The sequence below is a fragment of the Oreochromis aureus genome, linkage group 15, assembly GCF_013358895.1.
Source record: "Oreochromis aureus strain Israel breed Guangdong linkage group 15, ZZ_aureus, whole genome shotgun sequence".
Classification (NCBI taxonomy): domain Eukaryota; kingdom Metazoa; phylum Chordata; class Actinopteri; order Cichliformes; family Cichlidae; genus Oreochromis; species Oreochromis aureus.
This window is the reverse complement of record NC_052956.1, coordinates 34,259,095-34,380,990: the sequence shown is the minus strand read 5'-3', so window position 1 is coordinate 34,380,990 and position 121,896 is coordinate 34,259,095. Positions and strand designations below refer to the sequence as shown.

General features: G+C 40.4%; 9 protein-coding genes and 2 long non-coding RNA genes across 16 annotated transcripts in view; 7 read left to right on the top strand and 4 right to left on the bottom strand.

Annotated features, from left to right (window-relative positions):
* Window positions 1-499: 499 nt before the first annotated feature.
* Window positions 500-20,447, top strand: il12rb1 (interleukin 12 receptor subunit beta 1). Its single transcript, XM_039598507.1, has 15 exons — window positions 500-650; window positions 1,255-1,378; window positions 5,391-5,542; window positions 5,672-5,814; window positions 5,901-5,940; window positions 6,212-6,331; window positions 7,279-7,355; window positions 7,579-7,789; window positions 7,872-8,018; window positions 8,190-8,288; window positions 10,668-10,823; window positions 10,972-11,127; window positions 11,551-11,620; window positions 13,470-13,545; window positions 18,337-20,447. The coding sequence occupies exons 1-15, from the start codon at window positions 578-580 to the stop codon at window positions 18,658-18,660; spliced, it is 1,968 nt and encodes a 655-aa protein (XP_039454441.1). The 5' UTR covers window positions 500-577; the 3' UTR covers window positions 18,661-20,447.
* A 1,991-nt stretch (window positions 20,448-22,438) lies between these two features.
* klhl26 (kelch-like family member 26) lies at window positions 22,439-29,248 on the top strand. 2 transcript variants are annotated; one of them, XM_031750261.2, is made up of 3 exons: window positions 22,439-22,991; window positions 25,095-25,277; window positions 25,809-29,248. In XM_031750261.2, exons 1-3 carry the CDS (start codon window positions 22,942-22,944, stop codon window positions 27,388-27,390), a joined length of 1,815 nt encoding a protein of 604 aa, XP_031606121.1. In that variant the 5' UTR covers window positions 22,439-22,941; the 3' UTR covers window positions 27,391-29,248. The 2 variants fall into 2 exon arrangements, with proteins under 2 accessions (XP_031606121.1, XP_031606122.1); XM_031750262.2 differs by lacking the exon at window positions 25,095-25,277.
* A 2,080-nt stretch (window positions 29,249-31,328) lies between these two features.
* Window positions 31,329-57,211, top strand: crtc1b (CREB regulated transcription coactivator 1b). 4 transcript variants are annotated; one of them, XM_039598631.1, is made up of 14 exons: window positions 31,329-31,582; window positions 33,269-33,385; window positions 33,956-34,081; window positions 35,165-35,226; window positions 35,476-35,570; window positions 36,062-36,147; window positions 36,229-36,272; window positions 43,336-43,559; window positions 44,153-44,304; window positions 45,397-45,633; window positions 48,338-48,424; window positions 49,986-50,072; window positions 50,156-50,330; window positions 51,269-57,211. In XM_039598631.1, the coding sequence occupies exons 1-14, from the start codon at window positions 31,457-31,459 to the stop codon at window positions 51,472-51,474; spliced, it is 1,824 nt and encodes a 607-aa protein (XP_039454565.1). In that variant the 5' UTR covers window positions 31,329-31,456; the 3' UTR covers window positions 51,475-57,211. The 4 variants fall into 4 exon arrangements, with proteins under 4 accessions (XP_039454565.1, XP_031606101.2, XP_031606100.2 ...); XM_031750241.2 differs by having other exon boundaries at window positions 31,331-31,582; window positions 36,077-36,147; window positions 51,263-57,210; XM_031750240.2 differs by having other exon boundaries at window positions 31,331-31,582; window positions 51,263-57,210.
* On the bottom strand, window positions 38,753-40,803 carry LOC116328442. Its single transcript, XR_004200084.2, has 3 exons — window positions 40,249-40,803; window positions 39,597-39,655; window positions 38,753-39,503 (listed from the first exon to the last, which is right to left on the bottom strand). It is a non-coding gene; the product is annotated as an uncharacterized LOC116328442 (long non-coding RNA).
* A 597-nt stretch (window positions 57,212-57,808) lies between the features above and the next one.
* LOC116328451 (cartilage oligomeric matrix protein) lies at window positions 57,809-70,373 on the bottom strand. Its single transcript, XM_031750251.2, has 19 exons — window positions 70,153-70,373; window positions 65,683-65,756; window positions 65,515-65,566; window positions 65,114-65,262; window positions 64,755-64,892; window positions 64,493-64,570; window positions 63,566-63,718; window positions 63,247-63,351; window positions 62,906-63,013; window positions 62,658-62,817; window positions 61,766-61,884; window positions 61,375-61,427; window positions 61,079-61,272; window positions 60,830-61,008; window positions 60,678-60,726; window positions 60,276-60,472; window positions 59,739-59,911; window positions 58,578-58,717; window positions 57,809-58,146 (listed from the first exon to the last, which is right to left on the bottom strand). Exons 1-19 carry the CDS (start codon window positions 70,217-70,219, stop codon window positions 58,088-58,090), a joined length of 2,247 nt encoding a protein of 748 aa, XP_031606111.2. The 5' UTR covers window positions 70,220-70,373; the 3' UTR covers window positions 57,809-58,087.
* A 2,661-nt stretch (window positions 70,374-73,034) lies between these two features.
* On the bottom strand, window positions 73,035-101,502 carry tmem38a (transmembrane protein 38A). The gene is made up of 6 exons (XM_039599137.1): window positions 100,971-101,502; window positions 76,566-76,722; window positions 76,098-76,282; window positions 75,113-75,200; window positions 74,352-74,469; window positions 73,035-73,744 (listed from the first exon to the last, which is right to left on the bottom strand). Exons 1-6 carry the CDS (start codon window positions 101,092-101,094, stop codon window positions 73,538-73,540), a joined length of 879 nt encoding a protein of 292 aa, XP_039455071.1. The 5' UTR covers window positions 101,095-101,502; the 3' UTR covers window positions 73,035-73,537.
* On the top strand, window positions 84,993-93,137 carry LOC120433227. Its single transcript, XR_005608404.1, has 4 exons — window positions 84,993-87,062; window positions 88,214-88,276; window positions 89,734-89,826; window positions 90,778-93,137. It is a non-coding gene; the product is annotated as an uncharacterized LOC120433227 (long non-coding RNA).
* Window positions 95,090-100,964, bottom strand: LOC120433226 (katanin p60 ATPase-containing subunit A1-like). The gene is made up of 2 exons (XM_039599136.1): window positions 96,951-100,964; window positions 95,090-96,359 (listed from the first exon to the last, which is right to left on the bottom strand). Exons 1-2 carry the CDS (start codon window positions 97,102-97,104, stop codon window positions 95,092-95,094), a joined length of 1,422 nt encoding a protein of 473 aa, XP_039455070.1. The 5' UTR covers window positions 97,105-100,964; the 3' UTR covers window positions 95,090-95,091.
* A 789-nt stretch (window positions 101,503-102,291) lies between the features above and the next one.
* smim7 (small integral membrane protein 7) lies at window positions 102,292-107,596 on the top strand. Its single transcript, XM_031735536.2, has 5 exons — window positions 102,292-102,393; window positions 102,614-102,655; window positions 102,747-102,799; window positions 102,871-102,961; window positions 107,074-107,596. The coding sequence occupies exons 1-5, from the start codon at window positions 102,368-102,370 to the stop codon at window positions 107,087-107,089; spliced, it is 228 nt and encodes a 75-aa protein (XP_031591396.1). The 5' UTR covers window positions 102,292-102,367; the 3' UTR covers window positions 107,090-107,596.
* A 2,281-nt stretch (window positions 107,597-109,877) lies between these two features.
* On the top strand, window positions 109,878-115,553 carry LOC116316890 (mediator of RNA polymerase II transcription subunit 26-like). 2 transcript variants are annotated; one of them, XM_031735534.2, is made up of 3 exons: window positions 109,878-110,199; window positions 112,250-112,324; window positions 112,432-115,553. In XM_031735534.2, the coding sequence occupies exons 1-3, from the start codon at window positions 110,128-110,130 to the stop codon at window positions 114,007-114,009; spliced, it is 1,725 nt and encodes a 574-aa protein (XP_031591394.1). In that variant the 5' UTR covers window positions 109,878-110,127; the 3' UTR covers window positions 114,010-115,553. The 2 variants fall into 2 exon arrangements, with proteins under 2 accessions (XP_031591394.1, XP_039454355.1); XM_039598421.1 differs by having other exon boundaries at window positions 112,247-112,324.
* A 1,312-nt stretch (window positions 115,554-116,865) lies between these two features.
* slc35e1 (solute carrier family 35 member E1) overlaps window positions 116,866-121,896 on the top strand; it is a 12,464-nt gene continuing 7,433 nt past the window's right edge. Inside the window, exons 1-2 of the mRNA XM_031735529.2 lie at window positions 116,866-117,278; window positions 119,165-119,235. Coding sequence (XP_031591389.1) covers window positions 116,951-117,278; window positions 119,165-119,235 — 399 coding nt within the window. The 5' untranslated portion in view covers window positions 116,866-116,950. The remainder of the gene's footprint in view (window positions 117,279-119,164; window positions 119,236-121,896) is intronic.

Below are 121,896 nucleotides of genomic sequence, written 5' to 3'. Positions count from 1 at the left end.
GTAAAAGCCTGCACTATTTTTAGGAAACAAACAGGAAGTCGTTTGTCTGGAGCTTGTTTTTAAAGATTTAAAAGTCTCACACAAACACAGACACGCAGCAGGAAGGTTAGATAGTGTTAGATATAAGGAGGTTTTAATGACTGCACACTTCTGCACGTCGACGTGGGTTTAGACCTCATCACACGTAAAATTCAGAAAGGTTCCCTCTCACCTGATTCAAGACACTCAATGTAGGTGTGGTGAATCAGTTGCTCTAGTTTCTAGACTTTCCACTAGTTTTTCTTTGATGTGCAGTCTGGAGACAGCAGAAAACGGTGGCAGGAAAATTAAAAATGTAAAAATCAACAAATGATTTCAGTGAGTCATACAGTATACAGGGTTTTGTGTATGACTGCCATTGTGACGAGCACAACCTTCCCCCACCCCTGACGCTTGTGGTTTTGTTGCTCTTCATATGAAGTGAAACAAGCCGAGACATTCTGTGACATTTCGGAGAAATACAAGTGAAGGCAGGTTATCTACATGGACTCTCACAAACTGTAGAACGATCACCTTTCTAGACTTTCCACGATACCTCATGGAACTTTTTAAGAACAGGAGCTCACTACATGGATATGTTATGTTTATGTTCCTCATGACTCTCAGCAAAGGTAGATACAACTATGACAACCTTTCTTCTTTGATGACCTTAAAAAGTTTACCTTCATTTAAGTGGCTTTGTGCTTTGGATTTGAGATTAACTTTATTCTGATGATATCAAATCAGCTTCAAGAATGCTAATTACATGCATGAAAGTGATAGCTCAACTTAGTAAAAACATCAGCCACAAAATTTTGGTTATCTTATCAGCAGTGTGTGGTTTCCACACTTTGCAGTTTACATCCGCAGTGTGCAGCGTTTCTGAAGTGTCGGCATTTAGGTTTAAATTATATTTGACAAATTAACTCATTCAAATAGGATGTAAGTGTGAATTTTGCACTTGTAAGGGTGAGGTAAAGTGACAAATAATGTTTTAGACGTTAGATGTAGGACAACAAAACAGTGAGAACAGTGAAAGAAAGTGTTACACGTACAGGTGTATTTCAAAAAATGTAAATAGTACAAGAAAATTCTAGCTTGAAATGCGACATTTGAATCTGTTTTCTCTAAAGTGATGTGTGTTTTCTGTGGCAACCTGGCAAAGATAACCCAGACAAATCAAAGGTCCACCTGATGACATCAGTTTACATCATTTTCAAATTTGTTTCTTTTTAGGTTTTGCATGCGAGGCTCCCTCGAGTCCTCAGTGCTTCAGACGAAAAGCTGAAGCTACTGTTTACACGTGCGAGTGGAGCCTGAACACGACTCAGAGCGACGTGACGTTTGAGCTTTACTTTAAGTGAGTATTGCTCAGTTTCAGCTCTTTGTTATTGATGTGTCCATAAAGATGTTCAGTCTGTGAAAAATACTTGACTCTTTACACATAAACTCTAAACCTTTATGTGATATTTTTAAAAAATGGGCCCATGAAGCCCAGTTGCCACAATTCTGACATTTGCTTTCTGGATATCCAGCTTCTTACAGTGAACAACTGGTTGGGTCATTTGATGTTTCATAGCGAAAGCCAGCAGATAGGTGGGATCTTGATACCACTCTGCAACACCTGCGACTGTGCTGCAAGCCAGTGGTGTTATGTTAGGATGTGAGAAACCGTGAGGGTTTCAGCCAGCCCAGAAATCGTGAGATTTTCACGTGACAGTGGAACAAAATGAATTTATGGTCTGAGAGGCTGTACTCCTTCAATCAGTTTAGGTCAGCTATGTAGGGCAGCTTTCATAACATGTAATCAAAATAAAGCAAATGAGGTCATGTTAGTGCTACGTCCTCTTTATTTTTCATTTTTATTTCCACAACAGCAAAGCCCAGAGAAACCAATTTAAGGTCACAGATTCAGCTTCTATTTTATGATGACCGCATTTTAAATATTGCAAACTTAATCTGTCATTTTAAGTCTGACAGCCTCTGTTTACACACTGTTAGCTGGTGTTTTCATGACTTCACACATTAGAAACGCCTGTATTCAGTTTTTACATTTACTTTATTAGTGACTTAAATACTTTCAGTGCATTGCTGGGCTTCTCTGCATCATGCACAAACTGCTGACTCCTCAAGGCTATGCACTCACTAAGGTCCTGCATACTGCTACAGCAAGAATGAAAAACAGTCACCCTGGGAGACTCATGCCTTCACTCTTGCAACCAAAAAAACAAAGAGGTGTGCACTGCTGGCAGCTGAGACGTTTAACGTTAGTAGCACAGTTTGCTCTCCCCTTCGCATTCACCTCAGAACAAGCAAGTGTGCAGATGTGAGAGGAATAGAAGTATTATGCAACTTTTATTTTACGGCTCAGATTAGAAAAAAATGCACAAAAGCACTTTTGCAATACAGGAAATTTTTCAGTCATCATGAGTTAAACTGCACTGCCAAACTACATATTAATAGATCTTCAACAAAAGTTACTTCTATTGAAATGGAATTGGTCATTTCTCTTGAAATGACCAATTAAGTCTATTCATGGTCAGAGTTATGAAAAAGAGAAAAACCTGATATATGGCTTTGGAACTGGAAGAATACCAGATTTCAGTACTAGCACAGAGAGAGCATACTGTCATGTGAAAGAGAAGGTTTTCACAGTCCTGTTAAATACCAAGTACAATAACTGCTTCCATTGGAAATAAGAGGGTAGCTAGTACCCTATAATAAATGCCCTCGATTAACTGATCATCAGCATGTGTGAGCACCTCTGCAAAATCCAACATTTCAGCATTTTGGTGATCTAGTGGTATTGATACACACTAGTCTTTTAGGTGTGGACGTCCCAACAAATTCCCCCCAAGGTCAGTCCATGCAATGCTTTGAGAAACTGCACAATTTGTCCCTCGTTAGAAATGTATGCAGGTGTCTCTTGTTTGGAAGGGTCACCAGGGTGACCAGGTCACCAGGTGAGCTAAATTATCATTGTTCTGAAACTAGAAGTTAAAATGTGTGAAGATGACTGCAAGTGAGGCATTTACTTATGGAAGCTTATAACTTATAATGTGCACCACCTGTTTAAAGCTCTCTATGACCCTAAAAATCCCCCACAGAGACCGTCGAGACCTAGTCAACTGTTTAAGAACAAAATAACGCATTTATGAGCACAGCAACAAAAATGTCAGATGATCAGAGATACTTTACACAGTAATGAACACACACAACATTTAGCCACATACTAAACACTCTTTCATTTTGAACAGACCGGGTCATTGTTGTGGCTCTTCGGAAGAATTCAGCATACCAGGTTCAGCGAGGCTTAGGCTTTTAAAGCTGCAACAAACCACAAGACTTCAGTGACAATGTTCTTTGGACAGACCACACCAAAGTAGAGTTGTTTGACCGTAATGTGCCACCTGAAAACCAAACGAGCTGTGGAGCCCAGTGGAGGACTGATGATGATTTGCACTTGTTTTGCAGCCATAGGACCTGGACGCCTGGCAATTGACCACAAACTCCTCGGTTTACCAAAGTATCCTAGAGTCAAATGCAGTGTTGGTCAAGTTACTTGAAAATAGTAATTAGTTACCAATTACTGATTACTTCTCCAAAAAAGTAATCCCGTTACTTTACTGATTACTTATTTTCAAAAGTAATTAGTTACTTTAATACTTAGTTACTTTAAAAAAACATACACAACCTGAAAACATAATAAAGCAATAGACATTTTAGCCCAATTCTATTTTTTCCGCATAATCCATCATATAAAATTGAATCAAATGAAAAAGTCTCTATTTAAAACTTGTTTTATTAGTTTTAATCTTTTAACTTTATGCACATTAACTCAAGCAAAAATTAAACGATTTGCAGCAGTCTTTGACTTGAAGAAATTCTTTAACATTTAAACCTATTTTCTGTGTTTACACTCGCTCTTTCAAATAGATAAAAGTAAAACACAGCAAAAAATAAATAAAATCAAAGAGTCATGGGCACTGAGTCCTGTCACTCCTAAGTCTATTTTCACCTTTTTTCGCAGGAGTGGGGCCGGTGGAGGTTTGGTGCTGCAGCAGTCGTGTCAGTGAGGGGATCCGGTGTTCTGACAAACCATCCTAGTTTGGCAAACCTTCCTACCGCACATAGTATATGCACATTTCTGCTGTCACTCAATAATTCCAACATAAATTTAAGTGTGTAGGACGGTTTGCCACATAACTTTACCAATCAGAGTATGCTTCTAGCTCATATTCATAAAGGAGGGATGGTTTGGCCCTTAATCCCCCCCCCCCAAGTATACTTGTAGCTCATATTCACAAAGATAGGACGGTTTGCCACTTAACTTTGTATTATGCGCATGCGCAGCACATGCACAGAAACAATCAGTAGGATGGTTTCTGAGGTAGGATGGATTCCCAGAACACCGGGGGTTTCTCTGTGAATTTCACGTTCCAATGGCAGCGTGCTAGGTGCTTGTTCAGATTTGAAGTTTGATTTTCATGCTGCGTAGGAAGGAGTTTTCTTCCCACGCAGAGTGTACAGTGGATGCTAATGTTTTTGTCACTTTTTACAGAATCAAACTCAAAGTCATGTCTGTACTTCCAAGCTTTAAACGCCGCATGGTCGTACTCTCTCCTGCACTTCATATTATCCATTGTTGATCTACACACATCTGTTACCACAGATGTCGCACACTCGTACGTCATTGTGATGAGACACTCTCACAAACAAAATCACGTTTTAGTAACGCGGTAATGCAGTGTGCTTACAGGAAAGTAACAGTAATCTAATCACTTTTTTGCAATAGTAATCCCTTACTTTACTTGTTTCTTGAAAAAGTAATCAGATTACAGTAACGCATTACTTGTAACTGCCCATCTCTGGTCGAATGTGAGGCCATCTGTCTGACAGCTAAAGCCTGGCTGATCTGTGTCATGCAACAAGACAATGATCTCAAGCACAGCAGCAGATCTACAACAGAATGACTGAAGGGAGTTAAGGTGTTTCAATGACCCAGTCAATGACCTAACCTCAGGGACCCTAAGAGAGCTGCGCATAAACATGCCTGCAAACCTCAATGAACTGAAGCTACACTGTGAGGAAGAGTGGGGCCAAACTCCTCCAACAATTTAACAGACTATTAAAGTCATATTTACCTGAGAGATGTGATACAGGTGTCAATCATCTCATTTAAGTTCAAGCAAGAATGTAAAGAAGTGTACTTTCTAAAATAAGAAGCTATGAAAACAGACAAAGGAAAACGAACGAGTGAAACTGGACGAGAAAGTGTTAATATACTCATGAGTTTAATGCTGATGTGTTGGAGTGTCTCTTTCTCCGCTGCTCCCGCCGGTGCAGTAATGCTTTTATGTTTTTCTATGCAGTGAGACAAAATTTGGGAACATTAAGGAAACTTTCCATAATGTCGTTGAGGAACAACTCATTCAGTCCCGCAGCGTTATGATTTGGGTGGAAGCTCACATAGGAAACTCCACCTGTAAATCACCAAAGACGTCTGTCATACTCCAGGACATAGGTAATGGACACCCTTTTTTTAATTACACGATTATCCGTTTTGATTCACCAAACTGACACACAGGCCACATTTTAATTTTGCTTTGCAGTTGAAATATGTATTAAGCAAAGTTTCGCTTTCATTCAACAGTAAAATATGAAGCACCACAAAAAATTTCAGCATCCTGGTTGAAAAACAACCTCAGCTTGAGCTGGATAGCTACAGAGAAGTATCCAGCTGTAGCAGAAGTTTGGTTCAGACGAGACGAGCACCCCACAGAACCGTGGGGAAAAGTGAGTCAGTGTTTTGTCACCAGATGTAAATTTTTGGTCTTTTTTAAACAAATCACTATTTAACCTAATTTCATTTGCTGTTACAGAGAATAATAAGTACCACCATTAACAACAATAAAGATCAGCGTGAGTACAAATATGTCTTATAGGAGTTAAAATGTCTGAAGACCACTGCAAGTGAGGCATTTGTTTATAGAAGCTTATAACTTAAAACATGTAACACCTGTTAGTGTGTGCGAAGCCCTCCTACACCCTAAAAATCCCCCACAGAGACAGTCATCTGTTTAAGAACAAAATAATGCATTTATGAGCACAGCAACAAGTATTTCTGGGCAACATTTAGCCAAGTGAAACTTGGTTGAATGAGCTAAACTCTCTTTTTCTTCAATCTGAACAGACCAGGTCTTTGTTGTCAACCTTTGGAAGAATTCAGCGTACCAGGTTCAGATCAGACACCGATCCACTATAGCCAAGAAACCACTGTGGAGTCCCTGGTCTCAAGTTGTGGTTCCTGCAGGTGAGCTAGTGTTATATACACAACCGAAGTGATGGTTTTAATAGAAAATGTGAATCTCAATGTGAATGAAATGCATATTTACACTACAATTGAATGTGTAATGATGCTGCACAGGATGCAATTGAAATGTTTGCCTATTATCACATGGAAAAAAAAAAACTACATCCTCTTTCAAATCGATGGTTTCAGGATATAAAAATAATCATTTTGACCTTAACAGATCTGAAAAAACAAAAGTGGGTAAATCAACAGATCAGTGTTTTAAAAACTGTTTCCTTAGTACTTTGGATGATAAGTAGCAGCGAGGTGTAGTTTGCTGGCCTGAAGCATTCAGATGTGTTTTAATGCAATGTCAGGAGTGGACATCCTAGAAATTGGCAAAAACCCATAGCCCTCAGTTAGCATATTAAATGTTAAAGTCCAGGACAGTCCAATTAGAAAAAGAGTCGGCAAGTATGGCTTGTTTTGAAGTGTTACCAGGAGTAAGCATCTTCTACACGTTCAAAAAAGAACATGGCAGCACGACTTGGGTTTTGAAAGTTGCATCAAGTTGCATCACAAACCACAAGACTTCTGGAGTACCAGAAGTACAGATGCCATGGCACAGATGTTTGCCTCTAATGCACAGCAACACATATGGTGAAAACCAAACACAGCACATCAACTGTCGAGCACGGCGGTGGGAGGGTGACGATTTGGGCTTGTTCAGAAACCACAGGGCCTTGCCATCTTGCACTCATTGAGTCAACCATAAACTTCCGTGTGTACCAGCGTACTGTAGTCAGGAATGTGAGGCCATCTGTCTGATAGCTTTCTCTTTTAAAATTGTGTCATAAAACAGAGCAATGATGCCAAGTAACTTCTGCCCTGTTCAGTCCACTCTAGCATTCTTCTTATAGGATGGTAAACTGATGCATCTCAAAAAAGTCTTTTTGTTTTCATTACAGAACTTGTACATGAGCCTAATGTCACCATGACAATAACACATTTCAATGGCACTCGAAAGGTGACACTAACGTGGATGGTAAGTCAACTCACGATAAAGACCAGGAGCGGTGGATGGAACTGAATTTGTGAAAATACTTGGGTGTAAACGGCACTTCATCCATCAGTTTCTACCACTTTTTTTTTTTAAACATTTTCAGTTTTATCCACTACTCCCTGGACAGTGTTGAAACAGTTGAATACAGTATTTTCTTGTCGGTTCAGCTGCATTTGTCTTAACCAAGCGCCCTCTTGTTCTCCAGCCAATGCCACTAGGAGCAGCAGTGAGAAATGTGACGTCGTATTCTTCGCAACGGTGTATTTGCACCAAGACTGTATATCACAACAAACATACTATTTACACATTTGTGTCGTACTCGGCTGCCAACATCTCCGTTATTGCCAGAAATGATGTGAGCGTCTCTCCTCCGGCAACCCTGCAAGTACCAGCCGAACCTGCATCAGATTTAGAAGGTAGGTGTGCAATATGCATAAATATCAATACTGTGTATATTTATGTTCAAGTAGACCACAAACATGAATTTCTCTCTGGCAGCTTGCAACAAAACTTTGGCAGATAAAGAAATAAACAGGAAAACTTGTCTTGAGTGGTACGAGCTTCAAGATGGAAGTCCAGTGCCAAAAAATGTGATAACCTTAACAGGAAAAATGGGTAGAAAGAAGAAAGAAGAAGTAAGAAAGAGTAAGTTGTATATTAAGTATGTTTAAGTTTGTTCCCTGTGTTCATGAAATGATTAAGACCAACAAGTAAAAGATTTTACTCTCATTCATCTTATGTTTATGCCACCTTGTTTTCAAAATGATGGCATTAAAAATACCGTAGACCAAAGAAGCCTTTGTGTTTCTGTTACAGACCTGAAGGACTACATCCGTTACCTCTACTTTGAACACAGATGTCAACATGGGAGACCACAGACGGTTAAAATGTGCTTCTTTTATCAAAAAGAAGGTGGTAAGTGCTTTCATGAAAGCATACATCGAGATGTGCATGGTTTCTACAGACTTTCCCTTCCAGCTAGGAGGACTGCAACGAGTCGACCACATTAAACAGCACATGCATGCACGCATAGACTAACTAAAGGGGAGAGCGAGGCCGGCTGGCACATTTTCTACTGTGTGATATTTCTCTGTCATGTGGTGAGATAAAATGGTCAAACCAAAATCGACTAAAAGATAAACAGCTCAGAAAGACAGAAATATTCAAAGATGATTGCTGAAAGGGGGATTCATGAATAAAATTACTCAGTCACGGCAGGATTTGTGAAAAACACGGCCATCAGTGTAACATTGAACTTCAGCTAAACATGTCAGACCTTAAACATCAGTAAACAGCAAAAATACTGCAATATTTTTCCATTCATTCATCCATCAGTGTATTTTCTTAGCCAGTTTAGAGCTGTTAGGGGGCTGGGTGCAGGGTACACCCTATTCAGGTCGCCAGTATATTGCTGGACCAAGAATCAGACAATCATTTGCACCGATTACACACTAGTTAACCAGTTAACCTAATGCACGCCTGAGTACCCACGCAGTGAGCATGCAAACAGCACACAGAAAGCCCCCAGGTGGCTGGTAGATGGGCACCACCGCGCTGCCTCTAAGAATGATAAAATGTTTTCATTAAATGAATATGCCCATCATTCTCCAGCTAGAAATGACCTTTTCAGATGCCGGTGATTTATTCAAACACAACATTAATACCACAATTAAATCCTAATTTTTTAAATCTTAATGCTATTTGCTATTTAATCTCAATATTTAATATGAAATAGTGAAGTCATGCATAAAATGCAACAGCACAAAAAGCTCTCAGCATATAAAAGCATAAATAAATATTGCGCTGCAGTAGATTCAGTCTTCTTTGAAGACAGACTGCAAACTAAAAGATTACCCACAAACCTGAGGATAGGCAGGGAGATTAACCCGCTCACTTTACTGAAATAATCTGCAAACCTTTAGAGACTGAGAGTCAATGACTATGTAAAAATATCTCGACTCTGTAATGTGTTCGACAGTGACATGAATGTTTTTAATTATTCTGGTTGATGCTGTGAAACACTCAGTGGCTGCTCTTTTCTATCAGCCAGTCAAAGCAGCTGCACCTTTAGCTGCAATGCCAACAAACCATGCACATAACATTTCTTCAGAGATGCCCCAGATAGTGAGGGTTTCTAAGATCTCACGTTTGTAGAGAATTCAGCTGTTGTTTGGGCTGTAGACTCTTTCAAGATGCAGTCCTCAAAAACAGAGGGGAGGATACATTTTTATTCCCACTAGGGATTAAAGAAGAACAGAGACATGCAGAGCAAAAGCAAAGGGAACCACCCATCATGGCCAGGAATTATCACTAATAATAATAATAATACATTTTCTCAATCGCTGTGGGTAGAAAAGGTATTTAGAGGGAGGGGGCTTTTGATTGTTTTGTGTTCACACTACAAAATTGAAAAGTTGGACTCTCCTCAAAATTTTGTGACCTTCAAGTCTTTTTGCATAAAATGGTTGTGATGAAAACCAACTCGTTTTGACAGCAGGCTCTCAGCTCTTAGCAATCATAATTACAGCAGCAGATACAGACCTTGGTCAGTTTGAACAACAACATCATTTAAGTGTTGAATTGACTGATTTAATTAAGCAAATAGGTAACGGCTTTTCAGTCCAATAATTACCGCAATGATTGATATGTTTTAGCAAGCAAAACTATCGTGATGACTGTGATCAGATATCACTTTAAATCATAAACAATCAACAGTAGAACTCAAGGCTATGATTAATAGTGAAAGTAAGAACATTAACACACACATTGTAAAGTGGTAAAGGGAGGTGTACTAAACAGCTGTGTAATCTTAAGAACACCACTTACTAGTGAGACAGTTCTTTAGTTTGCAGCAGAAAGATTGAAGGAAAGGTCATGTGGTCTGATGGGCGATTAGGTAATAAGAGGGGCAAGTGTAATGATGCACCAATGTTAAACTTGTGGGGCCAGTGTTGTGATGTCTGGGTGTTTCAGTTGGTCTGGACTAGGTTCTGCAACTTTATGTAGTACCCTTTACCTGCTCAAGTACATATTAGTTATGAGTTTTGGGTCAGTTAGCATGCGTAAAATTTAGTTCCCAAGATTTGCTAAAATGAGAAGCTAACATGCTAATTAAGATATATTGCTGAACCCAAGCTTAGACCAGTTCTCTAGGCATTTAACATTAAGCTGAACAAAAAAAAGACGTGCACCACACACTCATCGAGTACAAATCAAAATCATTGAGCACAACACATTTTGTCTCCTGCTCCATTAGGATTATTATTTTAATTAATTTTTTTTTTTAAATTTTAGTACCACTGAAGGAACCTCAGGAGGTCACCACACTTCACGAAACAGACATTTCTGCTGACCTGTCCTGGAAAGCGATTCCTCTTGCGTACCAGCAAGGCTTCCTGACACATTACCGCCTGTGCTGGGTGAAAATCAGTTCACAGGATGAGCCCAGAGGTGTGAAAATCACTTCTTTGAACTCTAACTGCTTCTAAGTTATGTAAAAGGAAACACTAACTGACACTCACATTTGAGAAACATAAATTTCCAAACTGTAATAACGAAATTGTTTGTCTTTTTTTTCCCTGCTTTTTTTGGGTGTTAGTGTGCGACAACATACCAGCTTCAGAGACTAAATATCACCTGGAAAATTTGAAAGCTGGAAGCAAGTATAACATTACCCTAGCTGGGGTGACACAAGTGGGAGAAGGGCCTGAAGCCACAGCAATCATCAACACCAAGCCAGGAAAACCTATGAATGGTATCAGAATGAACTCTCACGTTAAAATAATTTGTTTTTAGTAAAGCTGATATATGTCAGCAAGGTTTTCTCCTTTGGGTTTTTTTCATAAAACTTTCATGGTACAAACTTACCATATGTAATGATTGCTGTGAGATTTTAGCTTCATTTATCAAATATGTTTCAAGATATAGTTTTTGAAAAATTGTCATTGATACCTTCAAGACATTCACGCTCCAGGCTTGAACATGAATACTTCAAGAAGTCATAAAGTGAAACTGTTTTTCACAGAGCTGTGGTATAAAGTTGAGTTGAAACTTTATATTACAAAGAGTGAACTCATTATATTAGTTCAAACCTTGGAGCTAAAATTTTTTTTGAAAATCAGATAATGTCTAGCAAAATGACAAATTTTCTGTTACTCTCCTCTCCTCCCTGTATTAGTGTGGTTGAGTTTCGGCTTGCTGTTTGTCTTCTTTTTATTCTCAACAACGTGCACCGTTGTCTTGAAGAAGTAAGTGAACTTTTTTTCCCCCATTTTAAAAACAAACCTGCCGACTACAATATACAGTGGCTTGCAAAAGTATTCGGCCCCCTTGAACTTTCCCACATTTTGTCACATTACAGCCACAAACATGAATCAATTTTATTGGAATTCCAGGTGAAAGACCAATACAAAGTGGTGTACACGTGAGAAGTGGAACAAAAATCATACATGATTCCAAACATTTTTTACAAATAAATAACTGCAAAGTGGGGTGTGCGTAATTATTCAGCCCCCTGAGACAATACTTTGTAGAACCACCTTTTGCTGCAATTACAGCTGCCAGTCTTTTAGGGTATGTCTCTACCAGCTTTGCACATCTAGAGACTGAAATCCTTGCCCATTCTTCTTTGCAAAACAGCTCCAGCTCAGTCAGATTAGATGGACAGCGTTTGTGAACAGCAGTTTTCAGATCTTGCCGCAGATTCTCGATTGGATGTAGACACCAGACAGGTCAGGGATAAAGTTATTGAGAAATTTAAAGCAGGCTTAGGCTACAAAAAGATTTCCCAAGCCTTGAACATCCTACGGAGCACTGTTCAAGCGATCATTCAGAAATGGAAGGAGTATGGCACAACTGTAAACCTACCAAGACAAGGCCGTCCACCTAAACTCACAGGCCGAACAAGGAGAGCGCTGATTCAGAAATGCAGCCAAGAGGCCCATGGTGACTCTGGACGAGCTGCAGAGATCTACAGCTCAGGTGGGGGAATCTGTCCATAGGACAACTATTAGTCGTGTACTGCACAAAGTTGGCCTTTATGGAAGAGTGGCAAGAAGAAAGCCATTGTTAACAGAAAACCATAAGAAGTCCCGTTTGCAGTTTGCCACAAGCCATGTGGGGGACACAGCAAACGTGGAAGAAGGTGCTCTGGTCAGATGAGACCAAAATGGAACTTTTTGGCCAAAATGCAAAACGCTATGTGTGGCGGAAAACTAACACTGCACATCACTCTGAACACACCATCCCCACTGTCAAATATGGTGGTGGCAGCATCATGCTCTGGGGGTGCTTCTCTTCAGCAGGGACAGGGAAGCTGGTCAGAGTTGATGGGAAGATGGATGGAGCCAAATACAGGGCAATCTTGGAAGAAAACCTCTTGGAGTCTGCAAAAGACTTGAGACTGGGGCGGAGGTTCACCTTCCAGCAGGACAATGACCCTAAACATAAAGCCAGGGCAACAATGGAATGGTTTAAAACAAAACATATCCATGTGTTAGACTGGCCCAGTCAAAGTCCAGATCTAAATCCAATCGAGAATCTGTGGATCTGAAAACTGCTGTTCACAAACGCTGTCCATCTAATCTGACAGAGCTGGAGCTGCTTTGCAAAGAAGAATGGGCAAGAATTTCAGTCTCTAGATGTGCAAAGCTGGTAGAGACATACCCTAAAAGACTGGCAGCTGTAACTGCAGCAAAAGGTGGTTCTACAAAGTATTGACTCAGGGGGCTGAATAATTACGCACACCCCACTTTGCAGTTATTTATTTGTAAAAAATGTTTGGAATGATGTAGGATTTTCGTTCCACTTCTCACGTGTGCACCACTTTGTACTGGTCTTTCACCTGGAATTCCAATAAAATTGATTCATATTTGTGGCTGTAATGTGACAAAATGTGGAAAAGTTCAAGGGGGCCGAATACTTTTGCAAGCCACTGTACATACAGTATGTTTGTTTAGTACTTGTGAAAAACAAATGAAACATGGTCAGCAGCCACTGTCGACGTAACTTGTGATCATCAGACGTGTCTCTTAATTGTCTAAGAAAGTAAAAGTTGCTCATGAAGTTCTTGTTTATCTCTGTTTTTCTCATCTTTAGGATCAAAGTCAAGATTTTTCCTCCTGTGCCAAAGCCTGTTATCACAGATTTCATCCCCCATCAATCAAAGACTCAGGTAAAAGGCTGTCGCTTGGATTTGCAGCTGTTAAGGATTTGATGTTCGTTTCCAGTATGGTTATTTTAGTCAAAGAAATTTGGGGGTTTTAACAATTTTGCTAATTGGTTGGTGTTTTGGTGGTTCTGTGGATTGGAGGTGGAGAGCTAAGATTGGCTAAGCAGCTGCAGCTGGAAAAGGGTCCACTCTGGGTTAGGAATGAGTTCCTGCCACAAGGGGAGAAGTTTAAATATCTTGTGGTATTGTTCATGAGGGGAGAGGGGACACTGGTAGATAGATTTCTGCAGCGTCTGCAGTGAACTGGATACTGTATCAGTCTGCTGTAGTGAAGAAAATGGACAGATGGTTTCCAAATGTACACACTTGTGAAGGTCCACTTGATGCAGATGTCATCATCAGATGGTGAGCATGAGACTCTGTCCATGTAGACATTAAAATACAGTGCAGGTGCCCTTCAGTCAAGTGCAGTTAAAAAAGTATAATAGTACTGAACTCATTTTGAGCCTTGTGCAGGACTACAGTGTTTCAATCATGCATAGGACTTTGGCTACACAGTGAAAGACCAAAATAACCAAAGCAGGCATGCTTGCATGCAACCCTCAAAAGCCAAAAGCGTGTAGCCCAACTACATGTAGGTGAAATGCAAACTAGCTTAAAGCTGGGCTTGAACAGGAAAGAAATTTTGATTTCACAAGAAGCATAGAAAAAAATTAGAAATTTAAAAAGATAAGAAGAAGATGAGAAGAAGGGTATGGACTGATTCTTATGTAGTGCTTTTCTACTCTCCCGCAGCCCTCGAAGCACTGGAGAGCTTTCATTGTTTTCAGTACTCGGCAAAGAAATATATCAGTTATGACCAGTGTTGGGACTAACGCGTTATTAAGTAACGCGTTACAGTAACTACGTTATTATTGTGGTAACGAGCACGGTAACTAGTTATTATGCCAAAACCAGGAACGCGTTACTCGTTACTGGGATTTAGATAGGCTCGTTACTCGTTACTTCGTGTGGTGGATATCGCGGAGCTTCCACAGATTCAATAACATTAGCAAGTGGTGGAAGCCAGCAGGTGGATGAAGGAAAAGGGAGGCAAGAGGAGAGACCCGAAGCGGCCGCCGGTCCGCGTGTCAGGTGAACTGAACTTCAGGTAAGAAGTTATGACCTGCAGTCTATCTGGGTCAGATATAAACCAAGTTTAGGTGGAGTTTATTTTCGGTATGCTGACATTTTCGTACTGCGTACTAGCTAGCATGACGGAGTTTCTATACAGCTGTGTGGGTGCTATGTTACTGATGTTGAACTTTATTTTGTTCATACGGTTAATTATTAGAGTTGCCAACCGTCCAGTAAAAACAGAATCGCCTGGTATTCAGAGAAAATATTACGCGTTTCGTACTGAGGTGAAAAGGAACACAGTTTGTCCCGGACTTCAGCTACAATGAAAAAGACACAAAGCTGAAGCTGCACAGCTGCCTCTTCTCTCATTCTCTCCTCTCCGTTTCTACTTCAATCACGAAACTGATCAATGATCAGCTGATCGGCTTTTCTCTCGTTTGTTTATTGCCCACTTTGCGCCAGAAAGAGGAAACCAGCGGATGTCGCGTTAAACAACAGCAGCACGTTTAAGCTTGATCAGCTGTTGTTAGAATTTATTTAATATTAATTTCTAGTATCAGCTGATGTTTGCTGGAGCCACAGCTGTAAAGCTGCTGGTCATGATATCGGTTTGGTTATCTGGTGAGAGGGAAACATGCAGATGAAACCAGGAGATGTCCTTACTGAATCATCAGAGCTGAACAGGTGATGGAGAAACAGGTTTACCTTTTAGGTGACATGAATGAGTTGGATGGAATGAATGGAAGTTATGAACTGTTTCTGAGAGACAAATAACACCAGGATCCTTTTCTACATAGCTGACAGCTGGTAACTGTGCAGGGGCGGGTCTAGCAAAGTGTTGCCAGGGGGCCAGGTAGGGCATTAACAGGGAAAGGGGGGCACAAGGAAATACTTTTCTTTATTATTCTCATTTAAAATGTCTGGCTTTTAAAAAAATAATTATCTGAGTCTTACAACAAACAATTGATAGATTGATACATATATACCATCAGAACAGTGTACATCACTGTCACAACAGTGTTTATTTTCATTCAAAGGCTTTATGATTTTTCCTATAATGGTGGGCGGTCTCTAGTCAAAATGCCGGGACGATTGTTTTGTCCCAGTCCAGCTCTGTATGCAGCTCATCTGCAGTCTGGTGTTACCTACATCTTCCTATTCAGAAGGCAGAATTTCCAAGTTCTGAGTACAATCAAAAGCACCACGACTGCAGTTTTGTGTTGGATGTAAAAAGCAGGCTAGAATCATGGCGGCGCTCAACGACGGTCCAGGCGTGATTTCTCTCGTGGAAATGTGCACATTATTTTTTCCTTTCTGTTGGTAGGTGGCACAGTGCACGTGTGGCAAGTAAGCAAGCTAGAAGACTGGCAGTCTGGCTGGGTATCCAGTTACAGAAGCAACACATTAACAAGAGAATTCTGAGTAAAACCAAAGTTACTTTCCCTAGTAACTAGTTACTCTGAAAGTAACGAGTAACTTGAAGTAACTGAGTTACTTTTTTAGAGAAGTAACTAGTAATGTAACTAAGTTACTAATTTAAAGTAACTTACCCAACACTGGTTATGACTTATATGCTCTTCATGGCAGAGGCAAAGCAAACGGAACAGCAAAAGCACAAAGACAAGCACGCTTACCCCCCACTGCACCGCACATATAGACAGGTCTCTGTAAAGCTCTGTGCAACACCGATGTACAAAAATGTTCCACGCGTTATGGTTGATGTGTTGGTCCATTTTATACTCAAGTTTACGGGATGCTTTGCATGCTGCAGTCTCCAAAACGATGGTTCCTGCTACAGTTTTGTGATAGAAACAGAAGAAGTGAAAACAGGATGCAACTTTCCAAGTTTTTCTGTAGAATGTGTCATTATTTTTAGCTTTTACTGCAGTTTCAACTCTTTGCCATCTCAGATTCTCAGATTTGTGCATGACAAAAACCAAAGTGACACCAGAGCACACAGTGTAGCATTTGGAGTCTAATTTTTTGCCTCATGCTTCCATTCACAAGGGTGTTAGTAGTTAGCGTAGACTGTCTGTTAGTCTTGGGGCTTTCACTTGGCACGCTGGAGCTTGAGTCCTCTGATGGGACCATCGTTCGTTGACTTCTATTTTTCACTGTTTTCTTTTTTTCTTTACTGTTTGGTTGGACTTTCTGTCAGAAAGCCCTGAGGCAGATTTCTCTCAAGTGCAACAAGTTCCTCTTCTGTTTTCTCAGTTACCAGCATGACTAGTCCAAACCACCCCAGGTACTGTGAAGGCAGCTGTTCTCATTTACATGACCACAGCAGGTTGCTTACATAAATACTAGTCTTTTTAACCTGCTTAAAAAACGACTGTATTTTCTCTTGTGAGATCAGGCTAAACTTTTCACGTTTCTGAAGTCTGCTGTGGCTCTAAATTGTTGCCCGGTGCATCCAGTTTGCCTTAATTAGCCTTTAATATTGATCACAGTGTTCTTAGGTCAAGAAAATCATTGCACATACATTGGAAAGGCAAGCACCTGTATATATAATTTACTGAATTTTAAACAAAGAACAAGCAAAGAGGTCCAGAAAACTGCAGACCTGACTGTGATGAGATATTATGCTCTCAAGATCTGGACCATAAAATTGATTCCCCATTGACGTCTGTAACTGCTAAATGGAATAAGTTTGAAATCATAGGGATGGATCACCTAGACAGAGGCCATTCTTGAATAAAAGGCATGAGATAGTCTATGTGGAGTTTGGTAAACTGCATGTAAAGTTCTCCAAATGCATGAGAAAAAAGATCATCTAGGTCAAAAACATAACTATGAGGGCAGAACTCAAAGCACTATGTCTGGGAAACAATAACAAGAAGTAAAACTGCAAATGATGGAAAGTTGAATGTCTGTGGTTGCTAAGTGGGCATTGCTGAAGTGACTGGATGCTTTGGCCAAATATTTTTCCAGCAAATACTCTGACAGATCTATTGAAAGCCATTGTGGCAGAACCACAGAGTTTTCATTTGACCCAAAAGCAGAACTGTCGACTGCGTGCAAGAGAAGTATGTGGCCACAGTACCATGACCAGTGAGCGGTGGACCACTGTTTTGACCATTGTCAATTTTTTCTTTGTTGCTGAATGTGACACATGTGCCCTTTTGAAAAAGACAAAACACAAGCAACTGAGACAAAAATTAGCTCAACTCATTGCATCAGTGAAAACAGTACACAAAGGGTATGTATGTATAAAACCTGTATGTACCTTTAAACATTGACGGTCCTTTTATCAGATGTGCACACTGGTCCCTCTCCTTCTTTAAGACACGACTTTGATGTTTTTCAAAAAGAGTTTAAAATTTTAATTTGTCTGACCACAGAATATTTTCAATGAGCTTTAACTCACATTTGTGGATTCACACAAAGATTTCTGCAAGTGTTTCCATGCACGTGTCTCCATGACACGTGCATGGAAACATGACAGAACAGTTTGTAATGCTGCCCCACCTGAGGGCCCGATGATCATGGCCATCCAATACTCATTTTCAGCCTTATCCATTGCAATGCTTTTGTGAGACCTTAAATGGGTTAAGTGGCTTCAGCAGTTCCAGAAAAGTAGCTTGACAAACCTCTTATCCACGACTGATAAAACCCTTTATCCCATGTAATTACAAATACTTACTAAATCTGTTCTCTGATAATGTGATAAAACAGGAAATCCTAGAGAAGAAAGAGGAGGTGCACGATGAGCTGACGCTGCTCAAACTTTATCCAGAGGGAAAGTCTGTCTCAGAGGAAGCAGAAGATGTCCGTGTTCTCAGGGACGAGTGGGGCGATAGGACTGATGAGGATATGGAGCACGACAGGAGTACCTTGGAAGAATGCAGCGACGACTGTTCGAGCCCCGGCTCTACAGATGAGGAGCAGAGGAATTCCAAAGAAGGAGAAATTACAGACATTGAGCAAGTGGACAATGAGCTTGCCATGCTGATATACAAGAACGGCTTGGTGTTTGACATGAAGACAGAATTACCTTAAATGGATTTAACTTAAGACTTTTCAGCATCACAGCACAAAAGAACCTAAGCACTTGCTGACCGAATGAAGGACCTTAGCAATAATATATTAATCAGCAAAAGTATTTTGCTGTTTTTTTTTAATTGACATTAATGGACTTTTTTGTTTGTTCATTGACATGCAGTAGGGGAAATAATTATTTGATCCACTATGAATGTGTAAGTTTGCTCACTTTGCAAAGACATTTTTATGGTAGTTTCATTTTGTATGCAACTGAGTGAAATAGGTATTTGATCATAACTTAGTACTTAGTGAAGAAACCCTTGTTGGGAAGCACAGCACTAAGACTTTTCTTAGGTTTAGACACATCCCAGGAAAGGTTTTGGCCCACTCCTCTTTATGGACGCTCTCTGAATGCTTTAGGTTTTTTTGCTGCCTTTTGGCACAGACACTTCAGCTCCTTCCACTCAGGTCTGGAGACTGGCTAGGCCACTTCCTGACCTTAATGTGCTTCTTCTTTAGCCACTTCTTTGGCAGTATGTTTTGGGTCAGTGCCATCCTGGAAGACCGATCTATGACCAATCCTTAGTGTTTTGTCAGAGGGAAGAAGGTCCTCATCCAAGATTTTATGGTATATGGCCCTGCCCATTGGCCCCTTAATGAGCTGAAGTCGTCCTGCACCCTTAGCAGAAAAACAGCACCAAAGCATAATGTTTCAGCCTCCGTGCTTCACTGTGGGGATGGTGATCTTTGAGTCATACTCAGGATTTCTCTTTAGTTTCATGTGAGCACTGCACTTTCTGCCACGCCTCCTCTGAATCATTTAGATGTTCACAGATATTAACGTTAAAACAGCCATGTACATGTGCCTTCTTGAGAAGGGGGAACTTGCAGGCGTTGTAAGATTTCAATCCATTGTGGTGTAGTGCATTACCAATGATAGTTAACAAGCTCCTCCCGTGTAGTTTTGGACCAATTCGCCACCTTTCTCCTGATCTTCCTCACCCCACGAGACAAGCTCTTGCACAGAGCTCCAGATCAAGGGTGATTGATGGTCATTTTAGATTTTATTTTCTTGATTTCCAACACTTGTCTCTGACGTCCTCTGAAGGCTCTTTGGGTGTGGTTTATACACATAGTAAGTTGAGATCAGGAGTATCTGTACTTGATTGAGTTACTGTCATTTAATCAGTCAATCAATCCATGGGAGTCAGAATTCCGGCTAGGTTATAGGGTATCTGTAGAATGCACTCAACACACACTGGCTATACTCACAGATATCAAGTTTATTTAGGGTTTTATGCAACAACCCACAGTCTTGTCAGCACCGGTCTCAGCTTTTCCAACCCTCCTCTCTCATCTCCCGCCTCACTAAAAAGGGATAAAGACTGTCATCAGTCCAAACGCCACCAGCTGTGCTCTCACCTGCCTCCCCAGCACCGCCCCATTGAGCTCACTGCACCACTCCTCCCCTGCAGCTAAGCCAGGGACCACACCTCCATCACAGTATCAAATACTTACTTCACTCAGTGATGTACGAATGAATTTATAACATTCATGTAATGTGTTTTTTTTCATCTTTCTCCACTAAAATGAAACTTCCATAGAAATGAGAGAGTTTAATTATTTTCTTTGTAAGTGACGAAATGTGCAAATTCAGCAAGGAATCAAATAATTAGTGTCCCCCACTGTAAGGAGGCCAGTACATGAAAGAAGGAGGGTTAAACATTCTCATACTTTATCACTTTACAGTGTCAATAAATGTTTGTTTGTTTTTTATTTGTGGAATAAAGAAATCTTTGTTAATACTTGTTTGAATTTTTCAAACTTTCTAAAAAGCAGATTTGCCTCAGTGGTTTTAGTTCATTGCCATTATCTTGAGGCAACAACGTGAAACATTCAGACACATAAGCTACCAAAGGATAATTTAGTCAGCTGCAATTTGCTTTAAGTGCTGACTTTAATTATCCATCATACACTTGCTGTGAAAGAAAGCAGATTTGTATTATTATTATTCAAAGCAAAAGTTAATTCACTTTTTGCAGTATGTTTGTGCAATGACAAGAAAATAAAACAAGAACAACTCATGTTGGCCAGTGTAATGTAACAGGAAGGACGGAGAAGCTGTGTTTATGATCGCTGAGCAGTACAAATGTGAGCCTGCTGAGAGGTAATGGTATGACAGGAAGTGGTCGCAAAAAAGAAAACCCAGTGACCTTAAAAAAAGGCAGCTCATCAAAGACCACATTACTCATTACTAAAGAGACTTCTGTGGCATTCAGATCGAAAGTTGCATTGTTCAGAGTAGAGCGTGTCCTGTTTAATTCTCAAAAAGTGATGACAACCTACTAGCGTTTCCTACCATGCTGCAATTTGCATTCCCAGAACTGGAAAAAGATAAGATTTTCCTACTTCATGTTTTAAGAATAAAAGAAGCAAGATAATAACTCTGTTCTGCTATGTGTTCATTTCTTACCACAGAGATTAAAATTGTCTGGTCAGAGCAGAAGATTTTAATCTCTGTGGTAAGAAAAAAAAACATCTGATAAGCAATGCCTGTGGTTAAAATACTATCACAGGATACCATAGTGTATGTATAAATAAAGTACAGTCATGTACTGCTCATAGTTTAACCTAAGTTTCAGTTTTTATCAGCACAACTATTCTTACATTTGATGTTCCAGGTTCAGTCAGTTTTTGCTTTGGTGACGTCAGGCATCCAATACTACTGCACCTGTTCTTGTAGTTATGCACACAAGCATTCACTCCTCTGCTTTCACACACATATGGACTTGAGTGACATGCCATTGTTAGTCTATAGGGTTTAATATGATGTCAGCCCAACATTTGCAGATATAACATCTTCAGCTCTTCTGGGAAGGTTTTCCACAAGGTTTAGGAGTATTTATGGGAATTTTTGGACCATTCTTCCAGAAACACATTTGTGAGGTCAGACTGATGCTGGATGACAAGGCTGCGTTCTCTCAGGTTGAGGTCAGGACTCTGTGCAGGCCAATTGAGTTCTTCTACACCAAACTCACTCATCTACATCTTTATGGACCTTGCTTTGTGCGCTCGTGCAGTCATGTTCTAATGCAGGGGCCATCCCCAAACTGTTTCCACACGTTTGGTATAAAAAATATCTTGGTATGCTGAAATATTAAGAGTTGTTCTCACTGGAACTAAGGAGCCGAGCCCAACTTGCGAAAAACAACTCTACACCATAATCCCCCCTCCACCAAACTTTACACTTGGTACGGTTCTCCTTGCCAAACCCAGACTCATCAATTGGATTGCCAGATGGTGAAGTGTGATTCGTCACTCCTGAGAACACATTTGAATTTTAGATAGAAAACAGTGCTTAAGCACCGTGTCTAATATTCACACACACACAGACTCAAACTCTGATGACTGCATGAACAAAGATGTTCTGAGCCTGGTTCTGCTGGATGTTTCTTCCTGTTAAAGGGGAGTTTTTCTTTCCCACTGCTGCCTTGCTTTCTGAAAGTTCAGGTTTTCTCTGTATTATTGTAGGGTCTTTACCTTATCATATAAAGTGCCTTGAGGTGACTACCGGTGTGATTTGGCGCTATATAAATAAAAATGAATTGAATTAGTTTCATATGGTCTTAGACAAGTTACAGACGTTTTGATTTGACATCATTTTAATGAGCTAGACTTTTTCACTGGAAAGCCTCATTCATTTCAACTCAACAATGTCAAACCACATTCTTTGCATATTAGCACAGTCTGTGTGCAGAACTGGCCTCTCTGCATTCCAGTCCTATCACATTTACTGTACAGAAAAATCTGATAAAGGAGGCCCCAGCTCATACACTATTGTATTGTTCACATACAGGCTTTGCAATTGACACATTTTTTTTATGTTCACAACATTTTACACATATAGACTTAATTGGCACCTAACAAGTGCTACTTTCATACATGCCTACCGTATGAATAGAATGACAGACACACATTTTTATGGATATTTACTGTTACAATCTAATCTTGTCTCCTATAGGATCAATGCTTCACACGGGACATCTCAACTGAAACACCTATGCACGTGACTGCGGCGCCCTCTAGTGGTCGGCACATAGGGAGGAGGTACAGCAAGCAGCCGGTAGGTGAGGTCACCACCGTGTTCGGCACAGGACCACAGACAGGCAGCTGTTTGCCATCCATCCTGGAACAATCGACTTTATCCAGACTTGTGAAGCCATGACCGGGCCAGTCGTGCCATTGGCATCCTGTTAACTCGGCTGAAAATGCCCTATGCGTGTTGCTATGTGCTAGAAGATGGCGGAGTCAGATGGTGGGGAATTTGCTCCAAAAGATACGCAGAACAGGTGGGTGAGGACGTGGGGAGTCCACGGTGTTGTTTTGGGTGTCCGGTGTTTCCCTGATGGGAGTTCCCAGGGCTCTGGGACTCCAGCTCGATCCGAGTCCGTCCGAACGGTGCGAAGCGCCGCGGCTTAAACCAAGGAAACACCGAGGCGGTGTCCGGGCCTCCAGGCACCAAGACTACCTGCTCCTTTTTATCGATACAGCAAAGAAAAAAGAAGTTCAGAATGGACGCTAGACAACCATAACACAACCTGCTTTATTTTAACAGTTTTATTAATTATTTTTATGACAGACTAATAAATAGGTCACAACTTTTAAGCGATTCTAGTTTGCTTTAAATGTCACCACAAAACTGTGAGCACATCCGCGGAAAGTCTGTTTCTCTTTTGTTGTTGGCTCAAATATCTTCTTCAAAATCAGATTAGGCATGTTTTTTAAAATTCTGATATTTAAAAAAAAAACAAACAAACCATAATGCAGACCGTAAGCATTTAGTTTATTTTAATGAGGAGGTTTCCCCACTGGAGACATGCAGGTGCATTAAGTCAACATGATAACCGTAGGACACGCCATCGTTAAGTATTAAGAGTAACACTGCCAAAGCTAAATGGAACACGTTTGCATTTTTTATTATTTTACACGGGCAAACAACCACGTTAGTCAAGATATATAAAAGAAGACTCCTCGTTTTCTCCCCTTCAACTGCTTTGTGTGCGCGCGTGTGTGAAATTTCCACTTTGTTTTTCTTTATTTTGACATGCACAGACAGAGATGAATATTATTTGCTCAGCAGATACCCAGGTACTCGAGCTTTTCTCCAAAGAAAGAGGAAATTTGTCAGTCATACAACTACTGCAGGGATCCTCGCACTGTTTTAAGCTGTTTATTCTAGACCTGCACTTTTTTGCCGTTTTATTTTTCTTCCAGTACCAACCGGCGGTGTTTACATTCTCTAAATTAATTTGTTGGCTCTTGTTAGATGAGCTAATACAACCTCCAAAGCAAGAAAATGCCTATTTGGGCTACATTGTATTTGTTAACTTTTGACAAAATAAAGGTGAGAGTCAGAGGAACTAATCTTTTTGATCACACCAGCATCACTTGATATTCAAGATCAATACTGGGGTATGAAAATTGAAAGACTGGCTATTTTTATACACACAGTTCTCAGTGCTCAATTACTTTTTCTGGATTGAACAGATTTTATTTACACCAGGGTGATTATAATTTCTCCTATTAGGGCAGGAAAACTGATTTCTGAACAAAACACTGCTGTTGGACGAGAAGGCCTGGATCATTGTCTCCACTCTAGTGGAGGTGGGTTAGGGTGGATCATTGTCCGTGATGGACGGGAATGTGTTGAGCTGGTTGTCAGGTTGAACCTGCTCTCGATTCCCATCACTTGTCTTTGACTCCATTTTAATTTTTTGACTTAATATAGGATAATTGTTGGATTTGAAAAAATCCTATCCGTCTTTCCCATTTAGCCCCATCTGGTCATTTTTAATCTTCTTGCTGTGCTTGGATGCCATTTTTGAATCTTGTTAAATGAAGCATATCAGGGGGATAAAGTGCAAACAAAAACGTATGAAGGCTTGTCGCTCGTCTGAGGATATATATGTACTTTGAATGAATGTGTTTGCAGTGATGTCAGGGAGAGCTTCCTGTTCCTTGAGTACTGACAAAGTGATGCTTTTTCATGTACCTATGATGGTAATGTGTCCACCAGATACACTGACTTGCTCTCAGTTAGCCACTGTAATTGTCGCAGATAGATTTCAGTTTATGTCTAGCAGTAAAGTGCACAGCACTATCTCTTCCCCTCATCATGACTCCAGTGTACAGACACATTCTCGCTAATGCAAAGACACCGAACAGAATGCATTTCTCCCTGGCCGACTCTAGCAGATTAGATTAAATTTTCATCACAGCAATACTTTCACCAGACGCAGCTTATCGATCTCTTGGACTATGCAGCATGTTTGAAAAGCCGGTAATAGCTTTTAGTAACTGAAAAATTAAGCTGAGTACAGAAACTAAGATCAGGGGAGATGTGAAAAAAGGAACAATCACTTGAGTGACTTGAGGCCTTTTTCTCTTTACAGTATGGCAAACAAGAATAGCACCCTTCGCTGTACTTTCTCAGCCCCGAGCCACAGTTCCACCCTCCTTCAGGGCTTGTCTGTTTTACGGGCTCAGGGCCAGCTACTTGACGTCGTGCTGGCCATCAACGAGGAGCGCTTCCAGGTCCATAAAGCAGTGCTGGCCGCCTGTAGTGATTACTTCAGGTTAGTCTAAGGCATGAGACTTCACACTGCCCGATTTGCATTCATAACTGGAAGCTTTTAGCTGCAATGTGGGGAAAAAAACAGCTGCATCCATTTAAAGTTAAATACACATCTCGGTAATGTAAAAATACATTCTCAGTCTCCTGTATGTCAGTGAATTCATATTTGCCAAATGCTTTCAGATTTTATAAATGATAAAAAGATATCGTAAATTAGAGAAGCAGAAATTGAGAAAGTTTTAAAACATATTAAGACATTTTAATATTTAGATAATTGTACAACAACATAAAAATGCAGGAAAAGGTAAGCTTAGTGCTTTGCACACTAGCTTTTGGTTCATCTGCACCAGACCTGAAACAATCAACAACTCAGGGAAAAAAAGGCCTTTTTTTATTTATTTATTCATTTATTTTACGTAGAGCAATGACTCTGACTCCATTGCCAGTCAACAGTAAAGTAAATGTATGCAGTTTTAAGTTCCATGGGACTGTAAAATATCACGTAGTTTACTTACACGTCCTTGTGTTTCAGAGCTATGTTCACAGGAGGCATGAGGGAGTCGAACCAAGATACCATTGAGCTGAAGGGTTTGTCTGCCCGTGGGCTGAAACACATCATCGACTTTGCCTACAGTGCAGAAGTCACTTTAGACTTGGACTGCATTCAGGACGTCCTCGGAGCTGCCGTCTTCCTCCAAATGGTTCCTGTCGTGGAGCTCTGTGAGGAGTTCCTCAAGTCAGCAATGAGCGTTGAGACCTGCCTGCACATCGGCCAGATGGCCACCACGTTCAGCTTGTCTTCCTTGAAGGAGTCGGTGGACGCCTTCACTTTTCGCCACTTCCTCCAGATTGCAGAGGAGGACGATTTCCTGCACATTCCCATGGAGCGCCTCACCTTCTTCCTTCAAAGCAACAAACTGAAGAACTGCAGTGAGATCGACCTCTTCCACGCTGCCATCAGGTGGCTCCAGTATGACGAGTCTCGCCGGGCTCAAGCCAGCAGCGTCCTCTGCCATGTGCGCTTCCCCCTCATGCGCTCTTCAGAGTTGGTGGACAGCGTTCAGAGAGTGGACATCATGGTGGAGGATGTTCAGTGTCGCCAGTATCTCCTCGAGGCCTTCAATTACCAGATCCTTCCCTTCCGACAGCATGAAATGCAGTCCTCACGGACACTCATTCGCTCTGACGTCATGTCACTCATCACCTTTGGTGGGACACCCTACACCGACAACGATCGCACAGTCAGCACCAAGGTGTACTATCTTCCAGATGTCGCATCCCGTCAGTTCAAAGAGCTTACGGAGATGGAGACTGGGTGCAGCCATGCTTGTGTTGCCGTACTAGACAACTTTGTCTACGTCGTCGGCGGACAGCACTTACAGTACCGTAGTGGCGAGGGGGCAGTGGACAGCTGTTTCCGCTACGATCCACATCTGAACCAATGGCTGCGCATTCCACTCATGCAGGAGGCTCGTATCCAGTTTCAGCTAAATGTGCTGAACGGACTGCTGTACGCCACTGGAGGGCGCAATCGATCTGGCAGCCTGTCATCTGTAGAGTGTTACTGCCCAAAGAAGAATGAGTGGTCATATGTGGAACCATTAAAACGCAGGATTTGGGGTCATGCAGGGACTTCCTGTCAAGAGAAGCTGTATATCTCAGGAGGATACGGCGTCTCATTGGATGACAAGAAAACTCTTCACTGCTACGATCCGGCGACAGACCAATGGGACTTCAGAGCTCCCATGAATGAACCCAGAGTGCTGCACACCATGATCAGCACCAGGGATCGGGTTTACGCCCTGGGCGGCCGCATGGACCACGTTGACCGTTGTTTTGATGTGCTAGCAGTCGAGTATTACATTCCAGAGAACGACCAGTGGACCACGGCCAGTCCTATGAGGGCCGGCCAGTCTGAAGCGGGCTGCTGCCTTCTAGACGGGAAGATTTACATCGTCGGAGGTTACAACTGGCACCTGAACAATGTCACAAGTATCGTTCAGGTGTACAACACGGAGACAGATGAGTGGGAGAGGGATTTGCATTTTCCAGAATCCTTTGCTGGGATTTCTTGCACACCAATTATACTTCCACAAAACATCACACAGCGCTAAGCAGAAGACCTACGACTGTGAAGATTTATTCCATGTGCTCTTTCTGCCGACTGTTGAGTCAACACAAGGTGTGATCATTTTGTGTGCGTGAGTGTGTGTGCGTGTTTATATGTTCATATGAAGAAATTGACCTAAAAAGCCACAGTACTGTTATTTGGGTATTACTTTGTAGCTTCAGAGGGTTCGTTCATATTTATTCCACATGAAGGGTCTTTATTTTGAGTTATTCTGAATTTATGAACTAAAGTTATAAATTACAGTTGTAGTTATCTGAGATGTGTTTAATACATAAACTGCAAAGGATCTGTTTTTTCTTTTTTTCTTTTTTTTTTGTACATTTTGTACATTTGTACCATTTGGAAAATAGAAGAGCAGATACTTTAACAAAGCGTAAACGGTAATAGTAGCACTAACTACCCCAAGTTTTATTGATCAAGGGCTTCAGTTACACACAGCACAAATGTCTCTAGACATAATTATCATTTAGAGTATGCTACAATTTTTCCAGTGACAACATTTAAACTCAACCTTTATAATGTTGGACAGCTTGATTGTACATTTGTTTTTTATTTAATTAATTTTTTTGTGCTATGTTGTAATTATTTAACAGCCGTTAGTGTTTTAAAGTCTATTTACTAATCAACAAACCTCGTATCAATGATTGCACACAAACGAGTATTGTATGTGTTTAAACTGTGAATTTTTATTAGTTATTCCACATTAGTCTTTTTTTCCCCTCCTTTTCAAACTACTACTGCCCTCATTTGTTTCAGTTCTTGCTAATGACTCAGACAACATAACAAACCAGTATGGACCTCTTATGGCAGCTACATCAATACTTAATGTGTGCGTGTGTGTCTGTTGATCTGTTGCTGCTCTCTTTATGTAAAACAGCCGCTACAGCTTGCTTAACATAAAAGGTTTGTCCTTAAACAACAGTGACATTTAAATTTTCTGACTGTAATTGTCTGTTAAAATGTGACAAGCAACATTTTTGCACAAATCCTCAAAGTACAATTTATACAGAAAACATGCTCATGTTATTCACTTTCTATTCTTACTATTTTTGCACTTTATATCTACAAATGCATATTATGTAGGCCATTGTAGGTTTTAAAAAATGGATGTTGAATTGGTGAATGAGGATTATTTTCAGTGTTAAAGTCAGAAATGCGCAAGAATCAACTCTAAAAAATCGTATTTGACAAGGAACTACTTCACTTTGCATTTGTAGCAGGGTGAACGAGCATCTGTCAGTCTGTTCCCGATCCAGGTATCACCTCATTCACACACGTTTTCTTCTAAATAAACATGGCTAGATGTCATTGTCACTGTAGGCTAAAATCACGTATCAAGTATTTAGGTTATTATTTAATTGAGACTTATGCTGCAGGCAGATGGTCCAAGGTTCATCGAGCCATGCAAAGTGAAGTGTTGTGATTCCTTACCCCTTTTTCCTGAGGGTTTTCTTGCTTGTATATATCCGATTTTAACCTCAGTAAATTCCTCAGTCTTTCTAAGATTTCTCAGCAAATGTGTGACAGTATAATCTCAGATTATACCAGGGTTTTTTTGTGTGTGTGCAAAGAGACAAACTTCCTGTTTTTGTTGTTTTTGTTTTGTTTTTTCATGGAACTGGCCGTGTGATGGTGAGAAGCCTCCTTTCTTTTTTTCTTTTTCTTTTTTTTTTTAAACTATCAACTGTCTGCCTTAGTGTGTCTTTGTCTTGTTCTTACCTGTACCAGTAACAGCACATTACATCGTTAAAGTGCAATATACAGGAAATTGCTGTAGTCAAAGGGGAATGTACACGTGTAGCTTTATGTGCATTCTTTATTAAAGGTGAATCATGCTTTAAAAAAGGAACTGTTGGGTTTTTTTGTTGTTTTTTTATTATTATTATTTTGTACACTCCCACATACAGGAACATTCATGTTTCAGCTAATACAATTCAGTTTTTTCTGTTGTGGGTGTGCAAAGTTTTAATGAATTCATAAAGAAAAGTCAGTTTGTTTGTTTTTGTTGTTGTTGTTGTTGTTGTTGTTTGTTTTGTTTTGTTTTGTTTAGTTTTTTCCAACTAGTCCACGGTTTCTTTATTTCTCAAGCTAGTGGTGTTGCAAACCCAGGGATCTTCTGAGGACTACTATTGCCAAATAATGAGCCAGGCTGATAAAATGATTTAAAAGTAAAATTTAAGGTTCCATAACAGCAAATAGTTTTCTGACCTTAATTAATGTGTTGGTTAGCTGTAACCTCCTTCATACTGGCCTACAGTAATGTTCCAGGCTCTCCATTGAATAATTTGATCCAGTTTTCCAGAAAGGATAATTAAATATTCAAGGGTGTGCAATGTTTTTTGTTTTTACACTAATTTTACCAGAAAAGCTACTGTTGCGGTACAAACTGAAAACACACACACACACACACACACTCTCATGCATTATATATGCCTCTCCAGTCTCTGTCCAGAAGCACAGTCCTAGGACAAGCTAAGATTCTGTGCAGGCAGGTCCTCCGTCTGGTAAAGCACCCAAGCTTGATCAGCAAACAAAGATGGGGAGCAGGTGGATCACTCATTGATTCATATATCCATATATTCAGGTTTCATTCCACATATTAATTGAAAATAGCTTTTCCTTTTCTTTCAGTGTGTGATAAGTGTGTAGTTGTTACCTTGTTTAGTTTTGTATATTTTTTGAGATCTACCATATTTTTGATGACCAGCAGTTTAGCATCTTCCGGTGATCCTTTCAGTTTAATTTTACAGTTTGTCATCCAAGTACTTTGAATTTTTCCCAGTTTCTTAAGGTACAATGCTTTCTTGTCTCTTTGGTTAGATGTTCATTGATAAATACTTTATATGCTTTTAATTTTCTCCCTTGTCCCAGCAGTGCATTCTCGTGCTTCTGATTTACAAACCTTGAGATAATAGCTGGTTTGTTGCCGGTGTTTATTCTGGGCACAGGGTGACATGCTTCGATGTTGTCACAGTCCAGATCAATCCCTTTGGACTGCAGGAAAGCAGCACCCTGTTGTACCATGGAGCTAACGTCCAGCTCCCCTGGTTCCTCACTGCTATTGACGGTCCCTGCCTGAGCGTATGAGCGGGGTTTAATATGAAGCCCCCGTCATTTATCCTGGAATACTGTTCCAGGTCTACAATCCTTTTCTCTTCCTCTGTTTTAGATGCAGAGGAGCTTTACCTCCTCCACAATGTCAAGGATGCTGTTCTACTGCAACCTGATAGTAGAAATTTCCTCCATTAGGAAGTCAAGAGACTTTTTAATGTCCTCGACTTCCTCAGCTGTCAGAGTCCACTTGGCCCCATGGTACCCTGCAGTCAGCTGTTCGCTCGGTCAGCTGTTAGCCTAATAGCTCGTTGGCTAGCCTGCAATTACCTCTTCAACTCTTTTAGTTCAATATCCAATATCAGGGTTACATTCCAGACAGGGTCACACCAAAGGTTTCAAACAATTACACAATTCTCCTTGATCCAATAAAACGATGGCCAGAAAATCTACAAAAACAATTAAAATATACCACACAACAGCTCACAATCTCTCTCACATAGTGAAGTTTAATTCAATACATTCAGACTTTCATTGCATATATGCAAGTTTCAGTCAGTATATTCAGATTTCCATTGCATATATTCTAGTTTAATTCAATATATTCCAACTTTCTTTCCATAAACTAGAGCTTCATGCGATATATGTAGACATTCCATCCATTCTGGACAGTTCATGCGCTGTTTTTTTTCTGTTGTATCCAATGCATTCATTAATGCTTCATTCCATGCTGTTTTTATTCTGTTTGAAAATTCTGTTCTCTTTTATGTGAACTTATTTATTTATTTAACTATTTATAGCATGCATCTGGGGCACACGATTTCCCTTGTGGCAGAGCTTATTTTATCTGCAACTCACCCTGCCGCAAACTCTGGCAATACTTGAAGCAAAAAAGAAAAAGAAAAACATCAACAGACGCGTTGACTGTGCGTGATGACGACCGGGAGAACCCGGAGTGGTGCGTAGCGTAACATTCCATTGAGAAGAAGAGGGGAAAGATGGCGTCCTCTAACAATCCTCGCAAATTTAGCGAAAAAATCGCTTTGCATAATCAGAAGCAGGCGGAAGAGACCGCCGCGTTTGAAGAAGTGATGAAAGACCTGAACATCACCAGAGCTGCGCGGGTAAGACCCCCACAGAGGGGCTGTTTACCTCTCGTTGCATCGCTGTTTGGCAGCTAACGAACACTGCGGAGATGTATCGGAAAGGTTGGGATGCTAAGTAAGCTAAAGTTCATATTAGCGTCCTTTACTGCATCAGTGCAATGCCGCGGAGCGACGTTTCCCCCGCGCCTGTTAAAACACGCCAGCATTATTTGACTTCCAGCAGCACTAACCAGCTTAGCCTCGCCTGCTGGAGCTGTGGATAATGTGCACCTGTTCTCCCCTGCCTGTGGCTGCTGACATTTGGTTAGCTAATAGACAAATCTTCTGGTGGTATGGTAGTGACCGCATTAGAGCGCGTTAGGAAAAGTTAGCTGCGATTTAGAAACGGAATGGGAAGCAATGGTGGTTGCCAGAGAGATTAGCCAAACAGATGTTAAACAGCTGTGTGTACGTACATGTGTGTGTGTGTGTGTGTGTGTGTGTGTGTTTCCTATTTATTAAGGGGAAAGAGGGTAACCCCCACATTACCCGTAACATTATTTTCATAGCATGCACTTACGGAGAGCAAAGTCAGCTCTGACTAAATGATCCACATGTCTCTTTTTACTCGCTCTATCTTTAGCAAAGTGTGAATGGCAGCTTTCTCACTACAATGGCAGCGTTCAGCACTGGTTGCCTCAACCACTACAAGTGGAGCAGATGTTTTCATTAGGCTGCTGTTTATTATGCCAATTCAATTGGCTTTAACTGAAGCTGCAAGTCCACTGGTGATGAATAAAATGTGTTTGTGTTTTTTTTTTCTAACGCTGAGACGTTATGATCTTCGTTTTCCTGTCTGTCTTTTTTTGTTGTTGTTGTCATTTTATAGAAGTGAATATAACTTTGGATGAAAAGCTCTGGTTTAGATATAGCAGATGATAATCATGTTAAAAAAAACAGTAAAGTGGAGCTGAAATGGGATTTTTAAGTTTTAAAATAACTTCCACAATGACTTGTCATAATTGTTGGCGATTTCTCGCAATTTTTGATGATTAGCTAATTGTTTCAGGGCTGTTCGTCTCAAAACATATAAACCATCTTGTTGCCAGGAAACGTTGGGGCTAATTGTTGGTCTAGTTGCTGGAAATGATGCCCACTTACCACGCTGCGTCAGTGTAAACCTGAGCTGTACTGTTATTTACTGCAAAGGGGGGGAAAAATTGAATTTACTACTCAGTTTTATGGTCTCTGCCTGATTTCTTTGTGTTGCCATCCAAACATCCATCCATCACATCAGTTCTGATCATTTATCCTCACGCATTTCATTTCATATTCGAGGCCTCCCATCACAGTGTTTTTTGTTTTTTAATAACATATATGACTTTTGTTTTGACTACTGTTGTGTGGTTAATGTAGTAGCCAGGTGTGTTACATGGAAAGTCTGACTGTAATTACACCAGCTGTCAAGTCAGGTGTCATTCACATCAGCTGATGTGATTTTTCTTTTCTCATTATTTGCTATTAAAATATGTTCTCTGCCTCTCGATTATTCGTGGTACCGCCACATCTGCCTGGCTCATCACGTTTCATCTGTCAGTTAATGCATTCATACGTCTTTCATATCCCACACTGTGGTCTGGCATGCACCATTCGTTTTTAGCATCTCTTTTTTGTGTATCGGATCAGTCATTCACTCATGCTTTCATGCAATTTTACTTTGCACAGTTGCAGTTACAGAAGACCCAGTATTTGCAACTAGGGCAGAATCGTGGACAGTACTATGGAGGCTCACTGCCCAATGTCAATCAGATTGGAAATGGCAACATTGACCTGCCTTTTCAGGTGAGCCCCTGGCCTCTCTCGGCTGGTAAATCAATGGTTTGTTCTAGACCAGTGTGACCTTCTCAGCTGTTGGTGATAATATTGGACATACAAAGGTTGCAGGTGTCTGTGGTGTTGGTGAAAGAACCCAGAAAATCCCTCTAAAGCCATTAAAGAAAGTCTGCAGGCTTATTTACGGCTGTGCTGACAGTAAAGTGCTTAGACATTACCTTGTGGTCAAAGCTGCATAAAGCATCAGGTTTTATCAGGGTCCAAGAGTGAAGGAGAAGACGTGCACTACAGCTGTTTTTTTAGTTTCTTTTTTTTTTGGTTTTTTTTCACCCTGGTGCGTAATTTGGTTCCTAAATTTTAAATAGACCATTGCTTGTCATGGCTTTCCATTTTTAATACATTTGCCAACTCAAGCATCAGTATGGGGGGCCCATGGCTTGACTCATTTTGAAACAAACACATGTGCACCATTTATCCTCAGACATTATCCTAAGACACAGCTTTATAGTGTAAGCAAGTTTTGTTTTTGTTTTTTTTTTTGTGGGAGGGGCCTCATTCACCTGATGTGTTCACCTCCAGAATTCGGTGCTGGATACCAGTCGGACAACCAGGCACCACGGGCTGGTGGACCGTGTTTACCGTGACCGGAACCGCATCACTTCCCCTCACCGCCGGCCGCTGACAGTCGACAAACATGGACGCCAGATATCCTTTCGTTTCAAGCGCACTGTGATGAGGGATGTGTTATTGTTTTGGTCTCATTTTAAGTCAAAATTCTGATTTGTGTCTGGAGACAAGCTACGTCAACATAGCAGGCCACTTTAAATTTAAGCTTTTAGCTGTTTAATTTATCAGCTTTCATTAGTTTTCATGTATTAGTGTGATACATTATATACATGTGTAGTTTATTTAGAATAAGGAATAATTGAAATTCTGAAACCATAGTGTTTTGTTTTTAATGACAGTCTTTGTTACTGACACTATCTGGACTATTGTCAAGTCTTTTAGCTCGTCATCATATTATTTCTAAACATTTAGCCAGTGCCGTTGATGATAAACAGAAACACAACAGATAGACATCAGCCACTGATGTTGGGAAATGTCCTCTTACTTGTTGAGAGGCCAAAATACCAGTATGCAGACTTCAGATAGGGGCAAAACTTTGTGGAATGAATAGTTTTGAATGTAAGTAAGGCCTCAGTTGCACAGGCCTAGAGACCGTTTTGAGATCCCCTGGCAACTTCTGGTTGGTAGGGAAAAATGTGTATTTCCCAACTAGTTGGGCGTTGGTTCCTGGAGGTTGCAATGACCAGATAAAATCGATGGGAAAGAGGGCCCCACACCAGAAACCTCCAGGAGCAGTGGTTGCCTGTAGTTTGCCTGGAAAGGGGTTAACCAGGGGTTAAGGTTATTTGGTCATCCGTGTTTTTATATTGTCATATGGACCAGAGATTGCTACCAGACTGGTTAACAATGATTGCTGTTTAAGGAAACGCAATTACTATTCATCATATGAGATGTGTTAAGATATCATCTGTCAGTAATGGTGCTGAGTGGATTTTAAGGGAGTGTTTGTTCTGCTGCATGTACTGACAGCCTGATATTGAACTATGTAACGCGATGCATTGTAGACAGTTGACAAGACCGTCAATATATTTGTCTATTAGATAACAAGATATCAAAGTAAATGTATCCAAGTAACACTTGTGTGTGGTTATTTATTATTTAGCAGGTCTTTTGAGTTGATTAGGGCAAGAAAACAAATTTATTTCCCTTGACTAAATTCACATTGACAGCTGTCCTTACAGCTCAGTTTACCTCTCCCCACCGCCAGACACTAGCTGGAGAAGGTAAGGCACCTCCTTTTGTCCATTTGCCAAAATAAGAACTAGGACACACAGCCAGATACAGCGCTCTTCCAAAGATTAAATGACATGACTCTGTGCAGCCTAGTTGATGCACAACTTCTAAAGTAAACCAGCCAAACAGAAGGTCTAGAACAGATTTCTGATAGATTTGATGCTGCAGAGCTTGAATTCTGCCAGTATTCAAGAGTTGGCATTGGTTTTGCTCGAATTTCATCTGTCTCTCACGTACAGGACAAATTCAGACTCTGCCTTACACCAGAGCGCCATGAATCCAAAGCCCCAGGAGGTCTTTGCCGGGGGATCACAGGAGCTGCAGCCTAAACGAGGTAGAGGAAGATCCCGTTACAAAGAAACAGAGCTGCTTTTATTTATTAATGTGGAATGTACTAATGCAGGCAAGAAACCTCAAAAGGCATAAAGGGGCTGGTTTCACACAGTAGTAGTTCTTGGTGAAATATTTATAAAGTAAATGGATCTCTAGCAAAGTTTCTGCATTCTGGTTCAGCCCTCGGCTGGATGTGGAGGAGTAGCATCTCTGAATGAGGCTGATTCAGGAGGATCTAGAGAGGAAAATCAATAATTAACTGATTATGCATTGATTATGTCTTTTTATGTGTGAAGCTCTGATAAAGCGAAGCCAAGATTAGCTGGCATCCTTTCAGTCTGTCTGGTGGTCACCTTCTATTTTTAGACTCTAGAATCTGGTGCACAGCACTATATTCTGCATGACTGGCTCCGATATTGATGACTCATTTTTTTGGTTTGTTATGTATTTTTGTCATGGCAAGCAACTGTGTCTTGCTGTTTCACTAATTAGTACTGCTGCTAACAGTGCCTGGGACGGAGAACTCAGAGACAAGTGCAGACAAGGATATGCAGAAACAGTTGTGGGATGACAAGAAGGTACCAATGGGACAGGGAAGGGCTGCAGAGTGTACACTGGTGACGCAAGAGTTGTGTCTCATGATTGCATTTTCTTCTCAGGATGATTCATCAAAGCCCAACACGTGTGATGTCCCAGGAATCAAGTGAGTGGTTTACGTTGCTTGTTTTATTATTCTTCAAAGAGCAATGCCATTCGAGTATTGTGCATGAAGCAACATGTGGACATTAGTTGTCTGCCATATTGGACGTGATACAGCTAGGTTGCTAGGGAGAAATGTGTGTTCCCCAACTGGTTGGCGGTCATTCCTGGAACTTGTTGGCTCTCACTGGGTGAAAGAGTTGCAAATAATGCAGTGCTCCTAGTGATTTCTTTGGAGTTTGAATTTCCTTGACCTAAGAATTGACAAGAAAACATTGGCACTAGAGCTGGGCGATAGAACGATAACGATATGTATTGCGAAATAACTTTTTCTCGATAGAAAAATTTAACTATTGCGATAGGCCTCATCTCTCTTGTCCTCTTAAAAAAAAAAGAAAAAAAAAAAAGAACAGCCAATCCAAATTAAGTAGCGCAGAGCCGAACCAATCACAGCCGCAGCGTCACGTCACGTGACTTGTTACGTACAGCACAAGTGGCAAGGCGCACATGTGTATTTGTTTGGGAAGCAGCCAGCCGGGCTGCCCAGGTAATGGAGGAAATGAGTGTGCCGACTAGAGAAAAATCAACCGAGGGCATGAGCGAAGGTTACCAAAGAAAAAACAGATGATGGTTCCAATGCCGGAGAGCTTCTCGAACGGAAAGGCCACAGAAGTTCCGTAGTGTGAAGGTATTTCGGCTATTTCAAGTCTGACAAAAAACAGAGTAGTGCGTACTGTAAATTGTGCCGAAAGCAAGTCTGGAAATACAATAAAGCGGTGCATGCTCAATCTCTGACTGAAAGCGCTAATTCGTCATTCGGCTTTTGTCTAAAGTAACTGTTAAAACTGTTTGAAAAGCTAAGCTATACAACAAGGAGAGATTGAGAATTTCCTTTTAGTTCTCAGTTTATTTGATATTGACAAAAGTTAGTCAATTTTGTCTGTTCTTCTGTAAAACAACCTAAGATTTATTTTTAGAATTAAAATTTTGTTTCTAAGTGGAATTGACAATTTAGTGGTCTGTTTTGTTTGTTCTATTTTGAAACTTAAACGCTTTAGCGGCTGCCTTTTGTGTAGTTTGCAATATTTGCCTTTATTTATCTGAAACTGAAGTCTCATGTTCCTTAAGTACATCTACCCTGTTGAACTTATTATGGGAAATAAATATTTAAATCAAAACAAGCTGCTGATTATTTCACATTTTACTTGTGAGCAACGGCACATTTAAATCTTGCAAATATAGTTGTTTGGCTTATATCGTGATATATATCGTTATCGCCTGAAATGAAAAAAACATATCGTGATATGAAAAAATCTTATATCGCCCAGCTCTAATTGGCACAATGCAATAGCACGTGTTTTTTTTCTTTAGTTGGAAGAATAACCATCAACCAAATATAATCCTTTAAATCTTATCTATAATTATTTCAGAAAACTGTGAATAAGCCTGACGTTAACAAACTTCCTGACCTCCTTCATCCAGCTTATCGAGAACAATCTCTATTAGAGTCTGAACCTGTACAAAGAAATAAGCACTGCATAGGATCACATTTAATCATTACGTGATAATCTAATATTAAATATTTGATGTTTTACATACTGAGATTACCGGTGTGCCTAATGCTAACAGGCAAATGTTTATTTATTCCAGGAACAGAGAACATCACTGTTTGTTTGTCGGGTTTTTTGATTACTTTTAGATCGTGGAGCTTAGCTGGTTGGTTAACATTAACAGCCTGCTGCTGCCAAAACAAAATATTAATACCTATTTTAACAACAGTCCCACATCTTCATAAGATTAACAAGTAGGTAGGTTTTGTTACCTGTCTGTTTTGGAGCTCTCCGGACTAAGTAAAGACCAGCTCAGTATTAATCTGTTTACTTCTTTTTTGTTTTTCATTTGGATGGTTGAGTTTTTTGTGCATTGCCATGTGTCAGGTAACTAAGGAAATCCTCCAGTATCTGTGAGGAAAGTGGCAGATGCTGCTAGTATCGCCTTTCAGGATTTTTTTGCTGGTGCACTTCCTTTTTTCCCCCCAGTAAATCAGATCAGATATGGCTGGGGAAGAGTCCTGCAGTGAAAGCAAGGTTATAGGCAACCAGTCTAAAGGCTCATGGCGCCATTTTTCTATGGGCACTGAAAAGGAGACATATAAAATGCTTCATAATGACATTTAAAGCAAAAATCCTTTTTCGCGTTAACATTGGATATTAGAAAAACGGCACTGAAAGAATTTAAAATAAAAGGGAGAATTTTGCAAGACCAAACATGGATGGACCAAAAATAAAACCCCAAACTTTGGAAAGTCAGCGATTTGTAACCATTTTATTATCTATCTGATTTCTCTGGTGAGAAAGTCCATGTAGTTTCTCATGTCCTAGTTCAAAGTTAATTTAGATGATCTGTCAAAATAACAGAGCAAAAGCAGGACTTGCTTCTTAAAATACTTTGTTCTTTACGATTTAATGCAAGACGTGACACCTGTTTGATAGAATCAGGTTCAGCTTTATTGACCAAGTACAAGGAAGTGACCTCGGCTTTTTTCTTTGCTCTCAGTGTCCATAATAAAGTTGACAACATGACGGAGACAACAACCACACGTATAGCATATCTGTGGTGCAGAGTGCAAAGATGCTGAATAAGTAAAAAGACTGGTTAACGGACAGAATAAAGCAAAACTGAAGTGATCATTGTCATTTATTGGCTAGTAAGTTAACATATTCTCCCATAAATCAGGTTAGATATAGCTATTTTCACAATGCTGATAGATGGTCATCACAATAAATCTTAACATGTGTGACTGAATCGGTTTCCTCTGATTAGTAAACATTTTATTTGTTGACCTTTGCCACAAAGAAAGTCACAATCTTGTGAAAGCATACAGTAAAATGGATCATTTACATGTGTTCAAAAGACAGTTTAGATCCCCTTTTATTTATCATCCCTCCCCTTTTTGAAACTTCTCTACTTTGATAGGATATGAAAAATACACAGACAAATACATGGTAAAATAGGAAAAAGAAAGTTGTAACAACATAGTTACAACTGTAACTATGTTATGGAAGCACAGCAGCTACGACGGCCATTGTGACAGAAGTCAGGCTGATTTTGTTAATGACTGCTCTGCTGTTTGCTGTGCTGTTTGCTGTGCTGTTTGCTGTGCTGTTTGCTGTGCTGTTTGCTGTGCTGTTTGAAGATTGCTGTCCTGCATTCGCTTCTGGTATCTGTGAAATGGCTGACATTGAAATTGATGGATTAACTTCAGACTCATTGCTACAAATTCTTCGACTGCTTAAAATATAATTTGTTGTTATTTGCTAACACTTACCGACAAGCAGAAGCAGAATGAAACAGATCTTGAGAATCATTGTGGAAAAGTCGTTCAACCTTCAAAAATAAAATGATTGATTATTGTTTAATTTCAAATTCACATTTGTGTTTCCCAAAAATCTGGAAATAACATTAAATATAATCTATAATGACATAGTTTAAATAAATACAGTATAATATAACAATATCTCAATAAAGTAAATCAAGTATGGAAAGTGAAATAAATACAATAAAAACTCACTCGATAAAAATCTAAACCAAATACATAAAGTTATTGTGTTGTTAGTTTAATTTTCTAAATGACAGAAATGTCTTTTATCTGTATTTTTCTAACTCATAATGCAATAACATCTTCTTGAATTTAGAACAGCATAAATGTTTGCTTTTTTAATTACTGTAATCAGTATACAGCTACTTTTTATAATTTAACTTTTAAATAAAAAAAAAAATCACTTCCATCGTTTTGCTTTAAAGAAAAGCACAAATTTTTATTTGTTTTTTTTCAGAAAAAAACACATTGGCTGGACAGAAAAGACGGTCATGAACTAATTTGTCATATTTTATTTTCCATATTGTAACAAAATGAAGTCTTCGGTAAATCTTTCTCTGACTCTAAAGTTTAGTCAGATATTCTAGATTTGAAAACTTACAGTTTAATCGTCCTGAGTTGTCTTCAGTCGTGCCGATGCTCACCGACTCCAGCTGTTTGTTGTTTAATCTCTGATGGTCTGCAGCTTTTATACCTGCACAAAGTTGATACGATGACATCAGGTGCTGAACAGAGACGCAGCTTGTAAAACTGGTTGACCATCTTTTCTTGCCGGTATCAACAAGATGATGTGACGTATATGTGATTTTTATATTTATCTATATAACTATATATCTATACATCTATCTATATCTATAGATATCTATATCTATATGTAGATAGATATAGATATATTGGTAGCTATCTATATATATATCTATATCTTTTTGTTTGTTTTTCGGCACAGCATTTAAGTAAACAGTTAATAGGCAGATGGTTTATTTAAGCTAATGGGGTTTTTTATGTGATTGAGTTTACTGGTAAAGCTTGTGTGGGTTTTTTTTTGTTTGTTTTCTTTTTTGGCATGCATGTGTTGATGTATTTTTATATATGCAAATGTATACATAAGAAACAGGAATGGAAAAAATGGCAAAGTATAACACATTGCACAACATAGAAGAGCCACCTCGATGGGACAAGACCCGGCGGTCCATCTGCATCTTAAGGATAAAGGTCACTCCTTCGAGGATGCCAATGTTCACATTTTGGACAGAGAAGACAGATAGTTTGAAAGAGGAGTGAAAGAAGCCATCTATGTCCACTGTGAACTACCCTCTTTGAATAGAGGCGGTGGCTTACGACACCAGCTATCTGCCATCTATAAACCAGTTTTGAGATCCTTCCCAGATGCCTTAATGCCCACTCACATCCTGGGCCTTCTGACCTCAGCAAATCACATGATAGGGTGGGGTTTCAAAATGAGTTCCCCTAAAACCTTGGCTGAATGTGACCACACACGTTTTCATACCTTGGGTCGTGTGATTAGGTACAGGATCATTAGGGGGTCCTTTGTCCCTATAGGGGACACTCCCATAGGGCTTAAATCTGGGACTCTCTACCATTTGACCCTAGAACTGAAGAAGCTTCTCAGATGAGAGGTCAACATCTTCAAGCAACTTAAAGAAGTCCAGAACCTTTTCTTTCCAATCTCCTTAGACCAGCGGTCCCCAACCCTTTGCGACATGGACCAGTTTATGTCCGACAATATTTTCGCAGACCTTTAAGATGTTGCAGATAAATACAACAAAATAAAACCAGTACCGGTACCAAAAAATAGAAGATTTATTCATAACACACGGGAAAGACCCAGGGAAACCGAGTTAACGATCAAAACAATTAAAAAATAAAGGAAAAAAAAAACGATAAAAACCCTGAAAACCATAAACTTCACACCCGAGCCTCAACTACCGTGGCCTGGTACCAAACGACTGGTTCCCAGAAAGTTGATTCTTTTCATCTGGACGTAGCGTTCTCAGTGGGAGAAAGATTTCATCACTCATCCAAGTGACTTCTTCAGTCTCCGCTGACTGCAGGTTTCCCCAAACTTATAAACAGTACCTTTGCACAATGACTGAAACTAGCCCACTGCATGAACAATGGGCTGTGAGGTCAGTTTCATGATCATTAAAATGTTTCTCCCACTGAAAATGCTACGTCCAGATGAACAGAATCAACTTTTTGGGATTTATTTACCTGGATGATTGAGCATGCATCAAGACATTTTAAAACTGCTTCTTTGCTAGAAATCTTGATTTGGGTGCCCTTTTTTTATTTGAATGATTCAAAGGTCAGTGTCTGAAGATGGTCAGGTTCAAGGACTGGACTGAAAATGAGTGAAAAAGCAGCAACTGTCCAAATAAAAACTTTGCAGAACTATTGCTCAAGAACGCTTTCAAAAATTCAAAGAAAATCTGGCTCCTTGGAAACAAAGTAGAACAAATTAAAGACTTTGCACAGTAATATGTAATGTAATGTAATATTTTTCTGTTTCTGTTATGTTGAGATTCTCACAAATCTCAACATTTCGACATTATGCTTTGACAGCTGTACATAAAAAGAAACACCACGTCCATGAAATGTGATGTCAGTTCTCAGAAAAGTCATGAAAGAATTTGCATCTTTTTTGCTTCTAAATTCAAATAATGTCTATGTTTAAATGTTATACCAGAAAACAAAACAAAAAAACCAGGAAAAATTAAATGCACGTTCATTTGGTTAGTCAAAAATGAAGCAAACTATTATGAAATCCTGTCACTCCTGCTGTGCACTTCTGGGTAACTCGTGTTAAGCCTCCATATTACAAGTTTATAATTATGCGCTAGGAAAAAAAAATAGAAAAATTGCTAAAAGCAACTTTTCAGTGTACACAATACCCAATAGGTAATCTAGAAGAAAAGTTATTATAAGATCATTATGTTGTGATGTAACAGGAGTGGCTTACATGTCCTCTGTTCATTCCTAGGAGACACAAATCCCTTGGTGGTCGCACCAGAAACAATATCTGGCATCAAAATCTGCCAGATACACTTCCTTTGTGACCAAAGAATCAGCCAAAAGTAGCCTTTTTTAGATTTCCTATTATTAGTAGAAGATTATTGTTCCTGCTTCTCTCTAAAGTAAGTCTGCTTGTGTTTGCTGTATTTGGTTCAGAAACTGAAAACAAGTTACGACACACAGACTACACACTGAGAAAAGATCGCCAGCCTGATGGAAAATTCTAGCACGGCTGGGAATTATTTATCTGTGGGCATCAATGAGTGAAAGCACAATAGGCTTCAGTTTAGCCAAGCTTATTTATAGAGCGCTTTTTGCTAAGGACAGAAATAAAAAATACAAAAATAAATAATAGTAGTAATATTAACAAGAACAATACAAAAATAATATTTAAAACAGAAAAAGTGTATAAAAAGCACAGTCAGAATAATATAATTCAAATTATAAAGCAAAATGAAAACCGACTCTCATACTGTGGCCAATAAACAGAGGTGGGTTTTAAAAAGTGATTAAAATAGCATTTAATTTAAAGCAAACATGCTACCCACTGTCACTTAGCCGCTGTTGCCTTTTATTAAAAATGGTCATGTACTTGGTCAGAGTCTCGTTTCACATAAGCTGTTCTTATGTCTGATAGAAAATGTCCTCTTTTCAGCATATTCCCCTCGCCAGACCAGGAGTTGAACCCATCTGTGCTCCCAGCCGCACATAACACCGGCGGTTCGCTGCCCGATCTGACTAACATTCAGTTCCCCCCACCGCTTTCTACCCCGCTGGACCCCGAGGACACCGTGGCCTTCCCCTCCCTCAGCGCAGCCAACAGCACGGGCAGCCTCACCACCAACCTCACCCACCTGGGTATCAGCGCCGCCAGCCACGGTAATAAGCAACATTTTGTGTTCATTAAAGGGGTAAAAGGGGTCAATTTAACAAAGCAAAGAGATTTTACCAGTGTTGTGGCACAGAAATTTAGCTTTAAGTGGAATGTGTTTGTTCACAAAGGAGAGCCACTAAACACAAATGCAGCTGAAAGAAAACATAAAAACATGCTGGTAGTTTTCATACAAATGACAACAAAACAGCAGGATTTAACTTGATGCTTCACGGGTGTCGGCACACAAGTGTTGAGTCTAGCTCTGTAGGCGGCACACACTGTGGCCAACAGGATCTGGTTCAGCATCAGTTTGTAACTGTCTCTTATGTTGTAACACCTAATGTGTAAAATACCAAATGTAGGAACTTGTGCTTTGTCACATTTATGCCCTTTTACAGACTTTTACTTAGACTTAGACTCACTCTTCTGCACTCCGTGTCAATCCCTACTGTGCAGGCCATTAAAGTTGGTGGTTTTTGCTGTTTTACTTTTTCTGATGTTTCTTGTTTACACCAGTTGGTGCATTAAAGCTAAGTTGGAGACAAAAAACAGGCACATTTACATCCATAGTTTTTTTTGTTTTTTTTTTACTTCCCAGGGATCCCCACTTCCTCTCAGCCCACCATGACCGTGACTGCACAGCGCCGGCAGCCACCGGTGGTGCCGCTCACCCTAACCTCTGACCTCCATCTCCAACAATCTCCTCAGCAGCTCTCACCCACCCTTTCCTCACCTGTTAGCATTACACAGGTAAGGATCCTCCTGGATTAATTAAAATCAGTTTCATTCTCTTTCAGGAACATGCTATTTGTATATCCAAGGTATTTGGACCAAAAATAGATGAAGTCAGAAATTTAAAAATAGATATTGCACTTGCGTCCCGATGTGTTGACTTTGAAACAAATGAGTGTCATCACTTACTGCAAAAAGAAGTCACATTATATTGACCCTACATCTTACTTGATTTATTGCCCTAGTAAGGATTTTCACATTAATTCATTGTGCCGTTTTGAAGTCTTTTTCCATTAATGATTAATTACATTTTATAGGTTTTGTGCACAGAATAAATTGCAGAATAAAATACTGCACTTTAGGGTATACTACATTATGGTCAAACTCTCATTTGTTCAGTATTTGTTTATGTTCAGATAGTCATCAGTGGAAAGGAAGAGTGTGGCTTTACAAAGTCAGGCATGAGAGAGCAACAGAGTCGGTATTGTAGGGAGGCCGTGGTGGATGAGCATGCCACATTTACACATTTATCAGCTAGGTTGATCTTTCCCTTTTCTTTTTTTTTCAGTTTTCATTTGCAGTCTGGTTAAGTTAAAGAAACACTACATGGCTATGTTGATTTTAGCAGGAACAGTTTCACAGTTGAGTCTTTGCAGACAAGTCGGCAAACTGCAGGCATGTGCCGACGACCAAAGCAATCGCAAGGAGGTTGTTGGTCCAGCACTGTACAATTCTTTGCAGATAATTTCACCTGGTACTTTCAACTGGCTTGAGAATACATATGTTTCCTTATCAGCTAGAGGTTGCCAGGGGGCTCGCTAGGCCCTAAGTGACTGAAAACCTCTCCAGTAATGTGTTCCCATGTGTAAATAGCACTGTTGGATGCTGAGAACAGGCTCTTAATGATATCTGTGTCTTTGTCCTTATGCTTTTAGTACAGATCCATGAATTGTAGTGCTTTTGAAACGTCAAGCTGTATACTAATGAGTATTCAACACATACTAGGTGGTTAAAGATAAGATAAAACATTTAAACACCACACCGCTATCCTTCAGTTCATGCAGCAGAAATCACTGCTAGTGGGACTAATTTATCCTCATCACTTTGCAGGTCGTGCCAACAGAGTCATTGACCCTGGAACAGCAGCTTTCCCAGTACCCTCTGTTCAACCAGCTGACAGCTCAGGCTCAGGCTCAGCTGATCAGTGACCTCCAGAAGCAGCAGGCCCTGCCACAAGGCATCCAGCTCATTACCTTGCCAACTCTGGCCTCCGCTGGTACAGCGTCTGCCACTGCCAGCAGTCCCTCACCAGACAGCCAGACCACCGGCAGCATGAGCATCAGCTCGGTAAGATACAGTCTAACAAGAACGTGGAAGCATAGATAAAAATCTGATGACATGATTGAGATAATTTTGCTTATTTTTAAACTGCTGTTCATTTTACCACTTTGATGTTCTTAAATATTCTGCTACCCTAAATACATCGCAGTAAATATCTGCACATCCTTTCTATGCTAATTTATTTGTAATTGTATAGATTAACTTAGCTAAGCAGCATAAACACATATTACTCTTTGCTACAAGATGTCACTGTCAAGTTGTTTGATGTTAACATCTTTGTAAAAGATGGTTTATGAGCAAAGCAATATGCATTTGGCCATTCTTTAAAACACAACTGTTTTTATTGAAGTAGTCATGTTTTGAATGTAGACCAATTGGCCAGATACAAAGCGTCAAATGGTTTTTCTGGTTTTGGTTGGTAGTCCCCACCCTGTATGAGGTATAATCAGAAGGTTTAGATCAGGGGTCTGCAACCTTTAACACCCAAAGAGCCACTTGAACCCAGTTTCCACGCAAAAGAAAACACTGGGAGCCGCAAATACTTTTTGAAATCTAAAATGAAGATAACACTGTATATATTGTTTTTTGTTTTTTTTACCTTTATGCTTTGTGTGAACAACTAAAGTAAGTAAGTAAAGTTTATTTATTAAGCGCTTTTCACAGGTAGTCACAAAGCACTGTACACAAAGATTCAAATAAACAATACAATCAATAGACTTTATACATAATGTAAAAGATCAAATGTAAATAATGTAAAGAATATAAAATACGTAGATCAACAAAAGGCTTGTTTGAACAGAAAAGTTTTTAACTGCTTTTTAAAAGAATCTACAGAGAAACTAAGGTGTGTTGCTTATAAAATCCATGAAGTGCTACAGAGAAAATTACATTTTATTTATGTAATTAACATATTTTGAACTCTTAAAGAAATATAACAACAGCAAAGACACCCAGCTGAACTAAAATGATCCATGTAGCAAACAAAAACTGTTGTGAGCCGCCACCCTTATATCTCCTTTGGGGTTTTGGAGCCTTGACCTGACTTTTAAAAAATAATTGGAGAAAAAGAACTATGCTGCTGGAAAAAAAAATGAAATAGATATTTGCAAAATTCTGCCTAAATATGAATTTTACCTGGTTAATGTGTGTGGCGGGGCGTGGTCTGCAGTGCCGCTGCGTGGGAGTCAGACGCACCTGAGCGGCACCCGCAATCACGCCTCGCTGCCTTAAAGCCTGTGCTCTCTCTGCTGTTGTGTTGGTATGTGTCAGGCTGTGAGCTGCAAAGCTACAGCCGGCTGTATGCGTACAGCAACGGTGTGTGAAAAGCGGTCAATAAAGAGATGCTGAAAAGCATGTTCATGCAAACATCGTCGGGTCTGCCGTGATATGTTTGCAATGAGACTTCTGGTCCCGAACCTCTGCTCACAGCATCTGCAAATCGGGGAATTCATCTTCACGCAGGACTGTAAGCTGTCATCTGTGAGGCGTGAGCGGTGTTTGTTTTTAACATAGTTCACGGTGGAAAACAGCTGCTGACATAATGTGGATCCGAAGATCCATAATTGGCCTATCTGGGGTCGAAAGTCTCGATAAATGCACGGCGTTTCAAGGGTATATACCGGCTTCAGCGAGTGTGACGCTTATTTTGAGCGATGAAAAAAAGTAATAAGATATAATTTTATTTTTATATTTCAATATCACAATAATCTTCCAATTTAGAACTACAAGTTAAAAAAAGAACTAAACACAAATAAAATTCACTTCAGCTAAATACTTCTAATTTATTTTCCCAAACCACCCGGAGCCGCAAAATGAAGACTAAAGAGCCGCATGCGGCCCTGGAGCCGCGGGTTGCCGACCCCTGGTTTAGGCAGTCAAAAACCTTTACCCTAACTGAACATTCCCCAGTCTCTCCAAGAACATCCTGGATCACTTTAAGCCCAGCTGGTATTTTATTTAGTTGGTTTACCTGGAACTCTTTTCTGCCTCCCTTTCATTTGTAAATGGTTGGACTAGATGGACTGCACTAGACTAGTTGTTTTGTTTTTCACTCTTGAGTGCTCAAAACACAGATTTTGAGCTTTGTGGCTGAACAGTGCATCAACTTAACTTGATTTTTAAGGAGTCAAATTTAACAGGAAGAACAAAGGATCCCAAACATCCCGGACTTCATTATAATCTCTTTTAGCTTATACCAACACATTTGCACATGCAAATGTACATTTCCATGCTGGCTCCCACACATATTCCACAGTGGGGACTTTTGAAATTTTCCTTCTTGGAAAATGTGGCTTTAGTTGTAAACAGCTGAAAACATATATGTTGTGCAGAGATACCTAGTTCTCTTCAACACCGATAATCATCCACAAACAAAACATCCACACATTTGAGCTTGAAATAGAAGTTGATGTTCATTCTATCTTGTGCAGTGAAAAGGTCAGAACAAGATTTCCAGAGAGCGATGTAAAAATTGCAGCACTGCTGAAAGTGATCCAGAGATGCACTCAAATATGATTTTAAATGCTTAATAGATCAAAGTTTAATCAGCTAAGGTCTTTGATTTCCATGGACTAGCTTCCTGAGCTTTTTAGTCCAACCTCATATGTTTTGAGCAGACCCTAAGTTGATGCCTTCTCACATGTCATCCTTTTTAGACTTGTGTGTGACAGGCATGAAGCTTAGTGCTAGCTAACCCTCTTCCCTCCAACAGTACCGCAATCAGACTGGCTCACCAGCCACTCAGTCACCAACCTCCCCAGTCTCCAATCAAGGCTTCTCCCCTGGAGGCTCACCTCAAGTAAGAGCCCACCCACCGAGCTACCTGCTGTTTGGGGAAGGGCTTTGCTCCTGGGGGAAAGCTAATTGTAGAGAGTTAGACTGCTTTTCATTCACTGTATCCACACTTAATCACTCATGGTGTCAACAGCTGCATAACTCATTTCTTCATCAGCACTGTCATCGTTTACAGCGTGCATGGCAACATATTGATAGCCTATTGATGGAGGCTCTGACACTTTGTAGCCTTAAAATATTCATCTTGTATCCTCATCCATTACAGTTTCTCACATGTAGTTTACCCAAAGTATATCCTCTGTGTCAGATATATTCTGAGATACTGGTAAGACTTGGTTTGTTTGTTTTTTCATGGGTGGGGGACATGCCGGGCTGGAGCATGCAGGTAGCAAGTTACCTACGTGCCGGAAAAAAAATATCTGCTTTGTTGTCACAGAGTCAGGTCATCATCATGCAAACTTTATGCTAGGGAGATAACCTTGTTGGCCTCGCCGTTCCATCCCAATGATTTTGATATTTACACTGTAACACAGCATAAGTGTAGTTTTTTTAAAAAGAAATTTTAATTACAGTTAGTTTTCAGAACATGCATCCTTGTTTTGTTTTTATTGGGGTTTTTTTGGGGGGGGGGGGTTGAAACCGTGGAAGGGGATCTTATGTTGTTTGCCTCTGTTTTGGACTTTATATGAAGACAAAGGCTAGATGTAAAGCTCACAGGAGCTAACATCAGCTGACAGAGGCTAACATCAGGTGACAGAGGCTAACAATAGCTAACAGTGGTTAATAGTAGCTAAATGAGGCAAAAACGGCATTGCTACTGACAGTTCAGCATATTCTCAACAGCTCACTTACTATGTGGAGACAGTAATTCATGGATGCCACTTGTAGTATCAGTAGCATTTTATTCACCACCCCTGCTAACTATATATCTGTGTTCAGTTCAGCTTTATTTATTTAGTGCCAAATTACACCAAACAACGCCTCAAGGCACTTTCTACTGTAAGCTAAATCGTTGGTAGGTATGTGTACTCAATGAGTCCAGACAACTTTCCAAATAAACCAGAATATAATAAATATTATTTAAAAAATAAATAATCTTTTTTGAACTGGAGTCCCTACAGTAGTGGTGAGTTGAATGTTGCCATGGTAATATGATGACAACAACTCATCTGAATTAGTTTGTGTCTTGATCTGGGCTGTCGTGGTCCTATCTACGAGGATGAAACACCCTGGTTGTTTGTCATTTATAATAAAACTGTAAAGTGTGCATTCAATTTTAATAATAAAATAATCATTAAAGAGTGGCGTTATTACCTCTTCTGTTAGCCTCCTCTTTTTGTTTAACCATGACAGTCGTGGTCACGAGGTCCATTTGCTTTGCTCGCTGCTCACTCTGACAGTTGTGTGACTTTGTGTGCTGCTTGTGTTTTTTGCTACTCCATCGCTGAAAGTGTCTGCTTGTGAACTCAGATATTTTCTCTCTCTGTAAAGATTTGTTTTAATTGTAGCCACTGCAATGGTGTATTTCTCATATATATTTTTGGTGGTTGTTTGTCTTCCTCCAGCACATCCCCGTGGTGGGCAGCATATTCGGCGACTCCTTTTATGATCAGCAGCTGGCATCGAGGCAGACCAATGCTCTCTCTCATCAGGTGACACGTAATGTTAAGTAAAAGGTTTTCTTTAGATTGTCTCCGACCTCACTGTGTGTAACGCGTACAATTGTGCTTTTTAGCTCGAGCAGTTCAACATGATCGAAAACCCCATCAGTTCCACCAGCCTTTACAACCAGTGCTCCACCCTCAACTACACGCAGGCAGCCATGATGGGGCTCACTGGGAGCAGCCTACCCGACTCTCAGCAGCTCGGCTACAGCAGCCACGGCAACATCCCCAACATCATCCTAACAGGTAACCACAGCCCCTGTGTGTATTTGCCTTTTGATACATTAAAGGTTCTTTGCATAAATGCCGAGCATCCATCAAAACAGTGATGAGCAATAAACGAGGCCCCCCCTTACTGGTGTGTTGCACATGACTGAGATTTCAGTGAATATGCGCTCTATCTGGGCTAAGGTAAATAAGTCTAAAGGCAACCAAGCCAAAGCTAGGAGCACCTTCGCTTTTTGCAGAATTTTCCAGAGATGATATGAGGGAACAACTTCTTTTAGGGGGGCGATCGTGGTTCAAGAGTTGGCAGTTCGTCTTGTAATCAGAAGGTTGCCGGTTTGAGCCACGACTCCGACAGTCTCGGTTGTTGTGTCCTTGAGCAAGACACTTCACCCGTTGCCTACTGGTGGTGGTCAGAGGGCCCGGTGGCGCCAGTGTCCAGCAGCCTGGGCTCTGTCAGTGCAGGGCAGCTGTGGCTACAATATAGCTTGCCATCACCAGTGTGTTAATGTGTGTGTGAATGGGTGGATGACTGAATGTAGTGTAAATCACTTTGGGGTCCATAGAGATTAAGTACAGTATTTAGACACTTCCACATTTTACTAAATTTGCAAAATTTCTTGTTTTATAGACTTCTATCATCCAGTCTAATAAACCACACCAAACAAGAGTCAATAGCAGAATAAGCTGTACGTCTGTGCAGAGTTCGTGTACTATCATCAAAGTGTGGCTTGAACCTTCCAGGTTGAACCTTCCAGTGACTTGAACATTTGTTTTGGGGTTTTAAGGGTACTAGAGAACTTTGCAATCTGCTTATGCAGTAGTTCTAAAATAGGATCTCTGTGGTGGAGAAACATGTAGAAATACTTGTTCTAATTTAGCTTGAATCAGTAAAAATGCTAACCCGATTCTTGCCAGGCGTGCACGTTTTTCTCAGCGCTTGTATTTCTCAGTCACAGGTGAGTCTCCGCCAAGCCTGTCCAAAGAGCTGACCAACTCTCTTGCGGGAGTTGGCGACGTCAGCTTCGACGCAGATTCTCAGTTCCCTCTGGACGAGCTGAAGATCGACCCGCTCACCCTGGACGGACTGCACATGCTCAATGACCCCGACATGGTGCTTGCCGACCCCGCCACTGAGGACACGTTTAGAATGGACAGGCTGTGACGTGAAGAAAAAGAAAACTCGTTAACGGAGAGAACCAAAGGGCAGGATGATCCCTCTTCCTCGTTGCATGGCCGTCCAGCTGTCCGACTTTGCCCTTTGAAACGATGCGGCACCAAAAGACAACAGGGGGGAAAAAAGACATCCAGCGGCTCGCCGGGGGGATTGCCTCGCTGTCGTTTTGAATGAGATTGGTCGCTCAGCGCTTTTGCTAGCCTACTGTGTTTACAGTGTACCATCACATGCCACATATATTCCAAAAACGCACATTTGACGGTTTTCTTTTCTTTTCATATCCGCTTTATTATTTATTTTGTTGATATTTGCTTGTAGCAGGAAGCTGCTAGGACATTGGGCGAAACCACACCCGATATAAGCGGCCGTGTTTTTAAGAAAAAAGAGAGCAAGGAAAAAGAAACCGAAAAAAACATGGTCGCTTTGCTCATACCGTGCAATGAAATAGAACGGTTTTCCCATCATGCCATAACGGCTTTCTATTTCACACTCAAAGCTTTATTTTTGACAACCAAATGTTATTTTCATTGTGTACTTGTATGTTTTTATGCTTCATCTATTTATATGTTCTATTTATTTATTTGGTTAAAGATTTTATATTCCATTTCATAATTTCAATTTGATGCCAAAATGTTTTCTGTAGGCATCGTGTAAAATTGCACTGATGTAATTTGTGTCTATTTATTGATTACTAACATATTTATAAATGTGTTTATTAAGCTATTTTTGGTTTATCGAGGAGTGCAAAACCTCCCCATAGTTGCCCTTCGGTGTTCAGTGTGCCATTTTCTGATGTAAGATGTGGTGACCGTTAACCATGCTGCAGCCCAACAGTCCAATCCAAATACGACAGTTTTTTTTAGCACCGCTCCAAAAAAATGCTGCGTGCTCCAGAAATGCGTCGGCTTAAAGCCACACACGTGATCTTTAACTGAGAAAAATCATCAGGTATTTCTATTCAAATAGAACAAGAAAAACAAAAATGTCTAAATTTATTTTCTCCTGATGAAAAGCCAGAATACATGCATACATGCGTACATATATACACACATGTTCAGGCCGACCCTCTTCTCAGTGAAGGAAGGCGTCTGTTTTTAAACCAGAGATCACTGAAATCTTTTAAAGTCGTCACTGTGAAATCACCTGATTTTGCCTTACGGGAGTATTCTACTGTTCTACTTAAGTGTCTAACGTGACAGCGTATTTTCGTAACTTACTGTAACGTTTTCTCGTATTTGAGAGAAACTTTTGGTCAGTGATGTTTGTGGTTATGTTGTGTAAGGTTTGACAAATCAATGTACTGTATTTTGTAGCGGTACACTTTATAGCCAAATTGTTGGATGTTTTCTAAAGTGGGGCAAAAATGAGAAAAAAAAATCGAAGGTGGGTTTGAAGTATTCGAGATGGAGCGCAATTATGGGGAGGCTTTTTGCTCCTTTACAGGGAAGCTCTAACAAAAACGCAGCTGACTCTCGACGCGTGGCTATTTCTTACTAAACTACTTGGTTTTCATAAGCTCCACGCTTCTAGTTTATGAGAGGATGGGATAAAGTAGACAAAGTAGAATATGGCTATATAAATCCATTTATATACCAAGTATTGTGTGCAATCTGATTTTTCAGCAACCAAATGAACACCGCACAAATCAGCGGTGTAGCAGAGTCACATCGTTTGAATACGCAGAGAGACTTTAAGGGGTCAGTCAGCCCGCCTAAACCTTTTGTCAGAGTTTCCCTGAGAGTCACGTGCAGTCTGTGGGATCATGTTTGTTATATTGTAACGTTTGTGTACAGATGTGCTAATATTTTTACTCACAGCGCTGATGGGAAGAGTTCCCAAATCCCCCTTGCTGAAAAAAAAAGAAAAAGGAATCACGTTTGGTTTACCTCTACAGCTGGACAGTTCGTCTCAGTTGAAGTGTTTTCTTGTTTGCTGTAAACCTCCATCAACGGTTTTTGTTTGCCTTCAACGGGCCTGTGATTCCTATGCAAAATGAGACAAATAAGATGCTTGAAGGAAAAATCCACCTCTGGTGTTTTATTGGCTAACAGAGTTTGCACGTTAAGCTGGATTTATTCTTCTTTTTGCAGGCGAGCAAGCAGTGTGACTTATTACAGATGGTGGACTTTGGAGATGTCAGTTTTATTTTAAAGAGAAACATTATTGCAGATTAAAATGGAACCTAAAATGTCAAACATGGTAAATGTCGTGCAGGCCGTATAATATTTTAAGACTTAAAGGGCTTTGAAGTTTATGACAGAATTAAAAACCATCTCACTTAAAAACTGGAATTGGGCGACATCTCTTTTAAAGACTAAACATCGTGGCTCTACGCTAGAAAACTGACACTATCGGGAGTGTGCGCGTGCAGGATGTTGTAGTGTGTCGTGGTGGTGCTAATGACAATCAACAAGTGGAATACGAATTCATTTCGATACCAGAGAAGCATAAATCCAGCTTTATTTTGAAGTTTTGGCCTCAAAAACTGTAAATCGTGATTTATTTAAGTACCTGAATCTCCCTCTTCATCCTGTGCAACTGTTGAACATGGTGCAAAATTGCTGCTCTGGAAAAACACCCTTTGCCCCTGACCCTAAATGAACCCGTGTCAGACCTTTGCATTATTCACATGACGAAGAAAAAAGCGACACACACTAATTCTGCTTTGTGTAAAGCAGCTAAGGTTGGATTTTTCCTTCAGTCCTCTGAAACAAACGTGTAGAATTCACACTCTACGGATTACATTTCCAAAGGTTTGTGTACCTAAAAGATATTAAGCGTCGCGTGCACTGTCGTGCTGCCAATAATGCCAGTGATTTGAGCTTTCCTGCCATCTCCTTTCTTCCGTCCTGCTGAAGTCATTGATTCACTGACCTTGTACATAAGCTATAGCTGATACAAAATGCATGACTTACCTGACAGTCAAAACCTCTAAATGAAGGCCTTCTATAGCTGCAGGTTTGATTTGTGTAACGTAACGCTAACACAAAGTCTAAAGGGATGCATGTAAGGGTTTCTCCTGTTCAGTGACTCTGTTACCTCCATCTCTGTACAATGCTACTTGATGAATGATAAAAGAATGTATTTTAAGTGGCAGTGTCCTAGTTTTAACCCTTTGCCAAATGAACCCGATGATGTTTGGTGCGTTTGGTCCGTCACAGACGGCGACCAGGCTTCCATTTCTCTCTGCGCTCTTTCATTTGCCCCTTTTCTCCTTTTAAGGAATCAGACTGTTGCTTGTTCCACGCTTTCTCCTACTACTGTAGCATCTCTCTGCGTACGAGTGTAAAGCGGTCCCTTCTTGTATAGAAAGACCTCGCGGTCGTTCTGGCCCTCTCCTTGGCTTTGTTGATGCGGGATCCATCCCGTGAAAGTTGCAGATTGGCACGTGCGCTGATCGTTTGCATATGTGAACTTGACTCTTCTGACGCTTCTGTGTTACGCAGTCAGCCGCATGACATGATAGACACGTCGAGCAGATTATTATAACATGTTATGTGCAGGACTTTGATCTCGCTATGCTGAAGTGGAGTGCTTTTCAAGACACCGGATATGACCGTTTTTGTTGTTGTTGCCTATCATGTCAGGTTCTGGACTGGGTAAAATGCAACTGTGTGTGTTGGGGTTTTTTTAATTTCTTGGTTTCTTTCTTTGTTTTCTTTTTTTGTGTATGTGTGTGCAATGTTTAGTCCACTAGTTGCTTTGCACTTTATTTGTGATTTCCTGGCTTTTGAGCAGAGACTGTTCTGCCTGACGTGAATGCTGACTGTTTCACACCAGATGTATACTCCGGAAATATTTTCATGTCAAAGAAAAGATGAATTCTCTATTTTCCTTTGTAAACTATATTTTGGCTTGTCTTGTTTTTTAATCTGTGAAGATCTTAGGGGATGCAAAACTAGAAAGGGCTTACTCCAGTGCAGCTTGCGTGCTTGTGTTGGAAAGGAAAGGCGTTCCGAATGTGTTTCTTTGTTGGTCACCACACACACACACACACACACACACACACACACACACACACACACACACTGATTCAAACACTAATTAGCTACATATGCCACAGTCACACTAGAGTAAACAGTGGTTGGAAAGTGGTATGCAACCACTCAGAGTGCGTTGCCATCTTCACAGGAACTTATTGCTGTTAAGATGGCTTCAGGCTGGTATCACTTTGCGATTGAATAGGGTCAAAAGGACTATTACATGCAGTCTGTTATTGAGACTTAGCTACACATAAACATTCACATTAGGTATTTATGAACAGAATACAGTTTGCAACCAGCTGAGTTGAGCCCACTTTGGCTACTCACAGATGAGTTGTGCTCATCGCTGCCTTGGGTGCAACTAATTACGGTTGGTCTCCGACAGAAAATAAATAAATAAATCAGTGCATTCATGGGGCAACCACCAATTTTCCTTTTCTAGGCGCAAGGAGCTTCCATCCTGTTTTTACTCTACTGTGACTGAGGCATTAAATACATATGCTGCCAGTAACAATGCTGCAACATAGTCTGACTTTACTCTAGTAGCTAAAACTCGAAACTACAGGTTTCTCATATTTTATCCTGTCTAAAATATCCACCCACAAGCCTAAAAGTTAAAACAAGAGCATGTACTAGAGAGGAGCTCATGCTAAACTCACACTAGTTAGAAACTGCTGATGCGGGGTATCATACGCCTTCTTCATGGTTTTATCTAAAAGTAATTATAACTCTGGTAATAGACTTGACTTCATGCAAGGCAGCTAATACACTTTAGTTTAAAATTAGTAAAAGAGACTAAAAATGTCAGGTTTGTTGATCAGATTTGAAGTAATTTCACAAAATAGGCCGATCCTGAGACGACATGGTGAAATGCAGAGAGCTGGAGGTCAATTTATTTCAAATATAAGATGCACAGGTCATCTGAAAATGTCTTTTTATGTCTGATACACTGAGACTTTTGCTTATTTTAGTCTGAGACGCCACTTACTTGAGGTACTTCTCGGCACAGCCCGTTCCCTTTTTTTGCCATAAAAAGGCACAAAAGCGAGATTTTTGTCACAAACTGAAAAAAGGTTGATGAGTGATGCTCAAACAGGACCCTGCGATTAAAGGTGTGCCCTCAGTCCCAGAATACAAGGAAAGAGTTGCTGCTTGGTCTGTACTGCTTGTTCCCAGAGACTTTAGGTTTGACTCAAATGTCCCTTTAATAATATGGGGTTTTATAAATGACTCTACAGTTCATTAAATGTATAAACAAAAATAAAAAAACAGAGTTTAAGTTCCACTTAAAGCTTCTAGTGAGAATAGCATTATATCACTGTTGTCCTGTAAGTCGTAGTAACAGAACTGTAGTTATTTATTTGTTGCCATGTGATTCTCTTTACGTGACCATTTGTTTATAAGATGAAAAAAAAAAGTCAAATTAAATTGAATGTGGAAGACAGATTTTTCTCTGCACATAGTCTTGATTTGCAGAATATACCGATTAAAAAGAAACTGTCCGGTGTCGCATCACAGCGTGTTGCTGTGGACATGCATGATGTTTCAACCCTGTTGTATATTGTCTTTGCTATTGTTTCTATTTTGTAATCTGTATTTCCAAATGCAAATTTAAAAGATTATTTTGGATATGTGCATGCTTGTGACTTGTTCAGAATGTTAATTTCCACTAAAAGCTGTTGAGTTTGAAATCAAAAAGTAAGTCAAGTCTGTTACTTAAAATCACATGTTCGGCTTCTTTTACTGTAATTATTATATATATCAGACCATCATAATACCTATAAAGCCAATTTTAAATTGAATGATCATTAACGTAATTTTTACTAAAGGAAATGTAGTTTACCTTCCTCTGTTATAGACTGTGCTATAAAACTTCTCAGTCTGAGAAGTCGAGCTGATTCTTAAGTGCTTGCATTATTTCTAATGACCAGCAGGGGGCGATTCTTCTCAATGCTAAAATTAGCCAATTTGTATGGAACTCTATAAGAAAAATGACCCTACTGCTCACTCGATTTATGCCCACAGTAAACATTTTACTCATAAATGTATTGTTTCAGTTGCTAGCTTCAGGTTCTCTTTAATATAATTTAATTTTCATTTTGTAAATTATTTACCCATTTAGAGTAAATTTGAGAGAAAAGCATGACCTGCTTTGGGGAGTGACTACATTGTCATATACAGGTCCCTTATGGTGAATGTCCAGTATCTTATTGACATCAAGTTTAAAACAAAAAACAAAAAAAACAAGATGGTAAGCGCTATAATCCCCAAGTGGATGCATCTAAACAGGGATATGTCCATGTTTGATATCCATGGTTTCAGTATGCACAGACATCAGATTCCCACACAACAACAACATTTATTCATTAGTGACAGTCAAATCTTTTCAAGTGTTTTTTCTGAAGTGGAAAATGTTATATAATATTTAATCTAACAATATACCACTTCCCTGTGAACACATATTACCATTGCTGTGCAGCACAATCAATCAATTTTCACTGGAGACATTTCCAACACTTCTGCTGGATTTTTAATTAAACTTTTATCGCCGTGATGATCTTCCTTCTGAGATCCAGCTGTGCATTGGAAAGCATTCTGTTTGGGCCGGTTTGTTGTCATCAGGCTACCAGCTGGACCTGCTGGGCTCTGTAGGCATCAAAATCCTCTGGAAGAGTGTCTGAAGGAACACAGTGGAAAGCCAGTTCGTAATTCAGTTTGAAAAATCACACATTTGTGGCAGCATTCATGGCTCTGCTAATAATAGCATACTTCCAGTCAGTGCATAACTGGTTAACAAAAACACGCCAAATAACCAAATTAGCCAAAATCAGACATGACTGGCTTCAAAAGCTAGTAGGGCACTTGGAGAGCGAATCCTCTGCAAGGTAAAAGCAATGTTTTTCATATTTAGGAAAGTGTTCTAAATATAGCCACTAAAACTGAAATGGCTTCTGTTTGATTGCTTTGTGAAATTTGGCTCGGTATTTCCTGCTGACAAAGGAACAAATGGCACTAGTTCTTTCCTTGGCAGAGGAACGTTGTTGAATAAATGAAAAGCACTTCGTGGCTGCAGTCCAGCCTTTCAACTCTTCTGAATGCTTCACTCACCGTTGCAGCGATAACGCAGGTTGGCCCAGATAATGTTCTCTTGGGAGAAGCAGAAGACTCCCAGTCGGCCTCCTCTCATTGTCGCGTCTATGATGACGCCCGTGTCCGCTACCATTTGAGTGCCCTCGTAGAAACGAACTCTGCAAACCGACAAAGCGCAGCAAGCAACATTGCATTAACAAAGTGTTAATAACACTTACAGAATTACATTTTGTGGCCGATTCTTTTTCTCTAGCACCACCAATGTATTCAAATTTTTACTTTTATTGAAATATTTATAAAACTGTTGCATGTATTTGCTGTACATGTTCATCTATTCTCGACTACATGCCTGTGGCACTATCATGTTGAGAAAATGTTTCCACAGACACACAGATGTTTCCACACATTTGACTATGACACATACATAAATACACACGAGTTTGCATGGATATCTTTGGAAGGCCCCTTATAGTAACCGTAACCATCCCGGCTACATACATAACCACAACTTAAAAACCTCATTCTAATTTTAGGCCTAAAGCAGTACCTAAACCTTTAACCCGGCCTTTGAAGGTGTGTCACGGGCCCAGAGGTCCTCACTTTTCCAAAATGTTTTAATTTGTTGTCCATGATCGACAGCTGTTTGTTCAGTGACCTCTTGTCCCTCATTGGGTCAGATGGCTCCAGATTCAGGCCAGTGATGGTTCCAGCATTGGGGATTAATTTGTTGATCCTGCTGGCATCTCTGATACTCATGATTACTCAGTTTTGTTGATCAGACCACACCCAATTCACACAAGCACGCCTGTGACACTATCATGCTGAGAAAGTTTTTCCACAGACACAGAGACACTTCCACATATTTGACTATGACACACCCAATAGATAAATAAATACAAAACCTTTGTCTAGCCCCTTATCGTACTCCTAACCATCCCCTCTACATGCATAACCATAAATTAAAACCTTATTCTAATGTTTAACCTAAAGAAAATCTCAAGGTCCTCACTTTTTCAAAATGTCCCCAATATAATGGTCCAATGCTCAAACCGGTCCTCACTAAGATGATTAAACAAATATACACACACAGACACACACACACTCTCTATCATGACATGAATGTTATTTTCCAGCCTGTGGCTCATACAAAACATCAGCTTCAATTGTGTGTCACGGTACCTGATGTAGCCGTCAGCAGGCCGGTGCTGGAGGAACCAGCGGTACGAGGTCTTATCTTTCCAGCCAACATTGCGAGCGTCTTTCCACAGGAGCTTCACCTGATCGGTGGTGTCGCCCGTGTGCCACAAAGCGTTCCGCAAGTTTTCACCTGGACCTGTGTTTGATTTCACTGCCTTAAGAAGAGTAAAAAAGGGATAACATGTTTGCGATCACATTTTGTTTTTTTATTATAGATTAGACAACTCATATGTTTGTATGCCTCTACTAAGTCTACAGATGCTCAACAGATTTACTACCATTTTCTGACCATGGCAACTAAGCCACAAGGCGGTGAAAATAATCATCTTTTAGCTCATTATTTCATTATGGATACTTCTTCAAATGGACTGTGCTGCAAAACTTTGACCCTATAAAGCATTAAAACCATAGATTAAATATTAATACAACTACTAGTTACAGCTCATAGTCTCTTTACGACTAATCCGTTATCTTGAAGTGGAGCTGGAATTTCTTGCAAACAGTACAGCAGTGACATACCTTCAGTTGGATTCCTGGTTCTGCCACGGCTCTGAACGGGTTTGCCTGCCAGTAGATCTGCTCCACCTGCTTCCACATCACCACGTAGAAGCTGGAGCTGTCCTGGTACGCAAATATAAAACCTGCATAGTCGTCGTCCGTTACCGTATTAACATGAAATGTTCCTTCAAAATCTACTCCGCTGAAAGCTGTGTAACCTGCAGGACAAATTATTTCACATCAGATTCTGTTTTTAAAGTGTAGCGTAGACGTTTAGCTCTATGTGCAGCAGATTAAAGCAATGGGCCTGTTGGTAGGTGGATTTGGTTTCCTTTAAACAAAACCAGGCCATTTTCGGTCATTTCAGATGGCAGTTTAATATTTATATTTTATATTTTCTTGAAATGTCAAACAGTTTTTTACCAACAGCTAATCCAGGATCGCTGTTCATAGTCTGGACGATCTCTCTTCCCTGTACAAACAGAACAGTGGATTATAGAGAAATGTTATTTCATGACAAGTTATTCTTGCAAAAAATAGAACAGCAAAAATCAAAGAAGCCATAATCGCTTGACCTGGTTCAGCACCACCCAGTTAGGATCGATTTGTGCGTCTCCTTCTGGATCTAAAACAACTGTCTGGTACTCCCTGAAGTCAGTGAGTGTGACCTCTGCGTTTTCTGGACAGACGTCTATTGGGTCAATTATGGTGTCGTTGTCGAAATCCTTCTCACATACATTACCCACGCCGTCACCTGGGAGGTACGGTATTAGGCGTAAGTAAAGCACAAACTTTTACTTTAATATGTCAACAGTGTCACACACCATCAGAATCCTCCTGCAGAGGGTTGGGGATCAGACGGCAGTTATCAGGACCAGGTGGCAGCAGGTCTGGGATCCCATCGTTGTCATCGTCGTCATCACACTCGTCTCCCTTTCCATCTTTGTCAGTATCCAGCTGAGAGCTGTTGATGACAGCTGGGCAGTTGTCCCGAGAGTCTTGGTGACCATCGCCATCACTGGACAAGAGACAGATGTTATAGCAGGTGCAAATTTGACTTGGAGTATGAAAACAGATCCAGGTAAATACAAGTGACTTGACTGATGAGCTCACACAATACCTGTCCTTGTTAGTGTCACAGGGGTCGCCAATCAAATCATTGTCTGCATCCATCTGAGAAACATAAGTTGAGTTGAATTTCAGATATGAAATTTTCCAAAGAATAACAAGCAGACAATGGCAATGATAATCCCAGCTAGGAAAGACAATGTGGACTGAATAATACCACAGACACTGGCAGCATTATCGGTTATTTTAGGGTGTTTCAAATAAAACGCACCATGAGTGTGATGCCACATCCTGGAGTACACGCTATACCAAATTACTGTTGCAAACTAAGAACTTAAACCACTAGAGGTCATTAAAAGCAAGATTTTCTACTTAAGATTAACTGCTTAACTTCTCATGCCTTTTTGCAATATATTGATGTAATGTGTGAAGACACTTCTCACCTGGTCAGGGTTGGGATCATAGGGACAACTGTCGCAGGCATCTCCCACTTTGTCACCGTCTCGATCTTTCTGGTCAGCATTTGGGACCCTTTTGCAGTTGTCAAGGTGATTGGGAATTCCTGGGGTTAACATTGGGAATGTTAGAAAATATTATAGTAACCCGAAGACAGGCGCATAGCTTTAATTTGTTGTCAGTGATGGACAGCAGTTTGTTCACTGTTCTCTTGTCCACCACTGACTCAGATGCCTCCAGATTCTGGCCAGTGATGGTTCCAGCCTTGTGGATTAATTTGTTGACCCTGCTGGCATCTCTAATGCTCATGATTACTCAGTCTGGTTGGTCAGACCATACTCATTCTCAACTACACACCTGTAGCACTACCATGCTGATAAAGTATGTTTAAAGGAAACCAAATCCACCTACCAACACAGAGACATTTCCACACATTTGACTATGACACACCCAATAAATAAATAAATACAAAATCTTTGTCTGACTCATTATCGTAATCTTAACCATCCCATCTACATGCATAACCATAATTTAAAACCTCATTCTAATTTTAAACCTAAAGCAAATCTCAACCAGGCCTTTACAGGAGTGTGTGTGGCCCACAGGTCCTTATTTTCTAAAATGTCACCAATCTAATTGTTCAAAATGGTCCTCACTAAGATGGTTAAACAAGTGCATGTGCACACACACACCCTGTCATAACATGAAAATCTTTCCAGTTTATAGGTTGTAAAAATCTCACTATGTATCAAATTCACATTCAAATCACATCTCAAATTAAAGGCATATCAATGCATGTCAGTGTTTCAAATTAACAGCCAGAGTAAACAGATCTTTTTATTAATATAGATTTAAAATGTATTTGTACAAAGTCTTTACCATCGCCATCGATATCTTCATCGCATTCATCTCCGTATTTGTCCACATCTGTGTCTTTCTGGTCATTGTTTTTGATGGCAGGACAGTTGTCGCAGGCATCGCCAAAGTCATCCTCATCGATGTTCCTCTGGTCCACATTGGGCACCAACACACAGTTATCCTGTGAAAAAGATGTTTTAGTTCCTGAGAGCAAAGTTACATGATTTTATTATATTTTCTTTCAACCTCAGCATCCTTTGTGTATGAACCTGTGTATTTAAGATCCCATCCCCATCTGCGTCTTCATCACAGGCATCTCCAATTCCATCACTGTCAGCATCTTCTTGACCAGAGTTTGGAACAGTGAGACAGTTATCCTGGAAGAAACATAAGCAGATGGGTAAGTTTTAATGAATACTTTTGTTTTCTATAAAGTGATACAGGCCTTCTTTGATCTGGGATTGAGGTTTGAATTTAAAGTATGACAACATCTTCTTTTATGTCACATTTTTATAGGATCTTTGATCTTCTTCACAGTTAAATAAACTGTGTTTTTATATGGGTAACTTTCAGAGACTTCTCTGAATATCTAGATATTAAGGAGATTTACCTTGTTACAGTTACTATCAGGACACTCCAGTTTTTCATCTGGGAAACCATCGATGTCGGTGTCAGGACCACACACGTAGCCATTGCCAGCCCACCCGACTCCACACTATAAGGATGGAAAATGTTTTAGAAGCTGTACATAATGTTTTTATTGGCTCTGTTTTGTGGTCTGCACAACATGACCATAAGTGCTCAAACAGCTATTTCCCAATAGCTGCTATTATTGTTATAACATGATGAGGAAGGAATGTTGTAATAGCTTTGATAACACATCAAAGCTAAATCCAAGGAGCTAAAACGTAAAAGTTTTATTTGCTCACCTGGCACTCGATGGTCCCCTCTCGATGGACGATGCACTCTGCACTGGCGTGGCAGGGGTTGGGTTGGCCATTGCCACAGGCTCTCTCAGGCTTACAGCCTTGTCGCTGATCCCCAGTGTAGCCTGTCTTACAGGGACCACATCTGAAAGAGCCCTAATAGAACCATCCCACCATGTCACAGGTGCCCACATTGGTAGTGTTAGCATGGAACTTAAAACGCAGCGCTTCAGACAGCAAACGAAGGAGAAATATTAGTCCTAATATTACACATAAATTTAGCATGGGATATACTGCATTTATACAAGTTCACTGAGTTCACTGTGGACTTAACTATGCAATCTTTAACCCTAACTGATAACCCTGTTTAGTTTGATGCATATCCACTAATGACAGGTTAGGGCCTTTCTATGTGGAGTGTACACCTTCTCCTTGGGACCATTTATCAGCCAATTGGTATTCAATCCACACGGAAGGATGTTATCAGTGAGTAAAAATCCCTCTCCGCTCTCCATTCAAACTGAAGCACATGTACAACCACAAATTAGTCCTGGTGACCTGCCAAAGCTGTACCGTGTTTCTAGGCTCCAGCACCCCTGCAACCATGAACTGAGTAGGCAGTTAAGAAAATAGATGGATGGAAATTGTTTTCATTTAAATGACCATTTTAGGAATAAAGTTGAGAAAAAACATTAAGAGACTGCTCAAAAACATTCTGTTGCAATTCGTCTTGGACACAGTTACATGCAGTTAACCCAGAGGATTGTGTTTCCAGTACTGTATCGGCTGTAAGGTAGGACTGCTGCTACTACGGCCAAAAGTGATTAAGGATGAAAATAAATCAAATATTCAGACAACACAAAGAATGACTTTAACTGAGGCTTAGATCTAATCAGCAATTTCATGGAAATTCACAGTGTTCATACTTACGGGGGTGTTCAGACACACAGAGTTCGCTACGCAGCCTCCATTGTTGGGACTGTCACACTCATTAATATCTCTGCATACCTTAAAAAGGACAGAGATTTAAAGACAAATGCAGAGTCACTTGAATGGTCTTTACCATTAAGACTGAAAAAGAAGGCAGAAAGAAAAATGAGTCGCAGAGAGAAGGAAGTTTGTTTAAGCGGCCACGAAAAGTCCAAATTGATCTCATGTTGAATCGATCCATAAACCGCTGCATGGTGCCAACCTGTTTGTTGGCGGTGGCGTAGGCAAGACCGACGCCCTGGACCTGCGGGCCAGTGTATCCAGCGGGACAGGAGCTGCAGCGGAAACCTGGGGATGTGTTGATGCAGCGAACACCCATGTGGCACGGTTTCACAGTGCACTGTTCGTAATAAGGAGACAGACACACACATCAGGATGTTTTTAGGATGAGGACCTGCATTCATTTAGATGTCCCCTTCACTGGGTTTCTAGTAAAGTCTAAATTTTAGCCATTTCGTCACTTTCTAGTTGCTGATACAGGCAGAAAGTTTTCTGACTTTACAATGTTTATACCTGTAACACTTTACTGTCAGCAACTGTTTATCAAATCTCTGCTCATACCTCGTCCACGTCAGCGCAGTGGGTACCGTTTCCTTCCATGCCGTGAGGACAGGGTCCACATTTTACACCCTCGGGTGTTTCCACAAAGCTCACCCCAGGGTGGCAGGAGTTGGGCACACAGGTGGGTTGAGGTTGCACACCCCCCATTGCTGAGAAAAGAGGATATCAGCAGTTTTCTCTTTTAGAGTAGCAAATTATTAGTTATTTCCTTTTTTCTTCAAATCTCTCTCCCATTTATTCTAATGGACTACATAATCATAATATTCATAGTTGTGGAAAATTATGGATAATGGTTTAAGTTTGATAAAGATAATAATTAAATTTCAATAATGATGTAATAATGTGCGTATTCTCAGACATAAACATAATTCCATCATTGATAAGTGAGCTTGTGAACTCACCACAGGCTTCACACTCCATCACTGTGTTCTTTAAGAACACAATCTCCTTAATCTGGAAAGTACAACCAACAGATTAAATACCTTTTTGCATTTCCTCAGCACCCAGAGTCAAACAGTTATCAAATGCAAGTAAAGGTAGTTAAATATATTTTTATGACGGAGCTTTACCTGCTGCTTCAGAAGCTCTTTAATCTCACCCAAGACAAGATTAGTCATTTTAATCTGACTGATAATTTCTCCATCTGGGTTTGAAGAGAGAACAAACCAATCAGTACGGGAAAACTTTTATATTCCCCCCGTGCTGTTGAACAGAGTAAGGAATCTTTAACACAGCTTCTCCAGACATCCTGGTTTCATATTGGATAGCTTGAACCCTTTCTAAAGTTGTTATATTGTGTGAGCATTACAAGTTAAAACACATCATTGCACAGAAGAGGTGTGTGGTGTGGCTCAAAAAAGGTCATTTGTTCAGGGGTAATTTTTGTATTTTACTAAAAACAAAATTGTTGTCTGCAAATTTAAAAAAAAAACATGCTTTCTAAGGAAAACTAGCATGTTTAGAAATGCATTATTGAAAATTCCTTGGGTTTTACTTTTTTCAGTAATGAGTAATCTAACGAATTACTATGTCTATCATTACAACGCCATTACCGTTACTAACAAGAAAATGCGGTGCGGAAACGTTACTATTTTTCAACACACAGACGGTTGAAGCTGTCTTCTTCTTACTGGGAGCGGGGGGGCGAAACAATCACACAAGAGCTGCTGATTGGCTGAGGAAGAATAAAGTAGTCGTGGTAAACCAATCACATAGCTGCAAATAACTTTGTTGTTTGGAAAACCTGTGCATAGGTTTTTAAAATTTACAATTTATATTTGCATTTCAAGTTATGAAAATGATTCATTAAACATGTTTGTGGTTGTTACAGTAAAAAATATAACTTTTTTTCTACTCTGATTTTATGTTTTTTTGTCTTATTTTAAATAGTTATTTTTCCTAGTAATTTGAAGATGTAACTAGTAACTATAACTAATTACTTTTTCAAAGTAACTTGCCCAACATTGTCAATGACCTATTCACATTTGTTTTCAATTACACATTTTTCTGTTGTTTAACCTTTAGTCAGATCAGTTAGCTAGAAATAACTAGTGTTAAAATTTACCTACTGAAGTATGGTATTTAAGTAAAAATATGATTTTTGATCGTACCGAGCATGATCTAAGAAAAAAAAGTGGGACCTTAAATCTACAACTTGATTCTCTGAAACTAAAAACAAAAGAAAAAATAACAATAAATAATCATGAAAAAATTCAAGCAGGAAACCTTTAAAAATAATGAAAACATAAAAGTTTAGACAATGCAATTTTATATACATAACAAATATGAAGAAACAGTTAATAAGAACTTTGCAGTAAAACAAGAACTCAAGTTATAACTACACGAAGCAGGTTTGGTTTATTGCTTTGTTGCACTGCTTCACTTTTTCTGTGGAATTGTTTTGTTGGATGAAAGTGGCAGCTAGCTGGGGAGCAGTGTTTTGATATGTGTGTGGAGGGTCCTGTACAACATGATCCACTGCATGTTTAATGCCAAAGTCTAATACCTGGCATTCCTCCACCACCACAAGACTCATTCGAATCCACAGCCCACACATTAACTGTAGTCAGAAGTCAAAAACAAAATTTTCCCAGAAATGGAATGATACAAGATTATCCGGAAGATATGGGACATTTTTCCAGCTCACATGCTTTCTGGAATTAAGCTTATGGGTATCCTGGGATGCTTGGTTTCAGTATGATCTGTAGTTTTGGTGCAAAGTGCCTTCATTTAACCACAAATCAACTATCGAGTGGGAAGTTTAATTTATAGATATAATCACAGCACTTTAACTGCAGGAATAAGAAGTTATAGGTTTCTGACTTACTTTAATGTTTGTGAAATAGTTATATTAAAGTCTAATATGTCTGTCAAACTGAAACTCAGTGGTTCAATATATGTATGTATATATATATATATATATATATATATATATATATATATATATATATATATATATATATATATATATATATATATATATATGTGTATAAACATTAGATTACTGTTTTTGCAATTTCCCTTTTGAACTTCTGTTCTCGAATTAAAAACCCATAATCTGATTCACTCAGAGGCAATAAGATGAAGAAAAAGTCTCTTAGAGGATAAATATAGTGACTTAATCTCACTTTTTCACAAAGCCTAGTTAAAAAAATTTCACAGTGGGGGAAATAATTACCTAATCCTCAGCTGAATTTGTAAATTTACTCCCTCACAAAGAAACAAACCGTCTGTAATTTTTCATTTATTGGAGAAAGACGGAATATCAGGGAGAAGATTGTAGAACTGGACGAGGCTGGAAGGAGCTTCAACACCATCAGAGGGAAGCTTGTTGAGAAGGCGCTAACTGTTGGGATCATTTGGAAATGGAAGAAATATAAAATGGCCATTAATTGCCCTTAATGCATCTATGCATGACTCTACCTCATGGACTGAGAATGATCATGATAAAGGTGTCATATCAGCTCAAAACTACACAAGAGAAGCTTGGACCACAGACACTACGAACATCATTGATGATACACCTCACCATGATCGACTGAAACTTGCAAAGCCTCCATGTTCCCCGAGCTCAGAAAGACACATGTACAGGCCTGTCTTAACATCTACATCTGTGAATATCTAAACAGTTCAGAGGAGGCTCAGGAGAAAGTGCTGTGCTCAGACCAAACCGAGGTCTTTGGCATCAACTCTTTGGCGACCCGCTGTATTTGGAGAAAGAACACGATTCCCACAGTCCAGCATGGAGGTGGAAACATTACGCTTTGAGGCTGTTTGTCTGCTGGGGGTCCAGGACGACTTCAGCGCTTTGAAGGGACAATGGGCGGGGCCATGAAGCATAAAATCTGGGATGAGAAACTCACTGAAGATGTCTTAATGCATGTTTAGTAATCCAGGTAACCATATATCCACATGAACAGAATCAACTTTCTGGGAACACTGAAGAGAGTTTGTGAATGGGTCTTCCACCATGACAGTGACCTAAAACACAGTGCCAAGGCAACAAAGGAGGGGCTAAAAAAAAGTAGATTAAGGTCATGAAAGACTGGAGCCCTCAGTCCTATAGAAAGTCAAGGAACCTAAAGGATTTAGAGAGTTTCTGTAAAGAGGAGTGGGCCACAATTGCTCCTGAGATGTGTGCAAACCTGGTGACAAACTACAAGAAACATCTGACAGCTGTGGTTACCGGCAGGTGTTTTTCCACTAACTACTAAGTCAGGGGTGTCCAACTCCAGGCCTCAAGGGCCGGTGTCCTGCAGGTTTTCGATATCACCCTGGGTCAACACACCTGAATCAAATGATTAGTTCATTACCAGGCCTCTGGAGAATGTCAAGACATGTGGAGGAGGTAATTTAGCCATTAAAATCAGCTGTGTTGGATCAAAGATACATCTAAAACCTGCAGGAGTTGGACACCCCTGTACTAAGTCATGCTCTGCTTGGGGATCAAATACTTTTACTCAGTGAACGCAGTTCAGTTTATAACTTTTTGTTAAATTTGATCTGTCAAAGCTTTGATCAGCAGTTGATTCTTTATATATCCAGTTTTTGACATGCTTCACAACATTCATCTGCTAACAGCATCTGTCTTGAACAAATTCTATAATGTGTTTTTTGGAGGTGTTCCTCTCAAAACAACCTCCTGCTAGGACCATAAATAACACAATGAGTGGAGCGAGGGTGAAGCAAAACATTAAACTGTGGCTAAAAGACAAAAAGACCTGATAATACAGTAAGTCTGAATAATAATGCAGGTGACAACACACTGTATCCATACGTTTATTGTTGTTTTAAAAATACCATTTGCAGGTCAGTTCAGCCGCATGTACCGGGCACCAAAAGCAGAAATCTCCTGAGCGTGTAGAGCAGGAAATGTGTTCTTCTCGTTAGCGGCAACTGTGTTTACCGAATGAATTCCACAGCAGAGAGAAGAGATACTGGACATAAATCACTGTCTCTGCTAATGGAAAGGAGGCTGAGTCCTGGACGACAGGAAGCTCACTGGGATTGTTTTCCCTCGTTGTGTGCACAGAACTTTCCAGCCCTCGTGATCTTTGAGCTCCTTTACAAGTCAATTTGTGTTCCTGCCCAACTATTTTTCTAATTTTTCATAAAAAATCTCTACCTCCCCTAAAAATAAATATTTTAATTAATAAATAATTCATATTGAAATAATTAATAAAATCTGGATTTGAATTCATTTAATTTGCAGCTTTTTGTCATTTTTCTTATGTAACACCCCTTTCTCTTGTTTTGCATAGCAGTTTCCATTAATAACATTTCATTTATCAGATTAATTACTCAAGAAAACACTAACCTGTCACAGAAACTCTAACAAAAGCTGCAACATCTTCCCCAGATGGTTAAATCAGTTTACATTTTCTAATGCTTTAAATTATGCCTTCTTTCTCTGCTGCAACTCCACATCAGTCGTTATATTTTGTTTGTGTTTCTTTCAAATTAAAACTCTAAAACTTTACCCTTTACTCATATTTACTGCTAATGCTCTTTAATCTTCCGATATCAAACATATTTCTCACCTCTCTGTCCTGCGACGGCGCTCCCTCCTATGCAGAGCACACAGGTCAGCCCCAGAAACCACAGCATGTCTTCACCTCTCCAAAAAGCACCAGTTCAGGTACAGCAGGTTACTCTCTTCCTTCCCTCTGCTCCTCTTGTGATCCTTAACCCAACAAAGGTTCTGGGATATTTCCTTCTCTACTTTAGGTTTTATACACCACTTCTACCCCCCCCCCTTCCTGTGGTTTACATCTCCATCCCTTCCCTTAAAGCTCCAAGAAATAGGAAGAAGAAGGCGTCTGGTTACACAACAAAATACACCCCCACAATGCGGTGTAACAGCGGCATCACTTGCTGTGTTTTTTGGTCACGTCACTCCAAAACGGCACAAGTAAAGAAATCTGTTCACTTGTTGTTTTACACTGATGCTGAAGAAAGTGTTTCAAGGGTTGTTTGGCTGCTGCTTTTGGATTTCTGTGTTGATTATTCTTTAAATGGTTGTTTGTTTCTAGAATATCCAAGGATCCAAGGTTCAACTAACCACATAATGAGTACAATGAAAAGAAATGAGCAGATGTACTGAAGCTGTTCCAAACACTTGTGGATTGCTCCATTACAAAAAAGGTCAAGAATATTTTTTCAAGCTTTGTTTAAACTGTGACAAGAACAAAACGAAAGAAACTGTCCAAAGAAAAAACACCAAGATCAGTTAAATTATTAGGAAATGAAAAATTCCATCCATTTTCATATTTTCAGTAGGGTGATCAAAAATGCAATCTCCCCACAGAACGCCCCGGACCTGTCACCTCAATTTGAGTCAGGTGACAGGTTAAATTCACAGACAGCGCTACATGACATAAACTAGCCTTTATATGTGTAGTGTTTCATGTCCTCTTTAAGTGGAACTATTACTTCATACACTGGGGTTTTAGAAATATCATCACATTTACTCACAGTACTATTTTAATCTGTAGCACTTACACAGACACCTCTAATGGTGTGCAGATGAGATTAAAAGCTAGCAATCAATCCTAATACATGGAAGCACGTGCAGAATAAAACACCAACACTTTTATCATTAATAATTACGAGCAATGACATAAGCTACGTCTACAGGAACTGTATTATTTTCACTGATGACTGTCAGAGTTGTATTACTCCCGCAGTAGGGTTAGTTGTCAGTAATGAGATCAGCAGATGTTGGATGTTTTGCTCCAGATCAACTTAAAAAGCCGACAGCAGTCAAAGTTACATTCATACAGTCAAAGCACTGTATGTGATAGATAGATAGATAGATAGATAGATAGATAGATAGATAGATAGATAGATAGATAGATAGATAGATAGATAGATAGATAGATAGATAGATAGATAGATAGATAGATAGATAGATAGATAGATAGATAGATAGATAGATAGATAGTAAACGCATCGAGCAGATATTTCCCGTCTCTGATCTTTACTGCTGTGAGGAATGTTAGGGTTAAAAGCCGAGTAGAACAACCTCCTGCAAACTTCATTAGTGATGGTTTGCTGCCTGTGCTACAGTTTGTGAACACATCAGGGGGCTTCTCAGCTTCTGAGGACATGACTCGAGGTTCACCTCTGCCCTTTTCTGTTTTCTCTTTCTTGTTTTTTTTGGGTTTGCTTGTTTCTTTTTTTAACCTCCCAGCAGCTTCAGGGTTACATAATATCGACTGAGTGCCAGAACTGCATGTAAAAAGAATTATATTTTGGCCCCGGACATGTCTTTAAATGATGAGAATTAAATTTTTAGGGTAATGAATAGTAGTAATGAAAACTGGCTTTTGCACCACGCTGTAGCATAAAAAAGCTTCACATGGAGAAACAGGGTATACTTCTGAATTAGAATTCCCAAAATTCGACTTGGACCGGCCCCTGCTTAGAGCAGAGCTTCTGAAACCTTCTAGTGTCGAGTCAATTGCAGTCTTAAAGCTCGAGTTGATCTGGGAGTTGATCACTTGTATAGGTGTCTATGGGGCTTTGCCACCAGAGAGGAAATTCACTTTCATAGTAAAAAGACCATTCCATTGTATACTGTGTTATTTCAAAATATATGCTGAGGACAGTTAACTTGAAGCCTGACTGTGTCACATCCTTACATATGTAACATCAAAAGCCTAAAATGCTTCTTTAACCTCCTAAAACCAGGTAAAAAGATGGATGTAGCTTCCAGAAAAGTGAAGCCGATGTCTAAGTGCCTCATCTGCTGGCAGAAAATATATCTACATCTAAAATCCTTCCTCTCTGACCTCAGTAGACACTTCACGGACAGTTTTATGGGCTCAGTCGTTAGTTTCATGTCCCATTAACTAAACTGTGAAGTACATTTTGTCCCTTGAGCTAGCTTCAACAGCCAGGGATCAGACCCCCAGGGCAGGCCCCATGGGCTGAGGCCCCTTCTACCAGAGACTCTCCTTCAGGCTCCCTCCACGGGCCTGGCTCTGGGATCGATCCCAGTAACCCTATGACCAAAAGGACTGGTCCTTTGGTTTTCTTTTTTTCAGAGGGATCACCTGAACAACTAGGATGTCTCCAGGGTGATCTGGGTGTGTCCTTCCAAGCGGAGGACTGTGATAGACCCAGGATGATACAGCCGATGTCCTTGTGTAGGTGTTGTTCATGGATCAACATTGCATCTGACAAAGTTTATTTTGTCATAGCTTTACAACTTGGAAGAAAATCCTGCTGGTGTCCACTTAGGAAAAAAATACAAAAAGGGATTGGTTAGGGTTTGGGATTAGGTTGTGATTGTGGTTAAGGTTAGGGTTACTGGGCTACAGTTTGGGTTATGGTTATGGTTTAGTGTGTGTTGTGATGGTGTCTCCAGACTGTCAAAGAGAACAGACAACATACGAATGGCACAGACACCACACAGACACCATGTTTCTCCTGATTTTATTGAAAGATATTAATTTGCTTTCAGTTCAGTGTAAAAATCATCCGTGTTCTTTCACATAATGCTTTATTCACATTAGAATTTCAGGTTAAGAGTCAAATTAATTAACATTTTCTGCTGCTTCCTTCATGAAAATAAGAATTGGTGAACTAAAAGAAAACCACTTGCTCCTGGTAACAACTACTGATGAGGAACGAAAGCTGTCCTAAGGGCATGCTGCAGCCCCTGACCGTGGATCGCCACACAGTGTTGCACAGATGCAGATGTTCACAGACACATAAATAAATAGTTTTCAAAGGTCCAGGTTGGGTGTGAAGCTTTGGCTGTGGTATTTACAGAGTCCTCGGGTGATGTCAAATGTCGAAAGCACCATGTTGCTCTAATAGAAAGGCTCTCACTTCGCAAAACATCAAACATCATCAAACTGCCCCTCGTCTTAGAAAGGAATGGGAAGTCCAATCGTTTCGGCAGTGCAGCACGGCGCTCTACTCAGCTTTCTTGACCTTCCTCTTGCGAGCACCTTCGCTCAGATCCTCCTTGGTCTTGAGAGGTGAAGATGGAGCACCTGCAGGAGGAGGATGATGGTGGTCCTCCTCACCACCAGCCAGAGGAGAGCTGAACAGCAGGTGGCAGATCCAGGACTCAATGAGAGCAAAGGGGGAGCCGTGAGAGTGCCGGGCGGTCATCACCACCTGAGAGGAGAGAACAGTCAGATCAAATTCTGTTCAGCTGTGTTCCCCCGGTGTTTCCACTCATCAGTAATCTATGTTGTTTATTTAAACCTTCAGTTTGCTTCTGTTCTTTGTCGGGTTCTCCCTCTTGCTGTGTGTTCCTTCATTAGCGCCTAGTTAGTGAGTTATTTTGTTTCTTTAAGTTCAGTAATAAAGCAGCCTTAGAGTTTATCCCACACGTTTCAGAATTATTAAGTGGAAAGTTCCAACAGAAAAAACTAACCACATAATACGAAAAATGGTAATTTTACATTTAATTTGTATTATTTTTGCTGGTTAAAAATGTATTGTGCAATTTATCACACGGATGGTGTACAGGTTGAGTGTGTCAAATATGATACACTTGATGTTACAGGTAAAAGATCTCCTGTGATCAATAACACTTACATTCAATGTATTTCACTTTAAAACCAACAGGTTAGTTGTGCATTTCCCATAAACCCTAATTTGTGAAGTACAAAACATGTTTCATCAGTCCAACGAAACAAAAGTGAGTGTTTTGACACAGTGCAGATGTGTTCACAGAGGTGGATGCTTCTCAGTTCAGCCACTGAATTGCTTATCGTACCTTGCTTGTGGCCATGAAGAGGGTGAAGATGAGGATAAGGGTGCTCTTGGACACTGGCAGCCAGTGGGCCTCCTGCATGGTGAAAAGGATGGCACCGTAGAGACTGGCTTTGGTTGGGCTGTAGAAAAAAAAAAAAAAACTGCTGGTAAAACGAACGCTGGCAGCAAAAACAGAGAGCAAAAAGGGCTGGAGTGGAGGCTGGAGCAAAACCTGCTATTTAATTTGAATTCATTTCTATTTTAATATTCACTTGTGTGGCAGAAGGCTTGATTAAAGCCATGAATTACCTCTGGAGACAACACAAACTTAATTAAACTTAAAGTTAATTTCATAATATTAAAAAATAAACTCTTATCTGACACTGTGTAAGTGGGTACTTCCTGCTGTTACGTTATTTCCAGAGGCGTCACCTCAGCAGATTGGAGCACGTTTTTGATTTGGCACAGATTTTATGTCCTGACTGCGTTTTCATCCAGGCTTGGGGAAGTCACTAGGACTACACTACCTTGTGACCCCTAGGTCTCAGTTTGTGTCTAAAGTGGGGGATATTTCACATGTAAAGCAAACAGGTTACCCACTCACCACGGAATCATGGTGTTTAGAGTGTCCTTTTTAGCTCCCACCACCGGAGGGCACCAGAAGTCAGAACATGTTTAGAGCGCCACATGAGTGACTTTAACAAACTCAGCATTATGCGCAGTTCAGCTTTAAGTTTTGTATTTAATGAGACACTGATCGTTATATTTTCCCCCTACACTTACAATGACATGTTGAGGATCTCGTTGGTCTCGGGTCTCCACACACCACGAAGCAGCTGCTCAAAATTAGACATGAGAGCCACTCCAGATCCTGTGAGGATAAAAATAGACAGGAGGATCAAAAAAAAAAAGTCTATGTTGAGAGTCACTACTCTTATCTGACTTCAGCTTCCTACGCCCATTTTCAACAAGGACGCCTGCAGGGCCTCCTTATTGTAACTGGGACAGGAGGCTTTCATGATAAAGTAGAAATGCGGTTTAACATTTTGCACAACCTCATCTATCAGGCTTTGCTCCTTTTTTAAATAGAAGCATGCCATTTTTTCTTTCTTTCTTTGGTAGGTTCATGTCTGGAAAAGAAGTTAGACCAGAATGAACCCACACCTAACATTTTATACGCAGCTTTTCTAGCTATTGGGCAGCTGTGATTGGATATTACAAAAACTACAAAAAAAGGAGCTGCTAGAACCTCTTCTTCAGACTGTGCACAGTTTATCTACTAAAATAGTTTCCCGACCCTTTTTAAACACATAATAAATCTCTGTTTCCACACAGGATCCCCAAGTTGGCTCAGAAAGCATGGCCCACATTACGGTTAACCACAAAACGTAACCCTAGCTATGATCCTGTTACACTGGACATTTACTCCTGAGTGAATTATTTATCACATTAGTGAAAACCACTTGAGCCTGGAGCTTTCAAGGCACAGTTGCCTTGGTGGTAATCCATCCACAGAGGCAAGTACAACTAATGCATGTTTAAATCATGCGACTGATGATCCGACAGCCACAGTAACAAAGACTGTAGATGCATCGAGTATGTGTATCTATGTATGTATGTGACACTAAATTAGTTCCAAGGAGTTGGCAATTGCCATGACTCTCTTACAAACTAGTTTGTTCCTCACAAGCATAATCGCCTTTCCATCTCGGTGAATACAGTGGTGATTTAGGGACTATACACGCACCAAAAGCCCTGTCACACCAACCTTTGACATATCCAACGATCACCATGATGAAGAAGCCGTGGTGGTAGGCGTGGTGGGCGTGGTGAACCCCTGCGGCGATCTTACGAGTGCGCACAACTTCCTTCAGGGCGACCAACACCAGCTTGATGGGCAAGAAACTCACACATTTGTAGAAGAGGTTCAGCGGGCAGTAAAAGATGAGGTACCTGCGATTGAGATTGACAACCTTTGTGAGTTTATACCTCAACAAATATAAAACATTACTTTTTTTATTCCTGTTACATATAAATCTCCTCCCTGTGAATAAAATAAATGGATAAATCCACTGTGTGCGTTTGGTTTCCTGACCACGCTGCAACTTTAACTCATTATCCTTGATGTCTAATGGAAGAGACAGATCTTTGTATCATAAATGTCATCTTGAAAATTAAATAAAAGCAGCGGGGGCCACACGAGTGATGAGTGAACTGGTTCTGGGGGTTTTCTCACCAGACAGCTGAGGCCAGCAGGATGTGGCTGTTGTGCTGGAAATAGTCGACGGGGCTGCTTCCAAGCATGATGTCTGCCAGGATGTAACTACCAAAGCAGTAGAGCATGGCGCAGAGCCAGGAGGCCACGGGACTCCTGCGAGAAACTTCCACCGAGCCTGCAACACAGAGGACGAGCTGTCAGAAGGGTGTTGTAGCGGTGGCACTCCGTCTCTATTTCACTCTTCTGTACCACCTTTAGGAGTCAGTCTGGCAACATGCATTTGAACGCGAGCAAGTCCAGGTACTTTTCTTGCAAAAAAGATGTTTATTGAAACTTTGAATTTACATGGCAAGACTCGGTCAAAAAACTGTGTTGCTTCCAGCTTATCCGACTCCCCAACTACGTAATTACAGTGTGCCGGAAGCCCAAAATACTAAAAAGCGCATTAGAATGTCGCACTTCTATATTCTATACCTTTAACAAAACAGTATTTTGAAATTAACTAGAAATTATATTCTTAACAACAAACATGTATATTTCTCCTCTAATCATTTTACCAGTACCAATAAAATTAACCTTTAATTGGCTCTTACATCATCCGGCCCCTAATTGGTTAGGTGGGAGAACTAAACAATTATTAACTTACACATTAATCATTAAGAGCCAACCTAATTGTAATGTCCATGAACAAACATTCTTTCTCTTCATCGCTCGGATGAAGCCTCCTCCAGAAGACACAACTTGTTAACGGGTCTTTCCAGGATGTTGCTTTTAGTTTTTACTTTCAATCTTCAGACTGTTCCACTTGAGTCTGGCAACGTCTCAACCACTCTCCCCATGAGCCAGGAGTTGCGTGGAGAAGAACTGTCCACCAGCAGCACAAGATCTCCGACCATGAAGTTTCTTCTTGGTTTCAGCCACTTCTGGCGCTCTTGCAGAAGTGGAAGATATTCACGAGTCCATCTGGTCCAAAACAAATCTGCTAGATATTGAACCTGTCTCCATCTTCTTCTGGTGTATGCATCATTTTTGTTGAAGACACCTGGAGGCATGAGGGGCTGTGACTTAAGTAGCAACAGATGGCTCGGCGTTAAAGCTTCAACGTCATTTATGTCATCTGAGACGCTTGTGAGAGGTCTGCCTTTAATGATGCTTTCAATCTCACACATTATCGTATGAAGACAATCTTCATTTGGCACTTGTTCCTTCAAGAGAGCGCTGAGAATTCGACGCACTGTTCGAATTTGTCTCTCCCAAACTCCACCTTGATGTGAAGCAGCCAGGCTGTTAAAAATCCACTTTATACCTTTTGGTTGTAGGATTCTTTCTATTTTGTCGTGATCCAGTCTTTGAATGGCTTCCCTCAACTCCCTTTCCGCTGCCACAAAGTTTGTGCCATTATCTGACCTCATGATGGTAACTTGACCTCTTCTGCAGATGAAACGTCAAATCGCATTGATACAGGAGTCTGTGTCAAGACTGTCTGCAACTTCAATATGTACAGCTCTGAGAGTGAGGCAGGTAAACATGACACCATATCTTTTGACAGTACCCTGGCCCTGCTTGACATCAAATGGGCCAAAGTAGTCGACACCAGTGTTTGTAAATGGAGGTTTGTCTGGTAGAAGACGGTCTTCAGGTAAGTCTGCCATCTTCTGCTCACCAATCCTTCCAGAAATCCTACGGCAAGTTTGACATTTGTTGATTATCTTTCTAATTGCCGAATTGGCTTGAGGAATCCAATATCTGCATCGCAGTTGCGCCAGCACATAATTGCGACCGCAGTGACCAGTTCGTTGATGGATGTCTCTCAAAATGATTTCAGAGATTTTGCTGTGTTTAGAAAGAATTGCTGGTTGTTTAGCATTTTCTGGCAAGCCTGATTTATTGAGTCTGCCACCAACTCTCAGCATCCCATCTCAAAGAACTGGGTCTAATTTGAACAGCTGGCTGCTACAACTGAGCTGTCCTCCCTTCTGTAGGATTTTGATCTCCTCTCCATGATGTTGTTTCTGGCTGAAGCGAACAATTTCCGATTCGGCAGCCTCAAGATCCTCCAAAGCAAGCGCTTTCTTTCCCATTGCAGATTTAAATGTCTCCATGTGCACTTGCAACTTTAACTTTCGCTTTTCAGGATCATTTTCATTTTTCTGGACTATGTTTGAGTAATGTTTTCTTGCTTCTTTTAACATCCACAGCACCTTCCTTAGCTTCATTATCCAGGCCACTGCTCTTTTCAGTTTATTCCAGTCTGAATAGTAGTCAATCACATGTTTCATTGGTTCCATGCCTTCCTCAACTTTCAGTATATTAACCGTTGCTGAAGTCTTGACTTCTGGATCATTTTGAAGGTTTTCCTTCTTTCTCACTGGCTGTTCTGGCCATTCGTTTTCATCTAGAAGATAGTTCGGCCCGTGAATTCATGAACCTCCTTCCAGCAGATCTTTTGCCTTTAAGCCTCTGCTTGCTTGATCCGCAGGATTTTCTGTCGATGTCACATACTTCCATTGCGATGGCTTGGTTGCTTCTCGAATCAGTGAAACTCTATTTGCAACGAAAGTTTTGAAGCGAGATGTTTCGCTATCAATGTATCTAAGCACAGTTGTGCTGTCCGTCCAGAAGACTGATTGTTGCAGAGGAACTTGAAGTTCTTGTCGCAGTAATCTGTCCATCCTCACTGAAATCACTGCTGCAGTCAGCTCAAGCCTAGGAATTGTGACTTGCTTGAGCGGAGAAACTCTTGATTTCCCAATGAGAAAGGCACAATGTCTCTTGCCTCATCTATTTTCCATCAACAGGTAAGAGACAGTTCCATATGCGTAATCTGAAGCATCGGAAAAATGGTGCAACTGCGCAACAACGGTGCATCCGAAACCTGTAGGCTTTAGGCATCTACTCACATGGAAGTTGGAGAGGAGTACAACGTCTTCTTTCCATTTTTTCCAAATTTTTGCATGCTTTTCATTGATCTCCTTGTCCCAACCATGCTGCTCTTTACAGAGATCTTTCAACAAAAGTTTTGCAGGCAAGATGACTGGTGCTAGAAAGCCAAGAGGGTCACAAATTGAATTAATGACTGACAAAATGCCTCTTCTGGTCATTGGCTTGTCTTGCAACCTTATAGTGTAAGTGAAGGTATCTGCTTCTGTGTTCCACTGTACACCTAGAGTTCTCTCAACTGGCAAAGTGTCATGCCTAAGATCCAGATCTTTCACCTCGTTGGCTCTGTGTTCTTCAGGAATTGACATCAACACTTTTCTACTGTTACTTGTCCATTTTGTTAATGTAAACCCTCCACTGGTACACAGAGCACGAAGATCACTGACTAATTTCACTGCAGCCTCTTCTGTAGCTACACTTTTCAGACAGTCATCAACGTAGAAGTTGCACAGGACTGTCTAAACAGCTTCTGGAGATGCTTCTTCCTTGTGATCTTCTGCCGTTCTTCTTAGCGCATATGAGGCGACGCTTGGTGAGGAAGTAGCTCCGAAGAGGTGCACCATCATCCTATATTCCTTCATGGGCTCATCCAGCTTGCCATCTGGCCACCAGAGAAAACGAAGAAGATCAGCATCCCTTTCTGGTACATTGACTTGGTAAAACATTGATTCAATGTCTGCCATCAGCGCTACTGAATCTTCACGGAATCTTAAAAGAACACCCACCAGCGTGTTAGTCAGATCCGGTCCCTGCAGTAACTCCTTGTTTAGAGACATATCCTGGTATGTATGGAGGACCACAAGAGCCATGCGCATCGAAATAAAAAATTCTGTGCTTAATTAATGAATTGTAGAATAAAATCTGCATTTGTAAATTCATTTTTGAATTCCAATTTAATAAACTGATTTTTAAAATGCTTTTTAAGTCTTCATTTCAAAAAACATTTTCGAATTGCACTTTAATAAACTTCATTTCAAAATCCTTTTTCGAATTGCACTTTAATAAACTGCATTTCAAAATCCTTTTTCGAATTGCACTTTAATAAACTGCATTTCAAAAACCTTTTTTCAATTGCACTTTAATAAACTGCATTTCAAAATCCATTTCCCTTTCCTGTTCGCTCAGGGATTAACATGTGGATTAGCAGTTGGATTAGCAGTTGGATTAACAACTTCATTTTAAAAATCCTGCTGCTATTCAAATTAGCCACACCATGGGATGTAAGGAGCTCTCTGATTGGTTGGTCAGACACAGGCTGTCTGCCAGCCTGGATTTTTCTAGCTCATACCTTCGCCCTGCTAAGAAACGTGTGTGCTTGTACAAAGGCCATTCAGCCTCGGGATTTACACTCGGCTCGACACGGATATGTGAAGAATGAAGGGACCCTGCAGCGAAACGGAGAGCCCAACCTCTGACTGAGTGCCTGTTTACGCAGTCTGACCACCTGTTGAAGGTAACGTGCTAACGTGGCTAACGCTAGCATCACCGCACGTAGCCCCGTTATTTTAAGGTCATCTTAGCTTATGAAAATTTTACGTCACAGCTATACGAGCTAGCTACGTGTTTTGTAAGCTGCTGTGCTCTTCACAAATAAAGCTGGAAGCAGCTCAGACTGTTAGAACCAGCACTGAGGCCTGTTACATTTATACAGTGTTAGAGCAATGGCTGCAACCTACAGCCTTTAAACTAGCGATTAAAATGCTGACAGTAAGCTCGTCAGTCCAGATGTTATCACATTACTTTATGATACTTAGAGTTAAAACAACTGAGACAGGCTGATTAAAATAACAGCTGTCAGTTCTCTCATTCCTTATATCAAGACTGGAGATCACACTACTGATTTCAGTTCATTTAATATGTGAGTGCACAGATTCATTCTCAACTGGACATAAATGATGATCAAAGGTTGTATATATGATGAATTCATCAAATCCCAGCCTCTAACACAGTGTACTGAACCTTAGCTTTGAATGTCCAGTATATTCTAATCAGTGCAATGTAAGCATTCACTGAACCTACAGTATCTACACCTGTGTGGCAAATGTGTGGTAAAGACACAGATAATGAAATTTAATTATTAATACAATATACATCATGAGAAACGAAAGCTGAAATTGATTCAGTTTAGTACTTTTCTCTGTATGCTCTGTGATTATAAAGGCCTTAAATTCTGTGATATATACTGTAAATGATTTTCACAGAAGTCTTAAAGTATTTAAATCACTGCTGATAGTCTGGTTGTTTATATTTTCACATTTTTGTGTCTGTAAGGCTGTTTGATGACGATTTTGATGACGATTTGGACTCCTCTGGGAGATGAGGACACACCCACATCTGTTCCATACTGCAGCCATTGATGGTGTTACAGCTCTGAGTCAGCTTCGGGCCATCAGACACACACACTGCTTAATCAGCATCCACACAACTAGAAAGCGAAAATTTCGGAAGAAATTTTAAGTGTGCCTATGCTGCTGCTAATCAGTGTAGTTTGCCATTCATACGGCTGCTTAGGGCAAAACTCAGAAGAGCAGCCATTCTCCACCATGAACTATGGTAAAAACAAACACCGCTCACGCTTCACAGATAACAGCTTACAGTTTTGTGTAAAGATGAAGTTACTTCGTACAGCGCCGATTTGCAGACGCTGTGCACACAGGTTCATGAGCAGAAGTCCCATTGTACCACGGCAGACCCGACAATGTTTGCATGAACACGCTTTGAAGCATTACGTTATGGACCACTTTTCACACATGGTTGGTTTACCCACACAGCCGGCTGTAGCTTTTCAACTCACAGCCCGACACACACCCAAAAAACAGCCGAGAGAGCACAGACTACGCCCGAGAGGCGTGATTGCAGATGCCGCTCAGGTGGGTCCACCTCTCCTGCAGCGGCACTGCAGACCATGCCCCGCCACACACATCAAACACGTAAAATAAATATTTATGCACTTTCGCATTCACTTTTTGTTTTTTGTTATTTTTACAGTGTTCTGAATGATGAACAATGGTCTACAGCCAATCTTGTGTATTATTATACAAACTTTGGTTGTAAGATTCAGATAACTATTTAATAAAAGCTAAATATTTTATATGAGAGTAAGAAAGAAAAGTATATCTTTGTGTCCACCTTTCTCTGTTAATGCCCTACCTGGCCCCCTGGCAAAAGCTTTGCTAGATCCGCCCCTGCACAGTTACCAGCTGTCAGCTACACAAAAAAAGGAGCTTGGTGTTTATTTATCTCTCAGAAACAGTTCATAACTTCCTTTCAACTCATTCATGTCACCTAAAGGGTAAACCTGTTTCTCCATCACCAGTTCAGCTCTGATGATTCAGTAAGGACATCTCCTGGTTTGGACCAGCCCTTTTTTCAGCTGTGGCTCCAGCAAACATCAGCTGATACTAGAAATTAAAATCAAATAAATTCTAACAACAGCTGATCAAGCTTAAATGTTACGATGGCCGTGACGTCCTTCTGGTCTATGCGCCTTTTTTTATTTGTTTACTATGCGCGTTTTTATTTGTTTACTTATGTTTTGCTCTTTTTTTACATCCCAAAATCCTCTAGTTTTATTGTCTATGACAGCAGATCACTTCTAAACGTTGGTGATAAGGTTGCGCATGTAATCTTGGACACTTTGAAACCCGACCCAGCCTGATCGGCTGTCCGACCATTGTTGTCCCCACGGCGCGGGCGCGCAGCGTGGGCCAGGCCGCTACTCCACACGGGCGCATAACAGAGAAGCGCCCCGGGGGAAAGCGTAAGGAACTTTTTTGATACATTTCACTGCGTGTTGTAGTTGTGTAACTATGCATGTGACAAAAAAAGAATCTTGATAGTGGTGGGCGGATCGATCCAAATATCGATAGTATCGATCCCAAGTCGGGATCGGTATCGGATCGATACTAGCCTGGTTAGATCGATTCTTTACGTTGAGTTCTGCTTGTTTGCTATGCTGTGCCTTCGGCAAAAACGAAACAGCCAGGTCGCTGGACTAGCCGCTCCTGTGTCAGCGGAGAGCAGGCACACTTTGCTCCCCCCGCCCCCCCTCTCTTATGTTTCGGTGTTGCGCTGACACGTCACGTGACTTAGACTCTTTGGGGGTTATTAAGTTGTTTACATATTAATTATATTTTTACCAATTGTTTTTGTTGTTGAGAATTTTAATTGTAATTTTCGTATTATAGTTTATCAACACTATTTGTTTCAATTTGTTTACTGGTTTGCGTGCACTTAAGATTAAAAAAAAAGAAGAAAAAAAAAGATCGCCACCACGGCAGACCCGATGGCATTTTCATGCTTCGCCGCATCATTTATTCTTACAATAATCACACGGTTGCTGTAACAGTACATTCAACGGCTGCAGCTCTCCCGCTGCAGCCGTACACATCACCACCACCAAACCTGCAGCGGCATCGCAGAACACGCCCTGCCACATACCCCATCACCCACTTCACCCCACCCCGCGAGCAGGCGAGGGAATCGGCCCGGACCATCGGCGCCCATGCCCCGCCCAGCGACGGGAAGTGTCCACTCTGGCGGTCGCCCGTGCCTCCAGCGGAGGCCTGATGGCCACCCATATGGCAAGCAGAGGCGGCGGAGCAGGAGTGGAAGTGAGCCGGGCTCAGAGGCAGCTGGGCAGGCGGCCGGCACGCAGGACCATGCAGCCTGCGTGCCAAGCGGACAGCATGCCGCCCTCAGGCAGGACCCCGCACCTCGACCTCCATCTCCAGCTTGGCAGGTCCGCTGGCGCGCCAGCCTCCGGCTCACCCCGAGCCGCGCTGTCCACCCTTACAGTGATCACCCGGTTGCTGTAACAGTAGCCTACATTCAATGGCTGCAGCCCTCTTGCTGCCAGCTGTACACATCAACACCAAAAACAACAGCAGCACAAGCAGCGCACAGGTTTTAAGCCGGTGAGGCATGATTGTAGATGCAGTGAAGGTGAGTCCACCTCATCTGCAGCAGCATCGCAGACCACGGTCCGCCACAATAATAAAGCATTTTTTATTTAATTATAAATAAATTATTTCTCCTAATTATGTCCTGGGTTTTAAGTAATTAATAATACCAAAGGAAAAATCACAAAAAACACTTAAGGTCATGAAAATTATGTGTTTTGGATTTTGTACGTGTTTTGGATTTTGTATGTGTTTTGGAGTTTGTACGTGTTTTGGAGTTTGCACGTGTTTTGGAGTTTGCACGTGTTTTGGAGTTTGCACGTGTTTTGGAGTTTGCACGTGTTTTGTATTTTGTACGTGTTTTGTATTTTGCACGTGTTTTGGATTTTGCATGTGTTTTGGAGTTTGTGCGTGCTATTTGGAATTTGTAAGTGTTTTGGAGTTTGTACATGCTTTGTCTCTAAGGGCCACCGTAGGCTGTAGACCATTGTCAATCAATCTCCTGCCGTGTCTCCTGTACAGTAAAGGAAAAATCACAAAAAACACTTAAGATCATGAAAATTAATTGCGATTTAGCAATTCAATGAGGCATCCACCTGATTTATTGAAAAGTATCGGTTTCAGTATTGGTATCGGCGATACTGGCCCGTATTTACTTGGTATCGGATCGATACCAAAATATGCAGTATCGCACACCACTAAATCTTGAATCTTACTATTCACATGTGCTATGTTGTGCCAAATTAGACTGCACAGATTTCCGCTGGTTTGGGATGCGCGAAGTAGTGTCTTTGTTTCGCGAGAAGCAAAAAGAGTGAAAATTAGTATCGTTACATTCAGTTTGAGGGCTACGACAAAAAATTATATATTTGTTTTCACGTGGTATCGGACGTGTTGTGCTGGGGACACTGACACCAAGACCCAAACCCCATCTACTGGCAGCGGGCAATGGTGCTGCTGGTGGCGGCTGCTGGAGCTGTTCGCAACGCCCCCGGGACACATTCTCCAATTCCCAGTAACATAAATGTTCATGTTCATCGTTCTAAAATAAATGTTTTTCTGGTTCGAAGTGATCTTGTATTGTTATTTAGACATTTTTTTTATTTTATTTTAGAACAAAACAAGGTAATAAGCATTTGGTGTTTGCAAAAAATGATAAACCTGATATGGCACTATATGACATTTAGTGTACTTCTGCAAAAAAATAGTATTTGATCAGAATGAATGTTGGTGCCGATGTTTGGACCATCTAAAGGCCTAATTATAATAACAATCAAATATTACTTCAAATGTTTTTTATGGAAAATATTTAAGTTTTTAGTTTTTTTTCTGTCAAAAAAACAGGGCGCTCATGTACCTAAACTGGGATTTAAAGGGTTAAAACAATGAAAATATAATTAAAACTTGATATGAATATTTTAAGCAGAAGTAGTTTTAAAAGACTGACTCATTTAAAGTGGAAAAAAATATTAATATATAACATTTTTAGAGCACTTTTTGGGGCGAGACCATTTTTGGTCCCGAGGATCACGAAAGGATGGATTTTTTAAATTGTGCTCCTGCACAAAAAATAATAATGGATCAAAATGAATGTTGGTGCCAATGTTTGGACCATCTAAAGGCCTAATTATAATAACAATCAAATATTACTTCAAATGTTTTTTATGGAAAATATTTAAGTTTTTAGTTTTTTTCTGTCAAAAAAAACAGGGCGCTCATGTACCCAAACTGGGATTTAAAGGGTTAAAACAATGAAAATATAATTAAAACTTGATATGAATATTTTAAGCAGAAGTAGTTTTAAAAGACTGACTCATTTAAAGTGGAAAAAAATATTAATATATAACATTTTTAGAGCACTTTTTGGGGCGGTCCCGAGGATCACGAAAGGATGGATTTTTTAAATTGTGCTCCTGCACAAAAAAATAATGGATCAAAATGAATGTTGGTGCCAATGTTTGGACCATCTAAAGGCCTAATTATAATAACAATCAAATATTACTTCAAATGTTTTTTATGGAAAATATTTAAGTTTTTAGTTTTTTTCTGTCAAAAAAACAGGGCGCTCATGTACCTAAACTGGGATTTAAAGGGTTAAAACAATGAAAATATAATTAAAACCTGATATGAATATTTTAAGCAGAAGTAGTTTTAAAAGACTGACTCATTTAAAGTGGAAAAAAATATTAATATATAACATTTTTAGAGCACTTTTTGGGGCGGGACCATTTTTGGTCCCGAGGATCACGAAAGGATGGATTTTTTTAAATTGTGCTCCTGCACAAAAAATAATAATGGATCAAAATGAATGTTGGTGCCAATCTTTGGACCATCTAAAGGCCTATACACTCTAAAAAATGAAACATGGGCTTTTTAAAAATTAATTCATAGTTTTATGTTCAATATACTTAAAATTGTTAATCTTATGTGTGTAATTAATATTTTTAAATTTGATTTAATTAATTCTAAACCGTTTTAATGTTAAATAATAGTGATATTTTCAATTTATTGAACACATTTAATTAAATCCAAAGAGCCCTTTCCACATCCTTTCTGAGCATGCGCAGAGAATGAAAAAAATCTTCTGGCATACGCATTCACCTTCTTCATCTATGCCACAGTGTGCTTTGGCCACGAAAGAGGGATTAATCACGATTCATCCGCTGGAGTTAAGGTAATTTCTTCGTATTTTTAATAGAATATAATTTAACTAGTACTTTGTGATAATATATGGCGTATATTTTTCCGGTAAATATATGGGCCGTGTGTGTTCTGTAGGTTTTAGCATTTAGCTAGCATTGGAAACATTGATTTGCTTATTCGACGTTACTGCACATTTGAATATTGCCCCATCTGCGTTTAAAATTTCATTCGCACTCCGAATAGCACACTTATTTTATTTGTTTTGCAGTATCAAGTTAGGAGAATGTTAGCTAGCCACTGCTTGCTTAGCTTCGCCTGTGTGAGTGTGTCACGCAGGCGACCTCTGAAGGTGACCCCCACTTACCCCCCCAAAATAAAATCAAGTATACTGGGTGGTGAATGCTCCGTTTGTGTCGGTTTGTGCTGTTAAAATCATCATTTGTATCACTATGGTGTCAAAGTGATTACACTTTTATTTCATAGGTCATTCAGAGTTCACCAGTCCCCCCAAGCAACACAAAAACGGCCCAAAATAGGACAAAAAAAACATGCCACAAAATGCTCTGCTTGGTTAGTGCTTGTTTGTGCCGGTAAAATTAACATTTGTGCTGCTACGGTTTTGCAGTTATTAATGTTTTAGTTTTTCGCGATGACGTCACGGGCGTCGAGCACGCTCCCCGTGGCGTCCGGGTGATGTAGACGTCGTAGGGAACGCTCGCTCGCACCCGAGCATTTTGTGGCATGTTTTGACCTATTTTGGGCCATTTTCGTGTTGCTTGGGGGGGCTCGTGAACTCTGAATGACCTATTAAATAAAAGTGTAATATCCTTGACACCGTAGCAATACAAACGATGATTTTACCAGCACAAACCGACACTAACGGAGCACTAACCACCTAGTATACTTGATTTTATTTTTGGGGGCAAGGGGGTCATGTTCAGACTGGGCTGCTCCGGTATATAATGGTAAACGTGGTCACATGAACAGAAGACAATCGATTGGAGATAGAAGGCATGATTTATGAAATGAGTAACAGAAATGTTGGAGCATTTGAAATTTAACTTGTATTATTAATACATTTTAAAAGAAACAGGAGTGTTCTTAAGTTTAGACCATCTCCGTGCAACCCCTTGCATGTGTCTCACTGTACACGATTTTTTTGTGGTTTTCTTTTTCTCTCAGGTTGCTGCTTGTGGAATTTGGAGCTGTGGAGATTTGAGCTGTGCTCCAAAAGTGCATGTAAAGGTACAAAATGCTTTCATATTATTTACTTTCTCCTTAATATGCAATTTTACATTTTGAATTCTCTTATTTGGTCTTTTAGGTTATAAATGTGGTGTTGTAAGCTTTGCTCTTTAAGTGTATCTAAAAGGTACCAAATTCTAAAACACTTGAGACTTAAACACTCAATTCTTGGTCTGAGACGCTCATATCCATGCATTTACAGTCACTGTCTTTGTACTTTCAAAACATGGGGTGGTCTTAGGACTCATCTAAGTCGTGCACATGTTGCTAAGCCCTCTCACACTGTAGAACATGTTATTTTGACTTGTCCTTCTTGTTCTGAAAGCCACATATCAACAAGCAGAGAATACTTCCTCCATATTAATAAACATCTCAAGAGGTTTGAGACAGTAGATTGTGTATCAAAATTGTTCTTTCAAAACTAATGTATATGGTACTTTCCAGACACAAGAGTAGAAAACATTCATACATGCATGCTAAGAGATTTCAAAAATGAAATGGTGAAAAGAACTGAATTTACAAGTAAAAATGATCTTTCTGAGGACTCTGCAGATGAAGGGTCCTCTGACTTGCATTGTGAAGCTGGTGTAGTTAGTGAAAATTTGGAGGAAGCTGTAGTTAAAAACCTTGTCTTGGTTTTATTGACGTTGGAGGTCTTTTCACATGTACCAACATCAGCAATCGACAATTTAATCGAGGGGCTACATTTTCTATTCACTACTTCTGCTTTACCCTTAACAAATAGTTTAACTTTGGCTGTTCTCAAGGAGCATAATATTGAGGTTAGTGCATCGCTAGTGAATGAGTTGTGCACTGCATTATACACTGGAAATCCACTACTTAAAAGTATTGCAAAAGGAGGATCACTTGAAACAACATTTAAGCGCAAGAAGTTTTACTATGAAAAGTTTAATGTTGTTGAGCCAGAGGAATATGTTCTAGAGGAAAAAACAAAAAAACCCTTTCAATATATTCCACTGCTAAAGTTATTGGAGCAGTTACTTCAACGTGAAGATATTGTTGAAAAGCTAGTTATGGGAATGAATTTGTAAGCTTCTCATTCTCTAACACAAAATAGTGCTTGCTTGCAACGTGTTGCCCCCTAATGGCAGAAAACTACACACTGTCACTTTAAATATTAGAATAAAATCTGCTTTGCCCTTTAGTATATTTTGGAAAAGCAGACATTTGTGAAAGTAGGTGTCTGCTGTGCATCCAGTTAAAAACCATACATCTAGATTGTCAACTAGCAGGCTACGTTACATTACTGTGACATTGTTTCTCCCTGCAAGTTGTGAAATGAGGATTATAAATTCATCTTTATGGGGAAAAAGCATGTTTAAAATTACTTACAATTATGAATTGGTTAAACAACAATAAAAATTGTCTTTTTATGTTTGTGGGGGTCTCTACTAACATCAAAACAGTAATTGCCCTGCATGTGTTGTTTTGTTTAGAGTTCCCGAATCGAAGTGAAGTGTGAATGCATCCTTCAAGCTGTGATTATATACCTGAATGAGAAGCCTCAAAATATCATCAAAGAATACATGGTAAGTTTATTTTTAAACGGATATTTTCACCCCTCAGTAAAATTTTGACTGTCATAATTCCCAGAGTTTTGTAAGTCGAAAAATGTATTTTCTAAACAGGCCCAGGCATTCTCCTGGTCTGGCAGCAATCAGTTTTCTTTAAATTAGCTTACAACAATAAAGTGCATGGGAACTACTAGGATTTTGTTTCCATTCACTTACATTGTTTTATGCTAAACTAAAGAAAATAACCCTGGTCAGCACAATATTAATATTATTATTAATAATATTATTACTTTGGCACAGGTCCATCTGAGTGAGGTGTAAATTAACTCTTCAGTCATTGTAGAGGGCAAAGTACTTGTAGTTGTGTAGCAGGTAGCATCCAGCTGCTGCTGGATTCCAACTCTTCATCTTACAGCCATTTTATTGTTTTTGTTATCCTTTCCGTTACAACTCACACAACTATTGGAAATGCCCCCTCCTTGGCCAACTTGGTTATTTACTCCAAAGTCACATTTTATCTCAAGAGGGTTTGAGATTTGCTGTTTGCCCTGGGAATGTTCGCAAGAAAAATGTGCTCATCGGGTGTTTCATTAGCATCGTGCGGCTGTACACCACACGTGGTAGGGTCACCCACAAGTGTCAGTTTTTTAGTTTTGTTTTTGTCATTCGATACGTGTGCGGTCTGGAACTCTCTCGGCCGTTTGAAACTCCTGCCGTGTGAACCGGGCTTAACGGTGTGCACCGCTGCATGCTCCTTCTGCCCAGTCCATGTTTCATTTCTCTTCTTCTTGGTCTTTATTTGGTGATAGTCTTAAATCCACACTTTTCTTTGGTCTGTTCTCCTCAGTCTCATTCAGGGATCTCTGTAATTATGGTAGTGTGGACCATTTAACTAAAATGGAGTGAATAGACAGATGATGGGATGACCAAAATACAACGGATTTAAAATATTTCTGTCCTTTTCAGGATTTCGACGTGATGGAAGCTGAAGAGCTTGAAAGGATTGATTTGGGGTGTTTCTAAAATAATCCACGAAGGAGCACAGCCTGATGACTCCCTTGAAGATGTTGGCATCATTATCGAGAGATGCACCGTCTTGCAGGATCTTCACGATGTGGCGAGCAGGTGTGCACCTTTGTTTGGGCTAATTAACTGCCTCAATCTGAGTTACCCAAAGCCACTTCGCTACACATTTGAGTTCTTCCAGAAGGTGCTCATGGGACTGGAAGACAAAAAACTGTCTAACAAAATACAAGTGCTGAAGAGCAAACTCTGCCAAAAGGAGACGCAATGACTCTTCCAGATCGAAATGTCCCCCAAAATAAGTGCTCTGTTTTCTTGCTGACTAAAAGTTTTACTGTTTAAAAGTTTATTTATATATATATATATATATACACACATACATACACACACACACACACACACGTGTGTGTGTATATATGTGTATATGTATATATGTGTATATATATGTTGATCCTTGTTTGTAAATATTTTGTCATAGCTTTTAATATTTAAGAGATTTACTGAATGCCATTTTTCTTTTGATTGTGGAAAAGAAAACATAATTCAGAAACAGAGTTTTTTGAACTGGGGACAAAATTACCCAGATGGATATATTTTCTTGTTTCATTTGTTTCACAACATTTTCTTCAGTTTGAGTTGCTGTGGTAATTCTGCAGACTGTAGCCATTGCAGACCTACAACTGTAGATGCTGAAATCATTCTGGCAGGTTTGACATCCTACTCCTCACTACACTTTCACTTAGTTGAAACTGGAAAGTTGTTTCAGATGTTTACATTTTGTTTTACACACTTCATTTAATGTTGCATTATGCTGTGTTGTTTCCCTGTTTAAGCTTTGCCTCATTAAAGGCTTTTGTTCAAGTTGTTAAAGCAACACAATTTTTTTTTGTTTTGTTTTTTTTGTTTTTGTATTTACACTACATATTACCTCTGGTGTACCAGGTTTCCATTGTAGGTCAAGGATCTTGAGTGTTATAAATGTTAAAGTGTATGTGCAAACAATTGTGAAAAGGTTCTAAGGTTGTCACCTGTACTCAAGTTAAGTGCTGGATTTTTGGTCTTAGCATTTAATTAAGAATATTTTGAGATTTGCTATATGCATTTTTTTTTTTTTAATTGTAAAATTGTGATTTTTATTATAAAATTTATTATATAATAGAAAACTTATAATTCTGAATCAGATTTTTGGAACTGGGAACTAAATTGTCCAGATTTACCTTTTTGTGTCACTTAAATATTTTCTGTAATTGCATTATACAGTGATTTATAAGTTGCTGTGGTAAATCTGCAGATCTGACTAGAATCACAAGTTGTTGTATTGAATTTGACATCTTACGGCACACTACAATGTCACTTTGTTGAAACTCGAAAGTTGTTTCCAATGTTTAAATTTTGGTCATGCACTTTAAGCATTTAATATTGCCTTATGCGGTGTTGTTCCCTGTAGAAGCTTTGCCTTGTTAAGGCTTACCGTAAATAAAGTTGTTGATGTAGCACCCTTTTTTGCATTTACACTTTATGTAAGCTTTAGTGTAAGAGTTTTCTATTGAAGTGCAAGGATCTTGAATGTTACAAATGTTAACGTGTGAACAAGTGCAAAAAGGTTATTGAGTTGTCACCTGTACTCTGTAGTTAAGTGTTAGACCTTTGCTGAAGACCTCTGAAAGGTCCAAACACCTAATTACAATGTATAGATGACAACTCAGGAACCTTTCTAGACTTGTTTTGTTGATACCTAAACATTTAGCATATAGATGAAACTATTCATTAAATCATTATTAATCAAATTAATTAGGTCCAAAACACGATCTAAATGGTGCCATTAAATTAAAATTAATATTGTCAATTGAACCTAAAGCAATACAGTTAATAAAATGAACAAAGTGTTTAAATTCTAATTAATAGTGTTAAATAGTAACAATGAAAGGAAAGCTGTTGCTTTTATAGAACAATTTCACTTCTGATATACATCACCATTGAAATTGCAGATAACAACCATATTGATTTGTTTAATTGACCAGGTTTTGTGGAAAAGATTGCCTTAACTTTGTCAATTAAATCCAACGTTTTATTTCTTAGAGTGTAATTATAATAACAATCAAATATTACTTCAAATGTTTTTTATGGAAAATATTTAAGTTTTTAGTTTTTTTTCTGTCAAAAAAATAGGGCGCTCATGTACCCAAACTGGGATTTAAAGAGTTAAAACAATGAAAATATAATTAAAACTTGTGGGACGATTCCGTTTGTACGGCAACTCTACGAACTAACCCTTATGAATAAAATAAAGTTCAACGTCAGTAACTTAGCACGCACACAGCTGTATAGAAACTCCCATCGTGCTAGCTAGTACGCAGTACGATTGTAAAAGGTCAGCACAACGAAAATAAACTACACCTAAACTCGGTTTATATCTGACCCAAATAGAGTGCAGTTCATAACTTCTTACCTGAAATTCAGTTCACCTCACGCTCCTGCCTTCGGTTTCCCTGATCCACGATTGAGCTCCGCGTTAGCCACCACCGGTCGATCAGCGGTCGCCTCTCCGCTTCGTATGTCTCTTTCACCGCATGTCCTTTCTGTCACGCACCGGTGGATAGCTGCCCTCTGTTGTAGCTCCGCGCTAGCCACCACCAAACAACTCAGTAATTTTTTCCACATCGACCAGCATCATTGGCCCATATAAACGAAAAATAAGTCCAGCTAAAACACAGACTCTTGGCGAGCGATCGGGTGATGAAACGAGAGTCAGCCGCCTCACTGTCAGCCAAGCCCGGGTGCTTTTTCACGAAGGGTCGCTAGCTAGCTAGCCGGCTATCAGCAACACGTAAGAGAACTGTTGCTAATATGGGATGTCTTGATAAAACGAGCAGATAGTTGAAGTTTACACACCTACATTCAAGCCTGAAAATATCTTAAAAGTTTATTTTGTGACCTAGAAACACGACTAAAAGACATATAAAACGAAGTGGTGTCCGCCATTGTTTACTCTGTAGAGGCGTGCTATGAATTGTGGGATATGGAGTTTTCCACCAAGCATACACCCTTTAGGCCGTACTACTCCCGGTATACCACTAGAGAGAGCCAACACACCACAAATGAAGTCTGTTTCTATGGTGCCAAAAGGAGAATCTTTCTCAGGAGCCTAGAAATTGGCCTAAATTTGCACTAAAATCTAAATATTTCAAAAACTATAAAAGTCATGAACACCAAAAGTCATACCATAGTAGTTCAGATCCAGCCGCACAAAATGATCTAGTGTGCCTCTTGGCATAGGCACACTTAATAAAGAATAAAGAGAAACAGGAACTCAATAGTGTGGATGCCTTAAAGCATCCACACAATGAACTGAAATCAGTAGTGCGATCTCCAGTCTTGATATAAGGAATGAGAGAACTGACAGCTGTTATTTTAATCAGCCTGTCTCAGTTGTTTTAACTCTAAGTATCATAAAGTAATGTGATAACATCTGGACTGACGAGTTTACTGTCAGCATTTTAATCGCTAGTTTAAAGGCTGTAGGTTGCAGCCATTGCTCTAACACTGTATAAATGTAACAGGCCTCAGTGCTGGTTCTAACAGTCTGAGCTGCTTCCAGCTTTATTTGTGAAGAGCACAGCAGCTTACAAAACACGTAGCTAGCTCGTACAGCTGCGACGTAAAATTTTCATAAGCTAAGATGACCTTAAAATAACGGGGCTACGTGCGGTGATGCTAGCGTTAGCCACGTTAGCACGTTACCTTCAACAGGTGGTCAGACTGCGTAAACAGGCACTCAGTCAGAGGTTGGGCTCTCCGTTTCGCTGCAGGGTCCCTTCATTCTTCACATATCCGTGTCGAGCCGAGTGTAAATCCCGAGGCTGAATGGCCTTTGTACAAGCACACGCTTCTTAGCAGGGCAAAGCTATGAGCTAGAAAAATCCAGGCTGGCAGACAGCCTGTGTCTGACCAACCAATCAGAGAGCTCCTTACATCCCACGGTGTGGCTAATTTGAATAGCAGCAGGATTTTTAAAATGAAGTTGTTAATCCAACTGCTAATCCACATGTTAATCCCTGAGCGAACAGGCAAGGGAAATGGATTTTGAAATGCAGTTTATTAAAGTGGAATTCGAAAATGTTTTTTGAAATGAAGTTTATTAAAGTGGAATTCGAAAATGTTTTTTGAAATGAAGACTTAAAAAGCATTTTAAAAATCAGTTTATTAAATTAGAATTCAAAAATGAATTTACAAATGCAGATTTTATTCCACAATTCATTAATTAAGCACAGAATTTTTTATTTTGATGCGCGTGGCTCTTGTGGTCCTCCATAGGTATGAAGCCGTACAGTCGAACACGACTTGCAACTTTCTCTTCTTCGGGTGATACACCCCATGGTGTGGTATATAGAACACTCTGTTGTCGTCACGGCTCAACTGGTGGTCTGGCACTGGAACTGCATAGCCCTTGGTGATGATGTTTTCCATGAAGCACTTATAATCTTCAAAAAACTGAGGATTCTTCTTAAACTTTCTGAGCAAACATGCTATTCGCTGCTCCGCAACACAACGGTTGTTTGGCATTTGAAGATTCTCATTCTTAAGTGGCAATCCAATGTTATAGTGTCCATTTTCGAAGGTCGTTGTCTTTTCTACTGCTCGTAGAAACTGTTTGTCCTCTTGTGACATTTCCTCTTTGTCATCATAATTACGTTCTGAAAAATCTATGTTATACTGTTGGACCAGTAGCTTCTCAACTTCCACTAAGGAGATTCGGCTTACTGAGAAATGTGGTTCTTTGTTTTCTGAGTCATTTAGTTCTTTTCTTATGGGTCCATTCACAACCCAACCAATGGTGGTCTTCACTGCATAAGGACCTCCATTTTGTCCATTAATGACACGCCATGGCTCCATTGCTTTTGCACAGTTGGCTCCTATAAGCAGGTCTACATTAGCCTCTATGTGCTCGGCGATCTTGTCCAAGTCCACGTCGCTGGCCAGCTCCAGCTCCCTGAGGTTAATCTTGAGCAGCTCCACTTGCCCCTTAGTTGAAGGAAGAGGAATGTAGATCCGCTTCTCCAGGCGCCTCCTCAGAGCCTCGTCAATGTCCCATGGAAAGTTGGTTGCAGCCAGGACCATTACCATCTTTGATGGGTCATCGTTCTCCGATGCTCCACCAACAGCATCCATTTGCACAAGTAGCTCTGCCTTTACTCTCCTGCTAGCTTCATGTTCCTCTGAGGTTCCTCTGCGGCTGAACATTGAGTCAATTTCATCAATGAAGATCGTGGTGGGAGCATAAAAACGTGCCATTTCAAAGAGAAGGCAAACTAGTTTCTCAGACTCTCCTCTGTACTTAGAGGTCAGAGTTGATGAGGAAACATTGAAGAACGTGGTTCTACATTCGGTAGCGACTGCTTTAGCCAGAAGTGTTTTCCCCGTGCCAGGAGGTCCCACCATAAGCACACCCTTCCAGGGTCGTCTAATTCCTTTAAAAAACGCTGGCATCCACATCGGCAACACAACTGCTTCTTTCAGCAGTTTTTTTGCATCTTCCAAGTCTGTGATGTCATCCCATTTAATATTTGGATTTTGAGATATAATATCCCTCTCCAGAGCTTCCACGAGGTCTTTATCATATCCTGCCCCATCAAACCTCTTTGCTTCTTTCTCCTGGACATCTGATTTATTCTTATCATCCTTTGCTTTGCCAGCAGCCTCCTTTGGTTCCTTCTTTTCTTTGCCCTTGGAAGGTCTGCCTCTGTCGCCGTTGGCCCCTCGGGGCAGGTGTCTCTGCTGGGCCTTCACAGCCACGCTCAGGCGGTTGTTTGCAGGTTTGCTGTCTTTATAGGGGTTGGTAGGACGTCTGACAGGACAGGGAGAGTGTCTGGCTCTTGTTTAGCACGAGTGGAGGAAACTCTAGATGTTGTAGATGCTCGGCTGACTTGAGACCCACGCGAGCTATGAACTGCATCCTTTCTAGCTCCAACCTGTGATGCGCTGTCATCTGGGTTCACAGCTTCCTCCAAGTCATCTGTAACGTGCTCCTGCTGCTCAGCTTCATTTGGAATCATATGCTTATGATCCTCTGCTATCCATTTCTTTGTTGTTTTCATAAACTCTCTTATTGATGCCATTTTGGATCTTCCAAGTCTGCGATGTCATCCCATTTAATATTTGGATTTTGAGATATAATATCCCTCTCCAGTGCTTCCACGAGGTCTTTATCATATCCTGCCCCATCAAACCTCTTTGCTTCTTTCTCCTGGACATCTGATTTATTCTTATCATCCTTTGCTTTGCCAGCAGCCTCCTTTGGTTCCTTCTTTTCTTTGCCCTTGGAAGGTCTGCCTCTGTCGCCGTTGGCCCCTCGGGGCAGGTGCCTCTGCTGGGCCTTCACAGCCACGCTCAGGCGGTTGACTGCATCAAATCCTGTTTTACAACATGCAGTCCCACAGGCAGAGAGAGAAAAAAGAGAGCGGGGTTGACGACGGCACGAAGTTAAGTTTCACTTTCGTTTTCCACCAAACTTAATGAGCCTCCGAAAGACGTCTTTTTCCTCTTACAGCACGAAGTAATAAGAGAGTTTGTTACCTTCTTCTAAAGAATAATCCAAAGAATTATCCTGTTCTGTGCCAGCATCCCTAAGCAGCGCCTTTTTTCTTACATTCCGCTAGGCTGCGCTCTTCCTTTCCGAGCGCAGTGCAGCCGATCCCCCACATATCGGTGAAGCGAGTTTTTTGACTTATGTAGCGGTGGCACTCCTTCTCTATTTCACTCTTCTGTACCACCTTTAGGAGTCAGTCCGGCAACATGCATTTGAACGCGAGCAAGTCCAGGCTCTTTTCTTGCAAAAAAGATGTTTATTGAAACTTTGAATTTACATGGCAAGACTCGGTCAAAAAACTGTGTTGCTTCCAGCTTATCCGACTCCCCAACTACGTAATTACAGTGTGCCGGAAGCCCAAAATACTAAAAAGCGCATTAGAATGTCGCACTACTATATTCTATACCTTTAACAAAACAGTATTTTGAAATTAACTAGAAATTATATTCTTAACAACAAACATGTATATTTCTCCTCTAATCATTTTACCAGTACCAATAAAATTAACCTTTAATTGGCTCTTACAGGTGTGAAGATCAAAACATCACAGCAGCTGGTCAATAGGTGCTCTCAGTGTGCGCATGAAGCTGATGATGATGATGATGTGTTCTGGGCTTTTATTAAAGACTCAGATGCTGCTCATTCTTCTGTTTTCTCCAAGATTATACAAACAGAAAAACTTAACAAAATCCTCCAAAAACTTAAGCAACAACTCAGCAACTAAAGTAACTATAAGATCAGTCAGGTGATTTATCTACAAACAGTGTACATATTTGATTGGAAGTCAATAGTTTTCTTTAGAGAAAGAGGGAAATTATTCACCTTTGGCGACTCCTAGTGGTGGTTTTTTATTTGTTTGTAAATGTAATAAAATGATGTTGATCGATCGGTTGATTGATCGATCGAATGCTTTGCAAAAAGTCCTTGACAATAAAACTTGTTATAATTGTCTAGTGAGAAAAACGTGGAGGCTGTCTTGCACCACCCCCTGCTCCTCTAAAACACTCAGAGTTTTTACCCTCAGTCAGCGTGAAACAATAACTTTGAGTAAAATACCACTGAAATGTATAAAATCAAAGGTTTATTTATTCAAATAAAGGAAAATGTGCTTAGTATAAACTGAATGCCTACCAGTCAAATAAATGTCATGTGAGCAGATTCCTGATTCCTTATGTAAAATGTGCATATAATTAAATTAATTAAAGTCAGCACTTTTGGCAGAATGTTAACTTATTAACTATATTAATCTTTGATGATTTCCGCCAGCTCCTGCAGACCTAACTGTTACCAGTAGCCTGCAAATGCTAATATCAGTGGATCCCGTGTGTGCTGTATCTTTGTGCACACCCAGTTTATCATTCCAGGTCACGCCCTGATAGTACACATCTTTATCATCGGTCAATGTTGACTCAGGATGACTACAGTCACTTATGAGTTGACAAATGGCTGCTTTGCTTAAGGATACACACTAGAGTGGCTCTTTGTAATATACCAGACGAATATATCTTAAAAGATGCTACATAGAAAGCCTGTATGACAAACAGTCATGTTGTGGACTCACAAGTTGTATCCATGTGAGTGGCAGCAAGGCAGGCGCCAATTAAACTTTAAAACTCTGCGAGCCGACACCGTCATAAGTTTTCCACATTTTCTAAATCAGTGTCCAGTGTTCAGTACGCAGCAGCTAAAAATGTTTCTGCTTCATGTTGTGCTACAGCTGATGAAGCTGGTAAAGCAACAGGACAAAAGCTAAACTAGGTGCCCAATTGATTTCAAAGAAGAAAAGGAAGTTAGACATGGCGTGCACGCAGGAGGTGCAACAAGAAAACAGATACAGTTATAACTAAGAAATACAAAAGTGGAAAAATTGCAAATGTGTGACCACACAAAAGGTTACATGTATCCAGTTTTGAGACTGTACGCACATTTCGTGCGGGACAGAGCCTCGCCGGCATTACAGCATTGTTACAGTAAGTCGAGATGTGAGTGCAAATCTCCACCAACAGGTGGGTGGGGGTGTAGCGGTTCAACCGGTCCTCAATTTGAAGGCAACCTGATCCTGAGAAATACTGCCCTATAAATACATCCTGCTCACTGGCCTCTCCTGCATGCAACTTTGACAGGCCATTCGTGACCTTTGACCCTACACTTCTCTCTCCTTTCTCCTGTCACATAAACCGAAAAAAGAAAAAAGCTCAAAGTTCTGATGCGATTTTAGGCTCTCTGCTCAGACGTGTGCAGGATAATTGTGGCTGCAATGTGATATTGTGGGAGCCACAGCAGGACTCATTTGACTGTGAAATTGCATGCATGAAAATAAGGCAAGCTTTACAGTTGAAGTCAGCCTAATTCGTGCTGGCTGGTACTTTCTAACTTTAAAACGCACACAAACTGCAGTCCCTCTGTTTTGGCTGCCTTTTACGTTTTTGCAGTATGTTTCTTTACTCCACACATTGCAGTCTTTTGGCCAGTACATCTCAACCCTGTGCCAGCTGGGAGATTCCCTGATCTAGTTCATACAGCATACATATAAAACTTTGGTCCCTCAACAACAGACTTTTAACAACATGCTGACTTCACTAAACTCGATAAAAGCATTTATATCGATTAACTTTATCCAAGTAGTTGGTCTAAAACAGGCTTCCAAGTGGCCTACAGCTGTGCTTATGTGACAAGTGACTCCTCCAGCTGAGAAAAATGTGAGAGATGAGGCATTTGTTCTGATCATGCTGTGCAAACAGTTTTAAATGGGCTTGATGGGCATGGCGGGCTTCTTATTATGAGGGTGAGATGCATTCTGTGCTCCTTTCATCAAGGCTGAAACCTAAAGTGCCAACAAGACCAAGCCATCATATCAATATCACAGTACGTGTTTTACTCTGTGGAGAGGCAAATGTGTTATTTCAAAGAATACACACACACATTCCCAGGGACAAGTGAAGCACAAGTGTGCAGCAAAGGTGGCGGGGGAGTTGGCTCTGGAGGTCCCAATGACCTGCTATTTCAGGCCCTTCTATTTATTGCTTAAGTCACTGGTATGCACAGGCCTCAGGTTTCAACCTCCTCGGGCTCTGTTACTCAAAGGAGTTAAATCTTAATGGAAAAAATGGGCTTTAACCAAAGCTGGGGGGTTTATCTACTCCAGTGATTTCCTAAAGGAGGTCAGGCTGCTGCAGCAACGCACATTCCCTCACATAAAGCAAAGCAGAGCTGCTGCTGCTGGAGTTTATGTAACAGGTCATTCTTTATAAGGACTATACAGATAACTGCAAGAGAAAGTCCTTGTAAGGGTATTTAGGCAAAGTATGAGCTAAATGTAATACAAATGAAGCCTTCAGTTCACAATGAAATTACACATCATGCAAGTCATGGACTTTCTCGCCTCATTCATTACTTCCTGGTTAAATTCCAGTCACAGGTGTATACAACGTGCTATTCTGGATATATTTTACTTAACAGCCTGTGGACTGTTGCACAAACAGCACGCAGACTTATATTCTAACATATTTATGACATGAATAATAAGCAGAAAAGTGTCAAGCACACTCACCTGGCTCATATTTGAGGTAGAGGATGGACACGATGTAGTAAGCGAGATCAAACACTGGAAACATTCCCATTTTGGAGAAAGCTTGGGCAATATCGCCCAAATTAAGAACTGTCAGCACGTCCATGTTGCCGGTCTGAGCTGCGTTTCTGTTTTATTCCGACTGCGCAGTCTGGATCGGAAGACCCCCAAAAGCCGGTCCGCCGACTGTCCGCCACAGCAAGCCCCCCCTGGTCTCGACTGTGAAAGCCTGTGACACTCAAGCCCTCCTATTAATACCACTCATCTCCACGGCCTCTGCATCATCATCATCATCATCTGCGCTCAGTGCCAGCTGCTCCGCTTTTTCAGGCGACCTTTCAGCCGCTTCAGCTGAAAAACAAAAGGCTCGCTCTGCTGTCTACATCGAGATCGTCGCTCAGCCGAGCCATAAGACGCTGCTTGGGGTTTACTGCAGCTCAGAGACACAGCAAGGGAAAAAATAAATATATAAAAATAAAGCGTCAAGGCTTCATAGCAACAAATATTTATTCACTCGTTCATGAAAACACCCACAATCCTGATCTGATCCTGGAGCCGTTCTGACTCACAGCCAGATGATGCTTTAATTAATCCCAACATTGTTCACACTCAGAGATGCAGAGATGTCGAGGTGAACGTAATAACACTAATAAGTAAATCAAGATTTCAAGTATGTATTTTTTAATGGTTTTTAATTTATTATTCTCTGTATTTGCTTTAAATTCCCACGATAATGGATGTAGTGCTTACTCTCTCCAAAAAGGGGAGCCAAAGACATGCGAAAAAAAGCTCCTTTCACCAAAACAAAAACACCCAAAAGAACATACGAAGTTCGAGACTTACCAAAGAAATGATTTATCCCACTAGGAAGGAACAGAAAAAACAATAACATGCATACCTGTCACAAGGTAGAAGCTGCAATCAGTTTTTGGCAAAGTGGCTTTTATATATCTCTTACTTGCCGAGATAAAAGCTCACAATGACGTCAAAAATGTCTTTTTAAAGAGAGACCTGACCTAGAGGGTAGCAGAAAAATGTCAACAAATACAACAACAGTTCTATAAACATATTTTAATTGGCTAACTGTGTGTGGTCGTTTTTTAAAGTGCCTGAGTGCTTATAAATCTCTTTATAACCTCTTTATAAATCCTGTTCACTAAAGTATATTTACACATAAGACATTACATATAAAAATACAATGAAACATTGAAAATCAATTTTGGCAGACGATCAGTGTTTGGTAAGGTTGCACCTTACAGTCAAAACCCAGGGAATAACAGCACACTTGTATTTCTCTGGATACCGGATTTGTATTGGTCACATTTCTGATTACGTGCGCGAACGCGGAAGTGAGGCGCTTCTGATGTGATTTGATCAAGATGATCGGGGATCTGTTGATATTCGGGTAATTTATCGAGTCGTGTGGCAGATGTCACACGGAATCACATCTTGTATTGAAATAATCAGTTCTCTATGTGTCTTTGTGTGTCGCTGTGTAATTTTGTGTCAGTCAGGTAGCCGTGTGTGGCGCAAAATGACAAGCTAACTAGCTTGGTGCTAATGCCAGCTCAGCAGCTAATACGCTGTTACCTGACAACCAAACTCTCCGTGTTTGTGCTCTACAGGACTTTACTGGTGAACGCAGGGGCTGTGCTGAACTTCAAGCTGTGAGTATTGTACTCAGTCATTATTTTAGGTTTGTGTGTTAGCAGAATGAGCAGAGACAGTTGAAGGTTAACTGTGGGTGTCTTTTTTCAGCAAAAGGAAGGAGTCGCAGGGATTTGGAGATGACTCTGGATCACCAACAACAGGTGTGTGTGTGTGTGAGTCGTAGAAAGAGTGTGTGTAGTATTGCCACAAAGATTCACAGTCTATCTTTCAGGGGACAACATCAGAGAGTTTCTGCTCAGCCTGCGGTACTTCCGGATCTTCATCGCATTGTGGAACATCTTCATCATGTTCTGCATGATCCTGTGAGTAAGACTGTGTCAGTCAACGCTGATGAACCAGATGCAGTTTACTGAGAGGCACTCAATTACTTGTCCTGTGGGTTTTAGTTATTTTTATCCCAGTATTTGTTTCATAAGGCAGCATGATGGTGGGTTCAAATCGTGGAGAATGTTTTTGCATGTTCTCTCCATGCTTGCATGTGTTCTCACTGTGTACTCCAGCTTTTCCCCCCACAATAAATGGACTAGTAGTTACATAACACCCTTCTACTCAGCTGAGGACTCAGAGCTCAAGTCTTTTCTCTTGCAAGTCTTATTTACCTTGTCACTCACAAATTTATACTTTTATCTACGACTAAAGGCTTCCGACACTCTCATATCGTTATCAACTTGGAATTCAGTATCTTACTCATGTGATAGACAATAGCCACCCAAAGACATGCATGGGTTTGATGAATTGGTGACTCTAAAAGGGCCTGAAAGGTGAACATCAGTGTGAATCTCTGTCTGTCTCTCAGGGTTAGCTTTGCAGTAGATTAGCAACCTCTCCAGGGTGTACCCTGCCTTTCATCTTATGACAGCTGGGATAGGGTCCAGCTCCTGAATTGGGCACTGACTTGGATAAGCATAAGAAGATGCATAGATATTTGTTTCATATGTCCTGCTCCAAATATGAGAAGGTGCTGAAGACTGATGTTGAGCCACATAAGCTTTCTTTGTGGCACAGATTCCAATTGTTGGCAGAAACCTAGACCAGTGACAATAATGGTTGTCACGACAAAATGTCAGAAGTTTTGAGTTTGGTCTTCTTGTGGGATTAGATTTTTTGTTGTTGTTGTTGTTGTTGTTATTTGAGGGGTTTTTTCTTTATATCCTTGTATAAAGACACCATTTCATGTGTCAACCATGCTTAGCATACAGAAAGTTCATTTCGTTCATCTGGACGTTGCTTTTTCAGTGGGACAAACAGTTTCGTTGCTCATCAAAGTAATTTTTTTCACTCTTTCTGAACTTTATAAACAGTACATTTTTCTCAGTAACAGGAGGAACTCTAAGCACCAAACCAAAGTGTCTGCTCTTGGAACTCTGTTCTCATTCCACATATTTCACATACAAGAGGCAGAAACACAAGTCTGCTGTGAAATCCCCAGTTTCACCCACTTTGGCTAATTTGTAGCCAAAGGAACAAAGTGGGGAAATAAAGGGCTCTGTTATTGTATCCTGGAACACTGTTGAGTCATTGGTTCAGGTATGGATGACACGTTAAATTTCACGATGTACCACAAAGCATTTCTCACATTATCATCAAGTTCACCAAGGAGGAAATGAAAAATGGCAGGCTAGCTTTCTTAGACTGTCAAATTGCCATTAGTAATAGGGGACATTTAAAAGTCAACATGTACTTTAAACCAACGCACACTGGTCAGTATTTCATGTTTGACTCTCTTCATCCACTAAAACACAAACTGGGTGTTATCAGGACACTACAACACAGAGCGAAGACCATCACCACACAGACCGGCTTGGGAAGCTGAAGGTCATTGTATCAAAATGGCCCTGAGGGAATGTAGTTGTCCCAGCTGGATGTGTCAAAGCTGGGAAGGCGCCTAAAAATAGCTGCAGGCAATCCAGGAGAGAAGGACAGTCACTACCTAAGCAAAAACCTTTAGTGTCTAAACTCCGCGTCTCTGTGGCTTTCAAATTTCAAAACACGCTATGCCAAAAAATCAGTCCACCCCAAGGATCAGGTCCCCCGGCACAAACTGAGTAATATAGTGTACACTGTTAAGTGCCAGGAGGATTGCCAGGATTTAGCCTTTGGCTGAGCGAATGGCACAACACAGAAGAGCTAACTCGTGGAGCCAGGACTCCAAAGCCTATTTACACCTACAGTGGGCATTCTTTCAATGATAAGGATGTACAGGACAGAGAGGAACACTGGTTTGAGGGGGGAGTCAAGGAGGCCATTTACATGGAAAGGGAGAGACCATTTATGAATCCAGGACAGGGCCCAGGGGTACATCTTTCACCACTCTGGAGCTGTTACTGTTACAGCTACAGCATTTTACCAGTGCTGTAGCTCTCATAGTGTGTTGCAGCTACTCCCAAACTCTCTGGCCACTGATCAACGGTCATGACAATTTGCATATTAATGATCATGAAACTGACCTCGTGAGCCATTGTTAGGCAATGGTGCTACTCCTAAAAGCTTAACAAAAGAAGGCAGCTGAAGTTTGTCAAAAGTTTTCCCCTCTCAGTCAAGAGGGCACTTCAGTTCTAAAAACAAAAGGTGGAGGAGTCGCAGATATTTAAACCCCTAGATTGTCCCTTAGGAGGTGGTCGTTGACAATATTGATCATGTGCGTCATCACATCACAAGGTTTGAGGGAAAAAAAACAGGCTGGGAGAAACCACTGTGACACCTTGCCCCGCCCTACCATGAAAGATATTGAGGTCAACTGAGACGAGGTGTGAACAGGTGTAGATGCACCTGGGAAGGATAATCAAAACTGCATTGTAGGTGGCTGATAGCTGCTGTCGTTGTCACCACCTCTGTTAAGTGATGGTCGTTCACAGTGGACATACATGGCCATGACTGAAACCAGCCCACTGAAGGAACAATGGACTGAGATGTCAGTTCCTTCATTATAATTGTGCAAATTCTCATGACCATTGATCAACAACCCCTGATCAAAGACCACTGATCAATGGCCATGAGTACCATTCACAGAGAGTTGGGGAATGGCTGCAATCACAGCGTTGTAAGATGGCGAAAGATGTACCCTTAGGCCCCCTCCTCGATTCAGAGATGGTCTTTCCCTTTTCACGTAAATGGCCTCCTTGACCCCGTGCTCAAACCAGCTTTCCTCCCTGTCCAGGATGTGTACATGCTCATCATTGACATGGCCTCCTTTATTCCTCTCTCAAACCAGTTGTCTTCTTGGTCCAAAGTGTGAACATTGGCATCCTCGAAAGAGTGACCTTTGTCCTTTAGGTATAGATTTACAGCTGAGTCCTGTCCTGTTGAGGTGACTCTTCTATGGTGTGCCATGCATAGATTATATACTTAGGTCTTCACCTTTTGTTTTTAGAACTGAAGAACCCTCTTGGATGAGAGGTGTAACATCTTCACAAACCTTGTTTTTCAACCAGTTAAGACTACTGTGACCTGAATGACTGAGAACGTTTCTCCCTCTGAAAATGCAAGTCCATGTGAACAAAATCAACTTTCTGGGATACCGTATTAGTTTTCACTGACACATATAGATGCATTATATTTGGGGAGGATGTTTAAGGGTTAACCACATATTTGCTTTTAAAGGTAAAATACAGTCGTGGGGTAGCAGTAGGCTGCAGACACGAGTCAGCACCTTCATGTGTTTTTCAAGTTAAACATTATAACAAGAAAAAAATGTGACTGTTGCTGCCAGTGAAGTCTTACTGCTTTGAAGGTGTGGTAAAGTAACCCAGAAGCCAATTCTTTACAACTGGGAGCAGAAGAAACTTCTTACAATTCACATTATTAGTCTGAGTCTCCAGTCTGGACAAACACTGAACAACCAGAGCTTGGTGTGAAGAAACTTGAATTTGGTGTCTAAAGGATGAAGCCGTGGACCCAATCTGAGAACACTTCAGACACGTGTTTATATCAGTCAGTGTTTCTGGGGATCTCTGATGAACATGTCTAACTTTGTTATTACCACAGTTTTGTCTTATGTGCCAAGGTACCAAACAAATTGCCTCAAAATGCTTTCATAAACATGATGATGGGTTCCCCAATCCCCAGATCTAAATCCAGTGGTGCACCTTTAGGATGTGGTCAATCAGGAGGATAACTCCTTGATTGCACAGCTGATAAATCAACACAGAATATGTGATGCAGTCATGTAAACATGGACCAGGAGTCTTTTTGTAACAAATTGTATAATCCGTGAGTCCATCTGAGAGTGAATGAAGTCCCTACTCAGCATTACTGAGGTTTTCCCTATAAAGTGCTTGATGAATGTGCTGTCCTGTCTTTTTGTGTGTGTGTGTAAATCAAAAGTTTTTATGCCCTTTAGATGTGCTCTGCGTTTCCTGAAATTAGTAGAAGTGTGCTGCTGTTCTAACTAGCCAAATGTCTTCAATCTGCACAGATTGTTTGGATCATGATCGTGTGTGGCCAGTGGACTTCCTCCAAGATGCTTCCCTTTCCAGATGGATGCTGTCAGCTTCTCCTTAATGTCCTTTTTTCTGTTTCTTTAACCCTTTACTAGTAATTATACTCTATTTGGTTTACAACCCTTTGTGCTGTACAGGAATTTATGAATGGCTGTATTTATTCTTCTCTTGTTACATTTTTATTTTTATTGATTTTTCTTTAACTGTAACGCCTCTGCTGGAAACTTGTGGTCTTGTACTTAGTTGTAAAGAAACACCAGAAACATTTTATTCCTTTTTCCTGCACAGGCTCAGTTCATCCAGATTCCACAGAAAAATCTGCATCTGATTTGTGAGTTATAAATAGGATTATTTTACTCACTTATGTGTTTGTTTTCAACTTCTTAGGGGGAAAATTGTGCTATTTTCTTTAATATGCAGCACATGTGCTGTAATTAAATGTATATTCACTGTAAATGTGTCCTTATTCTTAATAAAAAATGAAGTTTTATTATCAAATATGTTCTGTCTTTTGAAAGAAGGCAATTCGACAAAGGCAATGTGATTTTCTGGGAAGCCTCGGGTCTTGGTGTACATATGGGTTAGTTTAACATGCTGCACCTGCCTAAACATTGTTCCAGACCACCTGCATCCAGTCAACAGTATTCCCTGATTGCAGCGGCCTCTGTCAGCGGGATCATGTGCCCTGCTGCACTGCAGAATTTGTTCATGAGTAGTTTAACACAGATAAAGAGTTCATGGTCTTGCAGCCAGTCACATTGCAGAAACAACGCAATCAATGCAGCGCAAATAATCTGTCATTACAACCAAGATATGCAGAAGAGCACCCCTGAACACACGTCAAACCTTGAAGCAGAGCATTTTTTGCCACTTTGGACTCTGTAGTACCTGCTGAACATCATTAAAATGCCACAGCCTGAGTATTGTTGCTGACCGTGCCCATCCAGCAGGATAACAACCATGTCACAAAACTCAAAACATCTTAAACCATAACATGTCTCAGTGTCATGCTACAGCATGTCTGAAGATATATTTATCCAGGCTAGAAATCCAGTTTCTGGAGATGTTATGGTGACCAAAAACCAGCAAACTGTCCTCATGCAGCAGCTCTTCATCTGAAGAATCCATCGTCTCTGTGTACTTCTAGTGACTCAAACTGTGGGTGAGAGCCTCATCTAATCCACAAGTAACTTGCCAGACGTGTGAGAAGACACTGAAGTGGTTGTTATCGCCTCCGAGCGGGCTCGACACAGCCAGCAACAATCAGGGTTTTATGTCGTTCCTCCTTGGCATTGTGTTAACCCACCTGAATGTTCCAGAGCCGTCTGCTTTACAGAGGTGCTCACATTTGCTGATGATCAGATAATCAAGTGCGTTTGATTATCAGCAGTTGGCTGCTAATTGCCCTCTTAATTCCAGTGGAAGCAGCAAGGGTGGAGTTAGTTTTAAAAGGAATGTATCTGTTTTGGAAAACATGAAAATATGTGCATTTTTAAATAGTAAAATATAACTATCATAAAGCTGACCCCAGCTTAAAGAGATTAGATGTTTTGGGGAAAAGATTTAGTTTAACAAAGCAAACATGTACCAGACTTAATCTGAAGAAAACTGAAGCAATCGTGTGTTTATAAAATTAAGAAATCTCTTTAAGGGTGTGTCCATGACTCTTTTCTGTTTTCCTTTCTCAGCAACTGCTGATTTAATCAACTGCAAACTCAGCCTGTCTATTAGCAGAGAACTGAGGAGGTTTGATGAGGAGGTTGTTTTTGGTTATCAACTATGGCAACATCATGTTCTCATTTATAAACAGTTTATGCACAAGGTTCTTGAAATTTACAGTGTATTTTTTAGTTAAAATATCCACGTGTATTTTCCACAATCATTTTTAGTGAATAAGACTTGTTTTGTATGGTGAGATTTTGATGACAGGACCATCCCTAACAGAAGCGATATCATCAAACGTGGCTCCAACGTCAAGCTTCAGTTTCAAGTGAACTGGAAGGCACCTTGATTTATTAGTGAGATGTGGAGGACATTCAGACAAGACAAAAATATGAATTTGGTATCATTAAAGGATATTTTTGTGTATACAAATTTTAACTATGGAGTCCTTTTATATACAGCATAGTCTCGCTTTCTATCTTTAAATTTATTAGACCACGGCCTAGTATAAGGTTTATTACACAGATGCCCTAAATGAACAGTATTGGTCATTTCCAATTTTTATGCTTCTGTCATGATTAATCCAACAGAATGTATTTAATGGTAAAATATAATTATTGAAACAGTAAAGCACAATATTATTGTCATTATTATTAGTAGTAGCAGTTAATTAAGATACATTAAGATACAAAATACAGATATTTACTTGCATTCCTGCTTAGAAAAAATAGTTTTAGTGGTTGAATGTTATGTTTTATTAATATAATTCCTGAGTTCTAAGAGAAGCCCTGTGTGCCGATGAACACCGGCTCACTGGATTTACATGAATACAGTTTCTTATGATTGAAATAAATAATACAGTTTTTTCTTTTAAACTCATTTCTTGATAAATTTCCAGAATATGTATATATCCTTGTTTTAACGACAGCTGCTCTAATCGATTTGTTAGGAGGGGTTTTATGGACAAAACCACCTTTCCGGTTTTATTGTCTTTCTTTTTTTTTTTTTGTTGAATTTACAGCTTGCTGCGAGCACGTGGACTTGACGCGGGTCGAAGCCGGTTACGTAAAGATTTCCCACAATGCTCTGCTGCCTCACAAAAAGCTTGGTGAGAAGGCCGAGAAGGAGGCGGCTACCAGCCGAGGGGGTAGCCGATTCCCGGAGAGGGTGTTCTGTCTCCTGCAGCCCGCGGTACCAAACAGGTGAGGGTGGCGATCGGAAACAAAGACAGAAGCATCATAAAGCATGATGCCCGCTGCTTCGGGGGAGCTTCCGTCGGAGTTGTGAGTGTCGGCGGGTTTCCCATCACCGGCTCTTCGGGGGATTCTGCTGTCTGTCTCCGTCCTGACCCGCGACACCGCCAGGCGATGACAGCGGCTACAGCCACTCCGCAGGTGATGAGAGACCGGCTGCTACAGGCCATCGACGGCCAGAGCAATGTGAGTATGTCCGCTGGTTTTAAGCGGAGCGAACTGGGTGGAGAAGAGCAGACAATGGTGGTCGAGCCGGTGGCCTCGAGTCGCTATAGGGGAACTGACAGAGTGGAGGCATTCAGTGTCTGGACACTTAGTATTTGCTTGCTAATTAGCTGGCTAACGTCTAGTTAGCGAAAGTGAGTGATGAAGCAGGCGTGCCAGAGCCCGGTTAAGTGGATGCTGGCGACAAATGTTGATGTGGGCAAGCGAAATTGTGTGCACTTACAGTAGAGTTCATCAGGACAAGAGAGGGGGACGTGCTGAATGTAGTGCAAGTTTCCTTTAGCGACAGAGGCTCTGCAGAGAGGAGACCTCCAGCAGGGCTCAGAGGTTTGTAACGCCTTTATCTAAGATGACCCCGGGATTACTTTAGGTGTGTTACAGCAGTATAAACAGCCAAGCCGAGTTAGGCAGCAACCAACAAACCATGTATGGCTTCTCAGTGAGCTACCCAGCACCAGCGACCATTACAAACAAATGGATTCAGAGCTGTTGTTGTTTACAGTGTCATTTAAATACTCCTAGTGTGTTACTGCTGAGTGTCCAACACATGCCTGATTATCCACAACAGAATTCCCAATAAGTGGGGTGTCAACATAAGGCCCAGGGGCCAGAATCGGTCAGCAAAGATTCCAATCCGGCCAAACTGGATGGTTTTGGAAAATATGAAGGAGGGCTTTTAACAGTTTTTTCGTAAGTTTTACAGCTTGTCCTGCTGATAAAGCACCTCCCCTGTTGTCATTCGTACTACACCTAAAATAATTAAGGTGGTTGCCTGGTGGAGGGTGAACGATCTTTTTCTGTAATTTTAGACATGCTGACAGGTTTCTTTCATTTACTGCAGCAGCATTTCTTTATTAAATGGGATTAAATGTGTAGCTAAACAGTGACAGAAAGAGAAGTTTCACTGGTTTGGCCCGCTTTAGATCAAACTGGGCTGTGTGTGGCCCACAATGTAAAATTATTTTGACATCCGTATCTACAACTTCTTATTTCAACATGCCCACCTGCAGTCATGCACTACTCTCTGTGACATCCTGCCAGAAAGCCTTGAAAAGCCCAGCATCCCACACACAGTTTACACCTGATTTATGCTTCAGCAGGAAATCAATGCTGTAACCTGATGTGCACCTCGCAAGAAATGTAACTACATGTCGGCTGACATAACTATTGCCATTGGCCTGTTCAGAAGCGTCGCCTGGGTATAACGAATAATAATCATAAGTTCAGTATAAAGATTCACAAATGTTGTCAGACTGCTGAAACTGCTTGGATGGATGTGAGAGAATGTACAAAGAAAAGCTTGCCACCAAATAAAACTGACCACAACAAGGAGAATATTCCACTAGGAGGGAAAATTACTTTCTGTCGGCTGGCACGAAATATAAAACACCGGGAGACGACCACACTGTAATTGACACATAATGCAAACGCAAGAGCAGACCTGACCGTCATTCACTGCATCAATCAGAAGTCAGGGCTTGTGGTCCGCAGTGGTGTAACATCGAATTACAGATGCTTGTATTACATTTTTGCCAACGACTCCTCACTCAACAGTTTTCAATTGAGGGTTTTTTAATGTCTGTTATAGGTTTGATCGCAGGCACACTACAGCTAGAGCTGGGCTTTGGCTTTGCAAAGGAAATCCTCCACTGCGACATATGTTAACCAATAACCACATTGTTGATCATTGCAGAAGTGGCTGCAGATTAAAGACAACAATCATCTGAATACATGAGCTTTCTACTATTTTGGTGGACTAAAACAGGACATTTGCATGCTTTCTCGTTTTGACAAACTGAGCCCGAAACTAGTAAATGTTTTCTAAACGTACAGGTGCACATTTGAAAGTTTATTCAAATGATTTCTCGACCTTTTAATAAGTTCTTTTCTTCCCTTCTGAAGAACGTGTTTGGTGGAGTGGCAACATCTAGATACAGACATGTCTTCCTTTAATGCTGTTTTTGTGATCTCTCAGTATTTTTGTATATAATTGGTCTTTCTTTTCCAGCAGATATGCAACATGGTGGTCGTCGTGGAGGTGATCTCCTTTTTGGAGAAATATCCTATCACCAAAGAGGCACTGGAGGTAAGTTAGAACATGTGCCATCACCAAATAAAGCAATCAAATGCAGCTTTTTAGCAGTCAAGTTGCATCCGCTGTTAAACAATCATCAATCTTATCTCCTCTTTTAGGAAACCCGCCTGGGCAAGCTCATCAACGACGTCCGGAAGAAAACCAAAAACGAGGACCTCGCAAAGAGAGCCAAGAAGCTTCTGCGAAACTGGCAGAAGCTAATCGAACCAGGGAAGGTTGAGGTGTTGTCAAAAGGCGGCACCGGCACGTCGTGGTCTTCCATTGGCGGTGCTCATCCTTGCATCTCTGCTCCAGCCGCCAACCCACCGTTGGGTAAAATGGGCCCAGAGTTGAAGAACAGAAACGACTTCAACAACTGTTCCCTGATAGTGGAAAAACCGAGCAACAGGAAACGCAAGGGCGAGCAGAAGGAAGGACCGATTTTACCAGCAAAGATACCCAAAATGACTCTTAATGATAAAATCCAAAACTCAAAGCAGCTGCAAACCAATGGAATTGGTGCCGGCGCAGAAATTTTTGCAGATATTCGTGCACATCAGTCTTTGGACAGGGACATTCCTGAGGCTTTGGACAACGACAAGCTAAATAAAATTCCTGTTCATGCTGTAAAGCCTCACTCAAATTTCCCGGGATGCAGCAAGCCTCCTAGCACTTCCTCTTTGCTAAAAGCATCAGTTCTGCAGCAGCAAGCCAGACAGGAGCCAGCTGCCTCTGGGGGAAAGTGTCGACCCAGAAGCCCGCGCTGTTCCTTGCACAGTCCTCAGACTCTAAAACAGGAAGCTGTTGTAAAACAAACTGCACCCCAAGCACAGAGTATTCCTGGCCCCAGCGTGAGACCTGGGACTGTAGACAACTCTGGGCTCGGGCTGCCTCCTCAGGCTTTCAGCGCATCTGTTCAGGGTTTTCACACCGACGGTTCAGGGTCTGCTGATTTGGACTCTCACCGCCTGCCTCCTAGTATGTCTCTCCACGGCTCCACTGCCACCCCCTGCAGTGGCGTGGAGAGTCTGGAAGATGAGGGTCCTTCTTTTAATACAGGGAAAAGAAAAAGACAGAAGTACAGACCTAAGGATTACTCGGTTAATTTAGAAGGGCAGACTGTAGAAGACAGAACAAAACCAGTGAGGTTAAAAGACCGGAGGCTGACGTTCGATCCCGTAACGGGGCAGATCAAAACCTCCTTCCAGAAGGATTCTTTCCCAGAGGGCGAGGTCAGACCGAATAACAAACCTGAGAATAACTGGTCAGAACAGCCGAAGCAAAATCCGCCAGTTCCTCCCAGTCCTTTCCAGCAGACGGACTGGAAAGAGCTGTCGAGGAGCGAAATCATCCAGTCGTACCTTAGCCAGCAAAGCAACGTGCTGACGTCGTCGGGCGCACACACCCCCGGCGCACACTTTTTCATGTCAGAGTTCCTGAAGAAGGAGGAGCACCAGAGCAAAGATGCTAAGAAAACACACACGCTGGTTTCAGACTCACCACCTAGAGAGATCCCTGGAGTCAGCAGAGAGGTGAACGGCAAAGACCTGAGCAGGTTACACACACAGCACTGGTCCGGGGTAAATGGTTGCTATGACACAATGGGTAAATGGTACGACTGGACCGAGTGCATCTCCTTGGACCCGCACGGAGATGAGAGCAGGCTGAACATACTGCCCTACGTCTGCCTGGATTGAAACTGAAGGCAGGTCGGTAAATGAGACGTTGATCCTTGCCTTCGCTGCGCAGCAGAGCGGGCCGGGATGCGTGAAGACTCTTCTTCACCGTGTATGCTGCTGTTGGAGTAAATACGCTGCCTGCTCGAGTGTTTGTTGGAGCACAGGAGGTGTAATCAGTGTTTTATTTTTAAAAAGTCTGAACAAAGCGTGAGGACTCTGCGAAGGGGAAAGGCTATGCATCTTTGACTGTTTAGATGTCAATGTTTAACAAGTGTACAGAGTGAGTTTACAAAGCAGGGAGACAAGCAGCTCTGATACCCACCGAGTTTATATACTAGAGAGGAGATTAACTATAAAGATGCATTTTATACATCTTAAGTTATCTTATTCTATCCACATGCCTCACAGAATGTGACTTTATTGCATTTCATGCTGTCATTCATAGTTTTTTTTTATTGTTATTATTTAATTTTTATGCATTAACTGACTAAATCAGGTTTGTTGCTTCTGTCAGCAGGCAGTAGCACGATACATAATTGGAGCGTTTGTTCATGGTTTTTGAACAAAGCGTTTGGGCTCTTAAAAATTAAAACTGCTGCTTCCCGCAGCCGCACGCCTGCCTCTCCTTGTAACTTTTAGCAGACTGAACCGACGGATCGGTTTTAAAACATTTGAATATTTTTCTTGTTTGCTCTTTAATGTGATGTGAAACTTCCAGATGTGACCACGTTTTGTGGTGAGGGGGGGGAGAAGGCTTGCATACAAGCTGATAGAGAAATGTGCTGTTATGTATATTTATTTACATATTGAGATTTGCATACATGTTTAAACTGTATTGAATCATCTTGTTAGTTTGTTTTTGTTTTAATTTTTTTTGTTGCAAGCCACAACAGTGAGGCTGCTATGGTGTTGTGTGATCTCCAAGACACCTACCGTCACAGGAACTAACAAAAATGTGGCTTTGGCTGTTTTGGCGGGCGTTTATCAGTCTGTAGGCAAATGCTGTCAAAGCGGCGACGTCACAGTAGTGCAAGACTTTACAGATGTGTAGTTGACATTAAAATGAGGGGCCAGATTCATTGATGGTTTGTGATTTGACAACAATTTGGCATCTCAGCTGTTGCAGTGTCATAATAGGGTTAGGAATCAGTTCACTAAGTGACATTCCAGACTTTACCTACTGATCCATCAACATGCTGTACTTTACACACTCAAATAACACATCCTGATACTGTGTACTTTTTATTTTTTGGGCTTGCCTTTTCCCTTTACTGTGTATTAAGGTTGTAAAATATGAATTGGCACGGCAGAGCAGATTGTGCTACCAGCTTGCATCCTTGTACTGTCAGGAAGAAGTGAGAAATAAATTGACATGCTGGATAATACTTAATAGCATTCCTTTAAATATTATTTGCCTTATGGAAACCCGCGTTTTCCCTAAAGACAGAGCCTTAGTGAATGTACAGGTATGATCCTTTTGTGTTCATTTGAATGCAAAAGACAATATATTTGCTACCTAGTCCTTTTCAATGGACATGTAATGTGTTAATAAAAAGAAATTGAAGGAATTGTTATGTCATTTTTTTAACCCCCCCCCCTTACACCCACACTCACTCCCTTTTTTTTCTCCCTTTTTTAAGGGCTCTGCAGTTACTGATGTTCCTGACAAATTAAATCCAGAACAAGATCAGTACTGTCTCTGCATGTAAATCACTTATCTACATTTCCATTCATCCCCAGGAGAAACGATTTCCATGATATTTTCATAATATAACTGGACAGTTCCAAATAAAATTAACTGATACTGTCCTCTATAAATGGAAAGGAACTGATCTGATTCATCATTTAGTTTAAAAAAAAGGCAACTGATTCTCCTTTTTTTCCACACAATGTCAAAAAAAATCTTGGTTACAAGAATTTGCTACGTTTTCAGTTTGGCACCAGATTTTTTTAGACATTTTTTTACACTAAAGTAATATACTTGTACTGTACTTAGTCGCAGCTCTAAATACAGCCTTTAAAAGTCGTGTGAAATTACCATACATTGTGTTAGATGGCCTGACAATGACTTTGTATGAATCTTCAAAAATCTGAATGTTCAGTTCCCTTTTTAAACACGAACAGTCTGAGACTGCATATTTCTAGCAAGGCTTAACATCTACATCAGGGCTGGGCAGTTAATTTTTCCAATTTTTCCTGAGCTCAGATCTCCTCACAATTAATTTTATATCTTTACAAACTGATAGTGTCAATGATGGTCATTAACCTTGTGACAATAAAAGAGAAAAGGCTGAGACTGACAGTTATACTGGCTTTTTACAATAAACATGTACAATAATGGGCTATGTTTTAAATGTCTATTCTCAGCGTGACTGTCCTTTTTGATAAAGGCAAAGAGCTGTGTTTGTTTTAAAGTTTTAACCAGAGTTATAATAGTTTTGTATTTTTTGAAATTAGCTTTTATTTTATTTCATTTTGACTTGTTTTTAATTTAGTTAGTTTCCAGAGTTGCGTTTGTTTCAGTTTAGTTTTTATTGTTTGAAAATGTTCAGTCTTTTTAATTATTTATGTATGGAGGCCATATGTCAGGGGCAAGGTTTAGAAAAATCAATCCAGGTATTGCAATAAAAACACTGAACTTTTTGAAAGCACTTAACTCACAGTCTCATCCAGAATCTCAATAAACACGACAATCAATGCCTCATCAGGGAAGCTGTAAGAAAGAGCTTTTTAAACCAAACCAACAGATACTAAAGTTAGTTATTTAACCTTGGTTTGAACAAGTATTTACTGATCTGAGCTGTACATTTCCGCTCACGGTGAATATCTTTCGACGCACACCGATGTCTTTTATTTTGAAGGGTACGACCGGAAGCGTTCGCGGCTGTGCGTGTGACGGATGAGCAGCACTGCCCCGGTGCATCCACGCCACCGGTGACTCGTCACTCCGCGCTGGAAGATGGCTGCGGTGCAGCGGACCCCGGTCAGGGAAGGGATCCGGATAGTATCGCTGTGTGTGTGCTGGTACACGGTCAGCTCGGGGGGAAATGTTGTCAACAAAATCATCCTCAATGGATTCCCGTACCCGGTCACGGTCTCTCTCTTTCATATCATATCTATCGTCGTCTTCCTCCCCCCGCTGTTGCGGGCTTGGGGAGTCCCCAAAACAGAACTACCCAGCAGGTACTACTGGTGGTACATCCTGCCTTTAGCTTTCGGAAAATACTTCGCCTCCGTGTCGGCTCACTTCAGCATATGGAAAGTGCCCGTGTCGTACGCGCATACCGGTGAGTACAGCGGCTTTGTGTTCATTTTAATGCACCGCCACCTGGAGCCTGTCAGCCGGGGTAACTTGATGATGTGTCCGTCCTGTCAGCTGGTGTTAGCTTCGCGGCTAACGCAGGGCAACTGGCGGCACGGGCATTTAACCAGGCTGTGGGCCCCACGTAGAGTCTGTGTACTGTAGGTCTTGTTTTAATGAGGCTAATTAATCTCGCTTCGTGTCCTTTTAATATAAACTAATTAGCTTTCGACTCTCCAAAGAATTACTAATGAGCTGCTGTTTGCTAGCTTCATAGCTAAGGGGGAGGGTCCATTAATGAGCCGCCGTGCTTCCCTAAGTTAGATGTTATAACATGCGAGCCTCTGCAACCTTTTTTTTTTCTCCTTTAACAAGCTGAAGTGACATTTTTGTGAGGGTACCTGCTGAGAAATGTAAAAAAAAAAAAAAACCCGGCTAATATCAAAACATAGTCCTTTAAATATTGTTATTCAGCTGAAAGAAGCGAAAGCCACTATATAAAAGTGTAGGAATACTGTTGCTAAAGTAAAGGAAATATTAAGATCTGACTGTGATTATGTTGCACCCAGGAAATGTACACCAGGCTGCTTAATCTATAAAAATGTATCATAATAATACTATCATTTCACTAATCTGAATGTTTTCTTAGTCCCTGTCTTAAGGGGCAGGGCCATTTGGCACTTCCAGTACAAAGCATGAAAAACAGAGTTATTATCTGTTGCTAATTTCCAACCCTTGTTTCTGGTTGGACTTTTACAACCATATCATACAAGCACAATGGATTTACAGCATATAACTGTATAAAACCACAATATACTCTACATGCAAAACTAAAATAAATGCACATGTAAGAAAAATATAATGTAAGATACATAAATTGAAGTATGAATACTAATACTAATCCCTTGTGATTCAGATTTCTTCCCTATTCTTTTTCTTTTTTTTGGCAAATAAAAGGTGAACCTTCTCATTTAATAGGACTGCAAATTACAGCCCCCAAAAGAACTATATATAGTTGATCTGCATTTTTAAGAAAAAAAGCAGGAAGCATGTGCCTCCTATCCTGTGACAACTAAAGATGGAAATACACATGTTAAAACCTCCTCAAGTTCAATTCAAATATCTCCCGTGGTATTTATCAACTGCACCTTTTTGAACTACTTTCACCTTTTGCATCTATTGTGTCATTAAAAGATTATTCCATTCATTTAGTTTCCACTGACTCCTTGAACTGGTTGTGGCAGATGAATTCCATTAGCTCTGGTTTCTCCACTCTCTTATTACCTGCAGTTTCTGCAAGTTAGCAACACATGTTGAATTTCTCATTAATTGTACCTTCAAACTCCACAGCACTATAATCTAGTTACAAGTTCCAACTTGAAGCAACTCTAAAAGTCTTAATTTTATTTACTTATTTCTGTATTAACTTTAGCAGATACTTAATGACAACTGATTTAGAGCAAGTCTATAAATAAAATGTCGCTGTAAGATATCTTTATCACCTCTGACCTGAGTTTTGGAGCCATGGCAGTTGCATCAGTGTTTTTACTTTAGGAATGAGCTTCTAACCTTGTGAACCTACACAATGATCATTCTATGTACTTTGTGTGACGCCAGTTCTGAGCGCTACTCTGGTATTGTTCTTCAGGGAAAAAAAACCCATAGTGATAAACCGAGTTGCGTTTTAGTCTGTGTTTAAATGATGCAAGTGCAGTCGAGGGAGTTGCACAAACCCCAGGTTTGTGACAGGTTGGATGTTTGACAGAGGCGTGGGAGTAGCTCTGATGTACCGTGCCTACTTGCTGCTGTTAATAGTTCATGTTTGTTCAAGAAAAAAGAAACTGACGTCGTTCCTTGTCATGTCTTTTACAGTCAAAGCTACAATGCCAATATGGGTTGTGCTGCTGTCGAGAATTATCATGAGAGAGAAGCAGACCACAAAGGTGAGTAGGTTGAACACGGCTAACTACAAGGCCTGCTCTGTCTGAGACTCAGCAGTGGTGATGTGGCACAGTGCTGCTGTGTCTGTCCTGGATCTCATATTACAGTCATCTGTAGGGGCTTTTGTCCACAAAGTTGATGAAACCTTCTGAGGGAGGGTCAGAGAGGAAGGCGGGCTTTTTTTTTCTTACACCAGCTGACCACACTCACCTAATAAATTCCCATTTAACCCCCCACTTCTTCTGTTATTTAGACAGTTGGGTTTGGGGCCATGCATACCACATCACCGTGCATTAGCAGTACATCAATTGGTAGTTCAACTCATATCAATTAAATGTATCTTGGAGTGCATTTCACTGCAAGGTTGCATTAAGGCTTTTTGTTAGCTTTTTATCTCAGTCTGTGAAACAATAAATTGTTGCACTTTAATATCACAATTAAAATGATTGAACTGCACTGCAACTAAAGATCATCTGCATTGTTAATTCTTGCCATTCACCGAGTGCACTTTGAAACGTGAGACAGTAGTGGTGAGCCATAGCAACTACAAATATTCAAAATGAAGATTCTGGAAGCAATTTCTGTTCAGCATTTAGTTTTACTTTTTCTTCTTTCTTTTTTAAAATCCAAAGCATAAATTCAGAATCGACCGGTTAGCGTTTGAGCAAGAGTGATGCCTGGTTCATCTTTTGCACTCGTTGTGGAAGGCAAAGAACAAACTAGTAGGACACTTGTGGAGTGCATCCTCCAAATAAAAGGAGCTGAATCCCCTCCAAACTGTAACTGCTGTTACCATTTTTTTGTGCTGCACCTTCCCACAAAGTCTCACTGACAGACACACAGCAATGATTAAAATAGTTTGGTGCAGGAATTGCCCCTCCCTCATGATGAAGTATACACAGCTCTTAATAATAAACAAAGCATGATTGGAATGTAGGAGTACAGTAAGCTGTCAAACTGTTGATTATAATGTGGGAGTTATCCTGGTGTTCTTAATGTCATGACGTTTTTAAGTAGTTAGTTGTTTGGTTGATGTGTCATATACACACATTAGTGCTGAGCTCATATTTCCTTAGAAAAATATAAAGCTGCATTGACTTTGATCAGACTTGTATTAAATTAGAGTTAAATCAGAAAACTCCCTTCCTGAAACACCGATCAAGTTTCTTATATTCCTTCATCAAATAAAATGTCTTTATATTCAAAAGAAAAGATCCACTTTAAGACTATTTTAAATTCTATTATCAGTAAAACTACTTGAGCTCCGTCCTTCAGGTGTTTTAAATGTGAATGTGGACTCTCTGGAGTGCAGCTTGCAGACATAGAATAATGGATGCTTGAAAAATTTTCGAATATTTGGATCTGTTATCTCTGGCAGCAGATTTGAAGGTCTGTAGAAACCATTATAATACACATTGTAATGGCACCCAGCACATGTCCTGTCTTCCTACTGGAAAAACAAACTTTTTGCAGGGATATGAAGGTGCATAAATCAAACTAAAATCTTGGGCTCTGCCTGCTGTACATAAATATGAGTATTTCAAAAATTCATAATGGGAACATTAGAGGAAATACCTTCAAAAAAATTTTATGTAATAACAACAGAAGCCGGCTCTTAAGAAATATTAATTTTGATTTAGTACACGTTGTCTTACCTAGGGAATATCACACTGAACTTGGATATAAAAGTGTGTGTGTTTCATTCTATATTCAGGCTTTAATATCTGTGAAACCAGTCACTTAATTGTAATAGTTTTAATGAATGTTGTATGCCTTGTATATATGAGAATAAATATACTGTCAGTCCCCTACCTGGAAAACTTGTTTCCATATCTGCTGTCTGAGATCAGACACTCCTGAGAGTCTACATTCCTAGACCTGAAGTACCAGATATTTACCCTATAACATCTAAAGAACCCAACTCTAGTAGGCTGACCCTGATCTATTTTGCCCAATATCACAAATCCCAGAAATCCTTTCATGTGTAGCATGCATTTACTGACTTTAGACTGAGCTGTCAATTCAGTTTCAGTTCATTTCAATCCAATGTTATTTCTATAGCACCAAATGACAACAACAGTGACCTTTATACTGCAAGAACATACAATAATATCTAGAAACTCCCAACAACCAGGAAGCTCTTGGCGACAGTGGGAAGGAGAAGGGGAAGACGGGTGTGTGGTATAGAGCCAGAATGCATCACTTTCATTTTAATAGTTATTAAAACAGTTCTTTAATAGTTATTATTAAAATGCAAAGTGTTGTGTAAACACACAGTGAGTAAATAAGACACACTAAGTGCATCATGGGAAGCTCCCAGCAGCAGGGGAATATGGTAGGATTCAGGTTGACCTTGTTCAGCCCCAACTATATGTTTTATCAAAAAGGGAAGTTTTAAGCTTAAACATAGATGCAGTGTTCAAAACCTAACTGGATCCATGGCAACGAAATGTTTACACAGAGTTTGCGTCATGTGAAAGTCTTCAGAGTCTGAGATCAGCACGTAATGTTTATCTTCCAGTTCAGTGTTGAGATGGGAGGCAACATGGCTCCGATGACCTCTTACTATGTGTGAGAACTGAAGTTGTATGAGAGAGTATACGTCTCATAAAACACTTTATCAGTGTATAATGTTTAAAACATGGACTTTAATTATGTTTATG

What these genes read in the sequence shown, in the direction of transcription:
- klhl26 (XM_031750261.2), top strand. Translation starts at nt 22,942, where the DNA reads ATGGCGGAGTCAGATGGTGGGGAATTTGCTCCAAAAGATACGCAGAAC. An exon ending in CCAAAAGATACGCAGAACAG is followed by an intron (nt 22,992 to 25,094) that starts GTGGGTGAGGAC and finishes TTCTCTTTACAG; the next exon opens with TATGGCAAACAAGAATAGCA. An exon ending in GCCTGTAGTGATTACTTCAG is followed by an intron (nt 25,278 to 25,808) that starts GTTAGTCTAAGG and finishes CTTGTGTTTCAG; the next exon opens with AGCTATGTTCACAGGAGGCA.
- smim7 (XM_031735536.2), top strand. Translation starts at nt 102,368, where the DNA reads ATGATCGGGGATCTGTTGATATTCGG. An exon ending in GCTGTGCTGAACTTCAAGCT is followed by an intron (nt 102,656 to 102,746) that starts GTGAGTATTGTA and finishes GTCTTTTTTCAG; the next exon opens with CAAAAGGAAGGAGTCGCAGG. An exon ending in CTCTGGATCACCAACAACAG is followed by an intron (nt 102,800 to 102,870) that starts GTGTGTGTGTGT and finishes TCTATCTTTCAG; the next exon opens with GGGACAACATCAGAGAGTTT.
- LOC116316890 (XM_039598421.1), top strand. Translation starts at nt 110,128, where the DNA reads ATGACAGCGGCTACAGCCACTCCGCAGGTGATGAGAGACCGGCTGCTA. An exon ending in CCATCGACGGCCAGAGCAAT is followed by an intron (nt 110,200 to 112,246) that starts GTGAGTATGTCC and finishes TTTCTTTTCCAG; the next exon opens with CAGATATGCAACATGGTGGT. An exon ending in TCACCAAAGAGGCACTGGAG is followed by an intron (nt 112,325 to 112,431) that starts GTAAGTTAGAAC and finishes CTCCTCTTTTAG; the next exon opens with GAAACCCGCCTGGGCAAGCT.
- LOC116328451 (XM_031750251.2), bottom strand. Translation starts at nt 70,219, where the DNA reads ATGCTGTGGTTTCTGGGGCTGACCTGTGTGCTCTGCATAGGAGGGAGC. An exon ending in CGCCGTCGCAGGACAGAGAG is followed by an intron (nt 65,757 to 70,152) that starts GTGAGAAATATG and finishes CTTCAAACCCAG; the next exon opens with ATGGAGAAATTATCAGTCAG. An exon ending in CCTGCTGACGGCTACATCAG is followed by an intron (nt 58,718 to 59,738) that starts GTACCGTGACAC and finishes GTCGGTTTGCAG; the next exon opens with AGTTCGTTTCTACGAGGGCA.
- crtc1b (XM_031750240.2), top strand. Translation starts at nt 31,457, where the DNA reads ATGGCGTCCTCTAACAATCCTCGCAAATTTAGCGAAAAAATCGCTTTG. An exon ending in GCAGCATGAGCATCAGCTCG is followed by an intron (nt 45,634 to 48,337) that starts GTAAGATACAGT and finishes TCCCTCCAACAG; the next exon opens with TACCGCAATCAGACTGGCTC. An exon ending in CCAATGCTCTCTCTCATCAG is followed by an intron (nt 50,073 to 50,155) that starts GTGACACGTAAT and finishes TGTGCTTTTTAG; the next exon opens with CTCGAGCAGTTCAACATGAT.
- tmem38a (XM_039599137.1), bottom strand. Translation starts at nt 101,094, where the DNA reads ATGGACGTGCTGACAGTTCTTAATTTGGGCGATATTGCCCAAGCTTTC. An exon ending in CTACCTCAAATATGAGCCAG is followed by an intron (nt 76,723 to 100,970) that starts GTGAGTGTGCTT and finishes TCTGTGTTGCAG; the next exon opens with GCTCGGTGGAAGTTTCTCGC. An exon ending in GAGATCCTCAACATGTCATT is followed by an intron (nt 74,470 to 75,112) that starts GTAAGTGTAGGG and finishes TTTTTTCTACAG; the next exon opens with CCCAACCAAAGCCAGTCTCT.
- il12rb1 (XM_039598507.1), top strand. Translation starts at nt 578, where the DNA reads ATGGAACTTTTTAAGAACAGGAGCTCACTACATGGATATGTTATGTTT. An exon ending in AGGTGACACTAACGTGGATG is followed by an intron (nt 7,356 to 7,578) that starts GTAAGTCAACTC and finishes CTTGTTCTCCAG; the next exon opens with CCAATGCCACTAGGAGCAGC. An exon ending in GCCAGGAAAACCTATGAATG is followed by an intron (nt 11,128 to 11,550) that starts GTATCAGAATGA and finishes TCCCTGTATTAG; the next exon opens with TGTGGTTGAGTTTCGGCTTG.
- LOC120433226 (XM_039599136.1), bottom strand. Translation starts at nt 97,104, where the DNA reads ATGATAAGAATAAATCAGATGTCCAGGAGAAAGAAGCAAAGAGGTTTG. An exon ending in GCAGACTTGGAAGATCCAAA is followed by an intron (nt 96,360 to 96,950) that starts ATGGCATCAATA and finishes TGGAAGATGCAA; the next exon opens with AAAAACTGCTGAAAGAAGCA.